Source organism: Saccostrea cucullata, unplaced genomic scaffold (assembly GCF_032062105.1).
Source record: "Saccostrea cucullata isolate Sc308-1 unplaced genomic scaffold, CSIRO_AGI_Scuc_v1 ctg484, whole genome shotgun sequence".
NCBI classification, from domain to species: Eukaryota; Metazoa; Mollusca; class Bivalvia; order Ostreida; family Ostreidae; genus Saccostrea; species Saccostrea cuccullata.
The window spans coordinates 246,741-390,919 of NW_026931863.1; the positions used below are offsets into that span (position 1 = coordinate 246,741).

Genomic DNA, 144,179 nt, shown 5'->3' on the forward strand with positions numbered 1-144,179 from the left:
CGTTCAAAAATTACGTGGACTGTGCTATTATTTACTCTTACAGACGTCGTATAGTTATGTAATTTCACAGAAATATGTATCTTAAAGATACCAATATACTGTAAACCAACTTTTATTCGCGACGACTTTATTTCGCGATTTACCGGGAGAAAACTAGTTCGCGACGATTAATTTTCGCGATCAAGCCGTTTTTGGAACTTTTTTAAATAGAAATAGAGACTTTAAGGACCCGTTCGCGACGAGAAATATTCGCGATGACGAGGCTCTCGCGAACCTCGCAAAAATTTCTCGCACGCGAATAAAAGTTGGTTTACAGTATTTTGGACAAAATTTCAGTATTTAAAAAAAAACTACTAAAATTATCGATATATTGATATCGCTGATAGAGAGGTACGGAGCTCGACAAAAAATTTGAAGCAAAAGCATGCGAAATCCAAAATTTAACTCATTAATTTTCTATAATTCGCGATATTTTTTGACAATTTTCTCAAATGTATCTATAAAATGTTTTATTATTATGCATTTAGATTTCTGACGTGACATTTGAAGTACTAATAGAAATATAGTGATTTTCCTCTGATGCGATTCCCGTGAAATCGACTGTGAAAATGACGTCTCCTGAATTGATGGCGCACCACACTTTTGTTAAATTATGTCTAATGCTCGAGATATTGCCAACATAGATCCAAAATATGCATAATAAAACATGTAATAAACTAGGGTATTCGTGACATTCATGCACAAATAGCAAATTGAAATTTTAGACCGTTAGACCTCAGTAAAAAGGCTATACAGGAGGACGGGAAGAAGATTATCGACGAAAACTTGATCCGGATTGTAAAGAACATGATTGAGAGTCACCAATATCACATTTTATCTCATAAATACCTGCAGTTTTTTATTTAAAAATAAAGAATATTCTTGACGTTGTAATAGATTTTCAGCTTGACATGAAATGGTGTTTGGATGTTGAGTAGATAAGGTAACTCAAACTGTACATGTACTCTTGGGAAAATGTTGAGAAAATGAAAGCTCAGTAACACATTTTTTTATAATGCCTGTGACGTCGAAGATTTTGCTGCTCCGTGGGTTGATAATATGTCCTGAAAAATCACTCAAAATTGATACCAATTTACAACATTTTGATATGAAATTTTGAAGACCATCAAAGTAAAGATTCTTTTATTTTATGTGTGACATTTTGCCCGATAATGTCGTCAAATATTTTTTCTGTGCAACAAGTCCGCGTTATTTTTGAACAGCCCTCGTAAAAACTGGTGAAAATGCATGATTCAGATGCTGAGTGTTCCTAAATACCTCCTACTTAAAAGATACTTTTGAATTGTGAATATCAGGGAAACTATTTTACAGTAAAGCAAATATCTGAATGAAGAGACCTTAGAAGGAGTTATTGCCCTTGTCAACATTTTTTAAAGATTGAATAATTGATTAAATATAGAAAATATGCATTTTTTAAAATTCTTTAACTAAACAATATTTATCATTATGCCTATTGTAAAGCATTCTTCCAAGAGATATTTTTCTATAAGGTATGAATTTAAACTAATTACAGTTTTTGCAAAAACCTATGACATCATAGGAGGGTGGAATTACCTTAAGCATGATAGAGTTATAATTGTCTACAGCATACAGTCACGAAAAAAGACTAGAATGAAATATTGTTTGTAGTTTCCTTCCTGACATTTTAACACTGAGATTTGGCAAATTGGCACTGGACAGCTAGCATCCGCTGTGATGGAGGTTTATTTTTTACTCATATCCAAATAGTAAAGGTACAACTTTTTAATTTTATTTGTGATTTTGTGCACTTGTAAGAACTTGAAGTATGATTTTTTTTAGCTCACCTCAACAAAGTTTGGGGGAGCTTATGTGATACCCCCGGTATCCGTGTCCCAGTTTAAGGTTTTTGGAGCTCTTTTCTTTGCAAGAAGTTCTATGCCCTATATTGATCATACATGAATGGAACATGCTTCTAGTGTATTTTATTGTATCAAATGAGGTTTCAGATATGCTGTAATTTCAGCAAAGGAATGACCAGGTTAATGTTTTTGGAGCAGGTTAACATTTTTGGTGCAGTTTTTGGTGAAAGTCTTATTTCCAAGTAACTATAACCCCCTGATGACCAAACTTGAATGGATGATACACCAAAGGATGCATACAACCAGACTTGCTTAGGGTGCGTGATCTGACCTATATTTTCCAGATGAGTGAAACAGATAATTATTTTTGGTACAGTTCTCATTTCCTAGTAACTATGAGCCCTATGATGACCAAACTTGCATGGATGATACATCTAAGAATGCATGCTTCCAGACTTGCTTTAGATGCTGGGTCTGACCTATATTTTCTGGATGAGTGAACAGCTTAATGTTTTTCGGTGCACTTCTCATTTCCAAGTACCTATGAGCCCTATGATGACCAAACTTGCATGAATGATACATGTAAGGATGCATACAACCAGACTATTACTTGCTTCGGATGCTGGATCTGACCTACATTTTCCAGATGAGTAAACAGGTTAATATTTTTAGTGCAGTTCTCATTTCCAAGTAACTATGAACCCTATGATGAGCATGCAGACTTGTCGAAATTTTTTAATCACTGTCAGACGTTTGATTCAATAAAGTTGATCGTTCTATTGGACCAGTCAATATTTTGTCAGACCAGATACATGTACCTTATTTTGATGCTGACAAAGATATGAATAACAACACCAAAATGCCCTTTATTAATTTCAATAGCCTTCAGTCTAACAAGTTTACTTTCTAGGGATAGAGTCTTTAATATTAGACATAATGACATGAACTCAGACTTTGCCAACAACGCTCGAATGGATTTCTTTGTTCTCTCTTTGCAGAGACTTCATCGTTGGAGATGGTGTTACAAGGACTTAGAGGTTGCTGGGCTTATTGGATTGGAACAGCATGCCAACAGCGCAGGACTGGAGGTATTGCTAAGTCGTTAAGGAAAAGCAGAGGTGAGTTGGTTTCATTATCATTTGTGCACTCTTACTAATTAGTACTAACATTTTCCTCCCATTCCTCACTCTCAACACATATTTTGTAGTAGTTTTTTCCTTTTGTTTTCTATTCTGTTGTTTTTTCTTTGTCTAATCTTCTCTGTTCTCTCTTTGCCGGGATGTCATCGTTGGAGATCGTGCACTTGGAGGCGGCTGGCTTTTCATCGTTGAAGGACTTGGAGGAGGCTGGGCATATTGGAACAGCATGCCAACAACGCTGGAGTAGAGGTATTGCTAAGTTGTTAAGGAAAAGCAGAGGTGAGTTGGTTTCATTATCATTTGTGCACTCTTACTAATTAGTACTAACATTTTCCTCCCATCCCCCACTTTCAACACATTTTTTGTAGTAGTTCTATCATTTTTTGTTCTGTTGTTTTTTCTTTGTCTAATCTTCTCTGTTCTCTCTTTGGCGGGGATGTCATCGTTGGAGTTGGTGCACTAGGAGGCGGCTGGCTCTTCATCATTGAAGGAGGAGGCTGGACATATTGGATCGGAACAGCATGCCAACAACGCTGGAACAGAGGTATTGCTTAGTTGTTAAGGAAAAGCAGAGGTGAGTTGGTTTCATTATCATTTGTGCACTCTTACTAATTAGTACTAACATTTCCCTCCCCTCCCCCACTCTCAACACATTTTTTGTAGTAGTTCTATCATTTTTTGTTCTGTTGTTTTTTCTTTGTCTAATCTTCTCTGTTCTCTCTTTGCGGGGATGTCATCGTTGGAGTTGGTGCACTAGGAGGCGGCTGGCTCTTCATCATTGAAGGAGGAGGCTGGGCATATTGGATCGGAACAGCATGCCAACAACGCTGGAACAGAGGTATTGCTTAGTCGTTAAGGAAAAGCAGAGGTGAGTTGGTTTCATTATCATTTGTGCACTCTTACTAATTAGTACTAACATTTCCCTCCCCTCCCCCACTCTCAACACATTTTTTGTAGTAGTTCTTTCCTTTTGTTTTTTGTTCTGTTGTTTTTTCTTTGTCTAATCTTCTCTGTTCTCTCTTTGCCGGGATGTCATCATTGGAGTTGGTGCACTAGGAGGCGGCTGGCTCTTCATCATTGAAGGAGGAGGCTGGACATATTGGATCGGAACAGCATGCCAACAACGCTGGAACAGAGGTATTGCTTAGTTGTTAAGGAAAAGCAGAGGTGAGTTGGTTTCATTATCATTTGTGCACTCTTACTAATTAGTACTAACATTTCCCTCCTCTCCCCCACTCTCAACACATTTTTTGTAGTAGTTCTTTCCTTTTGTTTTTTGTTCTGTTGTTTTTTCTTTGTCTAATCTTCTCTGTTCTCTCTTTGCCGGGATGTCATCGTTGGAGATCGTGCACTTGGAGGCGGCTGGCTTTTCATCGTTGAAGGACTTGGAGGAGGCTGGGCATATTGGAACAGCATGCCAACAACGCTGGAGTAGAGGTATTGCTAAGTCGTTAAGGAAAAGCAGAGGTGAGTTGGTTTCATTATCATTTGTGCACTCTTACTAATTAGTACTAACATTTTCCTCCCATCCCCCACTTTCAACACATTTTTTGTAGTAGTTCTATCATTTTTTGTTCTGTTGTTTTTTCTTTGTCTAATCTTCTCTGTTCTCTCTTTGGCGGGGATGTCATCGTTGGAGTTGGTGCACTAGGAGGCGGCTGGCTCTTCATCATTGAAGGAGGAGGCTGGACATATTGGATCGGAACAGCATGCCAACAACGCTGGAACAGAGGTATTGCTTAGTCGTTAAGGAAAAGCAGAGGTGAGTTGGTTTCATTATCATTTGTGCACTCTTACTAATTAGTACTAACATTTCCCTCCCCTCCCCCACTCTCAACACATTTTTTGTAGTAGTTCTTTCCTTTTGTTTTTTGTTCTGTTGTTTTTTCTTTGTCTAATCTTCTCTGTTCTCTCTTTGCCGGGATGTCATCGTTGGAGTTGGTGCACTAGGAGGCGGCTGGCTCTTCATCATTGAAGGAGGAGGCTGGACATATTGGATCGGAACAGCATGCCAACAACGCTGGAACAGAGGTATTGCTTAGTTGTTAAGGAAAAGCAGAGGTGAGTTGGTTTCATTATCATTTGTGCACTCTTACTAATTAGTACTAACATTTCCCTCTCCTCCCCCACTCTCAACACATTTTTTGTAGTAGTTCTTTCTTTTTGTTTTTTGTTCTGTTGTTTTTTCTTTGTCTAATCTTCTCTGTTCTCTCTTTGCCGGGATGTCATCGTTGGAGATCGTGCACTAGGAGGCGGCTGGCTCTTCATCATTGAAGGAGGAGGCTGGACATATTGGATCGGAACAGCATGCCAACAACGCTGGAACAGAGGTATTGCTTAGTCGTTAAGGAAAAGCAGAGGTGAGTTGGTTTCATTATCATTTGTGCACTCTTACTAATTAGTACTAACATTTCCCTCCCCTCCCCCACTCTCAACACATTTTTTGTAGTAGTTCTTTCCTTTTGTTTTTTGTTCTGTTGTTTTTTCTTTGTCTAATCTTCTCTGTTCTCTCTTTGCCGGGATGTCATCATTGGAGTTGGTGCACTAGGAGGCGGCAGGCTCTTCATCATTGAAGGAGGAGGCTGGACATATTGGATCGGAACAGCATGCCAACAACGCTGGAACAGAGGTATTGCTTAGTTGTTAAGGAAAAGCAGAGGTGAGTTGGTTTCATTATCATTTGTGCACTCTTACTAATTAGTACTAACATTTCCCTCTCCTCCCCCACTCTCAACACATTTTTTGTAGTAGTTCTTTCTTTTTGTTTTTTGTTCTGTTGTTTTTTCTTTGTCTAATCTTCTCTGTTCTCTCTTTGCCGGGATGTCATCATTGGAGATCGTGCACTAGGAGGCGGCTGGCTCTTCATCATTGAAGGAGGAGGCTGGACATATTGGATCGGAACAGCATGCCAACAACGCTGGAACAGAGGTATTGCTTAGTCGTTAAGGAAAAGCAGAGGTGAGTTGGTTTCATTATCATTTGTGCACTCTTACTAATTAGTACCAACATTTCCCTCCCCTCCCCCACTCTCAACACATTTTTTATAGTAGTTCTTTCGTTTTGTTTTTTGTTCTGTTGTTTTTTCTTTGTCTAATCTTCTCTGTTCTCTCTTTGCCGGGATGTCATCGTTGGAGATCGTGCACTAGGAGGCGGCTGGCTCTTCATCATTGAAGGAGGAGGCTGGACATATTGGATCGTAACAGCATGCCAACAACGCTGGAACAGAGGTATTGCTTTGTCATTAAGGAAAAGCAGTGGTGAGTTGGTTTCATTATCATTTGTGCACTCTTACTAATTAGTACTAACATTTCCCTCCCCTCCCCCACTCTCAACACATTTTTTATAGTAGTTCTTTCTTTTTGTTTTTTGTTCTGTTGTTTTTTCTTTGTCTAATCTTCTCTGTTTTCTCTTTGCCGGGATGTCATCGTTGGAGTTGGTGCACTAGGAGGCGGCTGGCTCTTCATCATTGAAGGAGGAGGCTGGACATATTGGATCGGAACAGCATGCCAACAACGCTGGAACAGAGGTATTGCTTAGTCGTTAAGGAAAAGCAGAGGTGAGTTGGTTTCATTATCATTTGTGCACTCTTACTAATTAGTACTAACATTTCCCTCCCCTCCCCCACTCTCAACACATTTTTTGTAGTAGTTCTTTCTTTTTGTTTTTTGTTCTGTTGTTTTTTCTTTGTCTAATCTTCTCTGTTCTCTCTTTGCCGGGATGTCATCGTTGGAGTTGGTGCACTAGGAGGCGGCTGGCTCTTCATCATTGAAGGAGGAGGCTGGACGTATTGGATCGGAACAGCATGCCAACAACGCTGGAACAGAGGTATTGCTTAGTTGTTAAGGAAAAGCAGAGGTGAGTTGGTTTCATTATCATTTGTGCACTCTTACTAATTAGTACTAACATTTCCCTCCCCTCCCCCACTCTCAACACATTTTTTGTAGTAGTTCTTTCTTTTTGTTTTTTGTTCTGTTGTTTTTTTTTTTGTCTAATCTTCTCTGTTCTCTCTTTGCCGGGATGTCATCGTTGGAGATCGTGCACTTGGAGGCTGCTGGCTTTTCATCGTTGAAGGACTTGGAGGAGGCTGGGCATATTGGATCGGAACAGCATGCCAACAACGCTGGAGTTGAGGTTTTTTTTGGTTTTCTTTGATGTTAGGTCTCTTTGTTATTTTAGCTCTTACTTTTTGGTTTATATTTTGTTTCCTTTGTTAGTATTTGTTTTTTGTACATTAGGTTTTTATTATAATTGCTATTTGTTTATTGAGTTGTTATTATAGTTTTTTGTTTGAGAGGGTTGTAAAAGTTGTTAATTTTAATGTTTTATTTGTTAATTGTTACATTATGTTTTTAATGTTTGTATTAGTTGACACTGTTATGAGTTCCATTTATTTGAAATGTGGCAGTTATGAGTTTTAGTTGTTAGGAGCTTAAGTTATTTGCTGTTGTTGTGATTTTTTATTATTTGTTATTGTTATAAGTGTTAGTTAGTTGTTATTGTTATGAGTTTTAATTCGTTGTTATGAGTTATTTGTTATAGTTATGTGTTTTAGTTATTTGCTTTAGTTGAGATTTTTAATTATTTGTTATAATAGTTATGAATTTTTGTTAATTATTATTGTTGTGATTTTTATTTGTTATTGCATTTATTATTCCTAAGAATATGTGTAATGTTCATTGTTGCGTTGTGCATAAGCATCATCATTAGACATGTTGGATAATGAGGAAACACTGTGTAAAACATCTGTCTTATTGAGGGCCTTATTACAGTAAAACTCGGTTATAACGAAGTCACTGGGACCTATGACATTACTTCGCTATATCCATAATTTGTTATATTGGTGTAATGATTTCATAAAATTCATATAGCTAAGGATTCAAGATAATTTCACTTAATATCTAAGAATTCACAATATTTTATCTGTGTTTGTACCAAATGAGTTTTACTGTATCTAATTATTTCAGCTCTATTTTAAAATTTTGTTAGTATTTTATAGTCGGACAATACACTAAAGAAGAAGAGAAATAAGCCAAATTCTAAACCATCATCGATAAGGTAAGATAGAAAATATTAAATTGATAATAATTGAAAAATACAGTAAAACTTGGTTTAAACAAAGTCACAGGGACCTATAAAACTACTTCACTATATCCACAATTCATATCAGTATATGGAATTTGTTAAATTTATTAAGCCCTGAGATCCAAGATAATTTCACTATAACCGTGAATTGGCAATGTCCGTGTTTGTACTAAACGAGTTTTGCTGTATATAGAAAACTGAAATGAAGTATTATTGTTAGATTATAGCTTTATAATATTCCATTTCAAATCAATAATGTACAGCCAAACTTCATAATAATCAATCAAAGACCAAAAATTTAGGATCAGAATAAAAATGTAAATCCAAGAAATTAAGGAAATGAAATCGAAGTTGAAAGGGACTGACTAGGGTATTTTAGTGTAAAATGCATGCAGTGAAAAAAAGCTGTTGATATTTTTAGCAGATGCACCCTATTGTCCTTGATGGAAACAGCAGATGCACTCCACTTGACTTGGTGGAAACAGCAGATGCACTCCACTTGACTTGGTGGAAACAGCAGATGTATCCAAAAGGACTTAGTGGATACAGAAGATGCACTCCACTGGACTTTGTGGAAACAGCAGATGCACTCCACTGGACTTGATGGAGACAGAAGATGGGCCCAACAGGACATGGTGGATACAACTGGAGGAGACTTGCCTGATGATGTTGACCTTCCAAACAAGACATATCAAAGGAGATAATGACACTGATCAGGTACATGTGTATGAGATAATCAAGAATATTATACTGTAGATCACTAAATTTTCGCGACACCTTATTTTCGCGAGATAGTCATTGACTGTTGATTAGCGAGACAAAATTTTCACGAATTGTGGTTATTGCTTTATATCATCTTAAGGAATACTATTATATGCAAAAATTCAATTTTCGCGAGCACACTGTCTCGCGTAATTACGCGAAAATAAAGTTCTCGCGAATAAAGAGTGATTTACAGTACTTTCATGTAAATTAGTTGAATCTGATTGGTGGAGAAACATTTGTTAAAAAACACTATTACCCGCTGAATAATGAAGTCATGCCCTCAAGCATAGCAACAGTCAACATTGCTTGACAACAAGTGCTATTCCCAAAAATAGCGACTGCACAGAATTTCCGGGTGCACGGTTCACTGTGAACTGTGGTATTTGTGAACATGGTTCACAAATACATATGTATTTGTATAAAACATTCAGTATAATATACACTCAACTACATGCAATATTTATATATTAAAGATCATTTAATTAACCATGTCAAATTTACTAGCTGACTTTTTATTTTTAGCCTGACTTATGTTTAGCTCTACTGGTCAGAGACAAGAAAGCTTGTGATTGTAAACAAGGACATTATATGGTGGAAACAGCTGGAGGAGGCAGGGCCAATTAATGCTAATCTTCCAAGATGTGGAAACAGCAGATGTTCTCAACAAGACATGTGTAACAGCAGATGTACCCAACTGGACATGGATAGAAACAGCTGGATGATGCATAGCCAGTACATGCTGATCTACCAAGATGTGGAAACAGCAAATGCACCCAACAGTACATGGTGAAAACAGTAGATGAACCCAAAAGGACCTGATAGAAACAACTGGAGGATGAATAGCCAAAGGATGCTGATATGACATTTATCAGGTATGTGACATTATCATAATCTAAGATCATTTTATTAATAAACTAGCTGGCCAAAATTTTAGCTGGTCTTATTTCTTAAAGTCAGCAATAGCTGACTTTTGTTATGGTGTTTTAAGCTAAGGTAAACCAACTCTTTACATCAATATTGAATTTTTGCTTAATAATATAAAACGTGTTAAACCACGTATAGTACTGTTGAGACAACATAACAATTATTTAAAAAGTTAAATGAGGATTTTCCTTAAAAACTTCAGTGATGTATTTTCTCCATTTATTTTCTGACTCTTACTGCAGCTGCAGCCAACAGAACTTTATGGAAACAACTGGAATAGACAAGCTTGAAGAACCTCTTTTAAGATGGGAAAACAGCAAATACTTCAAAAAGGACTTAGTGAAATAAATCTTGAGCAGGCAAGGCCATTATGAATCTTGAGGCAAACTTGATGAACAATGATTTTCCAATATGTGAAAACACCATCTACACCCAAAAGAAATTAGTGGAAAGATGAGAAAACAACAAATACTTCTAAAAGGACTTGGTGAAATAAATCTTGAGAAGGCAAGGCCATTATTAATATTGTGGAAAACTTGATGGACAATGAAAATCCAATATGTGAAAACACCAGCTACACCCAAAAGGAATTGGTGGAAAGATGGGAAAACAGCAAATACTTCTAAAAAGACTTAGTGAAATAAATCTTGAGGAGGCAAGACCATTATGAATCTTGAGGTAAACTTGATGGACAATGATTTTCCAATATGTGAAAACACCAGGTACAGCCAAAAGGAATTGGTGGAAACAATTAACACGGACAATCTTTATGGACAATGATCTTCAAAATGTGGAAACAGCAGATGTCCCCAACAAGACTTGGTGGAAACACCTGGAGGACAATCCCTGATGGATGTGGACTTTTCCACCAAGACATACCACAGTGGATAGCTGATACTGATCAGGTATATGACATTTTCATATTCCAATTCATCTTATTGTTTATATTAAGCAAGGTCTAGTTAAGTAGTAGACCAATTTTTTAGTCCAGGACTCTTTTTGTAGTCGGCAATATATGTAGCTTGATTTTGTAATAGTGTGCAACCATATATGCTGTCTCTTAATTCATACCAATAATACCCGAGAATGATACATCTGATATAATTTATGTGTGAAATTCTAATGAAATTTCACATTTTTGTTGTTGTTGCATGGTACAGTGGTATTTAAGAGCATCTGCTATAGAGTAGCATAGTAAGGAGTTGATCATGACTAATTGACCATTTAAAGAAAAATGCACCTGCTTAATTCTGTCCTTTTTGTGATAACCAAAAAATATTAGTGGAAACACTAAAATAGACACTGGATAGCTCATACTGATCAGGTATGACATTATCATATTCTAAAATTATCTTACTGTATAAATTTTATACAATGTATTAAACAGGTCAGTTAATTAGTAGACCAAATATTTAGTCCAGGGTACATTTTTTTGGTTGTCAGCAATATAGCTGGCTTTTGTAATGGTGTTTAACCAAATATGTCATCTCTTAATTCACACCAATATTAAAATTTTGCCTAGAAGTTTATATGTTTATAATGTATACTCCAAATCACTGCTGATACATTTTTCTAAAATGCTTGTTCAAAAGAAGTTAAATTGTAGAGTTTTATAAAACAAACATAATTGGTAAATATGTATTTTCTCCCGAATCTTGAAAACTTTAATCGTCGCGAACTACTTAACTCCCGGAAAATCGCGAAATAAAGTCGTCGCGAATAAAAGTTGATTTTTGACTCAATTTTTTTTAAATATGTTGTATTCATTGGGTCCTCCTTAAGCCTGTCTGCATTACATTCTATAAACAGAGTTTGTGTTATCGTGCTAATTATCCTGATGCAGTATGTGACCAGATACACACCTTGCTGCAAAAGTCACCACCAAGACCTCATTTGTGCACATTAATTAATATGTTTGACCTTCTACTGCTTGTTTACATCTGGAAGTGGTATACAAAACCTCAGAATGATACATCTGATATAATTTATTTATGTTGTGAAATTCTTATCAAATTTCATATTTTGTGTTGTTGCCTGCATGGCACAGTGGTATTTTAGAGCATCATATGAGTGAAAAATTCTCAATAGGGACTTTAAACAAGAAACAGACAAGCAAACAAAGATATTTCGTGTTAGTATTTTTATGCCCCGCCAGGAATATGGCCGGGGCATATAGTATTTGATGTCCACCATCCGTCCTTCTGTCTATCCTTCTGTCACACTGCGTTTAGCTTAGTTCAAAGCTCAGTTTCAAAGAAACTATCCAAGATATTTTCATCAAACTTCGTATGCTAATAGATATTGATGAGAGCTATGCAACTGCATCAACATTTTTTGACCTTGGCCTTTCCTTTGACTACCGTACATTTTTCTTATGTAAGTGTTTAGCTCATTTTTAAAGATAACATCCAAGATATTTTATCAAACTTCATACACTGATAAGAGCTATTCAACTGCATCAACATTTTTGACCTTGGCCTTTCCTTTGACCTTGACATCACTTTTCCTAAGTTAGTGTCAAAACATAGTCTTCCAGTTTCTCAGAATCTTTTTATAAAATCATGTTATTAAAATTACTGTATGTGTATATACTTCTGAGTATATTCCTTTTATTTTAAGGTTTAAGATTTGGAGAGCAGACTAAGGGGGGAATTGAACTGGATTCATGCCATTGTGGATTTTCTTGATCTTATGAATGATGAGAATCCTTCAGTTATGGAAAACTGACCTTGATTGCTATTTTGTATCTTTAAGCTAACCTGAGTAAATTAAAGGCTCAAGTGCATGAGGTTTCGGATCAAAATTTGTCCGATGTCTGTTGTTGTCGGTGTCATTGTTGTCATAAACTTTTCACATTTTCATCTTCTTTTCCGAGTGTGAAGATCAAACCAAATAAAAAAAGAAATAGTGAAAATTAGATGGTGTCATTTAAAAGTCATTTTCTCAGGAATAACTTGGTCTGATCTTAAATATGAATTCTGGGATTTATGTGAAAAGCACAGTTACATATTTAAGATCTCTTATTTTCATCTTCTTGGCAGAGATCATATAAGAAGTTTTCAGCACAGTGTGGCTAGTGACCATGCTTACTTTAAAAGTGAATTTCTTTGTGAGGACATTGCATGGGTTTTTCTGTGTTTAGGAGCTCTTTAAATGAACTTTTGACATGTAAAAAAAGAAATTTAACTTACTGAATGGACCTTGTACAATGAAGAAATCTTGAATAATTTTCTTCTCAAGAACAGCTAAGCAATGATTGGTCATATTTTTACTGAAGCATCCTCAGGTAGTGTTTGTTCAAACCATGATTGCTCCATCAAGAGTAAAGAGAGGCCACAACTTGGGATCAAAGTTATACAAATATTCTTCTCAATATCAGCAAAGGCTATGATTATTAGTCATATTAATTCAGAAGCGTCTTCAGATAGTGGAGATTCAAGTGTGTGTTCAAATCATAGGTAGTGTAGATTCAAGTTTAAGTTTTTCAACTCTGAACTGATTTCTGCTTTTTCCTAGCCTTAGTGCTCAGGTAAGCAATGTAGCATATAGGTCTCTTGTTAGTTTTTTTTTTAATTCAAACCTTACAATTACATCTTGCCTTGTTTATTTACAGAAAATAAAAGAAATTTTAGAAGTAACATATGTGGATGAAGAAGCAGGACTTAATTAATGCAGGATCAATCCAAATCTTCAAAGCACTGATGAAATTATGCATTCTAGTAACAGTTTTTTTTCAAAGACTATTTTGAAAATATTTTTGTAAAGGGTGTCCGAATTATGTTAGGGTATGGGGTCACCCATTCGGACACGTGGGTTCTCTACGGGTACTCCGTCTTCCTCCCACACTGACCCCCCACTTTTCTCCTTACTTGTTAATATGCCAATGAGATGATAGTACATTATTGTAATTGTTTAGATGAAGTTGAATATGTTCTAGATGTAATGATTGTAAAATGAGACATAAGTATTCCTAGAATGTGTAAAAAATTTTCAGCTATTGTAGCAATAATTGTGTAATCGCCTCTTGGTTATTAGCTTATTGTGAAATTGAATGCATTTAATTATATACTGATGTGACTAAATATGCAGTGAAAGAAATGGATGTAAAATTATTAATTGCATTTGAAAATGCAAGATATTGATTTGCCTATAAAAATGTTAATTGTAATTGATAAATGTTAAACAATGATTTTGTTAATGTTAATTAAATCATAATTTGAAACGTTAAATCATGATTTTTTAATTCAATTTTGAATTGTTGATGTGAAATTGTGAATTGTTAATGTGAATTGTGAATTGTTAATGTGAAATTGTGAATTGTTATGTGAAATTGTGAATTGTAAATGTGAAATTATTTAATCTCATTGGCAAGTTTTGTGCCAAAAAAAAAAAAAGAAGAAAAACCAAAAAATAATGAAAAAAAGAAAGAAATCAAAAAAGAAAAACAACCAAAAAAAAAAAAAAAAAGAAAAGAAAAGAAAGCAAAAAAAGAAAAGCCAAAAAAAAAAAAAATAGAAAAGCCAAAAAAAAAAGAAAGAAAAAAGAAAAAGAAAAAAACTGAAAAAAGGCACAAAACTTTTAATGCTGCCTGCTTGAAATAACATATTTACATGTTATTTCAAGCAGAAGGTTCCAAGCCCTTAAAAGCAGAGGAGAAGTTTTGGTGTTAACTGTCTAATCTGCCTGTCACTTGTGCAATCCTGTGAATTCCAAAGTTAAATTTCTTTCCCATTTTACTATTTTCCATTTTTTACACTTTGTAATTTGACACCCTGTCTATTCTGACACAAAATTGATCTCCCAGTTAATGTCAGATTAGACAGGTTTCACTGTATGTACATCACTGGATGTATGGAGTGCCAACAGACTCAGCTGATCAAACTTTTCTAAAATCATTGTAAAATATCAATTCATCTTGCAGTGTTTTATTTACTGTAATGAGTGCAAATATATTATTTCCATATGCAATTTTGTTGCTCTCTTCAAATGAATATTAACAATTTTGAGTTGATGCCTATAAGTAGAAAAACAAGAGGCCCATGGGCCACATCGCTCACTTGAGTAACTTTGGTGAAGCAGTTCTTTACCAGATTTTCCCTCTTCTTATATCTATATCTATATCTACCTCTAACCCCCCCCCCTCCAGGGTCATGATTTGAACAATTTAGAATCTACTCTACCCCAGGATGCTTCCACCAAAGTTTCAGCTTTCCTGGCCCACTGGTTCTTGAGAAGATTTTTCCTATATATTTAGATATAAAAATTGGATTCCTTATCGTGGCCCCGCCCTACCCCTGGGGGTCATGCTTTTAACAATTTAGAATCTACACTACCTCAGGATGCTTTCACATAAGTTTCAGCTTTCCTGGCCCACTGGTTCTTGAGAAGATTTTTCAATGACCCCACCCTATTTTTGTCTTTTCTTGATTATCTCCCCTTGGAAGGAGACTTGGTCCTTTATTTTAACAATTTAAGCTCTCTATCACCCAAGGATGCTTTGTACAAAGTTTAGTTAAAACTGGCCCAGCGGTTCTTGAGAAGAAGTTGAAAATGTGAAAAGTTTACAGACGAGCCTTCAGCTCAGGTGAGTTAAAAATAATACATGTATTCTCATATTTAAACTAGTTTAATTGTTCTTTTCCTTTGTAATTTTAAAAAGGGGACATAGATTTGACATATTTTCTGTACATATTTACATGTATCTTAACTTATATGTTACTTGAGAATTTCCCTAAAATACAAACTATCAATTTCGGGACTCATTTGATTGACACATCCTTGCACTTTCAGAAAGGACTGTAAATCCTTAATGCTGAACAAAATAGAAATTTTTTGAGTATTAAAAAAAATATTAAAACTCAAGAATCCCCAAAATTTTTGTTAGGGGCATCAGTGTTTGACAAACATTTCTTGTTTCATTTTGTTTAAAGTAAATGAACAATGGACATCGGGCATACATGTCCATTTTCCCGGTATAGACATCTGAATTTCATGTAAAGCATTCATCCCCCTGTTTTGGCTGTTTTAGTATACAGTACTTAAGAATAGACTGATCAAGTACAAAATGTTGCTGAACTGCAAGGATGTCTTTATTTATCAAGCTTCAAAACGATAATTTGATTTATTGTTTCTACTTTTGTAATGCATACACTATGGACTAAAAATAATGTATTCAAAATTATTCATTACCAAATAATAGTTATACCCCCCTTCGAAGAGGGGAGGGCGTATTGCTTTGCTGCTGACTGTCAGTCGGTCTGTCTGTCAATCAGTCTGTTGGTCCACCAAGTAGCATACCGGTTCACTTTCTGCACTTTCTGTATTGATCAGTCGAAAACGATATTTTTAAAAACAGCTTATAGAGACAAAAGAGTTACATTATTGATAATATATAGTGCATATTAGAATACAAAAACAGGAATAAGGTGACTCGACCCCAGATTTAAAAAGGAAAAAAAATGGAAAAGGGGGGGGGGGGTCCATGCCCCTAGTGCCTGTGATCAATAACAAAAGCTCGCCGTAATAATTATTAGAATTGATAAACGTACGTATATAGAATTAATGATGCAGTATACCTAACACCAAGAATTTTAAAGCGAATTTGTAAAACAATTACAGATAGATTTAATTATTTAATGTTTATTTTTCAATTCCCTTTCGCATATCTTTAGATGTTTACTTCAATTAAATTTGCCTTCAATTTTTTTTTTAGAAATAGGCATCTTCAATTTATTTAAAGATAGGCTCAAGCATTAAAAGACACGTCGAAAAAATACAAGGAGGGCAAATATTTGAATACATATTTATCTGGCAAATAATGAAGCCGAAAACTATAGCCCTAAGATCATAAACTAGGAACAGGTCCCCATGTTTGTATAATATTTAAATGCAAACATACGATGATTTTATTTTTTGTTTAACTATCAAATGTATATTAGAGGATTTATTCAATAGAAATTTTGACTTAGTCTGTTTTCATTTTATGAACTTTAGACTTGAAATATGCAGTGTTCGTAAAAGAAATGTGAAGAATACGTCAAAGAGGTCACAAACACATATGCATATATGTGTACATGGCTAAGGTTTCAAAGTTCTATAAACAAGCTTATTAATACATTTAAGGTGGAACTTTTTTTTATTTTTATGTCTCTAGAGTGCAATTTGCTTCAATTTAAGAAATCATATCTGTAATATTTTTGGCTTTTAAGTATTTGAAAAGATTTTCAATTATCGGGTATTATGTATGATTGAGATATCGCAATATGAAAAAAAATCTATCATTCTTTGTTCATGTCAATGATTCAGAAATGAGCACAGAATTACATAAACGATCAGTATTTACTGGTTCCAACTGTCAAGTCTTTCCCCTTTCCCTCTATCATGATAAGAAGCACAATTACGGCGGGTGCAATAGGTCAGCAGGGGATGTTCTCTCCCCCAATGGCACCAGATCCCACCTCTAATGTTCTTAGCTCTGCTCCTGATTTGTATTGATTGAATGGACTTTGAGCTTGATACTGTTTGAAATGGAATTTTGAGCTTGAATACTGTTCCATGTTTCATTGTATTAAAATGTCAAAAGTCAAGTAGGCCAAAGTTAAAATATTCCCATTATTGCTTCAAAAAATTATTGTTTTTTCTGCAAATTGAGAAATTCGTTTCACAATATATAAACATTTTACAGACAATTAAAGTTTAGACTTAGATATAAGTCTATTATTTCATGATCCTAGGGCCAGGTGTCGTGGACAAACATATAATATATATTACATGAAGAAAAACAACTCAATCAAAGGCAAAATATATATTTATTGAAAAATTCAATACCGGTAATAACCGGTAATACCGAGATGAAATTTTGAAAAGAGAGGATAACGGAGCTTTAAGACATCTCAAATTGGATGCTTCATTTACAATTTCAAAAGTTTTGACAGGGCACACCTTTAAAACAGAGACTTCCCTGAAAGGCCTAAAGGTTCAAAATAGTTGGAAGTTTAATTTTGCTTTGGTAACTTGGCAAAGTGAACTATCTCGCTTGCTTTGATACAAAAAAAGGAAAACCAAAAAACATGAATTTAGAATAGTCAGATTTTGCCAGCAGTGTTAGCTTTGTCTGTTTGTGGGGGCGTTTGTGAGGCGCGGTATATCAAAAGAGAATAAAGTTAATTAACAGCCAAAGAGAGCAGCGGGATAAAAGAGCTGTGGTGTCCTCTCTCTCGGACCAAAAGATTTATAATTCAGAAATACATGTACATGATTGCAATATTCTTTGGATGAATGCTATGCCAGGCTTTTTTTGCCAGGCCATCCACATCAAATGTTCTGCCAGGGTTAAATTTTATGGCATGCAGTTCATATTTTTAATTAATCACTGATGTTGGCATATTTTTCAAGTCGCTCCATTTCCTTGTGTGCGCATTCAATTTTCTTCTGCACAATGGCCTCTTCTCTTTTCTGCTGGGCCCTCTCTTGTTTTTCGGCCTGTGTTTTCTCTTGATTTTCTAAAATGAATGATAAAAATGATTTTTTAAAAAGTAAGTAGAAAAACTGGATTTAGAAATTATACAAAATTTGTACTTTAATTAGGTTGTTCAATAAATTTAACTTACCTCTCCATTTTTCAAAATCCTCTTTTTTGTCAGTGGTCAGTCGGCTAGGAGGCCTGGTTGGCAGCTTTAGTGCTGATTCCTCAGTGAGGAAAGTTAGATCGAATGCCACTCCGCCCTTCCTCTCATATATATCCTCCGTGATCATTGTCTGACGAACCTTTTTATACGCCTCCATTTCTTCCTTCCCCATCACTCCTACTCTGTTATGTTTGCCAAGGCAACTCTGAAAGATACCCATGGTGTTTTTTTTCAGTGTGCGTATGGTTGAATCCAACAGCGGAATTTCGGGATTAGATTATTGTGACGTCATTACTATTATGACGCCAATGTTATTGTGACGTGATAGTGACAGATCTACATTGTTACGTTCAAATAGCATCAAGGTCATAATACTGTCCCTAGCATAAAATCATATTAATCATAATTTACTTTAGTTACATGTAACAATACTAAATACTTTGATTGATACATCTCTTTCAGGGACGTAGCATCGTTTTTGAAAGTGGGAGCCAGCGTGAGAAAAAATGCTTACATTTTTTTTAAAATCACCTGTCAGTTTTAGATACATGTATGTTTAATATTCCCAACAATCAAAATAGATTTGAATTACAATACTTATACTCGATTCCTAAAATTAAAAAAAATCCTTACAAGCAACATAAGCGTCGGAAATGGGGGGGGGGCGCTAGGGGTGTGTGTGTGTTAGCCCCCTTTTTTTGCAAGGATAGACATAATATAGACATTGAAAATTCGGGCTTAGGTTTAGCCCCCACCCCCACTTTCAACAGGCACATTGCAATTTTGGTCGTTTCGTGTTTGGACAATGGATACGTTTTCCTTTTCTTCTTCTTCTTCTTCTTTTTTTTTTTTTTTTTAATTTTGCTTGTCAAGATTTTTTTAAAAAAATCTCTTCCACTTTCAATTTGCTTTCGACGATATGAACAAAGAATGAATCGATGTAGATAATGGGTTCCAGTGGGCTAAGAAGGTGAAACATCAGGAGTTCTGCGCATCAATATAATTATTTGAGAAGTGATGCAAATATGTAAATCTACTAAAAAGAGAATTGGATACTTAAAAATCCACAAAACTTTTATCAATATTAATAACATAGAAACTTAGGCTTTTGACACTTTATATAACTATTCCCTGCGATATAATTAAGTCCAGATTTTTTTTTTTACATAACTAACAGATGCTTTTGTCTGGAAAATAAAAATAAAATGGAGCTCAGATTAACTTACCTGGTCATTGGCCAAAATTTTCAAGATTTTTTTTTTTTTTTGGTAAACGTCAAAAAACATTCGTACATACCAGCACTTCAAAGTTGACATTTAACAGATGCTTGTGCTACTGATTGACAACATATGTACCTATGTTGTTTTAGAGACCATATATTCCAACAATGTGTCGAAATCCCCATGGGTACCAATTGTGTCTTTTTAGAAGACCTATTTTTTAATGTCGATGACGTTATCATAAATTTATGATTTCCTTTCCTTTTTCGACTCGATATATTCCAGTGACTTTGAAATAAACGATACCATTGAGCCTGACACATCTGTTTCATATTTGAATATTTTACTAGCAAAAAACAGTTCGTGGTAATCCAACAACAAAGGTTTTTGCTAAACGTGATGACTTCAACTTTTCAATCCTCAACTCCCCTTAATTATGTAGAAGTATATCCTTATCAACTGCATAATGGGTTTATGTCTCTCAGTGAATTCTGTACATACACAACACCATGATGTACGTAAGATTTTTAAAACGAGGCAAACTATTGACAAACATGTTGATGAAACTTGAATACATGTAACAACAGATCAATAGTTTCATTTAAAATCATCATTTAATTACATCATTAAGTTCTTTGACCGATACAGTGACCTTGTCGGCGAATACAATCTATGTCTAAGTGAAATGTTGACCGGCGTTTTTCATGCATACAAATTGTTGTTATACCTTAGACAATTTGTTTCTATGTAAATTCTATACAAAAAGTCTAACATCTGTGTAATGCTTTGCTTAGCGGGCATAAAAATCGATGATTGACATCTGAGTGAGATGTTGCACCGGTCGATGAGATGTTGGACCGTTTACGTCACACACAGAATGGGCGGAGATTACGTTGGTGTTAAACACTGATGGACCTGAAGGTACATCACGGAATACATAACAAAATACATGCATGTCAAAAAAAAATACGAAAGGTATAACAAAACATTTATTGACTGAGTTCAAGGACAAATGCGTTTTGTCGACCCTCGAACCAAACTGTCTGCCCGTGGCCTATATCAGTCCACAATTTACAAACTGAAATGTCTACAGATCTTTCCTTTTCACCCGATCAAGACAAGGAGCATAAGGCGGGTGCGATGGGTCAGCCAGCAAGGATGTTCAATCCTCCATGGCACTTGATCTACCTCTGATGTTTTAGAGGTCCTTATTAGTTCTGCGCCTGATTTGTTTGAATGGACTTTGGAGATTGAATGCTGTTCGATATTTCCATTTTTCATTGCACTTAAATGTTAAAAGTCAAACAATCGAAAATTAAAATATTCCCATTTTTTGCTTCGCCAAAATTTTTTTTATCTGCAAAATTAAAAGAAATATTTAACGATAAACATTTACAGGCGATTACAGTTTAAACTTTGATCTAAGTCTGTTTCCTTATTCTGGGGCCAAGAGTCTTCGGCAAACATAAAACCAAAAGAAACCTAACCAAACTAATGGGAACCAACAACAATCTAATTAAAATTAGACTTAATAGATCCGCGCGGATTAACATCTAAGATTTAGATTGGAACCGCCAACACCTTAATGATTGATTGATTGTATGTTGCTTTACGTTCCATTCGAGACTTTTTCACTCATATAGAGACGTCGCGATACACCGGTGAAGGTCTTCAAATTTTGACCTTTACTCGATCGGCACTCAGGGCAATTGAGCAGAGAGGGATCTTTACCGTACCAACGCCTGCCATGACACAAGACCTCGTTTTTTAAGGTCTCATCCGAAGGACCCGCAACTTTCCCTGCAAGTGCCGAGCGCATTGCGAAGGAACAGTTGCTTTACCCATTTTTTATCGACTTATAGGTCAGTCGTGGCCGAGATTCGACATCTTCCCTAGCCAAGGGTTTCTGATACGCTACTCTCCTCAAAAACCCTTGGCATACGGTGAAGTCAAAAGACGGGATTGTTTTCCGTCACATGAAACCTATCAGGTCACAGATTGCGTCATCGCCAGAAATAAAGACACGTGTTAAAAAAAATTAAATCAAAGTTTTTTTCAAGAATAATTAAGAAGTATTAATTGAGTTATGTTTATTCATTATTTATAGAACAAATCTGAAGCATTAAATACAGATTCTTAATCACATATTTAGAAGATATTGGATGACACCATGGCTATTCATAGATTTGAATGTTATCTTACGGATCGTTGTTTAATTGCGTTTTTCATTTCCGAGATTAAAGAGTGAAGATGTATCCCGAACGCAAATATTGTCATTTACAAAAAACAATTGGTGATTGGTCGACCTGGGTGTACTGAAATCCAATCAGAACTCTGGAAAAAAATCCCTATTTCTATGAACACCGTAGACCAAGGGTTTATGAGGAGGGTAGCGTATCAGAAACCCTTGGCTAGCGAAGATGGAGATTCGAACGCACGGCCTTCCTATCACGGAACGAGCGCTCTACCGACGGTAACAACTAAATGATTGATTAATTGTATATTGTTTAACGTTCTCTCGAGAAATATTCCCTCATATGGAGACGTCACCACTTGCCGGTGAAGAGCTGCATTTTTTTCCTGTACTCGGCACTCAGGTACATTGAGTAGGGAGGGATCTTTTTTTCGTGCCAGCACCTACTGTGGCACGGGACCTCGGTTTATATGGTCTCATTCGAAGGACCAGTATCCATGTCCCACGGTGGGATTCGAAATCGCGACGTAAGGATCAACTCCTTACCTGGCAACTCTAGAGCAGACGCTCTAACCACGTACACCGTAGCAACTAAATGAAGTTTATCTTTTAAAAATCGAGAAACATTTGGATCAACGTAACGCTACTGCTGGCAAAGCAAACCTGAACACTAGCAGGTATTAGCAAACTTAATATATATCGATGCAGCACCAAAAAGAATACAATTAATTTTATGCTTTATAGTATGAAATCCAGTGGTTCTTGCTGGCTTCAAAATGTAGGTTCATTCGAAACCTTTGATCAATACATATTACATGAAGAGAAATAACTCAATCAAAGACAAAATATGTTTATTTAAAAATTCAATAAACATCGCCTAAAAGAAATTTTGAAAAGAGAGGACAACGGAGCTTTAAGACGTCGTAAAATTGATGTTTCAATTTACAATTTCAAAAGTTTTAAATTGACAGGTTCCCTGAAAGGCCAAAAGGTTCGAAATAGTTGGAAGTAATTTTGCTCTGATAACTCGGCAAAGCGATCAAAATCGCTTGCTTTGTTACCAGATAATGAAAGCCAAAACATGAATGTAGAATAGTCAGATTTTGTCAGCAATGCTAGCTTCGACAGTTTGTGAGGCAACCCTTCTGGAAAATAGTATACTAAGTATACCCGTATATCTAAAAAAGAATAGAGTAAATTAACAGCCAAAAAGAGCAGAGGGAAAAGAGCTCTGGTGTCCTCTCTCCGGGGCCAAAAGGTTTATGGTTTAGAAATGCATGATTGTAATATGCTTTGGGTTTATGCTATGCCAGTCTATTTTTCGCCAGACCATCTACATCAAATGTTCTGCCAGGAGTAAATTTTATGCCACTTCATATTTACAAAATTAATCACTGATGTTGGCATATTTTTCAAGTCGCTCCATTTCCTTGTGGGCGCATTCAATTTTTTTCTGCACGATGGCCTCTTCTCTTTTCTGCTGGGCCCGCTCTTGTTTTTTGGCCTGTGTCTTCTCTTGGTTTTCTAAAATGAATGATAAAGATGATTTAAAAAAAAATAAGTAGAAAACCTGGATTTAGAAATTATGCAACTTTGTACTTTAGTTAGGTTGTTCAGTAATATAACTTACCTCTCCACTTTTCAAAATCCTCTTTTTTGTCACTGGTCAGTCGGCTAGGAGGCCTGGTTGGCAGCTTTAGTGCTGATTCCGCAGTGAGGAAAGTTAGATCGAAGGCCACTCCGCCCTTTCTCTCATATACATCCTCCGTGATCATTGTCTGACGTACCTTTTCATACGCCTCCATTTCTTCCTTCCCCATCACTCCTACTCTGTTATGTTTGCCAAGACAACTCTGAAAGATACCCATGGTGTTTTTCAGTGTGTGTGTATTCTTGTATCCAACAGCGGAATTTCGGGATTATATTATTGTGACGTCATTACCATTATGACGCCAAGGTTATTGTGACGTGATTGTGACAGATCTACATCGTTACGTTCTTATATATATGAAAAAAAAACAGCTTCAAGATTATAATACTGTCATTAACATTTTATCAAATTAATTATAATTTACTTTAGTTAACTATACTAAATACTTTGATTTAGGATCTCTTTGAGGGATTTAGCATAATTTTTGAAAGGTAGCGCCTGAAAAAAAATGTTCAACTTAGACTACCCGAAAAGAAAAATAATTGACAGGTATTTGACTATACTGCAACAAAAAGTGGGGTGGCAAACAACAAAATTTGTATACAGTATACTTTGAATCAAAAGATGTTTTATTTCTTAATTTAGAAGATTTTGAAATACAGTTTTATACATCGTGTACGTGTACACAAAGTCGGATAGAAATTGAATACACCAAATGGCATAAGAATAATGATAAAGATTATCATGATTGAAGATATGCATGTGTTCTTTCATATACATAGTTATGCTTTCAATGTTTTTTTTATTACACTTATACATTATACGGTGCTAATAGACAGCGATAAAACGCATTCGCCTGGGACGATAAAAATAATTGTCATACAGAGTTAATGTTTCGCTAAATTAATGTTGTCAAACTAAATTACAGCTGTCTTCTGTGTTTTAATCCATTTGCCTTGTTTACGATTATAATATATTTTCTTATGGTAAAAATGTTATTTTTAATGAACAATGTCTAATCCTTTGTCAATTAACGTTTTAAGTGACACAGAAATTTTAGCATGGTTTAATTAATTCAAGAACTCATTAATTATCTCAAGGAAATTGAAACACGAGACCCCCAAAAAATCCAATAATATATTCATGAAACCACGTAATATCAATAGCCGTATGTTAATAATTCCTATATTGAACGTTTTAGTCACCTCAATAGCTGTGTTTGGAATGTAATGCAATTTTTGTCTTGACAAATTTACATAAATAATCGTCTGGCATATGGTAGTTGAAAATTTCGCTTTTTGAGACCCGCCCCTCGTTACGGTCCTCGCCATTTTTTACAGGTATTAAGGTATTGTGACAGAGGAACCGTAACCGGTTATGTGGTAGCAGAGGTAGGGGCGCTGTCTTGACCACTACACAGAAAATCTTGCCCTGACCACTGACTATGGGGCGTGGACAGCTCTGTCTCTTATTTTTGGTTCTGTGTATGATTCTGATTTCTTTGGGACTTATTCTAACCAGTATAGTGACAGACTATTGGTACACGGTTAACAATGACAATTCTAATACAACCGTGGCTAATACTTTTTCGTACCATTTCGGAATGTGGAGAAAATGTTACTCAAAGGAGGTACCCAAGGGTATGTATTGACATCTGTGCTAAACTTTTTGATAATATCAATATGGAGAAACGTGTTAAATTTAATGGTTTGAAATCTCATAGCGTACGTAGATACGAATAAGAAACATTAGTACGGATCAATATGTTTAATCAAGGTGAAATAGGGAGATTTCTCTCCACGGGGGTTGATATGAATAATACAACAATGTGTATATGATTAAGATCAAATTAAAACATAAATAAATAAGACTAGCTTAAACTGGTGATGTACAAATGAGTCGAAGATACACGTGGGTTCAGAACGACAAAATGCCACACCTATACTTGGATTTCTGTAATAATAAATTGTATAGCAGAATTTTTTTCTCATTGTCCTCAAAATAAAGGCGTAGATTTCGATGGGACAAGTTACATATTCTATCTAAATTCCCAACGCAGCTATGAGTCAGTATAAAAACTGACAAAGACATTTTGTTCAATGACACACGAAAATTAATATGTTTCACTAAAAAATTAAGTAATCCATCGCAAGAAGAAGAAAATGATATACTTAGGGGAAACATGTTTTGGGAGTTATTAAATACTAGTATATAAGAACTGAAAATATACAGAGAACACGTCATGCCATGTTTCATTGTGATTAATTATTTATCACACTGATTTAAACAGACAAAATGTAACAACTCATGCAGGTAAAAATCCATATACATTCTAAATGAAAACATTTACAAACAACACGGTTTTGAGATAACAAAAGCATTTTTCCCTTGAACTGGCTACCACGTGTATTATATGACGGCCTATTCAATGTTATTCGCGGAAAGTTTAAGGTGTGTCGGATTTTTTTACGCTTTGACATGGGTATAGATTGTACACTAAGGTATTAAAAATCTTTTTTTGGTCGGTTGGACCTATACATTGAAAGAAAATGTAAGGTGTAAGGTATTAAAAAGCTGTGATTATAAGAGTGTGGTTGTGTGAGCTGGGTCATGAACTAAGGGAATATCAATTTATATTTAATAAACAAGAAAATTATAGAAAATGTAACACCACCCATCTGACGTGTGGTTGCCCCCCCCCCCATGTGTCTTATAATTATGTAAGTTGAGCTTTATATATCGTAAGATCCAAGTTCCAAAGCAAGTGATTGTATCTGCATGCGTTTACTTGAGCCACCCCATCCCCATCCCCGGCCTCTTAATGATATTCTGGACATAATTATATGATAAAATGATCGTGCCAAAATACCAGTAATAACTGTATACCTCGGAAGCAATATTTAAAAATTTTCTAATTGTCACTTTCCCGATTGCGTGTAGAAGGTATTTTTGTCAGTTGTTGGATTTTTTATGGAATATCGAACACACAGTTGAATTTGTGTGAAATAAAATTATCAAAATAAAGAAAATCTGAGATTTGTTTAAAAGTACATGTGCCCTGGAAAGCAAATTAGTACTATCATTATATGGATTTATTTTTCAATATCGTTGTTGTTACACTATGCGCCTCCTTCACGAAGTTTTGAAAAATATAATTATATCCTCCACTAATTTAACCACAGAGGAAATGTAGGGGATATTTTTCAAAGCATCATATATTTTTCATTCAGATGTACCTTATGAGAGACGTGTAAACAAATGCGCCTACACCTATCAGGATCTGATCCCAAGGGTATCGCCAAAGAAAGCAGAGGATGAGCGCTACCTACGTGAGTTTTATCCAAAATATTTTTCTTCTGTTTAGTTTGGTATTGTGTTAAAGAATGACCTTTGATCAGTGCAAATATAATAACATTTGGATCCCAACTTGCTGCAGAACTGTAGCTCTAGGGAAAAATGTGTTGACAGACTGATTGTCAACGTTTTGAGAGAGAGAGAGAGAGAGAGAGAGAGAAAGAGAATTTGATAGTTTGCTGCAACAGTTGCCAAAATTTAGCACCTTTTCTTAAATAATTTTGTTTAATTTCTTTTGTTTACAGCATTTCAGCAAGTGAAAGTTGATATATATATTCATATCTGTAAGGGTATATTGCAAATCACTACTTTCCTTCGGCAACTGTACAGAGAACTTTAATAATCAACAATTAAAAGCTGTAATAAATAGCTTTGAATTTATACTATTTTTTCATTTCAGACATGGAGCGAGCCTGGGTGGGCTGTGCCGTAGCCTCGGCGGGGGTCCAGATTTTTGCCATAATGACAATGATATGTGGTCTGTGGCCAGCTAAGTGTAACGATGCCAAACGATCGACACTCTATCTCGTATCATCAATCTTGTGTCTTATAGCAGGTTTGTAGCTCAACGTGTATTTTCATTTAGAAAATTGGTTAACTTTTCTCATTTTGACAAGTGGGAACTAAAGGGTCACTGTCAAATAGGGAAGGGGGACCCAGATTTTAAATGACATATCCGAGGATTCGAGATAATAAGGGGATTGGGATTGCTAACTTTGATATATATCCCTAGTATTTGGGAAATATGTGTTCGAGAAAACGAAGTTCAATTGAAATTATTAACTTAATATGTTTTTCTATCAGATTTATTAAACAGTATCGATATATTATGTTCTAACTTCTAAGTAAGCAGCTTTCATTTTAATATTTTGCCAGGTATGTGTGGTATTGCCAGCGGTATCTGCTTCATTGCCTTACGAGATATGGATTCTACCTCACGTGACATCTACCCCAATAACACCACCGTGCAGTACAATTTCTCCTTCATGTTGGAGTGGGCAGCCAATTCTCTATGCATTCTAGAAGGATTTGTGTTTCTATGTCTTCTTAAGATGGACTACAATGACATCACTGAAACTGGCAAATACAATTCTTTCATGTGATCTGACATCTACAAATACTGTCATTTTAAGCATTTTCCACCCCCCATCACAAACACTTGATAAGAGTCAAATGTCCATGCATGGTAATACATCATATTTCGTACCAATGCTTTGTAAGGGTAAAGGATGACATTTTTATACTACATTATTTAAGTGTGTGAAAAGAGTGGTTTATACATGTATATGATTTTAATACTCATTTACAAATTCTGACACAAAAGAATCTTTATGCAATACTTCGACATTTATTTTAGATATTTGATTTTTTGGAGAGATTAAATATTTTATAATGCAGAAAAAAATTAACACAGTTATGAAGTAATATTTTTTATATATATAAAGTTTCTTTTTCTTTATTTCTAATCTGTATAATTTTTTTCCATAAATATATATGAATTTTGAGCAATAAATTTGTACACGAACTTCCGGATTTTTTGTTCTTTATTGAACACCTTCATCGGCAAAGGTTTTTGAAAATTTAATTTCTACATTATATAATATATACACTGTATTGTTGAAATTGAATGATCTGAAAAATTGTCTAAAAATAAATTCATATTTATATTTCATATAATGCAAGAAAACTTTTCATCCTGACAATTAACTGCAACCTGTGGACAATGAAAGGGAAAAACATTTTCAGATATTTTCTCTTTTATTTTTAAGAGCACTGTACATATTCATTCACAATTCAATTTACTGTTTCAAATTGGCATACAATACATAAATATATGTATGTTCGCCATCATAAAAGATTTATATACACCAAGTTCAAGATATGAATTTCATCATATGATTAAATGAACACAGCACAAAACCAAGTTTCCTGACCTGATCAAAGTTTATCAACAAAAGTTAATTTCTCAAACATTTAATCATCTGCATTCAGATATGTTAAGACCAAAAACTTATGTTGGCAGAATTCAAGAGTTTTTTTATCATGAAGATATCTTTCTACATTCCTTTATAAAAGTTTAAAACCATTTTCAATTTCATTCAAATAAGAAAATTATGAGAATGAACCTGTTATTTCAATTTGATTATCTCTAAAAACCTCTCCATCATCATGAATTTCCATTAGACTCGGGCTCCTTTTTGATGTCTTCCACTGCGTCTTTCTCCCCCAGAGCGTTTGTGACGGTAGACAACATGGAGTTGAGATGCTCCCTGGATTCCAGCAGGGCTGAGAGGTACTTTTTACTGGTGGACTCGGAGTTGTTGGTGATCTTCTCCTGTACCAACAACTTCTGTTTCAGGTTCTTCAGCTCCATGGACAGCTTCTCACTTTTCTCATCCTTGACACCAATGCTCTTCTTCATTTGCTCTGCAAAATATTTTCAAATTCATTAAATTTTGATAAAAAATATCTCAAAATACAGTCAAATCTTATTATTTTGAAATACATGAAACTGAAAAAAATCCCAGGATATCAAAAGGTTTGCAATATTAAGGTTAAAATACATAAAGAGTGGCAGTGACTTCAAATTCACATTTACATTTTCAGAAAATTGAGATACTGACATTCAAGATATAAGTTCAACTGTATTCATTTATACAGAGCTATACCTTCAAGCATATACTGTATTTTATTTTTATAACATATTTATTTTTATGACACATTATCCTTGCAAGATTGTTGTTTGGCTTTTATAAGTGAAAGAAAATTTTCATGAATTTCTTTTAATAAAGCTCTCACAAAGAAAAAGTGATTTACAGCACATGCACAATTGGTCATGTATTTGAAGTACATTGTATATGCTTTTTTAACCATCTTTTGCTCAAATACATCATAACATAATTGAATCTGTCTTTTTTCCTCACCTTTCTCTTTGTTGATTTCCATCATCTGTTTTTCCATCTCTGCCCTGGTCTTCTCACTCCTCTCTAACTGAGACATTAAGCTCTCTATATCTATCATGGCTCCCTTGTAGGTGATCATGTGACTCGGGGACTCTTTTACTTCCTGTGCCTTTGGAGACTTCTTCTCCACTTTCATATCCACGGATTCTGATTTTACTGGGGACTGACAAGGAAGGTATTCACTGTTACCTATTATGAGACAAAACAAGATTTAATGACACAAGTTGTACAATGTCATGAGACAGAATGCCATTGGTGGAGACAGTCAGACACAGTCTTAATTCTTTCAGTTAGATAGGAAATTTTGATTCTGAAACTTAACTTAATCAAAAGCAGTCTCTATCTTGCCATGAAAAAAATTTCAGTTAAGATCAATAACAGATTGGATATAGAAACACAGACCTGAAACAGTCAGTTTGCTTTTAAATGTTTTTTAACAATAAAATGAAGTAGCTTATTTATCATATTATGTCTGTTTTATCAAAACACCCTAGACATACTAGAGAGGAATACAAAACACATTTTGGTGCAATCCACCTACCTTTTGACAGTTTAACGATGTCAGAAACTTTAAGCTCCTTTTCCTCTTGGGTGGCCTCCTCCTTTTCCCCAGGGGTGGGGACAGGCTTATCTGTCAGCTTACGATAATTCAGAGCATCCCTTGTCACCAATTTCTGAACAAGTTTTTTAACCTACCATAAATAATAAATCCACTTTAATTTTGTTAATCAGCCTCCATTAGCATTCAGTAAATCAAGGAATCCCTTTTCTCTATAATTCTGTGATATAACTTGAAACTTTTGTGTACCTGTGCCCTGGAAAGTTGTAGACCTATGGTGTGTATAATTTCCTCCACATCCTTATCCAATAAGTAGCCAGTGTGGTTCTGGTCAAAGTAAGTAAAAGCCAACAACAGAGCCGCATCCTTTGTCTGGTATTTCTTTTTCTCTCGCTTCTTCTTTTCCTCTTTGTCCTTTTTGCCTGCTTTTTGCCATGAAGGGATTGTGAATACAATAGCAAAGGTACAATGATACAATTATTATAAATATATAATAACACACAAATCAAAAGCTATTTAAACTATTCATAAACTGTAATTACGAAACAAGTTTAACCATATCAGATTACCTCTAAAGATAAATCAATCAGGCTTTGTAACAAAGGCACATGCAAAAATTGAAAATTAACAAATGTTTAATTCAGTATGTTAACCTTCTTCATCATCATCCACCTCCTCCTCTTCCTTCTTCTCTTGGTCTTTCTTGTCATCTTCCTTTTTCTTTTCTTTCTCTTTACTCTCTTTAGAATCCTGTATAAGAAAATTGTCAATGACAAGATGACACTAGTCCTTTTTTAACACAGTCATAAGCAAAGAAATATGTCCAAAACAAAAAAAATCATTTAAGAAGTCTTCTTACCTTTTTGTTGGATTCCTGTTTTTCTTTTTCATCTGTTTTCTTCTTTTTAGCAGAACTTGAATCCTGAAATCATGATGAACTTGTCAAGCACAAAGATCCGTATTTAAAATATTCAACATTTTTTATGCATAAAATCTTCAAGAAACTAACCTTGCTAGATTTGTCATCAGCTGATCTCTTCTCTTTCTTTTCTTCCTCTTTTTTCTCTGGAGCTTTGATCAAAGCCTTGTAAATCTCAAAACCATAGTCCCTCATCAGCATTTCATTGAAAAGTTCAGCAAACAGTGACACCTGTGGGGAAACAACTCTAATTTAACAAAACAACTAGAATATATACACATACAATCTAATGTTTCATTATTTATAACATTGTTGTTTTTTTTTCCAAAAAATAATTACATTTCATATTCTTTACTTGTAAAAAAAATTTATGCACATCATATATTTCCTCTACATATGCAATGTATATGAATTACTTTTCACTCTATTCACATGCGCCTTAAATGTCCCATGTATTTGAATTACGAGGGCCGTTCAAAAATTACGCGGACTTTGCTATTGTTTACTCTTACAGACGTCACAGAGTAATGAAATTTCACAGAAATATGTATCTCAAAGATTCCAATAAATTTTGGGCAAAATTTCTGTATTTAAAAAAAAATTATACTAAAATTATCGGTATATTGATATCGCTGATTTAGAGGTACGGAGCACGACAAAAAATTTGAAGCAAAAGCATGCGGAATCAAAATTTAACTCATTTATTTTCTATAATTCGCAATATTTTTCGACAATTTTCTCAAATGTACGGGTATCTTTAAATTGTTCTTTTATTATGTATTTGGACTTCTGGCGTGATATTTGAAGTACTAATAGAAATATAGTGATTTTCCTCTGATGCGATCCCCGTGAAAACGACTGTGAAAATGACGTTTCGTGAATTGACGGCGCACCACACTTTAGTTAAATTATGTGTAATAGGGCTGGGTATTGGCCCGAGATTTCGTATTGCGATATATTGCGATATTTGTCACTGTATTGCGATATGTATTGCAATATTTTCAATGTAATAAAATGGCATTTTCTTACTATATTTACTTTAATTTACATGCAGAATGTACATAACTATGATAAGTAACCAACACGAAAAAAAAATCGTGTTGCTTTCATTTAAGTTATGCTCTGAAATGTTCCCACAAAACATCTTCTGACTTACTGTTTGGCTTAAGAACAAACTTTCATAAGTCCATTTTTATATTTAAATGACAAAATTCCTTAATCTAAAAATATTGCCAATACACCGATATTACAAAATTGTATTGCGATACGATATTTTTTGTCTTTGTATTGCAATATATTGAAATATCGATATTATTGCCCAGCCCTAATGTGTAATGCTCGAGATATCACCAACATAGATCCAAAATATGCATAATAAAACATTTAGTAAACTAGGGTATTCGTGACATTCGTCCACAAATAGTGAATAGGAATTTTAAACCATTAGACCTCTGTAAAATGGCTATACGGGAGGACGGGAAGAGGATTATCGACGAAAACTTTATTTGGAATGTAAAGAACGTGATTGAGAGTCATCAATTTTACTATATCTCATAAATACCTGCAGTTTTTGGTTTTAAAACAAAAAAAGAGAATATTCTTTACTTGTTTAATAGATTTAAAGCTTGACAAGAAATGGTGTTTTGAAAGATAAGATGACTCAAACTATACAGGTACTCTTGGGAAAATGTTGAGAAAATAAAAGCTCAATCACATATTTTTTTATAATGTCTGTGACGTCGAAGATTTTGCTGCTCCGTGACTAAATGATATGTCCTGAAAAATCATTCATAATTGATACCGATTTACAACATTTTGATATGAAATTTTGTAGACCATATAGGAAAAGATTCTTTTATATAATGTGCAACATTTTGCCCGATTATGTCGTCAAATATTTTTTCTGTGCAGCAAGTCCGCGTAATTTTTGAACGGCCCTCGTACATATACTCTACATCTACATGTATGCATTTTTACACTGTATTTACCTCAAATGAATGCTCCTTGTTGTCCTCTGGTCTGTAGTCCAGTAGAACACTGAGAGACATGAGGGAGCAGTCGAACTTCCCTCCCTTGGCCACTGAGCTGGGGTGGACAATGATATTGGGGTTATCTGGCAAGGCATACTTCCTCTCCAATGATGCCTTGTCTCTTTCCTCTCTCTTCTTCTTTTCCTCCTCCTGCTTTGAAATTGTGTTAAAATTATCAGTGAAGGAGTTGCAATACAGGATCACACATATTGTACTAATTTATGAACTACTGTAAAACCTTTTATTCGAGACAGCTTTTATTTGTGATTCTCAAGTTTGGAATCCATCTACTAATGCCACTACTAATTTTGCAACTGAGGCAACATTCTACAGTACATAAGTACTTTCATATTCATTTGGTAAATAAATGGTTCATGGCAAGAGATATTAGCAAGTAAAAAAAATCACTTAATTTGGGTCATTTTGTGGATATTTCTCACTTGCAAATAAAAGTTGGTTTACAGTTCATGCATTTATACAGTAAAACAGTACCTCTTTTTTCTTTTCATCTGATTTTTCATCAGCTGCATCTAAGTTCTTTTTTACTTCCTCACTGACTTCTGTATTCTGTTGCTGGGAAAAAGAAACATAAAAACAAAATCATCAACAGTACAACTTTACTTCATACTTATAGATTCATACAATTAAACTTCATTTTCTGAAACACAGATATCTCAAATATCATGGGTATGCAAAGAAATTTGAAAGTCCAATCCACCTGTTCTTTATTTTACCCTTGACAGTTTAAATTCTATGCAATATAGAAATGTTTCCTCTATCTAGTTTTGAGATAGCAAGGTTTGACTGTATTTGTGTTTACTGACCCCTTCCATGGCCTCCTGTTCCTCCTCTTTCTCCTGTTCAGACTTCAAAGCTTTAGTGAGGCGGGCAATCAGCTGTGACTTCAGACCTTTTGAACTCACTGACCTACTTTCCAGTTCTCTTCTAAGATCTACTATCTATAAATTAAAGTGGATAAGACATAAAATTCTGTACAAATTCACATTATAGTCTTTTTTTTAAACATAATTCAATGTTCATAGCTAACAGTAACAGGTTTTTTCTCTACATGCATTAGCTATCAAAACCTTTTACAATTATCTATAAATCATTTGTCTTGTTCATTCAGACAGTTACATATTTTTATCTATAGTAAATTGAAAATTTTCTCCACTACTATTCCCCAATATATGGGCAGCGGGTACAATTTTTTTCCTTATAAAAGAAACCCATAAAGCAAACCTTCATAGTTTTGGGGTCAAGCTCAGAGTAATGAGTTGGCTCCTTATTCTCCTCGTTAATTTCTCCTTCAGTTTCCTCCTCCTCCTATAAATAAACAACAACAGTAAAACACACAGAAGTATTAATCTAAATCACTGCAGCCATGGTAAAATACCTTCTTCATAATGTTGTATAGAAAAGTGTTACTTGTAATGTTTTTTGTAAGTTACAGAGACCTGAACAAATACCTCTACATGTATTTATTCATCTAAAATAAAAAAAACAAAAAAAAAACACGTTTTTTTAAAATATTAATTAAATTTATGAAATTGATTTGCAAACTGATATTTGTTCAGGTATCGTAAATATTTCTTGTGTAAGTTAAATGTAGTATTAACAATGTGAGTATAAAACTTTAAACTTCTAACAAGTTCTAAAGGCTGCATGTGGTACATGGTACAAGAATAAATCTGAAAAATTCTGCATTCCTGATGAGGTCTTTGTTTTGGTGCAAAACCACTAAGTGGTGGACAGTGCTACGTGAACTAGGTTCATGTACACACTACATCTTTTTCTTGGTTCAATGCTTGGCCATAAAAACCCTCAAATCTTGGACACTGTGAATCAAAACTGGAACATGCACGTTCCATGACATGAAGTCATGGCTTGTGCAGCCTAAGAAAAAAACCTATATAAACTTAAAGAGAAAAAAGTGGAATTGGATTAAATATAGATTGCTCTGCCTGTGAATTTGCCTCTTTCCCTTCTCCCTTGGTCACAGATGCTACTTTTTTCTGGAGTTGCTTTTTATAAGCGGCCTGCAAAGTTGCCCACTCGAGGCGGGTTGGATTACAGCTCCACACATCAGGTAAAAATATGACGGTGGTTTCTACTCGAGCTGGAACCAATTTGCCCTTGTGCATCTCCTCTTGACGTAGGTACCGCACCTCAGCGAACTGGTACCTGTGTGAAAGGTGGGTTGTACATTCAATACTTAATGTTGAGCACATTCTCATTTCACTGAGAGGGAAAAAAAAATCACTTTTAAATGATACTGGCAAACACAGTATATATGGATGCCAACTGTCCCTAATTAATGAAACTCAACCCACCCAAAAACAGCAAATATGATAAGATCATAAAGTGAAATGTAATTTACTAATTAACAAAAGTGTCAAAATCTTTATAACATATGATGATGTACATGATGATGTACAAGATGCATGGAAATCAAATGTCAGTTTGTGATATCAAATCGAAGTTCATAATGTCTTTTTGTCCATAACATTTTAAAACCAATAATATTAAACTTTAATTGGTATATAAAAAAATTAATCTGTATTAATTCCCAAGATTAACACAAAATTTAGTTAATTTACAGCTATTGACCTTTTTATTAAAAATCTATGATAACTTGCTGTAGATTCCTTATTTTTTTGCAAGTACTTATTATCGTGAATGGGCTCTTCAGTGTCAAATTGCAAGAATAGTAATTAGAGAATGGATGGTTGATCAAGAGATTGTACATAGATTTCAGCACCATAATAATAAAGATGAGGAATTTTATTTCACGTGTGGTGTTTTTAACAAAATTAAGCTATAATTAACTCCACGCATATATTTAGGAATCTACAGTAGATTAATCAATATGACAAGAATCATTTGCTATCAAATTCTTTAGACCCATACTTTCAAACCTTGAAGGGATTATAAGTTTTCTCTGCATCTGTCTGTTTGTCTGTCCCCATCTGTCAATCAGTCTGTCCAACTTGGTTTTTCACTATTTTTTCCTACACTCTTCCAGATATTGAGATGGTTTTTGGTATGAGAGTCTACCTTAACGAGTTATTTGAGCACAATTGCTTTATTCTGCTTCAATTTTTTAAAGAATAAGGGCTTTTTTAGAGAATGTGGCTTACAAGCCAGTAGCAAAACAGGGTTCTAATATTTTTGGCTCAGTCACTTGTATTTGTAGATGAAAGACAAATGAGCAAGCAAGCCATAAATATTGAAGCATATAAAATATAAAAAATTAAGAACCTAAGTTTCCTTCTGGATATTGAAATCTAATTCACAGCAAATATTCAGATGAAATATTAATTACCCTGGTATGTTGTAAACTATCAATTACATGTCCATTGTTTCATTGAAAAAGGGAAAAATAGAGAAAGGGAATGAGATATATAAAAAAAAAATTTGAGAAGAGAAAACAACAAAGTTGTTATCTGACATTATTAGTCATAAAATCTGATACAAAATGTAATTCAGATGTATTTAAATATTAATGTTTATATCACTATTGTTTTGTTTACCAAGGTAAAAAAAATATACTTATTAAGGTTAAAAAAAATAGCAGTATGGAAAATTGAATTTGCTACAACACGGAACAGCATATGAAACATACATACAAAACGATCACCTACCACTGAGTGCAGCTGTTAAGATCAATGCCGGTCAGAGCCTTGGTAGTTCGGATGGCTGTCCGAATCAGAACTTGGGGGTCCTCTCTGGGGTTTGGGCCATCCATGGAAGGTGACCAAGGTCCCCCTATTGCCATGGTTTCATTCTTTCCTTTGAGCCCCACCAGGAAGTGAATGAGCCTGGTGGGGTGGACAAATCCCTCCTGTACTTCTGGGGGATCATCCGCCAAGGCGCAGGACTTGTGATACAAATCTTCTAGACTAGGGCAGGACATCAGCATCACCTACAAAATTTATACATACAAGTGTATCGTGTATGTTATAAATATGGTGATTTACTGTAGTACAAAATTATGATAGCACATTTTTTTCTCAGTGCATGCATTCTCGCGCATAAAAATTAAAAGTTAAAAAATGTTTGTTATACAAAATTACACAAACTTTCTCTAAGTACAGTGTACTCATGTAAATAATTCTTGCCCTATCTACCCATGATAAGCAACAAATCTACTTCGACTACTTGTGTGTGCTACCTTAGCACTGAAAAGGTGATCTGCATCAGGTGGGTCCAGCACTGAGTCATTAGTATTAAGTGGTTCCACATCCTTGTGCATGATATGGAAGCCACAGTGATTTCCTATCTGAAAGGGCCTGTAGCAAGGAAAAGCTTCTGTCCACTCAAAGCTGGCATTGAAGAAGTCACTAGGTATGTACAGGTTAGTGTATCTTGATTTCAAAGAAATAACATTGGCTTCTTTCCTGTAACAGAAAATAAATGTAAAATAAGATTATTACACAATGCTGATCATAAATATTCATATTTTTTTATGTCACTGCAATCTAAGGTTATTTTTTCACTTTCCACTTAACATCAATTTCCAAACTTTTTTCTGGATAAAATAAGGTGATCAAAATTAAAATTGTTTGATCAACAGACTATATCAGAGCTCAATAAAGTAACTATTAAAAAATTAACAAAACCACAAAATCTTGATTCCACAAATACAAATGAAACCACAATATGTAAATATGCTTACATATCAAATGAAAGTTTTGGCACTTGGACAACATATCTAGGTACAATTCTCGGTCGCCGTCTTGCTGGGCTCCTTTGATGACTGGTACTCTCAGATCTTTTTGACGATGGCGACTTAGATCTTGATCGCTTCCTTGGTGGAGGAGGTCTATCATTTCTTTCCCTTCTTTCTCTATCTCTTTTTCTTTCTCTCTCTCTTTCAAACCTTTCATTCCTCCTGACATTGCCTGTATTCCTTGGGATTAAGGCCTCGTTGAACCCTACATTAACAAAAACAAAAAATATTTCAATAACTCTAAATCAAACTTCTGCTCTGGGATCTTTTCTATCTCTAGTTATATTTTGGTAATTTGAGCCTGTTATATCTCACTGGAAAAGTTCAAGTAAAGGACATGTTAAGGTATTACTCTTAGAAAAAATCCAAAAAATTTACCATAAATAAATTGAAAATCAAATGAAAATATTGAATACATTTATATCACTGTTTAATAAATATTTAGGTATGTTGTTTGTTTTTATATGAATTTGAAGCATGAATCATTCAAGTGGGTTTTCTATAAAAACTTAGAAAGGGGCTAATTAAGACATAAAAAAAATACATCTGGATATTCTAAACAAAGAAAATCTTATTGTTTCCATTCAACTACCTTGTTGCATCAGTGGTTGAGGTGCTGGCTGTCCAGTGAAGCCGCCCATCTGATTTCCCTGCTGCACACCAAACACAGGTTTATTGAGATTTTGATGATTACCTTGGGGTCCCTTTATATACAAAATAAAAATATCAATATTTAGTATTCATTCAAGAATACAAGTACACACACATCTATTCACCAAGCATTTAAGTGTTAAATGTAGCACTTTTTTCTTTGCACAAAAAATCCCCAGTCACATAACACTTACTACTTGATTTGGTAGAACCTGAATTCTGGTTGCATTCCACTTGAACGGCATATTTGCATTAAAACTAGCTTCAACTAAGACTCTGTCATTCACCTTTGGTGCTGACCCTTTCACACAACTGCAAATACAAATTTTGAATACAATTTCTGAACATTTCAACATAATTCAATAAAACAGTACAATTTCTAAAATTGTCCACTAAATTAGTAACCTTGTCTGAAAGAAAACATCCTCATCCACAAATCCAAAATTATCATGTAGTTTGGTGATGGTGCCTGTAAATACTCGTTGTTTTGGCTGATTGGCTGGGACGGCAGCGGCTCTGGGGGCGGGGTAACTGACGGTGGCTACCTGGGTGGTGGCTAGAGTGGTTGGAATGGCAATACCTGGCTGTGGAATGACTTGTGCTTGCTGCTGGAGTGCAGCTGCTGCTTGTTGCTTAAAAAAAATTTTAAAAAAAATTACAGGGAATTTTGTTTGACTATGAATGTTCATTTTTCAAAATGCAAAAATATTGCTTGCAAAGTAAACTCATTATTTTTGCCCCTTTTTGTTTTTCACCCTTTCACACTTGGCAGTTTTTCCTCTTCATAAGTTTGCCCAGTCAGTGTTCTGCTGACAGAAATATACTGTGTTCTTTGAATATGCTCCCATTCTAAATCTGCCCATCTGTGAGTAGGGCAAAAGGGACAAAAAATAAAACAGGGTGAAAATTTCCCTGTAAAGTATATATAAATTTATACATTAATACTAAGCCATACTTTAAAAATCTAACCTGTGCTTGTAAACCTAAGAGCTGCTGTGCTGTGTACTGTTGGGGATTAACCACATTCTGGCCTGGAGCACTGGACATACCATAAAGGGGCTGGACCTGCTGCTGCTGCATCAGTGGGGCAGCAACTTGAGACTGAGGCATGTTGTTTATGGATGGTGATGGAGTTACAGTTGTGAAGTCTGTAACTATCAAAAAGAAGACATTTATGAAAATCAATAAATGTAAGTATGACTTAGTTTTGGCTACAGTCAATGTCATTCATACAAGTCTGGAGATGGGAAAATCAATGAATTCAAACATGTGCATAATATTTCAGTAGGGCTTATGCTTCAGTAAATGATGTTTGCTTATTTGCCACCTTGTTCTTAGTTGTAATGCTGCTCTGTTTGTACATACATGTAATACAAGTAGATCAGCTGATACAAAAGGGAGGAGAAGAAAAAATCTACCTGCTTGTGGCCTCGCCCATGGTGGATTTTTCGTCCCACTGAACTGCGACATTGCTTCCTAACGAAAGAAAAGTATAAAATCATAAATCATATTTGATACGTATGTAATATCAGAGCTCTCTGATAGTCCCAATTTTTTTTTCGGTTTTTTAAATGTGCACAAATAGAAACGTGGTCGTCACGGTACAGTGTTAATTAAGCTATCCACGAGGTAAATAAAGGACATTTAGCAAACAATTTACATGCTTTATATTATTTCATAATGGATCATTGCAACAATGTAAATAAGAGAAGCATAAAAACACAAAATAAGTATAGAGTTTTTTTTTACTTACAAAGCAGATGCCTGTTACTATATTTTACGGATTTATTTCCTCGAAACGAAAGCAAAAAAAGTTAATTAACCCGTACGACGATTTACTTTGATAATCGCTTAAAACAATGTGTATACATTGTTATCATAATTTTAATTCTTGATGTATCAAAAAATTATATTTTTGAATTTTAAAAAATATATATATATTTTTTTATATCCAGAACTGAAAATTTTGATGTAGAAAATAATTTTCATAACTGAAGCCCTAACAAAGAATTTTTATTTATTTAAAAAAAAAGATATTCTTTATATTGAAAAGACTCACCCCAACACGTATTAAGATTTTTCAAGTATTTGGACAGTTGAAGTTTTCCCTTTAATTTTCTTTGTCTGCTTTTCATCTTTTTACACCCCCCCCCCCCAATTTCTTCGGACCACGGGTCTGATTAAAAGATATACGTAAATAAATCTAAGCATAGCCAGCTTTTTATTTGCATATCTTCAATGCAGGTATGATATCATTAATTCCTTATCATTTATAGTTGTGACAACTAAATAAAAATATATAGATTCTTGAGAATTAGTTTCCACATTCCTCCAAGTGAAAATGAGTAATTTATATACTTTATTAGAAATGATTATTTTAATATCAAGATTAAGTCTGGAAATAGATATATCGGTCTTGTCTTAACTACAGAATTCAATCTATTATTTGTTAGAAGTATCATGGCTTTAAATTGTATAGCCGATTGTGACCATGTGATACATGTATTATCGTTTTACTAACAGCGTGACAGTTTGCTTGATAGGGCGTGTTAAAATTTTGCATGCAGATTATCATTTTTTCTCATCGATTGGATGTTTGATTTCAATAGAATCAATAATACTTTGCATATGAAACACAGAACACAGCAATACCACTGACAATACTGACCAATCGCGTTGAATAAACAACAATTACATGTGAACGGACAAAGCAAGTTTTACTTCCTATAATGATGATATTGATAGAGCTACGTACATAGTACAACAGAAGCAGAGTAGCCTTACTAATTCCATTCTTTAAATTTTCTTATATGTATCCAAAAACCCATCCGGTCAAATCACAACAAATATAATACATGCTAAACGAAACGGGCTTTGACTGACCACGTGTTGCTGGTGATTACAAATGCTGTACTGGTAAACAATCCTTCACTGAGATTGGCCAGTATTATCAGGGAATTGTTTTATTCCGAGTTTCATATTCAAATTAGTATTGATTCCATTGATCCAATCGATGAGTAAAATGATAATCAGCACACAAAGTTTTAGCACGCCCCATCAAGCAAACTGTCACGCTGTTTGTAAAATGATAATATACATCTGTATATTTTCAAAGCCCTGCGTCTCATAATTCAGAAGACACAAGTCTAAAGAGAAATTCAGACACGAAGCATACGAGGGGGGTGGGGGGGGGGTGCTGGCCCTCACCCGTACTTTTTTAAAAAAAGGGGTCGCCCCCTGTTTTGTTGTAGTATAGTAAAATAAGGGTAATGACTAAGATAGATTCAGACACCAAGGGGGACAGCCCCCCGGCCTCCACCTTTTCCAAATAGGCTGGTTGCCCTTCCCCACCCCACTTTTTGTTACATTATAGTAAATTAAGGGTAATGCTTTCCTTTTTTTTTTGGCTTGTCCAGTTTTTTTTTTACCAGTTAGATTGAATTTTTTTTCCTCTCTCTCTCTGATTGCCCCCCCCCCCTTTTTTTTCAAAAACGATATGCTACATATCTGAGATTTGCCTTTCAGGTTATTTATGAAAATTAGTTCAAATGTCAAGTAGACCTTCTACTGGTATTTTTCATCATATGTCTTATGACAAACGGTGCATCCCAGGTGAAATGATTGCTCAGCATCACCCTTCTCTGCAGGTGACACGAAAATAAGGCAAAGTGCAAAAGATTTGCATCACATGGAATTAGAACAAAAATCATAAAGCATGTAGCATTTATTTCTCACAACATTTACATATTTGATGTGAAAAATAAAACACCAAATTTATATTGAATCATACCACATTCTTATCCGATACAACATGGATTATACTGAAGATGATGATTGACAAAGATTTGATTTTCATAAAATAAATATATATTCATTATCAATAGACTTTGTATACTCATGTGATGCTACTTTATGTATATATACATGTAGATGAAACTTGCTCAAGAATCACACTTTTGTAATGACTGTGCCATCTGCAAGTTACAGTATCTGAATGACTTGGCCTTGGAAGATAATTGCTATTTGCCAGACTGATTTTTAATTTACTTTATTTCATTTTTTTCTCAACATAACAATCTAAGATTTATTTAACATTCAAAAATCAAAATCACCATAAATTAAGATAAAGGGGAAAATAAAACTGTCTAGTTTGCCATGTATTTTTCTCCTTTTTTGCATGATACTATATACCATATCTTAATTATAAATGTAAAATGAACTGGTGAAGAAAACATCTGTGACACAGAATAAAACTGACTCCTTCAATTCAGTGTACAGAAATAATCCAATATGGCAATAAAAAGAGCACAAATATTAACAAATGAAACCAAATCCTGTTTTTATTAGAGTATCACCATTGTTGATCATTATTATTAATCATCAAATAGTTATATCTTTAAATTAAAGATGCACCGACAAATAAATTACCAGGTATTTTACAAAAATTCAGGCAAGAGACATCCAAGTCTTTATAATTGAAAAACTTTGTTAAATCAGATTAACTGTCCTCTGGACATTCTGCTCTTTGGTCTGGTTTTGACCTTAGGTACCATTCTACCCACGCTCCATCATACACAGGAACGGTCTTACCCAGAGTGGATGCTGCAAATGACAGAACACACGCAGACACACCTAAAAAATAAAATAACAAATGTTTAAAGTTTGTACTTTGCATGTTGCCCTTCAGATTTATTTTTTTAAATTAAGCATGAAGTATCCAAATAATGGAAAGGCAATTTTCTAGATATGTTTTTATAGCATCTTTAATGAAAATACATGCATAAATAACCTTCATTTATTAAAAAAAAACTTCAACACAAATATGAAACTATGAACAAAATTATGGGCATTTATAAAGAAATCAAGAATGCCTGTCGATTTCATCCATATGGTAAAGAATGGGAGAGACTTGTTGAAGGTTTGAATCTTTACCAGAGCCACACGAAGCCACTATTGGTTGCTTCAGGTCTATTCCAGTTTTCAAAAACATTTCTTCCAGCTCTTCAGGAGATTTCAAGGTCCCAGTATTCTTATCCACCACTTCTCCATAAGGAATATTTTTGGCAAGAGGAATGTGCCCTGGTTTAATTCCTAAACAATATATATTCCATCAATTTTCACAAGATATTTGCCTATTAGTTTGATCAATACATTCTTTAAATCAGCTTATCAATACAACTCAAAGAGGCATAAAGTCAACTCAGAGAGGCATATTCAAGCATAAATGAACAGTGACTTAATCAAATCTATGTTTCAGCAGCTTTGAAAGCAAATTGAAATTTTTTTATTAATTTTCTACAGCTTCTACATAATAGTGATTGTATAACTATATTGGTCATAAAAGTATATCTCTATAAATAAATATAATCTAATTTACCAGGTCTTGGTTCTGGGCCTGTTCCATGAAATCTATCCGCACCTCTAGCATCAACAACTTGGAAAATCTTTGAGTTTAGATTATTTTCAACATCTTCAAAACTTTTAACCAAATCTGGGTTAAACTTTGGATTAAAAGTTTCTGTCTTCACATTTTCTATTGTGTTTGATGTTGGTAATCCATCCTCACACCATTTCTTAAAGCCTCCATTTAAAACTGAAACTTTTGTATGTCCAAATACATGAAACATCCACCAGGCTCTTGGAGCTGAGAAGAAGCCATAACCATCTGAAGCATCATAGACAATGACATGTGTGTCATTGCTTATTCCTAGTTTACCCACATATGCTGCAAAATCCTGTGGGTTCGGCAGCATATGTTCGTATTTTGAGGTATTATCACAGCAGTCTGCAATACTGAAAAACTGAGCACCAGGAATATGTTTCTGTTTAAATTCTTCATAAGGATCTCTCTTGGCTTTTGGTAGATAGTAAGAGGAATCTAGTATTCTGAGTTTGGAGGGAGCATTTGAGATGGTATCAAAAAGCCATTTTGTAGAAACTAGAGACTTGAAACTCATTCTGCAAAGAGTCGTCTGGTTGCTGGATCAAATGATTCACCTATATGTCCTGACTTTTGGAAAATTCTCTTTCTCACAAATGTATAAGTTTTATGATGAGCTTCTGAGGTTCCTGTCTAGACAGCCTGTTAAATGCAAGACCTGAAGAAAAGGAAGATCATTTTAATCTTCATTAAACTAAAGATAAAAGAAAATCAAATGATAAAGGCCATAAAGCCCATAGTTCATGAGTAATTTAAATGTACCCATATGTGTCGCAAAAATTGGATTCTTCTATTTTGAGGTTTAAGACTTAACAAAATATCCAACACTGAGACTGACTTCATAAGAAAAATAAATATTGAGCATCCAACATAAGCAACAAATGTTTAAAAAGATTATTTGCTGTATTAATTTAATTGAATATTAATTCACAATACACAGTATACTTAAAATATAAATTCAAATCAACAGCAATTTAAATATCTAAGTATTGGCCGGTTATAAAGTAGAGATGTTATATCATTTTCAAACACTATGATGATTATGTTAATGAGTTCTTTTATCTGATTTGGGGATAGACCTAGGCTAAAGCAAACAATTTGGCAAATGATTTGATTTGCTTTCACTTGTTTTGGGCACACAGTGGCTTGCAGTTGATTAACATTACTGATAAAAACATTGAGGTTTGATAATAAAGGTAATTGATGTTTCATTGCTGGGTATACAGAATACCTGGGTATACACATACAGACACATAAAACGAAAACCTCTAGAACTTGTCATGTGTCCTTTTCCTCTGAGTTCCTGTATTTTGTAAACATCCCTTACATCATTAAGAAAATTACAAATTTCTCAAGATATTAAATCGTTACTGAAAAACTAAAATGTTATCTTTTAATTATTTTTATAATTTGAATTTAATTTGCTATCGTTAAATATATGATTTTTCCTATATTCAAAGATTTTATTTTTTTTATCGTGGATATAAGGGGTTGTTGTCATGATAAAGATGGCCGACGAGGAGGAACAGGAACCAAATAATACGTCAGAGAATGTTAAATTTCCATCAGAACGCTCGGCCAGACAAGCTAAAAAGAACGCCAGATTAACACAAATTATCCTCAAGAATGAAAGAAATGCAGCTACGAGACTTGTATGCATATATTTTAGAAATTCTTTTTGTGTATTTTCTCTCAAAATGACATTGAGATTGGTGGGTTGACAGAATTTTGTTCAATATGCTGCATTCTTCATACATTCAAAACTTTTTAATCATATGCTTTGTATGAAATTGACAAGAAAGTGTAACGTAATCAAGCTATACAGCTTAAATAAGAATTGATTGTGCTGGACATGCTATTTGCATGTTTGTTTATATTCATATTGGATAATTTAATCTAAACAATACAGTGTATTTTATTCACAAATCTAGACGTGAATATGACTGCATGGGCAGCAGGCTCAGTCTATTTTAGCCCTTTCCCTTAACATAAAAACTATTTGCTTTCTTGTGCGTAAATTATTTGGACTTCATTTGCATATTCAGATATTTTACTGCGATGCTGATAACTCTTTTCCAACATTATATTCTTAATCTTGGATAGATTTGTATGTAGATATCAAGTATACTCATTATCAATTATATCATTTGTGAGTGTAGGATTTGTAAGTATATACAAATTAACAAATTGATGAACAAATTAATTGAAGAAGTTAATAATTGAAAAAAATGAATTCTTAGTGATCATCTATATATTGGGTGATCATAGGTCACTACTCACTTGTTGCCTGCTGAATTTCGATCCTTTCATTGCATTAGATAAAGTTCCAAACATAACAATCTAATTAATTTACAGGGATTTATCTAGCTATTTTGTTTTACTACCGTTTTATATGTAAAGGGGAAAAATGAGAGCCGCAGAAATAGCAATATGAGCGCCGGAGGCGCAAAAGAAATATTTAATTTGAGGGGTTACAGTTGTGCCCCCCCATAAAATTTTTAAAGAAATGGAGCAAAATCCTGCATTCTTAGAGCTTCTGAGGGTCATTTGTGGACCTTTACAAAGGCCACAAAAACTTCACTTTTTGGGCAAAATACTAAATAACACACACAAAAAAAAATTTAACCAGGTCAGGATTTTATTTAATTTTTTCTCTAAATATATATCACAAATCAATTCTGTTTTTCATGTTTCACTACTAACATTGTTTTTGTTGTTACTCCATTCTTCCGATTCATAGTGATATAAGCTCCATCTAACTCATCTACACTTTTCTTTTTAACTCTGCAATCGCACGCGTATCTTTCGACATCATGGACTTGGCACATGTTTACCGATCAATATCAAATAAAAGCTTGAATAATATATTCTTTCTTTTAAAAGCGTTTGAATGACTAGGATGGTAAATTAGCTGTAAAACTTCAATCGGACAAAAACGGAAAATTTCAGAACAATGTTTTAAGTATATTCTCCGTTTAATCGGAGAATTTTAATTGAAAAAGGGGAATTTTTGCACCTTTTTCAAGAGGGGAAAGGTACCGTTTACCGGTAGTAAAAACAGCCTTGATAAATCCCTGATTTAATAGGTTTTATTTCATTATCTTTGAGAATAAAAATAATTATATTTGACTTAGATAGTGTGAGAATATCAAAAAGATGATGTACATGCACTAAATCAGTAAATGATAGGGTCTGCAAAATTTCAAGAAGTTATGAATTTCTGTTTTATAGCTGTTCCAAACAAATGATCATGTAATTAAATAAAAATATTCAATTGTCTGCCTTTTTGATTTTAGGTTTCAGCAATTCTGAAGAAAGCTGCAAGTGACAGGACAACTGAGGAATTGGAAGTTTTGTCAAAGTCGCCTGAATTAACAAGTCGACTCCAGAAGCTAGCCAAAAAAAGAGATGCAGCAAAATCAAGACATCTTGAGGTATTGCAAAATTTTATGAAAAGCAATAAATTAGTTACCTGAGTAAATTCTTCATCTCAAACTTCCTCAAAACCTTTACCAAAGAGCAGGACAATACCATGTATTATTGTATATAAAATTTTATACTGTATTTTCACAACACCTTTTCCCCCATGAAATATATATATATATTCTATACATGGAACAAAATCTTTATGTATTTGATTTTCAACTCTCAATGGTTAAGAGCATTAATGTAACATACTGTAAAAGCAGAAATATTCGTGGGGGATTAAATTTCGTTTATTTCGTTGTTAACAATTTTCAACGAAATTAAATCCCACACGAAATTTTGTATGACTATATATTGAATAAGGTTACTTTCAAAACAACGAAATTAAATGCCCACGAAACTATTTTATATGACAAATCAACGAAATTTTACCCCCACGAAAATTTGTGCTTCTACAGTATCCAGTACAATAATGGAAAAAAATTGGCATATTGAACAAGTCCACTGTAGCACTGGTTTCAGCATTCATGGCAGTGCAGGTGGCCAACAAGTGAATTTTACTCAAAGATTTTGAAAAGTGTAATTTGACAAAATTCTTGAGATATCAAAAAGAAATTTTGGGCATGAAAAGTTCATCTTAAAAATTACAAAAGATGCAAAAATTGCACAAGTTGACATTAATTCTTCAATACCTTAAGGTGGAGGATCCAGAGGATGTGTTGCAGTGTAAGTGCCAACAACTTGCCCAAGCCATTCAAGCCTCAAATAAAGTGGTGGTGTACACAGGTGCTGGCATTAGTACTGTAAGTATACAGAGTGCAATATTTCATGGCTTGTACAGGTGCTGGATAAAGCACTGCAAATAACAAAATACAATATTAATTATTTGATAGATTGTAGAAGTGCTGCCGGTTCAGGATTAAGCACTGCAATTTCAAGAGTTCAATGTATTTGTATAGTGTACATTACATTTTCACTGTCACTAGTAATATATAAATGTTCATATTAAGTCATAATTTTACTGAGGCATGCAGCTGGCCAAAATATACAAAATGATAATTTTGAAATGTAGAATTGCCTTAAAAAAAAGTATGAATGGTTATTTTCTTTAAAAAAAAATCTTATTATAGGCTGCTTCCATTCCTGACTACAGAGGACCCAATGGAGTGTGGACTTTATTGCAGAAAGGCCAACAACCTGAGTTTGTTTTCATTTTTGAATTTCATTTAGGAATTTTTTTTTTTACAATTCATTGACAAAATGTTTAACACTATGGCATAAGTTAAGCATAGTTTTTTTTTCAGTTTTTATGATAACTCCGTAAAGGTTTTATCAAATTTACAATATCAGAAAATCATATTTATCTGGCAATAACTTTCATAAATTCTTTGATAAACTTAAGATTTCAGTTTTTATACCCCCGCAAATGAAGTTTAGGGGGCTATATTGGAATCACCATGTCCGTCTGTCCGTCCGTCTGTAGACAAGATTTTGTCCGGACCGTTTCCCAGAAACTGTTGGATGGATTTGTCTGAAAATTTATACACTTATTATTCACCATATTAACCCTTATCCTGCCGAGATAGTTTTGGCTTATCAGCACAGCTGCTGCCGCGAAAGTTCAGTGTAAACAAACCAGTCAAAGGGAATGCAGAAAACTTTGTTATCTGCCTGTATTATCTTTATTTTTCTAATTACACTAATGCAATCTGCAGAAAACTTGCACAGCATAAATATCCCTATCTTTCGATATAATATTTATAAATATATTTTTTATATTTATAAGAAATACATGCATACTATAAAGACAACTAAAAAAGATGTGTTTATTAATAAATTAAGCTATAATTAATATTTACTCAGTGTGTATGTTAAACCTCAGCATCAATATTCTCCTCATTAATAGATTCTTCATCTGAAACCGTCATATCTAATACTTCATCTGAATTAAAGCCACGCAGATTTCTGTTAGCCATTTTAGAAACTCTCTTTGTTTTGATACTTTCCTCATTTTGCCCCAGATTTCACACCTACCATCACTGATTGGTTCAGTATTTTTATAAAACTATTTTCATTGGTCTGTATTTTTGTTACTTTGATTCATACATCTTACTACAGTGCTGAAAATAGCTTGGAATGTAGCATCATATGAGGAAACCCCCCAAAACGACCTGAGGTCGCGATTGGCAGCAGCGGTACTGATAAGCCATCACGACTCTAGGTCGCGATTGGCAGGATAAGGGTTAAGGTGTGCACCTGGTATTTTCATCATGATTGGATGATTTTTCTGCATTTTACAGGCGTTTTTTCTTTTTTATTTTGTGATTTTGTTTTGCTCATAACTAGAAAACTATTAGACTTACAATCATCAAACTTGGACAATTTATGCATCTTGGGTAGAAGGTGTGTCACGACCTATTTCAAGGTCACGTTGACCTTTAATTTAAGTGATTTTTAAAAAAAAAACTAAGTCTTTAAAATTTTAAATTTCATAATCCTAAAAAATGTAAAAATATAGTTGTATCCTTATTAAAAAATGCTAAATTAAGTAAAAACTTATTTTTTCATCATATTCTTTACAGCAAATTCTGTAACAAATGTTAATGTTTTGAGAGGAATTCAGTTTGTCCCATGGGCATAATTATCAAGCACTGGTCAAGGAGAATTTTGATAGCAGAAATGTGCATGTCAAATTAGAGAGAAATTAATGAGTTCATTATCGGGAGTTAACTGGCAAGAGCATCTCTAGATCCGATCATGCAGTGTTATCTTAATTTATCTCTTGGGAGTTGGGCAAAAAGAAATGACCTTATATTTGGTGTAATGTAATTAAGAGTTCTTGATGGCTGTAGTCCAGATAAAGATCTTTCAATTGGTGTAATGTAATTAAAATAAATTGATGTTTTAGTGTATGATTAAAACTGAATTAGTATTGTATAATATAATTAAAATTAAACTATACATGTGTTCATTGAAAAAAAAAAATGCATTTCAATTTTTATATATTTGCAACAAATTGCAGTCATGTCTCAGAATTTTAAATAGTTTAAAGAATAATTAATTTTTGATTTTTTTTTATTAGACTGTAGCATTTCCATTATTTCATAAAATATGCAATAAACAATTTGAAGTTGCAGATGGATATTTATTAAGCTCTAACACAGCCAGTTTAGAATTATATGATGTATTATTTGTTTTAACATGATAAGAAATGGAAATTAGATCATTGAAATCTGTGTCAATCTGTTAATCAAGGTTACTTGATTTTCTTGCACCCTAACCAATTTATGATTATTGAACAATATTTGACGGGCGTATCATGCTGTGGCGGGGCACTTTATTAGACAATAGTGAACACCTCTTACTAGATCCATAAGATATTTCTGAATTGGCACCTACTCTGAAAACCCAGCGGGGGTATTTGTCCCTATTGGACAGTTCTAGTTTATATCTGTTTATACAGGGCCCAAGATTTGAGTGATGCAGAGCCTACACTAACACACATGAGCATCACCCAGCTTTACAGAAAGGGACATGTAAGTAAATTACCATTTAAAGAATCTTATATTTATGACATTTTATTTTACATTTAGTTCCAATAGTTGAGTTGTTAGAAGTACATGTGCTTGGTGTTTATTTTTTGTAGATAAAACATGTGGTCTCTCAGAACTGTGATGGTCTCCATTTAAGAAGTGGATTTCCTCGACAGATCTTATCTGAAGTACATGGCAACATGTATATCGAGGTTAGGACTACATATACCATGAACAAGTTTATAAATTAATATTTGGACAACCATTTCTTCAAAGTAACTTGTATTATTGGTTCCAAGAAAACTGGCTGGATTAGACAACATTCCAGATTAGACAACATTTTGAACAATAAAAAGGATTTTAATTTAACATTGTATTAGGCAACATTTTGGACTATTCAACAACCAGATTAGACAAGTTTCACTGTAAATTGTTTTTTTTTTCATGTAATTTTTGTTTCACAATATATATATATTTTTTTAACATTTTTCTCAGGTGTGCACCCATTGTAAGCCTCAGGTAGAGCATATCCGATTATTCGATGTGACAGAGAAGACGGGGGTTCGACGCCACAGCACTGACAGATCTTGTCACATCTGTGGGAAACCACTGAAGGACACCATTGTTCACTTCGGCGAAAAGGGTGGACTCAAGTCTCCTTACAGATGGAAGGAGGCCGCAAAAGCTGCTAACAACTGTGATATTATTCTATGTCTTGGAACCAGTTTAAAGGTAAGTACAAGCACAAATATCAAAAGTTAGGGACTTTAATATTGATGCAGTATCTGATTATGAAATTTGACAAACCATACCTTAAATACATGTAGGTTTGGGTTTATATACATGTTTGAAATGAAATTGTATAACATTAATGTTATTTTTGAAGAAGGAAGGGGGAGAATAAATTTGTTTTATTAACATGAAATAAAAAGATTACAATGCTAAATTGTCTGATTAATATTTGAATAGATATTAAAGAAGTATCCTTGCCTATGGTGTATGGACAGAAGACTCCACAAACGACCTAAACTGTTCATTGTCAATCTTCAGTGGACTCCCAAAGACGACACAGCTACACTGAAGATAAATGGTAGGATAACAGTAAATTTAATCATTCATCATCCCATTGCATTGTTCTTTCCTTGAACAGTTAAAAATTCAGCTGGATCATGTTTATTTTTTACAGGTCGCTGTGATGAAGTCATGAAGAGAGTTTTAGAGATGATGAGGATACCCCTTCTTACTTACAACAGGTGATTTTACATTTTATTCCTATATGGTTTTCTGATTTTTCTGATATACATGTAAATGATAGTGATTTCATAGCCATTGCAACCTTTTTTATTGTAAAAGTGAATTTATTTCAACACATGTACATCATGTGAATCGGCAGGAAAGCCATATGGTTGGCTCATTTTTTTTTTCCAATACCAGCTTTTATGTAAATTTAATGCTAATTTTATAACAAAGGATAGTTATAAAATTTGAGGAAAACTAACACATTCTTCATCTTAAAAACTTATTGCATCAATAACTGCATAAATGTACACTTTTTATAGCCTTATATTTACCAATGTTCAATGTTTTATAGTATACCATAGAACTTTGTTTAACATAAAGATGTCTTTACATTTTCAGAGAGGATGACCCAATTTTCAGCATGTTTTCAGATCTAAAGAGATCTGAAAGACTTTCAACATCAAAGAAAATACTCATGATACCTAATACTCTTCACAAAAGGAAAAATAGGAAACCGACCAAAGAACTCGACAAAGTGAATATGCAAAAAGAGGAACCACCAAAAGAAGAGAAACCAAAGGAGCCTTTGTCTGTGAACTGTACAATGGGGAGTAGTGTCCCTGTCCAACCCTTTGTTTCCCCAACAGACACAAGACCAGGACCACCTCCTTTACTTAATCCAAATAATGGTAATCTGTTTCCCCCCCTTCCAACATTCATGAACGGAACAAATCAACTACCCCCACTCGTGCAACAATACCTTAATCTGAATGCACTTATTCTTGCCTCAAACATTCAACAGATGTCAAGTCAGTTACTGAACAATGCTTGTGAGAAGTGTAAGGTTAGACGAGATTTGAACTGTCGCTGTATGACTTCTTTGCCTCAGGGACTGGGAGTGCCCCTCCTTCCGAGATTGCCTCCCTTTCTTCCATTCCTGCCTCCCCAACCCTCTTTGCTGGATTACCCTCGGATGGGCATGCCAGCAGTCCCCCCTCACTGGCTTCCTTCTGCTCAGGGAATGTTTCAGCCCCCTTTAAGTGCACCTTCCAATAGCGTGCGTGCTATGCTGAATGACCACTGCTACCTCAACAAAGCTCAGATGCAAAAACTGTCTCCCCAAAGTCAGGTCTCGTCTCCTCCAGTCTCGCAAATACAACCTCCCCGGCAGAACAAAACCAAGTCTTCCGAGAATGAGATATCAAATCCTAGGATCAAAGTGGAATCATCCAAGTCTTCCCTAAAAAGAGAAAGAACTAATCATCCGTCTGTCACTTTTTCACTTGAGAGTCATTCAGATGAAGAAAGTCCTCGTCTGGCTACATCTAATCCAGACATCCAATTTCAGGACAATCGTGTGAAAGAGGAAAATCAAGAAAAACCTTTGAACAGCATTAACAAAAACAAATCATGGCCCTCTGTGATAACCAATGACAATTTGACCTTGGAACGATCTGTGTCGGAACAGCTGATTTTTGATAAGACAAAGGAGGAAGAGGATGAGGCATCTCCAAACAAAAAACGAAAAATCGTACGAAGCACCTCCGTTCCCGGCTGGTTTGGGAAGGGACTGAATCTGAAAAAGAAAAGGAGAGTCTGAGAAACAGATGTTTTCAGTTGAGCATTTGAAGTGAACAGTTTGAATGTTTTGTGCATTTTTTTTTTTTTTTTTTTTTTTGGCGTAAAAGGTTTCATATATGTTGTGTTTCTATACAATTCATGCTGGTGCAATATATTTTTTCCCTTCTCTTGTTTTACTAATCATATACTGGGTAATAATTGATATTTTCACATGATCTCATAATGATTCTAGTACAAAGATTTGATTTAATTGATGGTTTTAATCATGTGAGAAGATATTTATTGCATTGTGTATATGTGCATTTATTTTGGTATGTTGTACTAAACACTAGTGCTTTTCTACTTAAAATTTTTGGAGGCTCTGGGTAACATTGATGTTATATGTGCATAGGCACTATTTATTCTTATGTCAGAAATTAGAGAGAAAAAATTATTAACAGTTTTGTTCCCAAATATTAAATTAACGAAATTACTATTTTCACATTCACTTACCGGGTAGCTGTAATTAATAGGCATTTATTTGAAAGTATATTTTGAGGGTACTGGATTATTAACCCAGCAATGGTAGTTAATTAATTTTTTTTAGAAGACAAGTAACTTTATAGAATCTTGCTAGGAGTTATTCTACCAAGGATGGATGTAACAAATTCATTCCATTGTGGTTTAAATTGCAAAAGTTTCATCGTTTTACATTGCCTTAATCAAAGAATTAAGGGGCTATTTTTGTACAGAGTTTGTAACAATGGTCCGACAGAATTTTTTCAGTTTTGGTGAGCTTATGCTATTCCACTTATATTGCATCACTGTCAAGGTCAGTGAACTTGTGTGGATGATGTATATACTGTATAGGCATGGACACTACCAGACTTACCTTAGATCAATCATATGTAGATGATGTTTCTTGAGATGTCCACTAACAGTAACGCTTCAGTTGCACTGACTTAAATTTTGGGACAGTAATCTGGTTAATTTTTTTTTCAGATCAGTTCTATTCATAAATAATTGGTGACCAAATTTGCATGGATGACATCATCAAAGGATGGATAGTACTAGGCTGTGTCTGAAATATATTCCCAATGAATGACCAAATGTATTACAAAACAGATTCATTCTTAAGACAAAACTTTTGCATGGATGACGCATCAAGGGATGCACATTTACCAGGCAATTGTTTACCTACCTGGACGATCTGACCTAGATTTTCAAGGCCATCAGAACAAAGATAGGTGTAAGGTCTATTTCCAAGAAAATATAAATTGTACCAAGACCAGCCCTGCATTGGTGTGCCTCAGGAGATGAACATTTAATTGATATAAGACTTTGCCTTGAACTATAGACAATATTTGTAAAGATGGGATTTTTTTAAAATCTTTGATTACTTATGTTTTTGTCAACTGTTCTTAGACAATTGTCAGCTAAGTAACATCTAGAACCATATATGTATGACATCTTGAATTTGAATATGTAGAGTCATCAGGTTAAGGGCACATTGATTCATCCTTAAAGAGGGTAGTGCACTGTAAAGAATTCAGATTTAATTCTCTGAAAATGAAACAAAGCATGTACATGTATGCATTGAATCAAAATTGCAAGGGATGCATAGCAGGTTAACTTGATACTACTTAGTTTTATAAAAGGAGTTGAATTTCTTGGTTTCTTATTGTAAATTTTTCTATAGAGAAGGTATTTTTCGTACCCTGCAGTTGGCCAGTAGAACAATTTTGTATGTATATTTTTGTGGTTTTTAATTTCACTTTGGAATGACGAGTTTCATTCTCTCTTTTTATTTATGTTTTGTAACGGGTGACAGAGAACACGATTCTTTTGTAATGTATCAAGTTTTTGTTGACTACTAATTTCGGAATAGAAATAAAGCCAGATTTGGTATAACTGTTGTGTATCTTTTATCTTTGAAATTAATATGTATATTGAAAATTTTGAGAAAATGAAGTTTGGAAACAGGAAAAATTTAAGAACACTTGAAGCGGTACAGTATCTTGTTGCTACTATGTTAGTAAAAATTTATTAGGGAACTTTTCAATTGATCAACTCCAAACCCCATTGAGCACTAACTTTTTTTTTTGGTCTGTCCTTACGGAAAGCTAAATAAATGAAAAGACTATTTGGTACATCGGTAATTCCGAAAACATTGCGGGTGATTGTACTTTGAATAAGGAAATCCATGGAAATTCTATGAGATGTAGGAGGGTGTTATTAAATCACCAAAGAGTTACACATAAATGTTTTTAATTTCACTTGTAATTAATTTTAAAACTTGATGGAGAAATCCCCTTGCATGATCAACCGAGGGTAAATGTGAGTCAAAACACGGATCGAAGGATCGGCTGATGCTTTTTGTAAGGGTTAAATGAAATTTTTACACTTCATCTTCGTGGAAATGGTTCATTTCTTGTACATTTAAAACATTTCAAGACGCGAACCCATTATATATGTACCATTGGTTATGAAAATGATTATTTGAACAAAGAGTTTTTGTTGAATGCGGGCAACTTTCCATGCCCCATTTCTTTTGTTACAAGGACAATGAGTGCAAACTTGTCTACATTTGAATTTGCTAGCGCATCTTTTTCATAATTAATTTAAAATAACTTATCTGTATTTATTACAATTTCCAAAACAGAATAATTAATCAAATGTTGATAGATTACATTTTCCCCGTGCTTTCAAATAACAAATCTTAAAAAAAAAAAAAAACGGCAATTCACAATGATATATATTTCTTATCAGACAATTGCCAAACAATGACAATCTTGGCTATATGGGGGAGATGGGGGATTTAAATGTTCACCAAGGTATATAGCGAGATTCAATCAGTTCTGCGCCATTTGGAATCACCGGGATGTTTAATTCTGAATGTACACGTAATCTTTAAACCCGAGTATGTTTTCATGGATAGATATGGCAGCAGTTCGTACTGTTGTCTTGATATTGGTGTTTACAGGAATTACAGCTGAAAGTGAGTACAGCATAATGTAATTCAATGTGTATATCACTACAAAATATATCGAAGCTACTGTTTACAGCAGTTTCATTTCTCTACTGACAAACTGACTTTAAGGTGACTAAAATACTACATTTCCATTCTACATGTATTTTAAGGAATTTTCATGTACGTTGATTATGTTACTTTGATATCGTTATTGATATAGATAGTTTTTGGTGACAAATCACTATACTTTATTTTAATATATTTTACCGTCTCGTAACCCGAGGTGGAGGAATTTCTATAAGAAGGATGTTGGTGCACATCGTGTTTTCCTCATATTTTGGGCTTTAAAAAGGTGCACATTATATATAATTGTATGTTGATCATAAGATTTTTATGCAGGTTAATATTACAACATTACACTGGGGGCAACAATACAGGTCGATGTACTGTATTTAATTGTATCTTCAACGAATATCGTCGTCAAACCAAAATTCACAAATAAAATGCAGTAAGGTTGATTACATTGCAAAACTGACATAGCAACAATGTCACTGGCAAAAGTCTTTTATTTTTCACATCACACGAATACTTTTAGAAAATTGATACTAAATTATATGTTCACAGAAAAAAGTTCCGGAAAATATGAGCCTTCTGAAACTAGTTTTATCTGCTGCAGAAAACTATAAACTTGCTTATCTTTTATCTAGAAATAAAAAAAAATTATCGAGATTTCAAATATAGAGTTTTAGTTGCTTAGTTTCTCATGATAGCCATATTGATACTTGCTTTCTCAAAATACCCAAGTTCAGAGATTCACTGGTTTTTCAATCTAACACAGAAACCGTGAGTTATTAATTTGAGAGAATGGAGGAATATGTAGAAATAAGACTCTACTTAACATTTTATCTATATTTACTTTGGGGTGAATGATAGAAGGTAGATATGAGAAACTAGTAAACGAGTAAACGTTAAATATTCAGATATCAGTTTGTCTTTATATTTGACAATCACAAATTCATTCAGCTGATTTGCTATGGAAGCAGAATGGCTAAAACATGTTGATGCTGAACATTTTATATGAAGCCCGCTAAAGCGATGAGCCGATGACACGGAGACAGAATTCAATAGTTTAATTTTTTAAAGTTACATTTCCAAACCGTTGGATCAATTACACACCATATCTGTTGTCCTTTAAAACAGTTATTTACCTTTTAGTACTGTCCAGAATCAAAGGCCAGATTGAACTCGCATTGTTAAAGAACTAAAAATGGTTTCCCTTTTTATCTAAATTTTGTTATTGATAAGATTTGACAGCTGATTGCCTAGCCAAAACAAGAAAAGCAAACAATGTAGAAACGCTGTGCACGTATTTAGTTTAAACCCAATCATTTTTGTGTCTTGTAATTTCAATTTCATGCTATGTAAACCAAGGAAGAAAAACTTATTAAAAAGTTGAACTAACGTACGTGGTCTTGTTTTGAAAAAAAAGTTAACAAATGTAGTAATTGTAAGTCCATTTTAGAAGGAATGTTTTTGGGTTATGCTTGTCCCTTTAAGCAAACAACTTTCTCCTTGAATTAATGTAATTGACATTCTATATATATATCATAATGGTTAAGAGTAAATAAACATAAGTCTTATAATGGTAAGCAGCGTTTATTGACATTGAATTCTGTTGGTATATTATTCTTTCCATTAATCTTTCAAAAGTAACTGTATACCGGTTATTTTCAGTTCACAACCATAAAACCCAACCGCCTAATAGACTAGTGAAAATACATATATTTCTATATATATGTAAGAAAATTTTTAAAATGATTTTGCTAATTGCCAAAATCTTAATTACTCTTTAAAAATATATACATGTATATTCAAATACGCAGTCTTTTGAAAATCTTACGATGCCTATACAAGGGTGATTTCTTTATTGTTCGCCCTTTCCCCCGTTGAGCCAATAAACCATTCAGTTGTCTTTTTGATGTTTATACGTGCTTTTAGAAACGACAAAAAGTGTTTCAATTAATGTTAATAGAGTTTTATGATAATAATATAGAATGGACCAATAAATTACCGGGTATCTTATTCCTAAAAAAATTACCGGGTATCTTATTCCTAAAAAAATATATATAGTATGTAAAATTTTATAGATCCCAGTATGATCTTAAGATATATTTGTATGTGCAAAATTTAGAATATATAAATTGAAAGAAATTATCTTAATAATAATAATAATAATAAAAGCTCGTTTTCACTCAAATTCTATCGAATGAAAAATGTTTATTAAGGCAATTAGTCAGATTGTCAAGACTACAACGAAGCAAAAAGATAACAAACCAATCACTGTTTGACTTTCTTAATGGAGAATTTTATTTGTCAATTTTAATATTTTTTCCTGCAAGTCCTATCCAACATAAATAAATTATTGGTTATTGGGTGTATTATCTTCTCTATTGTAGAGGTGGTGTTCGACTCGGATTCCTTCACTGTTGTCGATCCATCAACGCTCAGCAATGCCGCAGAATATGCAGATCCAACCGACTGTGGTACGGTAACTCAAATACACGCGTACAGTGAAACTCATTTATAAGGAGCTCACTTTTATGGAATTCTTTGTTACAAGAAACTTGTAACAAAGTCTATAAATGGATTTTTCACTTTGTTTCTTGCATGGATATAAAGATCCTCGATTTTAAGAAAGCAAAAATTGATGGTCAATTGAATTCTTAATTACCGAATTTAACTTGTAGTTTTGTTTAAACCTTCTAAAAATTGGCTATCAAAAGTTCTCTAATTTGAGACATTTTCTAATTTTAGTTTAAATTAAATTTTATTGTCAGGAAGCAAACTATACAGTATGGCTGCCGAGAAGGATAAGAACATGGCGGTGAGCATTAGAGTAGCAGACTTCAACAAAGGCTCGTCTGACTACTTCCGTGCACATCCGTCTGTTACTCTGTGTCTACAGAAAGTTTTCTCTAAGGTCTACGAAGTTACAAAGAATAAGGTAAGAATTACTTGATAATATTCTAAGTAATAAACATCAACTTGAAGAATTTCGATGACGTCACTACCAGAATGCATGTGTAAATTATCAGTAATGACTTTCTGTGAATATTCTTCATTGTTTATAGTTGAAAATTGACAAAGGATATGAACCAATATCAGTGACAAGCGGCTACACACCGACTGACAGGAAGAACTACCTTAGCAGCGGATGTGGGGCCGTAATCTCCTACAGAACATCAGGGGACGTCAATGAAATCGCAAAAGCTGCTCTTACCCTCTGTCCCGTCATTTTTGAAGTAAGCTGCTAGATACGTTTGTTTGTTCATTTTTTGGAAACAAACAAAGCTTTAAATGTTTTTTTTTAAATCAATAAAAATTATTTTTAGTAATTTATATTGCCACATAAATAGTATCTTTAACTTTTGTGTGCATTGCAGCGTTTTGTATGATTTTAAAACTATCATGTCGATATTACAGAGAAGTTATGAACGTACATGTATACTTTCAGCAAAACCAAAGAGATATTGGTATATACGTAGACTCAACCCAGGTTTTAATCTTCATGACTGGTGCCATTACCTCTCTACCTGTATACCAAGGTGGAGGCCTCACCCAATTAAGCGCTGAAACAATGGTCAACCAAGGATTAGGTACTAGTTATTTGACTGACAATTGCCACTTTCTTTGAAAATTGAATTCATTGTAAATTTGCAATGATTCTGTCAAGCACTGAGGCGAATTACTTTACTTTATATCTATCTTTTTTTTTAATTTAGCACCAAAGAATATTCCAGACTGCAGCAATTTCCCACAGGTGTCTAATGGGGATCATTACCCCTCTGGTAAAACTGACCCCGCAACTGTAGTAGGAGTAGTTGATGAAGCCGTTACCACAAGTATGGACACTGACGTCAGAAGGTATGTGACAAAATCTCAAAGTCAGGGAAATGTTTTGTTGGTCTTGCAACCCTTCTTCCCCTGCAAAACTAGAAATTACTGCGACGAGACTGCAAACCTTTGTTTCAAAAATACCCGAGTTTATCGCTCATTTTCAAATCTGCTTGAATCATTTTTCTTTTCCGAGAAACATTGCATTGTCATTCTGTTTTATTTTTTTTTAAAATCTATATACCCCTTTAAAACGTTTTGCAGAATGGCCCAATATATTGGGACTGATGTAGATTTCACCGGATGTATGACATATCCAGGGAACATTATAACCAACAGGTAAGTCCCAATCAATCAGTATGAGTTGCATTTTTACCGAATATCGCTGAATTTCAGAGATATGTATGACTGTGAGGAAAAGTTTTCACGAATCTCTAATATTCGCGGCAGTGAAATTTTTACGTGCAGATAGTATCCATTATTTCCAAACAAAAAAAAAATTAACGCAAATAGGAAGAGCTCATGGAAGTGGCTCGTACCTTTTGACCGTGGTTTGCGACGATGAGAAGTGATCTGTATTTAAGAAACTATTTTGTATAAAATGATTCTAATCTTTGCTTTAGATGCCCTGTTCGTGTGATGAGCCCAAGACTGTACAATGTCCTCGTTAATCTAAAAGCTTATGCAAAGAATGCTAACTTAGGCGGATCAGGTACTTACATGTATTTACTCAAAATTGTTTGCAAGTGTAACATGTATTTGGCGAAACATGTAAAAATAAATCTGTAAACAGAAACCTTGATGCTTATATTATATAATTTTTTCCTTATTAGGTGGAAAAATTACAGTCGAGGAAGCTTGGAATGAAGGCGCGGATCCAGCCAGCTTGAGAGCAGAGGGGCGCATGATGAAGGTCAAGTTGTCCTCTGGTAACACCGCTGGCAATCTTGCAAGCCTGGCACAGTTTGCGATATGTGCCAAAGCTGATCACGTGTCAAACATGGGTTAGTTCGAATTCTAAGTGTACAAAAAAGTTATATTTTGAAAATTGTTAGTGTGTCATGGCTGTACGTTCGTTTTATAAAACTAACCCTATACATGTACATGGTATGTAGGGAAATACGAGTTTAATGAGTAAAAATCTTTAATACAGGAACCCACCTTCTGGTATCATCGAAGAAACAGAAAGGAAGAGTAGAGGCCACGGTCAATTTTCCCAAAGCCACCCTGGTGTCTGTTGAACCACCTGCATCTAAAGCTTCAATTTACGCCTTGCCAACAGAAATGATGGATGAAGAAGACCAATATCCACTTTTCGACTCTAGTGGAAGGGTAAAAAAAAGACTGTTTTTCATACTTCTTGATCCTAGTACGGTAAAGTGATTTTTTTTTTAAAGATTATTGACGGATTTTGGATTTGTTTTTTTTCACAGTTGAATCTTCCAATAAGTCAAGGAACAACCCTTTCGAAATTCATTGCAAAAGATACCCAATTTAGGTACTTGCGTCTGGCACCCGCTATTGCACAGTGTTACTCAAAACTGATTTACAATGAAAACAAGTGGCTCAATGCTTCTGGTAAGTAGATTTTGAAATAATTGAACATTGCTTCGAGGTCTTTAAGCGTTTAGATAATATTAACGATGTGTTTTTAATTGTCAGATCCACCAGTGGATATTGAGATTGTACGAGCCTTTATGACAAACGAGGAACAGAAGTCGTTGATACAAAGTTCTGACGAACGCTACAACACCCATACTTTGGGACAGGCTTTGGAACTGAGATACGCCACAACTGTGGTCAACAGCACAACAGTTTACAACAACGTGAGATTAATTAAAAAGGTTGTAGATGTCTGTGGGCCAGTTTTCAATACATACGGTTTTAACATGAACCTTGGGTTGTATCCCAAATCTGTTTTCGTCAGCATGGACGAGGATCAATTTCTCTTTTGGTCCAGTACTGAATCGTTAATCCCACAAGGCTTCACCGAGCAAGAATTCGATCTTTACTTGGAGGCCAGAAGAGAGGCTGCATTGCGTTAGTATTTTGACCTAAATATACAAACTTACATGGTATGTTCTTTTCTGTACATATGTTCCCAAGAATAAAATTGATTTCTTATGCTTTAACATGCAGAGTCGAGAATTGTGGATCCAGACGATATCAGAGAAGCATGCCTTGACCCGGATGTTCCCCAGAAACAACACATCCGGTATAAATACAAGGAACCAAAGGTTATTCAAAGGAAGAGGAGAAGGAGGAGACAAACTGCCGACTCGTGTGTTCCCACTGAGACAACAGATTTCTGCACGTCCACACTCAAACACAGACAACAGGTAGTGGATGACCTCTGGAAGACGATGTCGAAAGATAAACACATGTACCATGAACCTGCGTCAGAGGCGGAGGACGCCCTGAAAGGCTGTCTCCTGACTTGTGGCACATGTTTGGAAGGTATTCATTTCTTTTTCCGTTTGCAGGGAATGAGTATATTGTACATTTTGAATTCATTCAATTGACGGTAGAAGCAATTTTCAATTACAGATTTGTGAAAAAATCTTTGAAAAAGAAAAAAAGACACAAAGATTAAGATATTTTAAAATTTTTCCTTTTGTTGCAGTTTTGTTCACTCTTGATAGCTGGTATATTTTTTTGTTCACACTTACAGTTATACCAAAACCGATTTTGATTTTAAAATATCTTTGTTAATCTGTTTTGATAATTTTCAAGGAGCTATCTATGAGAAAAAGTTGGAACACTGTAGTAACTTGATTCACTGGATGCCATTTGATCTGATGAACGATCAAAAAGATATGACCAACTTCTTTGCACGAGACAATATGGAGACCTTCGCTCTTGCCTGTGAAGGCGGTGGCCATTGTCTTTTGAGGGCACCCATTTTCTCTATTCTTGGTAAGAGCCTTCATTCTTGAATATTGACAATGTCATTAATGAATCAAATAGATAAGCTGATACCTATAGAATTAGATCTCTTTTGGGAGCATTGTTTCTCCGTAGAGCTATCTTTAGCTATCAAATATGTCATTCGTAATTTCCAATCCAACATTTTCTGAAAACTTTCATTATGTTAAACCCATCAATATCACTGTTTCCCTCCTGAAGCTCCCAGTGTAAAGCTCCGTTATCGGCCTGACCCTGACAGGAGTGTTATTGAGGACCTGTATTCCTCTGAGGAGAACCCCAGTCCTGTCCTTTCACTCTTGGAGGAGCTGTATGCCATTCACGCTATAGGAGTAACCAAATTCTGGGTCAAGGACGAGAAAGAAATCAGTTCCATGAAGCTTGCCCTACGTGTATGTTGTTTTATAAACGTTTTACGTTAATAGATTGTAATGATAGAGAGAAAATAAGAATTTGTAAAGTGAAATATATTTGTATCATTTTGTGATTTTTTCACAGTATATTTTTTAAAAAAAAATAAAACTCCATAAATTACTTCACTTTTTAATACAGTATTACAAAACACCATTCACTTTGGTATCAGTAGATGAAATTAACATTTATGCATTTTGGTGCACCTACTTCTAGTTGTTGCTTGATTTTTGCAAGTTTGAAACCTCAAATTTTCTTCCATATTTTTTCTTCCTAGGCGGCACTGATGTACAACCCTAATGTCACAGAAGTCCATATTCACGTCACGCAGTCCAACAGTAAATCACCCGTACAGAGCGAGGTGGAGAAATTCGTCAAAGAATTTGCCCAAGGTGGCTGTCCCACTTATACCCGGGAGATCCTGGCTCCCTTTAGGATATTAGATCCGCCTCACAGTAAGTATATGGATTACTAGAAGAGTATAGAAGTCTCAAATTCGAAATAAGTATTTGAAACTTCAGACAATAATCTTCGACTTAAACATATAATAAAAAATATTTTAACAAGTATTTGAAACTTCAGACAATAATCTTCGACTTAAACATATAATAAAAAATATTTTAACGAGTATTTGAAACTTGCTGAGTGGTGGTAATCTGCATATCAAACCTATGCAAAAACAATTCCTTGTTTCTTTAAAAAGCAAATGCAAATATATCAGACTACTTTTTAGTTTTTACCAAATAAATTATTTTGTAGGTGTGAGGAAAAGAAGCGCTGCTGCTCTGAGACAAGAGAGTGAAAGCATGATGCGGGCAAGTTTCAATAGGGAACAGGCCGATTTTGCAAGAGAGTTTCCATAAAGTGTCCAAAACTTTGAATCATTTCACTTCCTAAAGTTCTCGAAGATACACCGTATGCATTCCAGCGTTTAAAATACTATAATATATCATGATTCATTTCTGTACTAAATTACACTTTTGAAATTCGTTCTATAACCAGAATCTGTAGACAATATCATTTTACATTGATAATGTTGTATTTTATCTCATCGATTTCTTCGAAAAACCTTGTGTGTTTCCCATTGTATTTATTTTCAAATCCGTCCAAATTAAATTTCACTTTACACCTGTATAATTGTTTTATCCCAGTTATTTTTTTTTCAAATGTTATATGTATTCTTTTTATTTGAAAAGCAGAACTACACAATTTGTTAATTTTAATGATACTGGAGGCACAGCTCTTCTTCAACTTTAATACACGTTCACTTCTTTGTAATCAAAAAGACAAATAAGCCTTTTATCACAAGTCATAAAATTTCACAATTGAAAAACAATAAATAAATTATTCTTATATATACAATGCCGTATTTTTTCTATAAATATCCCCTTTGCATCCAATCAAGTTAACACATTTTGACACATCAATACAGAGTAAAAGATACTCTTTAGGAAACATCCCGAATACAATAATGATTAAAGGGAACATCCGTCTACACACAAATAAGGCCAATAAAAATGCGTGTTTGCAAATAATTCCTACTATGTACAGAGGGTTTGCAAGTAACATTGAAACGACACCACAGAACATAGAAACAAGCATAACCACAGCGAACACAAATAACATCACAGTTTCTTTTAGTTATTGCACAGTTATGTCTCAATAGCACCAAAAAAGAAAAGTGTTTGTCACTGCTGCTGCATATATATCATCGAAGTTAGGACAAAATGCGCACGCATTTATTTACAAGCCGACTTCCGGTTGTCACTCTGGCGGCAAATGATATTTAAAACTCGGATACCCCGTATCCATCTTCCATCGTTGGGGTGTAGTCGTAAGAATACGTCTTCTGTGTCGTCTGCACTGTTTGCGTGGTTACGGGCTGGTTCGGATGGCCTGGCGGATACACTTGTCTCTTGTCTGTGCGCGTTTCGTTGATCATACGGTATACGTGTGATTGGTTCCAGTCTCTTTCACCTACAAATCCGGAAAAAGAATAGATTTTAAATTCCAGTAATAATAGCTACAGAACACGAGAATTTTCGAATTCCAAAAAAAAAAAATCACTGTTAGAATTAGTATTTAAGTTAAATAAGTAGAAAAAATTACTACTAATTACCAAAAATTGCAACACTCCAAATACATCCTTGATTGCCAGATATTTAAAAAACCATCCGCTCAGTTCGTGAATTAAAACAAATATACTACACATTTAAATTCATACCGCGAGTAAAAACATTGCTGAACGAATGGTTGGCAAAGATTTGGAAGCATTACTTGGATGTTACATACCAATTTAATATGAAAATCACATAAATATTCCAAATGCATCCTTGATTGCCAGATATTAAACTATTTATTTGCTCTGCTCAGTTCACGAATCAAATAAAATACTACACATTAAAATTTCACGTTTTTAAAATGTGCACCTTTGCTGAACGAATGGTTGGCAATGGATAGCAATATCTTAGATGTTAAAAATCATTTTGAAAAGAAAATGAATATATTAAAAAAAATTCTGTCTTTTGTGTGTCAAATTCATCTTTTAACACGATTTTGTAATTCACAAACTTCATTCAGCGCAGTTATCAGCAAATTGTACACATGTATGCCTTTGTGCAACGTGCAATAAAAAAGTGATACATACATATGCATTACAGACATGCTAAATTCTGGAAAAAAAATTGTGATACGTTTTAAAATCATTATTGATGAACACATTTTATTTCTGAACTCATATATGTGATCCTTGCCTTAAATGTAAATACAAAACAAAAATGAAACATAATATTTCGCAAAATTGTGGATAAAATAGAAATAATATAATAAAACCATTGCATGAAAAACGAAAATACTGAAAAGATTGTCAAATCCGCAAAAATAATCGTCACAGAATAAAAATTGGCAAAAGACAACTGCAAACAAGAGAGGAATCAATGGCTGAGAATGCTATAATAGTCTGTTAGCACAAGTTGTCTAGAGGGATAGGAACTGGCCTCACTTCAAGCAACCCAGGAACCATGCTTGGAAGGAGTAAGAAATTACCGATGACATACATCCTCCGCCACACTACTAGGTCCACTTGTCCATGTTCAACTTTCCTGGTGGCTTCTTTTCTTGCTTAAACTGCGATAAATCCATCCTCTCCTTCTTTTTTGGCGCCTTTGGTTCTGACTCTTCTGTTTCTTCACTCTTTTCAGCATCTTCCTGGACCGTGTCCTTTTCGGCCTCCACATTCTCTGATTTCTCTTGTTGATCTGCTGTTGTTTCTTGAGGTTGTTTATCTTCTGATCCTTCTGCTGGTGCTGTTGGTTGTTGTTGGTCGTTGACTTCTTCTGCTGGTGTTTTGTCAGGTTGTTGGTCTTGTGTTTCTTCTGCTTTTTCTGATGGTACATCTGCTGATTCTGTTTGTTCCTCTTTTCTACTTTCGTCTTCATTCACCAGCTCCTCAGTTGCTGGTTGTTGGTTTTCATCACTCTTTAGTTCGATGACGACTTCCTCAGAATCAACCCCCACTTCTTCTCCATCGGTTTTACTTTCCTTCACAGTCACCTCCACCTCTGGTGCGGGCTCAAGGCTTTCTTCTTTCAATTCAATGACTGCTTCCACATGTTCCTCAGGTCCACCTTCTACGTTATCCTTTTGTGTATTTTCCTCTTGTACAGATTGCTCTTCAACCTTAACATCCACAGTAGCATCCTGAGTTGGATTCTTTGATTCTACATTACCATCTATCTCAACTTTACCTTCTACAGTGTCTTTAATTTCATCTGATAATTGCTTTTCATCTTGTACGATTTTTTCTTCTTCCACTTTCTCAACCGATTCTTTATCTTCACTACCAATGTTCTCAATCTTTACCTCTTTTCCAGAATCTTCGTTTGCAATTTCTTTTTGCTCTTCTGATAATACTTCATTTTTAGCATTATTTTCAATGGTTTCTGTCGTACTCGATTCATTCAAACTAGGGGTATCGGCTTTATCAGAGTCTTCACTTACTGTTTCATTTAATTTTGATTCCTCGGGTGGTTTTGAATTATTTTTTAAAGATTCATCTAAAATCGCTGGCGCACTTTCAGCTTTGCTATTTTGATTATCAGAAGTACTTGTATCGTCTTGTTTTATTTCAACTGATTCTGAAATGTTTATATCTTTCATATTTTTAGATTTTTCATCATTTAAAGAAAGAGTAACCGACCCCTCTATATTTTGATCAGGTTTAGCTATATCGGTTTCTTGGTCTACATTTTTCTCAATAACGCCATCGATATTAGATGAAACACTAGATATATCTTTAACTTTTTCTACTCTTTGATCGTTCTTGGTTGTTGAGTCATTATTTGGTGGTCCTTCATTTGGACCCGGAGGCGTTTCGTTGACTTGTAGTTTTGCCTGATCTTCTCTTCTTTGTTGTTCAGAACGTGATCGAGCTGTATTTTCTGACTGGCTGCTCTTTTGCACCACAGATGCATTGCTTTCTGGTGGCTTTGGGGAAGCCACAGGCTTAGTGACAGGCTTGGCCGGTACAGAGGGTGGGGGAGCTTTCTCCACAGGAGTAACTCTCACTGGAGGTTCAACTCTTGAATACCTTGGTTTATCTTGATGTGTGCTTTCAACTTGTTGGTGTTGGTGTTGCACTGGTACCTGAGCAATTGGAACATATTGTGTGACGGGGCCTTCTTTGGGTGCCATGTTCTTTTCAATCGTTTTGCCGATTAAATGCTTGTGTTCGCTGAGCAATTTGTACAGGTATTCATCAGAATCATCTACTACAAACATCGTATGGTACTCTCCTACTAAGATGCAACATGAATATGAAAAAAAATGAGTAATATCTGAAAATGTATATCATTAATTAAGAAAATATCTGGACGTATCAGATAGGCATGCATATTATATCAAAAGATATATAATAATAGATTACAACAGCAATTCCTGATCATGCGGACATCTAATCACCCCAAAATGCTTTATAAAATATCTCAATTCGTCATTCATGCTATAATATTGTCAATAAGGTAAAGTAGCTATATACATTCTATCTTGAACAGCCTGACTTTAACTTTAGGAGTCTGATATGAACAGGTTAACCACATCGGAAATAAGCTACGGTTTAGGAACATTTATATGCTACAAACACAGAAGGGCTTCTGATACTAACTGGGAGGAGGGACATTGTCTTACCCTGTTTTGCCTGAGGGGTCACAGTGGACGACGTCCTGCAAAACAATGCATATCAACTTTAATATGATAACTACTACAACAATGTGAAGGATGAAAGTTTGACCATAATGAATCACTCAGAAAGATCAAAGGATGAAAGAGTAATAAATCTCTGAGAAAGATCAAACGAACGAAGCTTTAAACCTTCATAATTATTGTCAACATGAAGAAATTAACTTTACTTCTATATTATAAATACAACAGATCAAATTTATCATTTTATGATATATGATCAAATCTACGCTTGCGCTGCGTTGAACTAACAGCAACAGCTTTCTACAGATTCTTCTATTTATTTATCTAACCAAACTAATTAAAAAGGCACGTATATATTTTTCAATATATACATCTATTAAATATAAATATTAGTAAGCAATCTACTTTTATTAAAATTTGCATTTAATTTTTTTCTTTTTCATGAAGTGTAACATAAAAATCAGGTAAATTGAATGTTTTCACTCGAGGGCACTTTTTTAGGATAGTAGGTGCTGACGTTTTTTAATATTCAGACATGTAAGTTACATCAATACTTATTTCAAATTAATGCATTTTTTCGTTATTGGAGAATAATTAACATGCTTAAGAGTTTAGAATTCAGATCTTGGCATGTAAGAGGAATCCAGTTTCGGAATTGCTTGTCGGGAAATACAGTTGACGCAAAATTCATTAATCTTGGAAGGAGTGAATTTTGGACTGTGCATTCATCACAAAAAGGTGAAATACTAGTAATCAGGTGTTTACTGATATTGTTACTGAAATTAACCTGAATCGAAATTCAATTGTTATTGAGAGAGTAAGCTGAATAAACTTCTGGTCATGCAGATGCTTATCAGGCGGCTATTCTACTCCCATGCTAATCTGGAGGGGGATAGGAGAAACCAGACCCATACGGACTTACGTATTTTGGCCAGGATAACCAATTTGGGCATTGTAAGTGTCCTGGATATTTTGATTGGAGTACAATCCCATAGGAGAATTGTACTGCAAGTGTACCGCATTAGCGCCTTCTTGCGGCTGTTGCTGTGCCCCGTCATTGGGAACAGACCTGACAACAATCTGTTGTTGCTGTGGTGAAGGTGCCGGCTTTCTAGGTTGTGGGCTGCGTGAAGGTTTTGGCGAAACTGCTGGCGCTGGTCGCCTTGAGGGCTGATCTGGTTCACGCATGGATGGCATGACGTATTCTTTCTGCTCTTGTTCCCAAGGTCTCGGTCCCCCCGAGCTCTTCAGCGTTCCGGACCAGTTTCTCGAGAAACTGCTGGTGTCGGGCTCATCACGAGTAGTAGACTGTACAGACACTTGTACAGGAGCTGCGTTCACAGGTACATGTGTGACAGGGGGTGGGCGTGGCCTTTGCTGAACAGTGACTGCTGCGGGGGTCGGGCCCTTGGAATAGTCTGTTCCAAACTGAGTTGCTCCCCCTGCTGGCGATCCATATGACCTCCTTTTGCCAGTTCTACTGACTGTGAGAAAACACGTTTTATTAGTTGTACTGAATGCAATAACGCAATGAATAAAAATAAATCGAGACTTATTATGAAAAAGATGTTAGAATTATTGAAATTATAAGTATACTTAGTATTTTTAAATGTGATTTATTTGAAGTTTTTTTTAAATTAGTTAAAATGTTAATAATTTTCATTTAAAATAATTAACAAAGCATTATTAAATTCCAAACTAAAAAAGAAATTGAAAATGCGCTTAAATGAATTCGGGAAAAAACTGCAACGAAATAAATGAAAGTATGTAATCAAACAAAAACTCCTATGAAAACATTGGTAGTCAGCACTGTTATTGTCAAACCTTTAAAATTGCTAGCTACATTGTAACTGAATTTTAATAAGCTGAAATAAAGATAGTAATTCTGTGCAATTGTATTAGAATGTGCCACATTATATAAAATCAGGAGACTAATTTCTACACTGCTTCTATCATTTTTCTACATTAATTGTGTCACCTCTTGGTTGATCTTTCATAAACATTCTTCGTCGCTCCCAAACAGGACAGTTTGGGTAATAATAATCATCTTCTGTCCCGTTAGCATTTACTGAACATGCAAAAAAGACATTTCAGGGAAGAAAAACAGAAAATACGGGTCATCATAGAAACGATAAAAACTAAAGGTAAAAAGTGAGGAATGTTCGAAAAGTTTTTGAAACAAAATGATTGTCCAATATTTGTTGACGATTTATTTGATACCACTAAAAGGTCAATCACCTCAGCGGTAGAAACTGGGGAGGAAAAACAAATAAAAGAAATTTTTTCGGTATTTGGAATTTTGGACTGCTGGATGGAATTTAAAAAGAAATCCAATTAACAAATTTAAGTAAACGGAAAAAACTACTCACTTTGGGGTGGCTTCTCATCCTTCTCCTTGAACACGTTTCTCCTACGACTGACGGGAACGTATTCATAGTCCACCTCGTCAGTAACGGGGTCATCAGCACGCACATAGTCGGGCTGGCTCAAACCAGGCGAAATGTACTGTGACGTAGGAGTCGCCGGAGAAATGGTGGCCGAAGATGTCTTCTGGGGCTGGTTAAGAGAATAAGGCTGATACTGCGCCTGCTCGGGAGTACGTGGCGACTGTTGTTGCGGTTGGTATTGTGGCTGATATTGCTGCGGTGGTGGCTGATATTGTTGCGGCGGTGGCTGATATTGTTGCGGCGGTGGCTGATATTGTTGCTGAGGCGGTGACTGATATTGTTGCTGAGGCGGACGGTATTGCTGTTGTTGCGGTGGTGGCTTATATTGTTGATACTGTTGTTGCATAGGTGATTGCTGCGAGAAAAATGCATTGCAGAAATTACGTAAAACAAACTATCATATGTCAAAAAGCATCGGCACTAGTATTCAAGAGATTTTGATGAGAATTTTATAAATATAACTCAGATTTTATTTCCAAATAAACAAAAATCTTTAATGAGAAAAAGAACCGGATAAATGAAAGAGATCATTATTTTGCTCATGTAGCCAATTATCGCTCTTTAAATCGCGAAAGACAAACTTGTGCAATAGAAGAGCAAGCAATTTGGGTAATTATACATTCCATCATGGCATGCATTTGTATAATGTCTGTTCAGGAACAGCTATGCACCTGATTTGCAAGATAAGTGTAGTTTCCTCTGAAACTGTACAGAACACAAATCTAATTTACAATAATTTATCGGAATGAAGAATGCGATTTCCCGTTGTCATGTAGTGAGCAGATAAAAATCGACTTGCACATTCATCAATGTATCCATACGAACACACTCGTAAATATATTTGTAATCACCTGTTGAGGAGAAAAGCCTTGCTGTTCCTGCATTGACAACTGTGGCGTGAACTGCTGGGAATAGATCGAAGGTTGCGGGGACCAGCCCGGTTGTTTTGCTTGACCCGCGAAACTTTGCCCAAAGCTCGTAGTTCCTCCACCAAATTTGTTCATTGTGATTTTCTTGGGCTGATGACCGGCGACGGCTGGAGGAGGCATGATTTTAGGACCGTGATCTGAGGAACGTCTGATCGGAATCTGAATCTGGGTAATGGTATTAATAAAGGAACAAGGTTAGAAGTGAAAGTAGCAGAAGCGTAACGAATAGAACGACAGTGCTTAGCCTGGTCCCCTGTCTCATCCTTGCCAAGGCAGGAGAGACGCGGAGTACACAAAGCAAAATAGGGACAGGGAACAAGGCTAGACAGTGCTAGGTTCAATCGCATCTTCTCGGACCTTTTCGTGAAGCTCGGAAAACACTTGTAGGGAAGATCGGTGAAGTTGCGATTGTGCTAGGTTAATTAAGATTTCTGGGATTTAAGTAACAGTAAGAGCGAAATGCTTTTCAAAATGTAATTTTGAATGGTAACACATTTTACCAAAAATATTGTGCTGGATTGACTTTTAAGGTATTTGACAATATGTGTATACTTACAGAGGCAGTCTTATGAGGCAGAGGTGGGGCCTTAGTTGGACTCTGTGGTGTAAGAGGTTTCACAGAGGCTCCAGAGGGTGGCCTGAAAGTACAAACAAAAATTAATGAGAACAAATAATTAAAATGCATGTAAAATTTATCTCATCCGGACACCACTTGTTCCAAATAAATTGGGCGGATTAGAAAACCTTCCGGTTTAGACGAATTCTTAAAAATTGAACTTTCTGAAACGAATAAAATTAAGATCGGATTATAGGCAAGATTTCGGATTACACAACATCCAAATTAGACAAGTTTCACTGTATATAAACGAAAGAAAAAAAAGGAACAAAATGTTATCATAAAAATTACTGACCAAACAGATTTCCAAGACTTCTAAAAAATGAACAATTGGCAGTTGAAGATAAAACAGAAAAATGAGAAGGTCTAGAAATAAACTTGCCGTTAACACGAGTGAATCATATCTTGGAGGTAGAAAAAAAGTGAAAAATGTGTGTAGGTAGTAGGTAAGAGGAATCAAGCCTTGTAATAAAACACATATGAAGCTACACAGAGCTCCCGAAATAGAAGATTATTTGAGCTGTTTTGTTTCCGACTTCCCACTTGTGTCTTTGAGAGTGTGCACATAGAGCGGTTATATAGTCTCTGGTAATTATTGCGGAGATAAAAGTGCATCTGAATTATTTGACGTTATCAATTATTTTTACAATCATTTGTACATGGAGGGTAACGAACTTAATCTATAGTATATTCTATACAGTATACTATAGGTATATCAACTGAAGTGTATCATGATGTAATCTTGACATCACAAATTAATGCTGATTATACACAGAAAAAGAAGCAATTCGATCAAAGAAAACACACACCAATGACATCATATCATCTCCTGTATCGCCATCTAGTATTAATTAAAATAGTGAAAGGTTTATTTTTCTTTGACGTTTCACATGTGTTTCAAATTTATGGGTAAAAAGAACACAAACAATATATTCTTATACCTGCTGACGAGAAGTTCGACCTGTCCTCCGCCAAATTTGATGCTGTCCTGTGCCTGCTTATGCGTCAGCGTCGATGCGTCACGGCCGTTGATGGCTAATATGACGTCACCCCTCTGGAGTTCCCCTTCCGCAGGACTGTTCGAAAATACCTGCCATAAACATAAATCTGTTTTATTAAAGAATCTTCTCCTCTGTGAAAATCGGGAAAATGTAGAACTGTTTTATCTCTAAATAACTTTCAGGAGATGGGTCTGCTGAAAATAAACTGGCATAATTATATATATATATATCAAGGTTCTTTCTTGGCGAATTTTCAGGAGTTTCAACTCGCTCAATAAATGTCTTTCTTATTCCCAGATACAAGTGACGGGGAGTTTTTTGTAATGATATCGGTACACGAAAAAGATAGCATTTACTAGAATTATGTAAGAAATTATATCATGTACAGTGTTTTCTCTTCAAACAGAGAAACAGTGTTTTGATCAATTATTTTGTTTTTATTGATATTAGGCCATGAAAATGTAAATTTTAGCAATTTCTTGAAACAAAATCAAATTCTTTTTTTTAAGACATTGTACAAACTTCTATCTTACTAACATGAAAAGTCATTGCTAATTTCTACATGAATATACTTTTACGTATATAGAAAAGTACACATGTAATAACATGATTCAATTTAGTGGGAGGTTATAAAGATCGTTGGCTGGTTCTTCAACTGCTGGTTTACTTCCAACAACAACATGACCTTCATCCTTTGAAGGCCGGTGAATGACCTATGACCTTGATGCCATTAAATTTTGACAAATTTAACTTTTTTGTGGTCCAATGATCTACATTGTATATTCTTCAGCATCCCTTTTGCCTGGTGTAAAGATTTTAACAATAAAAGATGTGCAAAATAATTATTTTGAAAATAAATGGAGAAAATTGACTCCGTAAAAGCAATGAAAAAAAATTCAATAAAGCCAACGTAACACTACCCCCTACCGTAATGTCCAACGGCTCAGACCCCGCCCTTCGAGGTAAAATCCGAATTGTGGTGGAGGTCATATCTATAAATCTTGGAGACAAAAATAAAATATTCTGGAAGGACAGTAATAAGAAAAGAAAATGGGTTCCCCAGAACACTGACAATAAGCAAAATAAAAGCTTGATAAAGACAGAGAAATGGGCAAAATGTAAATTGCAGCTGACAGGTACACTACCAACGGTGGTGCCAGAATCGTCTCAGCTCATGTGAATGTATCCAATATGCGTCTTGTAAACAGTGGAACCTGCGATCAAGGCCGGTAATATGTTGGTTGAAAGACAAAGGTCCGGGGTATAGGAATTTAGTAATTTCCTGCAGGGTGCTTGGGCATAAGAACCATCTGTTGATCTACTTAGTGGAATGTTGGTTTTGCAGGTTGTATTATTGGAGTGCATAATGTCATACTGCAAGGTCAATACTGTACACTCCAATGTGCGAAATTTACATTCCGAGCCACAGGGCAATAGTTTAACTCACAAAGGGTTGGGGGCATTTATGCTAGTTGTTCAATTTTGGTTTTACTATTTCATACGTCACGCTATAGTTCTTCTGAAGTTTAGATATTGCTATAATGATCGTTTTGTTATAAAATGCATATGTAATGAGATCGGGATACAGGTTGAATATTAATGATACATACTGGAAAACATGACCAGTGCAAAATTAGTCGTCAGAGAGATTCGAACCATGGTTTTTGGACTGTGTGGTTAACATTTAAGAGTCACTTTGTGTAACATCTTCATGTTAAACTTTTGATTAGCTTGAAACAATTTATTAGATCAAAAATTAAACACATTTTGAACTTGATAAAGTTTCTGCTGAAAGACATCATTAAACTGACAAAAATATCAATCAATTCCTCCCTTCTCTCTCTCTGTACAAAGAAAGAAGAAAAAAATGTTTTAATTTTCATTTCAGGCTGATTGATGCAAGAAGATAAAATACCTTTCGCCTGAGTCATAGTGACTTTTTTAGTTAGTAAAAAAAAAAGAATGTTGAAAAAGAAACAATAATTAAGATAAGGTTCTTGTTTGAAGATGCGTATTTAAAGCATCCAGACGTGATGTGTGTTACATGAAATATCCTTAATCCTGCAGGAACATTTACTATCAAATTTAAATCGCTGCAGTCAGTCAGCATCTTTTCATTATCTTTTTTTTCGTTAGGAGAGGAACATTTTTTGATAATGGTACTAGGTCGTAATCCTTTTCTATCAAAAGATGAAACAGTCTGATAGATCTATACTGGAATGTGCAGGAGTAACTGCAGCATTAATAATACAGACAGCGGGAGGCGAAGAACGGTTCTAAGGAATTTTTTTTTTTCTCGAGAGAGGGAAAAGAATCCAAAGTTAAAGCATTTTTAAAGAAGCTTTGAATTTATAGTCTTTGAAAAGACGTATGTAAGAATTTTGTGAGAATAAAGTTGAATTTCAGATAAATTTTCAATTTCGGTAATCGTTTATGAGATTATTATTTTAGTTTGGAATAAAGTCAAAAGACCATCGAACTTCTTAATATGACGCAAAGGTTCTAGGTAAATCATAAAAATTTTCAATTAAACAATTGAAGAAAAAATAATTTAATGCCATTAATCATGCAACGATAAGGTGTTTGCTGCAAAAATACAATTCTAATTGAGAGTTCTTTTTAAACAATATTTTTGCTAAGCCGTGTTATTGAGAAATTCTGCAAAATTTCAAAGGAATGTTAGCTAGACGATATCGAAGAGCATCACCAATTGAAGTTAATCTTTCTGATTTTTTTTAAGAAGAGCCAGAACGCAGGTTCAAGACATAATGATTTGCCTTCAGGTAAAATATTTACAAAAACACTTCTCTTGCTTCTGAAATCAGCACATCAAAGAAAAACAAAGTGATCTGGCATCGAACACCAAAAAAAATCTCCCATGTAATACAAGAGAACATCAACTTCTAATTAACCCAAATGATAATGACACGTGTAACTAATAATTAGTTGTCCACTATATCAACCATTGTGTATTAGCGTATCAAGTTTCGCCTACTGCATATCAATTAAGTTTTAAGGTGCGCTGAAGTCTTGCGCCGAACGTTGCCCCCTCTCAACGCAATATGAAAGTAAAAATTAACTTACCTCTATAAACTAGGAAGACGAATAGGAACGGGAGGTCTTGCTAGAGAAACTGTAATAGCCGAGATATATTTCCCTATCAGAAAACTGTTAATTGACAATTACACCAGACGGATTCTGTCAGTCACTCTTCATCACTGGAAATCAGTGCGCTATTGCTGCACGTGCATACCTATATAAGGATAAGTCGTCTGCTATACTCACCCTCTGTACCACGAGCTCTTGATTTAAATCTCGGCCTCCTTGAAGTCGAAAACCCCAAGGGGTTTCGAACGAGTCCCTAAAAAGCCGGACCAGCATCGCTTTAACCTAGTCGATTTCAAGTTGCCATCCTGTAAAAATATAAGTTTTTATTTATCATCAGATCGGTTTTCACCTTCAAACCGAAACCGAGGCGGCAAGATGGATCTTGGAATGTGACTTATGCCAATCGAATGCAAGGAAAAGTTGTAAATACACCTATCCGCAAAATCAACAGTACCTACGTATATGTTTGCCAAGAAGATGGGAGAAATTGTGTGTATGTGTTGGATTACATGCAACACTGATGTTTATTACGCAGAACATAATGCTCTCTTCTGTAACAATATAACGGATACTGAGATGTTGTACCTGATATAGCACGTGTCAAAAAGTGATAATTCACATCAAACGGCACACACGAGGGCCTTACCCTTTACTCTCTGTTATGCAAAAGATAAGCGATCTTTAAGAGAACAGGTTTCACGGAAAAATGAATGGTTGCTTAACCATTAAAATAGATGCACAATTTGCAATTTTACATTGTACAATTACAATTTTTAAACTAAAGTAGAATGCATGGTTTGGTGTTAAATTGTACTGAACATTATTTAATAAACTAGAAGCAAGTTTTTCATAATACAACATTCAATATTTAACGAGCTTTACAATGTCAGTGATATTTTTACTGATTATTCGTTAATTAACTTGCTGGAAATATAACTTGCTGAAAAGTATTTATCAAATGGAATCCATTCATAGAAAACATATTTGCACAAAACAAATTGCAAAAATGGTATCAAAATGGTGTCTTCTAAGGTCCTAAACATTTATTTATCTTAATTTTCTGGACATTTTTTCTTGCAAAACTTAAAGGGATAAAAAAGCAACTAAAAAAGGGATGTCGTTATAAGTATCAAACACTTACAGACCTGACTTTGTCCGCGCGCCACTGTCCCGGCTTCTGCTAGTCCCTTCACAACTGAAGCCAATTACTTTAGGCACACGCCATTCCTAATTATCAGTTACCTAGATTTCCGTGGTAAGATTGAGGAGGGTTACACAATGTCTAATGGGGGGAATGCTTTGCCAGGTTCGGGACCTGCTATTTGCCATTCAGCAAGTAGTTGGGAAGGGGTGTGTATGTATATATTGGTTTAGGGTTATAAGTAAAACATATGCTGTCCAAACACTCGCCGAGATTTTTGAGCAACAAGGTGATCAAAGTATTCTGTGGCTTATTACTTGATTGATCTTATCGCTCAGTGGCAGATGGCAAGCTGGGGAAAATGTGCTCACAAGTTTGTCATAATCCAATATAGTATAGCTGAAAAATTGTGGCTCTCCGAAAATACTGAAAGACTGTAGTCGTCCATCCTATTTTACCCCCAGACCAGTGAGCTACAGATCTGCAGCTAATCCAATTCATGGAAAGAAGACTGATAAAATAAAAAAGTATTTGCGATGATCACCTACAAAAGTCAAATTGAGCTATACTTATACTTTAGGATGCAATGTACCTCAGCTTTAAAATAAAAGTTTGTATTTTTTTTAGAGTTGGTTAATTGGTTCAAAATAAATGTGCACTTGTATAATTTATAAACATATCACACCGTAACTATGTACATGCCGTTATTCATTCATAGATGCAGCACTTACATTTGTAACACAATCAAAATAAACTCAACATAATTTTTTTTTTTGCCATATGTTCTAGTGACGTGATAGAAACCAAATTGCTTAAATCTATAGGAACACATATGTACCATATACTATTGAATCAGGACAAGATTTACATTGGATTAATTAGTAGTTGATGCTGAATTCTTTGAATAATTAATTGATATAGGGTGTCGCATGCGAATTTGACACATTCATCTGTTCATTTGCACGTTTATAACAATAATATTGGTTTTTAAGGCCAAACCTCACTAAGGTAAGTGAAACTTTTATTTAAGACCGCGGAACATTAACTGGCAAAATTGGAAATATACAGCTCACGTCATTTCTATCTGTTACAATCAAAACATTCAGTGATAGACAATGAAATGGGCGGGTACAATTCGACGCGGACGTTTGGAAAACATCGGATTGAAATTGCAGATCGAAATTCCTTTTCAATCCACCTCAGCTACGCTAGAAAGCACATTATTACTGATTGATCCAGAATACAAATGATTTCAGTTTTGGTACAGTTTGAATTTCTTTTGTCCAGTGTTTTAAATGAATTAATATTTAAGGGACAAATATTTCATTTCTGTTTGGTAAATATATGTATATCTTTGTGTTGTTGGAGGGGGGGGGGGGGGGCTGAACGATTTTTAAATAAAGTTGTCCAACAATTTTCAGTGAGAATAAGTATAAAACTCACGCACTCTTATAATCCTAGAAATAAAATATATTGTCACGTTAAGCCATGACCTGACTCGACAATTTTTTTACCCCCCCCTCCCTCTGGAATCAAATATCTCCTGAAAAATAATCTTTGTCTTCTGTGATCTTTCGCGTTCTTAAAACTATAAGCTAAAACTCATGTTAATGTGAATTTCAAACAATATGTATTTGGGATTTGAAATTAGTTGATTTTTGAATCATACATTCACTCTTTGCTTTGAAAACAGCTCAGGTGGATTGAAAATGAATTTCAATCTGCAGTTTCAATCCGATGTTTTCCCCACGTCCGCGTCGAATTGTACCCGCCCATTTCATTGTCTATCACTGAATGTTTTGATTGTAACAGATAGAAATGACGTAAGCTGTATCTTTTTAATTTTGCCAGTTAATGTTCCGCGGTCTTAAGATAAACATGTAAAAGAGCATACAAGCAATTAAATTCAAAGAATTGTGGCTACCCGCTTCCGATGTCTTTGTGGCTGTGATGTCAGTATTTATGGCATACATGTATTGTGTAAAATATGAACGCCCTATCATATGTCATTCAAGAGTTATCACCAAAGCTAATATTTTTTAAATTATAGTTCAAGCATGAAGATCAAGTGGACAGAAAACCATAACATGCTCGGAAATAACTTGTCACTGGTAATGTAGATGCAAATATGAAAGTCCTTTTTCTTATCAATCTATAGTTATAATTATGAAAATAACATTTCCGAAAATTTCTAGTTCAAGCTTCATCGTTCAAGGTCACGGGGTAAAATCATAGTGTATACTAGTAAGGTCTTGTCACAGGTACATGCATAATGTAACATACATGTGAAATGTAAAAGTCCTATTTCTTCTCATTCAAAAGTTATGAACAAGGTTTTTGAAAAGTAGGTCAAACTTTAAGGTCAAGGTCACGTGGTCAAAAATCATAACTTCATAACTTTTTAAGAGAGAGGGCTTTCACATTTCCCATTATTCCTGTGACAAGACCTTTCTAAATACACTACAACTTTTTACCCCATGGCCTTGAACCTTGATGTTTGACCTACTTTTCAAAAATGTTATTTTTTCCTTATAAATTCTGATTGAGAAGAGGTAGGGTTTTTAGATTTAACATGTGCATTACCTGTGACAAGCTTAAGATATTTTCGAGCATTCTCTGATTTCTGACCATTTGACCTTGACCTTCAAAATATCAACTTCAATGAAGCCTTACTTTTGAATGACATGCCATAAATAATGACATCTCACCCACAACGACACTAAAAGCAGGGACCACAATTAATTCTTTGAATTTGCATATTCAAAGAATAAGTTCTTTCAACTGAAGCGCATATTTAAGCATTGAATTCATATTTTTGGATGTCTTCGGTCCTATAACACACCTGGCCGTGCCGACAAATTGAATAGCGCGCGTTAGCGCGGTATGATAATTTGTCGGCACGGCCAGGTGTGTTATAGGACCGAAGACATCCAAAAATATGAATTCAATGCTTATATTTACATTCTCTAATTTTCCTTTTTCATAATTGCTTATTTCGTTAATCTTATGTGTGAATTTAGCGCCTTTCAAAACTGCCGTGGTTAATAGATGTAAGAGCCGTTTGTGACGTCAAATGACGTTAAATGAAGTTGCAAAGTTAAATAACGCAAACAAACATTGCGAGGAAAAACATTGACAAATTAATTCTTAATGCACATTACGTTAATTTTTCAGGGTTATAGTTTTTCATTAAATTGAAATAAAACATTTTAAATTTTGGTGTTCCTAGAGTATTGAAAATGCATGTAGTTCCTACTGTGTATTCTAACGCGCGGTGACAAGGTTTCGCGTGTGTTATAGAAATTTGAACGTCGTGGATTTCTAATGGATTTCATAAGGAAAATTACACTGAATGTAAATATTATATATTGCGAGAAATATTAAATTGGAATTAATGATATGTTCATATAACTTACGACATCACCCATTATTTGTGTTAATTGGACGCTCCTTGCATATCTTGGTCCCATGAAAAAAACTTTGTTGCATTAATTTCAAAGTTTTGTTATATCTCTTTTATAGTGTCGATATAGAAACTCAAAGGATGCTAGAGTTCCTAAATGACGACAGTCTTCGGAGACCAAGTCTTTCAACAAAATGTAACGTTGGAATCTCGATGGACCTAATTATGCCCCTTTATAAGCTCACCTGTTTTTATTCATATGAAGCAGAAATTATTCAAAAATCTTTACATAAGAAGAAAATATTTGCCTTGGTCTTCAGGTCGACAATTAGATATATCGAAGATGTAATTATTTATTAACAAAATAGTTAAATGTAATTTCATTCATATTATGTCGATTCAATATATACCTTTCAACTTGAAATAAAAGACACTACAAAGTCTGCCAAATCTGTAAAATGAATATTTAATCGATGTTTTACTGGCTATAGACGATAAGGACTAACAAACAACTAACTTGGATGACAAACAAGATGATTTCAACTTTTCAATCATCATTTTTCCTTATGTACACTGTACATGTACATGCATTTATGTGGTGATATCCTGCTATCAGCTTTACACCAATCTGCACATTTATAAATTTTTTTTTTTACATCTTCAGACTTATTCGATACTCAAAAACCGAGCTCCGGGCACGATAATAAGAGGGGCTACTGACAGATAAGTTGGTGTTACAAGAATTTTAACAACTTCGGTTAAAGTCAACATATTTTGACTATAAAATGGTCCTTATAATGACCTTGTAAGCAAATATCATTGGGTTGTTATTCCATTTAATACTCTCTTTCACTAGGGAATGTCGAGTTTTTCCTGACCAAAACATGAACATAGGGCTCACGCTGAATATAACTGGCACACAGTTGAACTTACTTCTCATAGGGCACCTGATCTCACCTCTGATATTACTAGGGGTTCGCGTTTTATGTCCTCTTTACAAAATTGTTTTGTTTATATATTTTGTTTCGATGGATCACTGCTCAATCATTATTTTAACTTTTTCATTTGAAATGCAATTTTATGCTAGATTTTTAAAACAGAATATTGTTATTTATTTTTCAAGAATTTACACCGAGGTCAAGTTCTAATAATTAAGGGATTTAATTTGCTGCCATAATTTTTCTATTTTAGATTTTTGTCTTCTATTTATTGGATCCGCCTTTACTTAAATGTGCAGCGCTTTCGTCACAACAAACCACACTGGATCCGCCTTTGCTTACATGTGCAGCGCTTTCGTCACAGCATCATAATACAGCGTGACGTCATATTCCATGCATAAATCAAACCACAGTATGGATCATACAGGACAAACAAAGAATTTTCCAACTTTTCTGCGAAAGGGAGAGGGTATGTCTGTATAAGATAATATTTTACCATAGTTGGAAAATTTTTAAGTGCAATCACGACCCAGCATCAAACATGTTAACAAGCACTGTAAGCCTAATATCTTAAAATTAGATCTTCATCACGTTCATTTGTGTAAAGATCTTGAGAAAGGTTTCTTCTTTAATTTTACTGCAACAGAAGTTATAGAAGTAGAACAGAATGATCTGCGTTTCCGAAGGACCAGTCAAGCAGCCATTTTGGCCCAGCTTCCCAGCAGAAAAGCGCTGCATTCTGAAGCTGGCCTCACCCTAGAACGACGTTTGTCATGCACGGCGAGAAGAAAGTCGGAACTGTTATACCGGAGGCACTCGGCATCACCATCGGTAGGAAAGTATTTAGTAAAAAATCGTATAGGTAATACAATATTTTGAATGAAACATTTTGGTTTGCATATTTCAATGCAGAACATGGCTCATCAGCCTCATGGCGGTAGGAGTGGAGGAAGGATTGGGCTATTTAAGATCAGGGATAAAATAGGCCTAATTTCATACAATACTCACAGTAGGCAAACATGCTTAACAGGTGAAAAAAACTGATGGATATGTTGAATTGATTTGGAAGACCTATAGATCTGCTTATTGGATAATAAGGTCTGACTGTATAGATCAAATATATCATTTTATTATGCTTCCTGTCAGTTTGTCTCTATATAACCCATACCCTACTATTCTCGCATAGTGGTCTAAGGATTTATATAGCGTAAGCATACTATGCCGAAATAGTGTACGGCTTTATCTTTTGAATAAAATTCATCTATGCTCACACCGGGAATCGAACTCACGACCATGGGGTTGCCAGTCCGATGCCTTATCGATTACGCCAAAGAGACGATCACTGATTGGGAGAATTTTATTAAATATATAAACTTAATTTATACAATTGACACAAGAAGGAGAAAATAGACAAATATTATTTGAAAACGGTTATATTTATTCTAAGGAATCTTAGATAAATGTATACAACAAAGTTTCAAACTAATTACATACAGATCGTTAGATGAATTGATATCATGGGGTCATTAAAACGCTTCTTTATATAGCGCTTGATTGAAGGATGTAAAAGAAAATTATCAATGAGAATCCACGTCTGTAAACAAATCAGTCTTACTAACAAAACAGAAAATAAAGATGAGTATCTTTGGGACAGAAAATTCTGACTTATTTAGAGAAAATACTAGTAACCAAAATAAATAAGCATGCAACTAATTTTAGCATGAAGATTTTGAAGTTTTTGCAAGTGCGCTGTGTTACCATCATTATTTTCAGGAAAAAATCAAATGGATTGCCGCATAAATAATAACAACAGTCAGCATAATAATAACAATAGTGTTGCATTATGCATGAACTATGCCTAAATAGTAGGCAGGGTTTGACACATAGTGCACTCGCCTCCGGCTCGTGCACCATGTGTCAAACCCTGCCTACTATTTAGGCATAGTACATGCATAATGCAACACTATTATATAAATAAAGATGTGAATTAAAAGAAAATATCTAGGTACTGTGTGATGAAGAGGATGAGGAAGAAGATGATGAGAGAATCATGGCAACCAGACGAATGTCCAGGTTGATGAGCATGACAGGGGGTACTTCTGAAGGGAAATTGGACCAATGGGAGAGAAGACAGAGCATCAAGAGTATGGTGGCCAATATCCAGACCAAACGCAAATACAGGTGATAGTTTTTGAGAAGTGTCATATAAATGCTATTATGCCCACTGCTATTGTGTCACAAGTCATTTAGAAAACTCAATCACCCTCAAATCTGTCTACGATACAGAACCCATTTCGTTCTCTAAATAATATTAAAATATGGATGAAGTGGATTCATTTTGCACTGTACACGTCATGCTATGAAAATCCACTTTTGATGGCCTCACATGCACAAAATATCACACTTAAAAGCTTGAAAAATGCAGGATATAAAGATTAAAAAAGAGATCTATAGCTTAAATGCCCAAGTTTCAAAGAGTGCAGATATATTATCCAAAACCTCACAGAAGTTTGGTCTTGATGATTAAATGGCAGAATTTATAGATTCTTAATGAAAGAATCATCAAATCTTGTCAGTTGATGTATCCTTAGCCCTATATACCCATTGGTATGAAAACATAACGTAGGTCAATGAACTCCATTTTTCTGATTCAATAGCTATACTTGCAGTCAATTTCTGTTGGTAATTATTTCTTGCATTCTACACTTAAGAAGCCTAGAATTATCAATTTTATACTAATTAAATATGAGTTTTGGACAAGATGAAAAATAAAAAAAAAATTAGGGGCATCCTTTGAAAGATCTTTAGATTCAGGATTTTTGAGTTTATTGCAATTTTCCATTAGGAGAGGAATATTGTAAAGTTATATAGTTTGAAAAAGAAAGACAACTCTTTTTTTTGCACTCTTTGATTTAAGGTTCTATAGATAGATAGTTAATGTTTATATTTTGACAGGTTAAATATGTAAATGTACCTGAGATTAGATTACAAGTACAAGTACATTTTTCTGTATGCTAAGGGGCAGATCACTTTAACAGCATCTATGTACGTGTACATGTAGTCTGATAAAAAAGGCAGCCCTTACTATTTTACTTCATTTGTACAACAAAGTGAAATAGTAGGGGCTTGCTTTAGTCAGACTGGTGTACATGTAACATGCATTGGAGCTCTTCAGTGTGCAATGTGTGAAATGTCCTTAAATAATGACCAGTACAAATAATGCACAAGGAGAAAGGAAGAATCATAAGCACTTTAAAAATTAATGTAGAAAACCTATAATAACACTACAAAACATATTAAATTTTATTTGAATTTTACTGGTTTAACAAACTGAAATTCAGTTTATTCATAGTCAGGGTAAATGTCATGCTGATCGAGCTTCTAAATATTGATAGCATTGATCTAGGGGAAACCCTTGGCTTTTGGACTGATAATGAACAGGAAGTAAAATTCTTATTTTAGGCATTGAATGTCAATGTCAAGTATTAAAATAAATCATTATTGACACCTTGTTAGTGCTGTTATTTACACAAGCCTCAAATTGATTAAAGTTATATAGAAGACTTGTGTTAGATGCAAACCTCTTTTTTTTTTTTTTTGCTTTTTATTCTTTTTTTTTAAAAGACATATAACTTAATTTTCCTCTCATGGAAAAAAGGGAAGGGGTTCAAAATTGTGTGTAATCTTATTTCATATGATGTGAAAATAATCTTTTTTATTCTATAAAGTTTATAAATTTTATAATTTAAAATGAATTTCAGATTTGAGGACCCCCCCCCCCCCCCCCCCCCCCGGGGAAAAAAATATTTTGATTTTTTTAATGATTGATTAAGAGAGAGAACATGAATAAATTTTAAGCAGGTATATTTATTATATATTATATATATTTATTATATATATTCATATGTCATTATGTATGTAGTATATGTAGTTTCGATATTGTAACTTTTTGTGTATCTATATTTATCTTATCAGTTTTCTTTGCATAATGATAAATAATACAGAGCACTCTGTCCAACTGTGTACTGTAACCTAGTGCTTCTGCTTCTGTTTTTACCTTGTAACACTTCAAACTTTGTACTTCTTAAGAGTTTTTTTTTGTCCATTCCTGTACACATGCTTTTTGTGACACAAGAAGAATGTAAGAGTTCGATCATTTGTCTTATCAGTATTGAATGTCTTATCAATAGCATTGTGCAGGGGGACTAGGCCCTGTCACAAACTGTGTACCCAGTCAGCCTAGAGCTTTTTAAGTGCAGTCCCCAATCACTTTATTTTCTAAAATAAAAAATGGCACATCAATGGGAGAAGAGAGAGTTTGACCAGTACCATGGTCAGCCAAATAATGCGTATTACAATCCAGGTTTTGAAGAGGACTTTGATGGAAGGGGTACGGATTATCAGTTCCAGAGGAATTCTTACCTGGATGCTAGAGATGATTTTGATTCACCAGACTATCAAGATCCAGATTTATTTAGAGGTATTGAGTCACAGAGGAATAGAGATTTTGACTTGAGAAATAGGGACTTTAATTCCTCGAAGAATGGAGACTTTAATTTGCCAAGAAATAGAGACTCTAACTCTACAAAATATAGAGATTCTGACTCAATAGGATATAGAGACTTCCAGTCTTCTAGGAATAGAGATTTTGATGCATCTAGGAATGGAGACTTTGAATTACCTAGAGACTTTGATTCTGCAAGGAATAGAGACTTTGATTCACCAAGGAGTAGAGACTTTGATTCACCAAGAAAAAGAGACTTTGAATCACCAAGGAATAGAGACTTTAATTCTCCAAGGAGCAGAGACTATGATTCACAGAGGAATAGAGATTTTGACTCCTCAATGTCTCAAGATTATTCACCAAGGTCACAGCAGTTTAACACACCAAGACATTATGAAGAAAGGTTATACAGAGGAACTGAAAATGATGCATACAGTGATGACAATGAAGAGATTTTCCAAACAAAGGCAACTCCAATGGAAGTTAGTAGAGAACCAGGGGGATTTGGAAGAGAGAGGGAAGAATATGAACATGTTAATCCAAGATACTACGATCACACGGATGCTGGTCTCAGGAGAAGACATCATGAAATACCACAGAGCAGTGACAGTGATGGAGAAACTTTTAACACCAGGATTGATCTTGATCACACACAGAAGGACTGGGACGGAAAACAAACTTTAGTGGTCAGAAAGAGGAAAACTGAGGGTGTGGACAATGCTGACCGACAGAGTGAGACAGCCTCGGAGTCCAGCAGCCTGAAAGCTGTTGTCAGAAAGAGAGCCTCTCGGAAGTCGGCTTATGCCCGTACATTGCCAAGCAATGACAGAAGGATCAAACCTTTGAAAAATAGAAAATCGGAGCTTCTAGGGCAAGCCAGTAATATAGGAGAATACACTGAGATTTACAGGTATAGGGTTTAGAACAAGAAAATGATTTTAGAGATGATGTTTCGGGTTAAATTTTGATTGCCATTAATTCACTGATTATATTTTAAAAATACATGTATATATTACTTTTTAATTATTTTACTGGGTATATTTGAATTTGTCTGTTTGTGTCTTGCTGAAATGAAAAAAAAATCTTCAGAAGGTTTATGTATAAGATTTTAAGGTTATTTTTTTGCATTGTTGAGTGACCAAAATATGTGATATATGCAAAGCTGCAGTGATATATAATTATAAAAAAAATGTTTAGATAGGCAAATGCATGTATTGCTTGGTGAAGATTTTTTTTTCAGTGTAGATAAATTGAAATTGATCAATATTGGTATCAGAATTTTACTTCCTTGTCCAAGGATTTTAAGTCAATATATAAAGTTTAAAGTGCCAAATATCCAGTCTACAGAGTGTATTTTTGTTATCTGCATGGTTTTGAGCAGCGCTTTTGATATTCCAAAAAAAAAGGTGACGGAAAAATTCTGCAGGCATATGTTTACCAATCTACAGACTTCAAACAGTAAATTCTGAGCAGATTTTTCTTTCTAGATCCTCTGCTAAAAATAGAGAGATGCACAGGAAAAGTGTGTTTTTTTTCCTATAAATTTCACCCTCCCCCCCCAAAAAAAATTCTAATCATTTTGTTTACTGATTCATTTAGAGAGGTACAAAATTAAAAGAATATACATAGGGCATTTGATTTTATGCAATGAGTTTTTTTTTGATAAGATAGTTTCTATTTTTAGTTTAAAAAAAAAAAACAAAATCAGAGTCAAAGTATTTAGCTCACCTGAGCCAACAAACTTGATACAACAATTTTACTTATGATTTTTATTTTATCAGCCTTCTGACTTGAAAAAAAAAGACTTTAATTTTTTGTACATCTGAAAGTTGTATTTGAATTTTATACTGAATTCAAGTGTGTCTGTGTGATTTACAAGCTAACTTTACTTGGTTATTTTTTGTTTTAGAGACCTGATTTTGCAAGAACCTGTACAAAGCACTCATGGCTTGTTAAAGTACCGTAGAATAAAGGTAAGTTAAGAGGCTATTATATTTCTTCAGATAGGTATAAGACTTGTAATAGATTTAAATGAATTTACATATAAATGGACAAAAGTGCTTATTCTTAATGTAATAATTGATCAAAAACTACATACATGTATATATATCTTTCACACTATTTCATTACAAGTTTTTATATTTATTGCATACGAAGGCATGGGAGAATTTTAAACAACAAACCAAAAATGTACTCTACCAATTAGAATTGTGGTCTGGGGCATTTAAAGAAATAGAAGGTAAGTAAAAGCTCTTTACAAGAATTTAAAATGAATGGGGAAAGAGGGATAACTCTAGAAAATTTCAATTGTAAAGGATGATAACTCTGATGAGTTGGCTCTGCTGAAGAAGAAAATCAACACAAAGATTTGTAAATCCTTGATTTAGAGTGTGACAAAATAAAAAAGTGAAAATTAGCAATAATTGAAAATCAGAACAATATCCAGAAGAAAGACCATTTGAAAATTACATATCATAACCAAGACTGATTACTTAATTATGTGACAATATTCATATCAGATTTTGTATATGTTGTTCTTGTGTGGATAAGATGTTTGCTTCAATCTCTGTAGGTCATTTTGGGACATCAGTAATGACTTACTTCAAATTCATGAGATGGCTGTTGTTTCTGAATTTTTACATGATGGTCATCATTTTGTGTCTGACCACATTGCCTCATCTACTGCGACTGAATCACCCCTCCCATTTCCATGAGACTGTCCCCGTAAACATCACCAACTCATCAGGGTTCCATGAGGAGGCTGTTAACTGTACAGAAAAGTACAAGGAGTACCTCGGTAATATTGTCTCCTCAGAGGGAGGCGTTAACAAGTTCCTGGACGTACTGCAAGGAACAGTAAGTCAAATATTTTGTTAATCTAAAATGATAAAGCTTCAGTATTGACTAGACTTTTGCAGACACAATTCTGTGCATTTCTTTTGAACCATTAGATATTGAATTGTGTCTCAAAGTTAAAGAGCTATGTAGGGGAGAAATATGATTACCTTCTGAAAAAAGCTACAAATTATAATGCATTTCAAGTTTGATATGATTGTTACATGACTGTACATATAGAGGAGCAGTTTTAAGCCTCTCTTGTGTTAAATTTTCCTTTTTTGAACTAACATGCACACTGTGAACCAAAATTTTCCCTACCCTCCATTTCAGGGCTGGATGGAAGATACAGTGATGTTCTATGGAAAGTACTTCAACAAGACTTACCATTATGCCTTTTCAGATGGAGAGAAGACATACAACATGAGTCTGTCTTATCTGTTGGCCACTGGTGTAGCATTTCTGGTCAGCTTCTTCCTTATTGTCAAAAAGTAAGTCATTATCTCTCAGTCTTTGCTGATTTTATACATTTTGCTTAGCTGCAGCACTCACACCTTTGTTTGTATGCTTTTAACACTTTTTTAAGCTCAACTGAGCTGAAAGCTCATATGAGCTTTTCTGATCACCCATTTTCTGTTGTCCATCCATCCATCTGTCAACTTTTAACGTTTTCAACTTCTTTTCAAGAACCACTAGTTCAATTTAACCAAAATTGGTACAAAGAATCCGTAGGTAAAGGGAATTTTAAATTATTAAATTGAGAGGCCTAATCCCCTTTACAAGGGGAGATAATCGAGGAAAGACAAAAACAGGGTGGAGTCATAAATAAAAAAATTCTCAAGAACCACTGGGCCAGAAAAGCTGAAACTTTTGTGGGAAACATTCTAGGGTGCTAATGTAGATTCTAAAATTTTCAAATCATGACCCCCGGAATTAGGGTGGGGCCACAACAGGGAATTCAATTTTTACATTGAAATATATAGGAAATTTTTTTAAAAAATCTTCTCAAGAACCACTGGGCTCATCTTCACAACATCAGAGGTCCTAGTCAACACCATTGGACCTGTTGACTCAGGGCCACTGACATTGTGAGGTTGCACTGGGCTGGAAATGCTGAAATTTATGTGGAAGTTAGTATCCTACAAGAATAGGGTAAATATTGGAAGAAAAATCAACTATAATAGACAGGATGACTTTGGACTTGATAGTAGTGGGTATCTATTTTGAAATTGGAAGAAGCACTGCATTTACTATACATCAACTTGTACTTGTTTCTCTCTTTTTTTTAGTTCAGCCAAAGGAGTGAAGTCTACTGTAATGGATGAGGGAGGTGGTCAGGTCATACAGTTCTGTAACAAGGTGTTTGGAGGATGGGACTTCTGTATATCAGATAATAAGGCAGCCAACCAAAAACATAAGAATCTGTTACTGGAACTTAGGGTACAAAAATTATAATGTTCTATGTAAAAAGAATTATAACACACATCTGTAAAAATTGAGACAAATACTGATACTTTTTGCAGACATTTAGTGTCATTGTTAACTGTTAAAATACATGTACTTAGATTAACTTTTTGCAGTACACCCCTTTTTTCAAGATAGTAATACAGTATACAAGATTATTTTCACCCTTTCACACTTGCAAACAATTTTGCTCCATTTTAAATTCGCCCAACCATAGTTTTGTTTAAGAAATTATAATGTATTCTTTGAATTTGCCCCGTTTAAATTCACCCAAATGAGGGTAGGGCGAAAGGGGTGAAAATAAAATTGGGTGAAACTTTCTCTGTATACAGAAATGGGATGAAATTTCCATGAATTTTTTATATTATCTTTTATAATACAAGTACATGTATACCTGAGATTAAAATTTTCATAAGACATTCTTGTGTAATTACACAAATTAAGTTCTTGCAATTGTTAAAATTTTGTATAGTATTTGATACATTTAACAGATTGGACTTTTTTGTCTATACATGTATATTTAGGGGGACCTAGAAAATCAAAAATTGCTGTGGAAGAAGGAGAGCCGAACTAAGCGTGAGCGGGCTAAGCTGTACACTGTAAGGGTCGTAGTGAACATATTGGTGCTAGGCTTTCTGATTGGTTCTTTGTATCTTATTTGGTATTGCAATGGCCAACTCACAGAGGTATTAACACATTTTAATAGAAAATATTTAACAGTGATATTTGAACTTGATTTAAACTGTGTTCAATGAAAACGTTAATGAAAATGAAATTTTTTTCAGCATTTTATTTTATTTTATCATTTCATTTTATAAATTCAGAGGAATAACACAACAAGTATCCTTCATATTATACACTTACACATGTGTACTTATTTATATACATTGTACAAAATTTCCAAATCAGAACCTAAATAGATGACCAAAGAAAGCTTACCAAATGTTTTTTTTATTACTCCTCCTAATAACAGCAGAGGGAGGGGTGTTATAATTTGGTATATTTTCTTGTTTAAGCTGAAGAAACGGGTTGAGCGTGAATCTCCCATTTTACAAACCATGATCGAGTTCCTGCCTTCAGTGACTATCACACTTCTCAATGTCATTGTACCTATCATCTTCAATAAGTTAGTGCCATTTGAAGACTACCTGCCATACTTTGAGATGCAAATCACCCTTCTCAGGTAAATATTTCCAGACAGAAAACTCGATTGTACATAATTCAACTGATCTATATTGTACCGGTACTTTATAATACCGTATAAGTGGAAATTTTAGCAAGACGCAAATTTAGCGATTTTTCCTTAAAAATTGGTGTTTATTTTTAGCAAGATGCAAATTTAGCAATTTTAAAATGTTCACTAAAGAAGTTATTACAAATAGAACGCAATTTGATTTTAGTGATATGAAATTTTAGCGATCTCAGAACCCTCACTAATAATGCCAAAATTAAATCCTCGCTAAAAATTCTACTTATACGGTATAAAAGTATTTGCCAGTGATGACAAGACATAAAGTATATAAACCATACTTTTTGTTTTTGACCTTTTAGAACTGTGATTCTGAGACTAGCCTCTCTGTTAGTATTGTTGGGCTCTTTGTATCAAATTGTGGTGGAAAATAATGAGGAGTATAAGAGTGAATGTGGAAATCGGCATTGGGAATTTATAATTCATAAAAAGAATTCTTCGAATGAATCTGAAAGTGGAGAAAAAGTACCAATTAAGGTAAATTACATATACATTACTTACCCTGGTCATAAGCATGTCTTTTTTTAGTCCCTTGCAGTGAAACCACCCTGTGGAATCATAGGTTTTCTTATTTCCGACTGTCTGTCTGTTTTTATGATCCGCTTCATTTTCTATGAATACAAGACTCTCATTATTGTTGTAGTGCTGGGAGACCTATGTGGGACAGCAGATATACAAACTTATTCTCTTGGATTTCCTTGTTCCTTTCATACTGACTTTTATTGTGGAGTATCCCAGAAGGTACTGTAAATGTACTTTAATTGACATGTTGGTATTATTTAATATTTGACGGAAATTGAATTAAGAACAAGTAGCAGATTTTTTGTAATACAGTGTAGCGCTTTTTGAATGTTCTTTACATGAACATATATATTAACGTTTAGCGATGTATTTGAATCAACATATAAAGTGCTTTCCGTGAAAGATGCTAAATAGAATACACTGCAAAATATAAGAATTTCATTTGTATTAGATGTAACTTCAAATATGTTTTGTCAAAGTAACAGCAACTTATATTGTTTTTCTTTTATATATTTCATTAAGGCTGGTGTACCAAAGGTTTCAGGAAAATAAGGTGGTAAATATGATTGGACAGCAAGAATTTGATCTTCCTAAGGCTGTACTGGACCTTGTATACACACAGACACTGTGCTGGTATGTTTAATATGTAACTTTGATTAAAAAAAAAACAAATTAAGACCAGTGTTAAAGGATGAAGTGTATCAGATGTATTACATTGATAGTACAGTTATAACAAAGTCACTGGGACCTGTGAAATTACTTCACTGTATCCGTAATTCGTTATAACCATGTAAGGAATTTGTTAAAATTAATATAGCTGGGGATCCAAGATAACTTTGCTATAATTCGTTAATTCGCAATATCCATGTTCGTACTAAACAAGTTTTACTGTATATGATGTCCTATCTTCTGCAGGATGGGACTGTTTTTCTGCCCTTTAATTCCAATGATGGTATTTGTCAAGTGCTTCATCTTCTTTTATGTTAAAAAGGTTTGTGCTATTTCACTGTATTTCATTTAAAAAAAAGTATTTCATAGATATAGTACCTCAGGGTTTTAAATAATCCTCCCCCATCTCACAGCAGCAATTGAAATGTTTAATTATGTTTTAATTTCTGTGTAAAGTGTTGTAACTTCCATTCTTCTGTACTCGTAGGGAACCGTCCTGAACAACTGTATCCAGCCGGTACGCCCCTTCAGAACCTCCAAGTCCACCTCCTTATTCATCGCGATTCTCTTCATCTCCTTCATCATTTCTACTGGACCTATGTCATACCTGATAGGAATGTAAGAGGACTTTTGTTTTACATCGATGAAAGTCTAAGTGATAGATCAATTTACATGTATATAAATTAAATGTTGTTCATACCTGTTAATTATATGGAGAACCACTCATTAGTACATTAATCCCTATGCAAATTATGTCTCACCCACAAACAAACACACGTGATTGCGTTATTATGTACCCGCAAACTCTGTTGCAAGGGGATAATATTGCCAGTTATGCTCTGCAGTTAAGGATATTCATTTTTAGTTTCTTACATCTTTTGTTACAGGATTTCTCCATCCCAGAGTTGTGGGCCTTTCCGAGTGTATAGTGTATCTAACTTTGTGTTTTTTGATACAATCCGTAATCTGATTTCTACATTCCCCTATGAGGCCAGGGTATCCTTTCACTATGTAGGCACTATGGCCTTCTTCATTCCAGCTATAGTTATTGTATGGTAAGTCTACCATAACAATTTAACAGTTTTTCTTCTTAGTATATATACAATTTAATGATTTTTTTTAACAATAACACTCTCCAGTAAAATGTTTTCATATTCCTTCAGGATCACAGTTCCTTTTGATCTTGATTAATTTTCATATTGTTTATTTTCTGGTATCTTTTAAGATAACTCTTTAAAAAAAAAACTTTCAATTAATGTAATTTCAGGTGAAAAAGACATGATACATCATTGTATTATTTCTATTGAACATTTTTCATCTGCAGTTTAATGCCATCAGTTTATTACAAATCTTTACTATGGTTATTTTATTATTTTCAGTTTTGTAATGTATTTTTACTGTATGCAATCCATTGGTTACAAAAGAAAGGCCAAGTTATTAAGAGAGCAGCTTATAATGGTGAGTATCAATATTTAAGACAATACGTCCTATTTCCTTTAAGGAAGAGTTAAAGTTCTTAGTGCATTCTTTTGTAAAAAGTCACAAAATGCACATATATCGTGAGATATCTGGGACAAACATAACATAAACATGTAAACAATATGTTAGATGTCGGTGAACAAAACCTAACAAAAATCAAATGAATTATTTTCTTGTTGTGGACTTTATATGCATCAATAGTAGAAACGACAACGATATCAAGTTTTATCTATTGTTTACCATATATATCTATTTATTATCTAAATACAATGCACATGCCTCGAAAATGTCATATTTTTATTAATGTATGATGAATTTAGGGTTTTCGCTCTCTTACATATGTCTATCAGTTTATCTATTCTTTAATCGGAATGACAAATACATTTAACTTTTAAAATTGGATTTAGATTTGTATGTTTTGTATTATTTGCAACGTCATGCTGTCCCAGTCAGATGACTAAATGCGCCTTTATTTCTGAAGATTTCTGTAATGGAAATAAAACATATTGTGCCGATGATGTATGATATTTATAAAACATATAATCAAACATTTATAAATCTTTAGAGAATATAATGTATATACCATGCAAATTTTATTTTAGGAGGGCAAAGACAAACAATATCTCCTTGCCAGAGTCAATAGTATGAGCACGGATGTTTTTGGAGTGGTGACTTAGTGATAGAAAAGTAAACTAGCTGTATAAAAAAACTTTGCTATAATCATAAGTTAAAAAAAACCCAAATGAACTTAAAAATGAAGATAGCTTGCATGCATGTATTTAAAATATAATTATCAATTCATGCAAAGTAAGACTTACTTATTATATATTAAAAGTAGCTTTATGATATATGTTTAAAATTATAAAAGTAGCAATAGTTAGAGTGATTCCCCTTTATGCAGAATGCATTGTATATGGTAGTTTAATAATTCATTTGATACAAAGTTTGTAAATCTTTAAAAAAAAAATGAATGAAATGACAGAATGAGGATTTAACTTATTCACTGTTGTGACATGTTGCAAGATAAACTGCAATAAATTTTAAAAACAATTGTCAAAGGTGTGTATACTTTACTGCATGATAATTAATCATTCTCATTCATCATTCAAATAGCTCACGTATGTATGATGTAAATATCTGAAAGCTATATGCCTTTAGTGTATTCTTTTTTTATTAAACAGTGCAACTAAAAAATTTAAAAAATACTGTATATATAATTCAAAGCAATTGTCATACATCACGTATCTGTGTTTTTCAATGCACACACCAGCTGTCACAGTAAGGTATAACGAACTTGAAAGACAATTAATGTAAATTAGAAAAACTACTTTACTAAGTTATTAATAGAGAAAAAACATGAATTACTCAGCATTTCTACTGAATAATAGTATACGCTGTTAATCCTTTTTGTAAATATAAGATGTAAACAGAGTTAAAAAAATAACTCCTTCAGGCACCCCTTTTCTGGGACAATAAACGCGGTCTAGGCTATCAAATTTAAATATGAACGGAAAATCAATGAAGGCTGCAGTGGTCCACGATTTACCTCCGATTTAAAGGAAACACCCCTTTACGGCAGGTGAATTTCGAAAAGCTATAAATCTTTGATAGTTTACAGCAGTCCATGTGGAGTTTTAAGTATTAGTGATTATATTATAATTGTGCAATGTAATGTACCCCTAGATGTTTGGTGGTGTTGAAATGAAACTACAGGTAAGTTTTACCTCTGAAAGAGATATATGTATTGATGCATGAAGATATTTGGCTAAAGTGGTTAAAGGTTGTTAATATTTCTTACATTCAATAAAATCACTGATATGAGAAGAATGTTTGACTATTTACATGTTTATATGCCCAATATTGACAAACTTTATTGCCCCTTTGATATACCTGAGGTCATACGTTTCTTTTTATGAGAAATTGAGGAAAACCTGGCTGTAATTGCTCATTTATCAGAATTATGGTAATCTATGGAGTATTTTTCATAAGTTATTGAATAATTTGTTGGGTGCCTTTCTGAATATTAACTACATTTGAACTCCATTATGAAAATTTATTTTTGTATGACATGATATTCTATAAATTACACTTTGCGTCATCTGTTAGGAAGTCCATTGATTTCTCATAGCTTATTTCTCTCTCTCTCTGGACTGAATTTTCATTCTGATTCCTTTTAAAGCATTCAGATAAAGAATTATCACATGACATATTATCATTCATAAAAGTATCAACATTCTGTAATATGAGATTCAGGTTTGAATAGATTTTGTAATCCTTCAAAAGTAAAGGAATATGTATTATAGCTGAAGCTATAAGCACTGCCAAGTTCTTTGGTTTCAATATTATAAAACATTACCTGTTTTTGTACTATAGTTTTTGTCATTTTTATCATTTAAAGGAAGTTTTTTCTTTCATTCCTATTGATTTACTGTAAAAACAAGTTCATTGTCCTGATAATTATACCCAAGGGATATATAGGGCCGAGCACTGTGTTATTGACTGGGGTAAATCCATTGTAATTTGGACCAACAATGGAGCTAGGTGTTACAATTGGAATTGTTGTGAACATGAAGTCGATTTTTTAAGGTAAAAAGCTAAAATGGTTTTCCCAATCTTATTTTATTATTTTCTTTGAAGTTCTTATAGCTGAGTAACTAGCTAGTAGCAGGAAGTTTTGCATGACAGTTTATTTTTTGTGTTTAATGTCATTTCTGTCGTGGCTGCTGAAATCAAATTTCGAAATTGAATTCTGGAAATTTGACTTTATATATCTTCCTCATGGAACCTTACTGACAGTCTTACACATCAGTACATGTACATCACAGAAATTTAGATACAGGGTTTTGGGTCTGCATATATGCGGGTAAGTTGTCAGCACATTGAAAAACACTTGAAACTTAAGTGATAAAAAACATATTTAGTAAATATAATGCTTAAAGAGATTAAACATAAATTTTTATCTCATAGAAAACAGGCACATATTTCAAAAAGTTAAATATTTAATAAGGCAGTACTTGTATATGGACAATATGATTCAATATGACTTTAGGAAAGTATCTACAAACATATGTTGTATACTGATAAATGCATGCAATACTTTTACAGTCTGCATCAGGTTAAAATCATGAAAACTTTCTTCTTGCTTCTCAAGTATTTTAATTTAATGGTCATTTTGAAGGTTTGATTTTAATCAGACTGATAAATTTTCATCTACAAAGCAAAATTTCTTGAGCTTTTAGTTTGATAAGCTTTACATGTTGCCTAACAATATTCTTATACACTGATGGAACTCAAAATAACAACTCAAAAACATCATTTTGTCCATCTGTCTGTCTTGTAGAAATCACACTTTTACATAAATAACATATCCATTTCATAAGTCAGGACTACAAGGATATTCTTTAATTGTTAATCTTAATTTTTGCAGTCTGTGTAATAAAATATATACATGCTACAAAATCCATAAAGCCATATTCATGATATATTGTTAGTATTATGCAGTTTGTGCAAAGGTATGACAATCTGTGCCAATTTAATTGGAGAAAAAACCTTATCATAGAACAATTTTAGAAAACATTTTCAATGTACAGTCTGTAGTGATATATTGTATTTTTAAGTTGGCTGAATAATGAAACTCTATAATTAAAAAAAAAATGTAGCATGAATAATAGCTTCCTGGTTCAGAATTAAGTGTTTCTAGTCATGCATCATTAAATGAGCAAGATTTGAGTTTAAAAAAATTCATAATGGTAAATGTTTGAATGTTCTAATAATACATGTATTTTTTCCCAAAATTAATGTAATGTTAATGCTCAAAGGATGATATGTACTTGGTAATTAACACAACTATATTGTTCATCAATGAAATAAAAAAAAAACTCATTTAATACAATTTATGCTTTAAAATTACACATGGTTTTAGGAAGATATTGTCTATTTTGACAAATAAAAAGGGGGAATTAGAATAGAAGAATCCTGCTCAGCCACTGCTGAGTGAAGGCAAAGTAATTTGTGAAAGTGTGTACAGATACCCCCCCCCCCCCCTTTAGCAGAGAATAAAATGTTGCATTAATTTTCAAATAAATAATAATTTCTGTCAAAATACAAATAAATAAAAATAGAGATATTTTAATTTAATGATATACGTGAAAAAATATTTAAAAAAAAAAAAAAAAAAAAAACCAAAACACTGTCCAAAAGTAAAGCTAGAGTTATCTCTCTTGCCCTTGAAAAAAATGTAAACAAAAGATGGCTACTAATAACATAAGTGGAAGTGGTGAGAAGGGATGTGAGGATTTGTGCACTGTGTATCCTGAAGAAAGAATACCGCTGATGTCAGCGGAAGGTAGGAATGTCACGGCAAGCTGACAGTTGTAGATTTTCTCTGTGTTTCCTGTATATTTCCCCCAGTATATGGCCGCGAAAGGTATATATATCAGCTGGTCACCTATAACAGCTGAGATTAGTCAGACGCTATTTGAAGAATTAAAACAGTAATATGTATCGTAAGTAATATACAGTTAATGAAGCAATCATCCAAACTTTCGTGAAAAATTATATATAGATATTATGAATTTGTAGATACAATACTTTTATATAGTAAAATTTACATGTGAATACCCAAGTTGTCACATTTCATGCTAAAAGTATACAGACGTGACAGTAATTCACGTGTATGATCACTCTTCAAATGAATTTTGCCTATCCCAGTAAGGTCATCATAGGGAAAGACATTGTGCAATTTGTAGTGAACTATAAAAATTCTGAAGAATTGTGACATATTATTTCAAAATTCATGCATTTATAACTTAAACAGATTTTTTTAAATGTTTAATTTAAGAATTTGAAATCCTTAAATCCTTTTCAGGAAAAAAATCTTTTCATAACTACCAATATTGGGATATTTATAATTTAATTTATAAATACTTGTATGTTTCTTGTGTCAATATCTGTGATCACAATGCATGTACATGTTTACCATATATATACATGTGAATTGTTTTGTTTAATATTAAATGTCTCATTTTAATTTTCAGAACGCAAGCTTGCAAAGAGAAGGAGACATATTGGAGATGATGTCTCAGTTGCCTCAGATTCTGAAATTATAAGCCATCGTCCTAAGTCTGATGTTCCCCCTGTAGACATCCATAAACTTCGGAAGGAAAGGGATAAAAAGTATCAGTCACAACCTTTAGATTTAATCAGTGATTATCCTTCAGTGGATGTGGAAAGTTTAAAGAAGGACAGTGTCAAAAAATCTTCATCTGCCAGTCCACAGAATGATGCCAGTGAATTAACAGAAGATAAACTCAGGGAAGAGAGACAAATAAAATTCAAATCTCAGCTGGTGGAAATGTCTGATGCCTGGTATCCAGGAATGGAGGATGGAAGGGGGTACCAGCCTAGGGCAGGTCCAAGGGGGGACAGGATGCAATATCAGTCCATGCCTCCACTGGACATAGATGAGGGTTACCAGCCCTCAAGGAGGGAGAATTCCCCCAGAAGGGATAGATACAGACAGTACCAGTCAGGTCCTCCACTTGATATGAGGGACGAACCCCCCATGGATTATGATGGGAGGGATTTCCCTGAAGGAGGCAGGAGGGGGAATGTTCCTGGTCCTTCTAGAGATCAAAGTGATGGGTATTACAGAGGGAGAGATGGACCTAGAAGTGACCAGTTTGGGCCACAAGGAGATAGACTTAGAGATGGTGGAAGAATGTACCAGACTGATAATGTAGATTATAACAGGTAAGGGTGTATTTTGCCATCTTTAATGTTTTTTGAAAAATTATAATGTCACAGTCATACTTATCAAAACAGAGCCACAAAAAAGGGATAGACTGCATGCCCATGCAAGTTTTATTTTCCTACAGTCCTACAGTCTAAAATTTTAGACTCAGGTGATCAATTGTTGTCTCTCATTAAAGTGTTTAATCATCTTTGGTTGTTATGCTAAAACTTTAGTTGTTAGTTTAGTTGTTCATACATAAGATCAAACATTTACTTATCAAAATGTATAGAAACATTACATACAATATCTATGCTTAAGATCCTTTGTTGATTATATAAAGAATAAAAAAATGATTTCCATTTGTAGAAATGACATGGAGAATAACAACATTAGTGGTAGACCAGCAGTAGAATTGTCGGAAGTATTCCCACACATCAACAGTACGGATGGGAAGGGAACGTTAATACGTCATCGTAGAAAGTCCAGCAGGAAATCGGGAATTGGGGAACCAGATTATGATGATGACGACGATGACGGCAAAACATTGCCCAGTCAGAAAGCCATCCAGAGAAATCGCACAAAGTCAATCAAAGTAAGTCATTCAGCATATTGTTATTTAAAGCATACATGAACATCATTCTGTGTTTATCTTAGAGGGAAAAAAATGCACTGTTAGGATATGTAATTTGAATTTTCCTGTTGTGAAAATTTGTTAGATATCATTTGCTGTTTAGAAAAAGAATATATAATTGATTTCATTTTGATTGTAGCTATTTAGTAATATTTTTGGATTGCTGCTCTAATTATCTGGTCAATTTGACTTCACTGATTTAATAAGCTGGTCCTATTGAGAATCACTGATTCAGCCATGAAATTGATTCCTAGCTGGCACTGGACATGAAAATGAACTGCAATAATAATTTATATATGTGAATGAGCATTAAGAATTTTATATGACTTAAGGAAAGAAGAATGGAGCTAGAAGAAGAAAAGAAGTCCCATCCCAGACCAAAGACACTGGCAGAAAAATACAATGAACTTAAGAACAAAGGAACCTTAACTGCGGGGGACGTGGCAACCATAGTCAGGTACAGTGTAGCCAATACCACCAGGGTCCTCTGTATTTCCTTCACCTCCTTTATTTTATATTTTGTGAACAAGGCTAGATCTCTCATTCATTTTTTCCTAACCAAGCTGTTGCTGTCACTGAAAATAATTTAAAGTCTTAAACCTCTTTCATATTTAAAATGTTTTTTTAAACAGGACACTTTATTTTTGTTGAACAGTTTTTCAACTGTAACTTGAATCTGGCTCCTTATCATTATCAGTCTGTTTGTCTGTGTCTTGACAGGATTATGTTCTCAACTAGACTCCATCAGAAAAAGTTATTTTAAGGAATATATTTATAAAGCAAAACTGAATTGGAAGTTTTTTTTTATTTTTTTGTATATGAATGGGAGAACATTATTGATATTACTGTCATTAAATAAAAATGACTGGATCTTTAAGCTTGTGATGTGTAAATTTTCATTTTAAAGGGAGTCAACTCTTACTCGAATGAATAATATAGCATCAGGAGCTGAATCCAAGGTAATACATTAATTATCAAGTTAACAAGGAAATCAGGATTTATGATATAAATGATTAGCATTCAAGATTGATCTGCATATTTTTTTTATATTTTCTTCCTTGATTATGGAATTTGTATTGATTGATTGATATTATATCATTTAAGAAAAAATGTAGATGTTAATCATCATAAAATCTTCCTCCTAAGCTTATTACCTGGTAATCCAAATATTTGCACATTTTATCATTAAAGTGTATCCAGAAAATTGTTTGAAAATTGGAAAAAGACAGTTTTTTCTACAAAAGTATTTTTATGTTCATTTGTCACTTTTTCAGGAATGGCATAAATTCAAACTGAAAAAGAAAGCATTTTTAGATAGATTTACAATTTGGGCTGGAACTTTGAAGGAGGTGGAAGGTTAGTAGGTCAATGTTCTCAACAGAGGGGCACTTAATTAATTACTTTATGTATTACCCTATACAACTGATTGGCTAATAAAGAATGTTTCCACTTAAGCATAGTGCCGTGGCCCCTTTTTCGGACCCATCCAACTTTTTCTAATTAACTCAAATGTTAATTATTTTACACCTAACTCATACTTTGTTGCATTTTGTGGTATATTACTTGCAAAAATTCACATGAAAACGGCGTCTTAGTTTTATAAATGGTAATTTAAAAAGCCATATACTTCGTGTTAATTCCGGAATGTTGCGCTTGTCCGAGTTGGGTTTTAATTGTGTCACATTAATATTCAGTGTAGGCGGGGCATTTCATCGATCGATTGAAACAAAGCATGTAATATTTAGCATGTTATAATGGCTTTTAGAATTTAATGCAAAATACAAACTGTATACAGAAAAAAAAAACACAAAGAATTTTTCAAGGATTACGACATTTTATTTTTTTTTACGAAAGATGGTTCTGGGGGAGGTTCTTTGAGATGTACATATGATCCCTATAAATCCAGATCCCCCATGTTGTAAACTTTTCACACTAAATTAAATAAATTGTATATGAAAACGGTGAAAATCATATTTCAGAAAAACTTCTACATTTTTTAAAAGGTTAGTGCCGTATTGCAATCTTAAACATCTCTCTCTCTCTCTATCTCTCTCTCTCTCTCTCTTTATTCGTACTTCAAACTTGCCACAAATAAGCATTTTTTTCCTTGTGATGCTGCATGTGGTGATATTTTATCACTAAAACAATTTTATTAATTGTATGTGCGATTCTTTTTTTTTTGGGGGGGGGGGGGGGGTAAATGAAGGTGCATATTTTACACCGTGTCCTTATATTTTTACAATCAAAAACACTTTGAGGAATGATGCTACTTCGAAGATGGGAGCTAAATCTTTAACTCGTTGAAAATTAAATCCGAGGACTAAAAATAAAATATAGTTACATTTTTTTTTCCAATTTAATATTCCAGCACCCTATTAAAACACTTGACAAAAAAGAAATAATTCTATGTTGATTGATTAAAAATGTACATGTAACGGTCTAAGTTGTACGCCTTTCGACGGAATTTACAACCACGTGGTTTATCGATTTGTTTTGTATTCACAATGTTACCTGAGTCTACAAATCACGTGAAAAATTGGAATATTAAACAGGTCACAATGAGGTCAATGACATGTAAATACCCGTAAACAGTGAAGAAAACTGTCGGCGTTTTTACCTTTTTTCAAAAATATATAGGAAAATTCTCCCTTAAAAAAATTTCAAAAGTTCTACACCTTTTGAGAAATTTGACAAAGCCATAATTCATCTAGAAATTTATAATGAATAACAATGCTCAGGTATTGCATTGACCCCTCTTACAAAACACTGTCTCGTTCTTCAATATTACTCACTTTTAATCTCTGTAATTTTGCAAAGTTGCGATCTAGACCTTGAAGAATTGTTTCATTATTTTCATTAGGGGCGCAATTTACCGGGGGCCACGTTTACTACACTAAGTGCAATCATTCTTACCATATTACAGAAAATTTAGCTACCTTTGCATTATGCTGGTAATAAATGAATCTTAAAATTGAATAAGTGTTGTGTAGATGTTCTTTAAGAGAATGACAAGGCCATAATTCATCATATTTATATGGGAGCATGCTGTCTGTCTGTAAACTTTTCACATTTTCAACTTTTTCAAGAATCATGACCAAACCCCAAAGCATCCTTGGGTGATGGGGATTCAAGGGGCAAATGAAGGGCCACGCCCTCAAAGTTTTACATAGAAAATATATAGAAAATTCTTTAAAAATCTTCTTCTCAAGAATGACAAAGCCATAATTCATCATATTTATATGGAAGCATGCTCAGGTAGTGTAGATTCAAGTTTGTGCAAATCATGACCCCTCGGGGTAGGGCGGGGCCAAAATGGCCGACCAAAGTTTTACATAGAAATATATAGGAAAATTCTTTAAAAATCTTCTTCCCAAGAATGACAAAGCCATAAATCATCATATTTATATGGAAGCATGCTCAGGTATTGTAGATTCAAGTTTGTTCAAATCATGACCCCCGGGGGTAGGGCAGGGCCAAAATGGCCGACCAAACTTTTACATAGAAATATATAGGAAAATTCTTTAAAAATCTTCTTCTCAAGAATGACAAAGCCATAATTTATCATATTTATATGGAAGCATGCTCAGGTAGTGTAGTTTCAAGTTTGTTCAAATCATGACCCCCGGGGGTAGGGCGGGGCCAAAATGGCCGACCAAAGTTTTACATAGAAATATATAGGAAAATTCTTTAAACATCTTCTTCTCAAGAATGACAAAGCCATAATTCATCATATTCATATGGAAGCATGCTCAAGTAGTGTAGATTCAAATTTGTTCAAATTATGACCCCCCGGGGTAGGGCGGGGCCAAAATGGCCGACCAAAGTTTTTAAAGATACATATAGGAAAATTCTTTAAAAATCATTTTCTAAAAAATAGCAAATCCATGATTGGTCATGGGACTACTTTTGGATTTAAACTTTACAATAAAAAGCCATTTTCTACTTTTTCCTTCCCTTAGTGCTCAGGTGAGCGATGTGGCCCATGGGCCTCTTGTTTTCCAGATTCAATGGTTAAAATAGCTGTATTAAAAACAGATTTCGTTTTTGTAGGTCAGTATGGAACAGCTGTGATGACCTATTTCCGATTCATAAAATGGCTGATGTTTTTGAATATCTACATCATGATTATAATGTTTTGTGTTATAACTGTGCCCTATCTGGCTCTGGGTCCATATAATTTTAATTCATCCCTTTCTGATGCTAATGTATCTGGATATATGGAGGCCATTAATTGTACAACTGAATATGAAGTCTACCACAAAATTCTGATGGACAACGAATCTTTGGGACAACAAGTGCTGGATTTTCTACAAGGCACTGTAAGTTCATTTTGATGTCTGTTTTTCTGCCATGCATATATGATTATATATTAAACTTCAATTTTTCTTTTAAATACAAGTATCATTATTAAAGTAAATGAAAACAAAATACTCTAAAATATGTATGCAGGACTTAAGAATAAGTTTTGAAACACAGAATTTATTCTTGTCAAACTTCAAAAGGTATACTAGGTTATAAAATTACAAACACACACACAAAATAAATTCATTCTGTGCAGTGTGGCAAAAAATAAGAAGAAAATTTTATATGTGGTTCAAAATTAAATATGACGAATTCAAGAGTTGGGCAATAAATTCTTAGCCACTAACTATTTTCACATCTTGTTGATGAGATATTTTTTCCCCACTAGGGCTGGATGGAGAGAAGAGTCTTATTTTATGGAGTTTATTACAATAAAACTTACACGACCAGTGACAATGAGGTCTACACCTACCACATGGGACTGGCCTATATGTTGGCATTTGGAGGATGTTTTTTGATTTCCTTTTTCTTAATTGTTAAAAAGTAAGTACTGATTTATACTATACCTGGAAATACCATGTATAAAGTTAAGATCAACAGTACCACCTAAGTGCTAAAGTTAAAAGACTCAAAAGGTAAAAAATGCTGTGCAAATAACTTAAGTTGGAAATAAGAAAGTTGAAATAAAAGTGAAATTCTAGATAGTTTCTCTTGATCAGAGAGCTACTGTAGAATTTCTCTTTTCTTTGCCTCATGAGATGTTTAAAAGTTGGATTAAATAAAATTGACCTAGATAAAACTCCAATAATGTATTTTAACAATAGAATGAAAAATAGTCATCTGTCTCTTGGCATTAATTAGTTTCTTCTCTTGAATTACTTGTACTGGTTATTGAATGGTTGAGGTCTCTAATGACACATTGTACTTCTATACAGTGCTGCTAAGAATGTAAAAGTGTCTGTGGGTACACAAGAGACAGTAGCTCTTTACTGCAACAAAACTTTTTCCGGATGGGATTTCTGCATCAACAATAAAAAGGCAGCCAAAGTGAAAAGGAAAAACATCTTTACAGATTTAAAGGTATTTTGCATTTTTAGATGACAAAAATCATGAAAAATGACATTTGTTCAACAACAACAACAACAACAATAAAATTGCTTGAAAATTTAAACTCGGCTATTTCTTTTAATGGGTACCTACGGTATGTTGTTTTACATCAGAACAGTGTTATTTGACATCACAGTACATATTGTAGCAACATTTCTTTTAAAATTTTACACAAAGACTTTTTGGACATATGTCGGTCCCTTTAAGCAAGTTAAGATATAATTTCAGAGATTTTATTTCATCTAAATTTTAGATATATTTGTGTATTTTAAGTAACAAATAGAAGTTTTCTGAACTAAATGAGGAAAAAAATTTAAAGTAACCCCCCACCCCACAGGTCCCCACCCCGCCAAAAACGTATTTTTGTCCCCCGCTTTCGCGAAAGCGAGGGGACATTAAATCTCATTCGTCTTCCGTTCTGTCACTCTGTCTGTCATAAAAACTATAACCTTGCCCATAACTTTTGATTTAGTGGAGCTATGACTTTCATATTTCACATGTGTATTCCTTGTGACAAGACCTTTCTTTGGGTACCACCAAATTTGACCTTTTGACCTTGACCTTGGAGTTTGACCCACTTTTACACAAAAATTCCAAACTTTTACTTTGGCCATAACTTTTGAATGGTATCCACTAGGACTTTCATATTGTTTGTGGCAAAACCTTTCATTGGATAACAACAACCTTGAACTTTTGACCTTGACCTTAGAGATTTACGTACTTATAAAAAAAACTTAAACCTTGACCATAATTTTTGAACGGTGAGGACTAAGGCTTTCGTACTTCACTTATGTAATCCTTGTGAGAAGACCTTTCATTGGATACCAATAACTTTTACCCTTTGACCTTGACCCTAGAGTTTTAACTACTTTTAAAAAACTTTAACCTTGGTCACAACTTTTTAACTGTGGATACTAGGACTTTTATATTTCACATATGTATTTCTTGTGGCAAGACATTTCATTGGATACCAACAACCTTGACCTTTTGGCCTTGACCTTGGAGATTTACGTACTTATGAAAAAACTTTAACCTTGGCCATAACTTTTGAACAGTAAAGCCTAGGGCTTTCATACTTCACATATGTAATCCTTGTGAGAAAATCTTTCATTGGATATCAAAAAATTTGACCCTTTGATCTTGACCTTGGACCTACTTTTAAAAAACTTTTTACTTTGGCCATAACTTTTTAACGGTCAGGATTAGGGTTTTCATCCTTCAAAAAAAAATCAACTTCAGTGTTACTTTCTAAATAAATGACATATGACAGGATGTTCATATTACACACAATATGTCATAAAAAATAACATCTCACCCACAAAGACACCGAAAGTGGGGGACCACAATTCTTTGAATTTTTTCATTTTTTTTTTTTTTGTAAATAGGCTGAATTGAGTGATCAGAGAAAGGAATGGGAGAGAGAGCATAGAACTACAGGAGAACTAGTTAAGTTGTACCTACTGCGATTCCTGATCAACATTCTGGTTCTAGCTCTGTTAGGGGGAGCCTTGTATCTCATTGCATTTACCACTGAACAGATGATAGAGGTGAGGGTTATTAACCTTTTAGGACAATTTCAATATAAGTTTAGAAGTAGGGGACATAAGCTGAATTTATTTATCATGGGGACGTATCGCTGTGGCTTACTATGTGCTCACATATGCTTTGGTTCAAGCATTCAGTGTGTCACTGGTTGGCAATTTAGCATGACACAATTAAGGTACGGTATATGTTATTTAAAACATGTCACTACTTATCGAAAGCCCGAAACTTTTAATTAACTGATATAAGCGTTGTTCATAATCACTTTTAATTTTTAAAAGTATTTTATTAGAAAAAGTATGTCAATGCATTGGAAAATATTTAAAGATTTGATTATCTGTGAGAATGATGTGTACAATGAAAACATTTTTTTCCAGCTACAAAATCAGAAAGATCTATCAGAGATTTTGGAATTAGTGGTTCAGTATGTCCCCTTTGTGACTATAACTGTGCTCAATGCTGTACTACCAATCATCTTCCAAAAGCTGGTTCAGTTTGAGGACTACAGATATGAATTTGGATTTAAATTGACTCTAGCTAGGTGAATATATAATTTAATTATTATTGACATGATTCTTGGTGTAATTTTTTTGGCTTGCATTACTCAGACAAAAATGTTTAAGCTAGGTCATAAGTTTTATTCTCTCATATACCTAAGAAATATATCCTCAGTTAGCTGCAGAACTGTAGCTTTCCAAAAAATAATATTGACACACCGGAGAGCTACAGTGCCACCCTTTGAAAAAACTATATATTTATTGCGCACAAAAAAACTGTGCCATTTCTCGATTTAATGATACCCCACGCAACTAGTTGCGGGAGGTATAATGTTTTTGACTGGTCCGTCAGTCAGTCAGTCCGTCAGTCAGTCAGTCAGTCCTCTTTTTTTGTCAGCGCAACTCCTCATAAACCGCTGCACAGAATCGTCAAACTTTGCAGGTATTTAGGACACAATGTGTAGATGTGCATATTACCAGGAAATTCTGATTCCATTGTTTTTTCCGGGAATTTCCACACTTTTAACTTAGGCATTTGGCCATACCTTGAATATAGAGATGAACAGTTTGTCAGCGCAACTCCTCATAAACCGCTGCACAGAATTTCGTCAAACTTTGCAGGTATTTAGAACACAATGTGTAGATGTGCATATTACCAGGAAATTTTTATTCCATTATTTTTTCCGGGAATTTCCGCAGTTTTTAACCTAGGCATTTGGCCATACCTTGAATATAGAGATGAACAGTTTGTCAGCGCAACTCCTCATAAACCGCTGCACAGAATTTCGTCAAACTTTGCAGGTATTTAGGACACAGTGTGATAATGTGCTTATTACCAGGAAATTCTGATTCCATTATTTTTTTCGGGAATTTCCACTCTTTTAAATAAGGCATTTGGCCATACCTTGAATATAGAGATGAACAGTTTGTCAGCGCAACTCCTCATAAACCGCTGCACAGAATTTCGTCAAACTTTGCAGGTATTTAGGACACAGTGTGTAGATGTGCATATTACCAGGAAATTCTGATTCCGTTATTTTTTCCGGGAATTTCTGCACTTTTAACTTAGGCATTTGGCCATACCTTGAATATAGAGCTGAACAGTTTGTCAGCGCAACTCCTCATAAACCGCTGCACAGAATTTCGTTAAACTTTGCAGATATTTAGGACACAATATGTAGATGTGCATATTACCAGGAAATTCTGATTCCTTTATTTTTCCAGGAATTTCCACACTTTCCAACTTAGACTTTTTGGCCATATTTTGAATATAGAGATGAACAGTTTGTTAGCACCACTCCTCTTAAACTGTTGTACATTGTTTCGTCAACTTATGCTTGCCTATTATTCAAGAAAATTTCTCCCCCCCCCCCCCCCCCCCACTTCAAATTAATGTGTGGATTTGTATATTGTCAAGAAATTCTGATTCCATAATTAATCTAGAAACTTCATTCCACATTTAAATGTCCTCATATGCAAGACATTTTGATTTGAAGATTTTTTGCAATTATTGCTCTTTTTGATCTATACTATGTATTTAAAGTGCACTGTGCCTTTCATTATGTGTTTCACCGTCAAGTTATGGGGGAGCGTGGGGTATGTGAGCTAGCTCACTTTTTCTTTCATTCTCTATGTTTTTAAAACTGTCATCTCAAAATATTATGTACTGTGTTCCTTACATATTCTTTCACTGTTTCCACAACAAAAAATACCTTATAATTGTTTTAATAGCCCTCCTGGCCCTGAAATTGATATCATCGAAAATTTCACACATTTTTACTGCACTTTTCGTTTGCAAAATAATTCGATCAAATGCCCTTCGCACAGATGTAAACTACGAGAATACTTGATAGAGGAGTAAGGAATATTTTTAAATCTAGCTTTTTTGCAATTGAGGTCAGAATTGGAAAGAATTTATCCAGAACCAAGCGCTCTTTTTTGTGCACAATAAATATGCAGTTTTTTCAATGGGCGGCACTGTAGCTCTCTGGTCTATCTATTTTTTCAGACAGCTACAGTTCTGCAGCTAGTCTTCAGTGAAAAGGAGTACATTTAATTTGAAAAAATTAAACCTGTGTTATTTTATGTAATTTTAATGAATGAAAATTCCAAGAGATCGAGATAAATCAGTTATCATTTTAGCATTTCACTACTACATGTATGAATGTTTTGAAAAATGTTATATCATGAAATTAAATTTTTTAGAGCCATTTTACTGAGATTAGCCTCCCCCATAGCCTTGATAGCAATTTTATACAAGGAGTTGATAGAGAAGCCAGAGGATAACTCTGTTACAGGAAAATGTGGGAACAAACAATGGGAATCAGATTCAAGTCGTGGGAGGATCATGGTAAGGTTCTACAACACAGCATTGAATAAAATGCCTTTAATCAGAAAGATATAAAAGAAAAATATATTTGGAAGTAATTTTTTTTAACATCATAACATACCAGGCATTTCAATTGCATAGTATTAAAAAAATCACAATATTTGCAGTCAATGAATCAAGGAAAACCTTTAGGTCCTAGTTTTTTGAAATTCAAGTACAATAAAAAATTATTCACTACATGAAATTTTTTTTTGGTCAATTTTTATACAATACGAAATACAGTTACTTAAAGTATAAAACATCTTATAGTTATCTTGTATGTCCATTTTTTTCTTGTGCAGTGTTGGGAGACCTATTTTGGACAACAGTTGTATAAGTTGGTCTTACTGGACTTGATTGTAGAAACTGGAATCATTTTCTTCATGCAGGTCCCCAGGTGGTAAGTTACAAAGGGGATAGTAGTTGAAATAAATCAGCATGTTAATAGATAGACCAACAAATATTTTAAATTTATTTAGTTAGGGATAAAATTAATTTAGCTACCAATACAATGCATATTTTACATATCTCTGATAGGTACAGTTTCCTTTTCCATGTAGCTATTCTACAGGAAAAAAAAAACTTCATTCCAAAAGTTTTGTTAACTTGCCCCTTGATCATATCCATGCCCTCCCTGAACACAACACTTTTTTTTATAACCAAGAAGTGGAAAAAAATCCTAAACACTTAAGATCACCAACATAATTAAAAGAGTCAGATGTTCAAAGTTGAAGATACTTGCATTCTTTAAAATTGCTTTATATATATTATATATATAATTTTCCCTTTATTTCAATAGGTTTTTGTTCAAGAACTATGGCAATTCCAATAAATTGGTGAAATTGGTTGGACCGCAAGAGTTTGATTTACCACAGAGTGTGGTAGATATCATTTACACCCAGAGTATATGTTGGTAAGTACTGTGACAAGCTCAAACAATTTAAGATAGGACATGTACTTAGAAATTTCAAACTGACAGATTCAATTAACATGTAAAAACTTAAGATTAGAAATTTTATTTGTTTGATACTCATTTATATAAAAAAGTTTGAGGAAAGAGTATGTTGTTTACATTGCAGGCTAGGGATGTTTTTTAGCCCTCTCATTCCATTTATGACATTCCTCAAGTGTGCTCTCTTCTTTTGGGTCAAAAAGGTAGGTTTTTTTTTTAATGTGTGTGAACTAAATTGTATAATCTTTCAATCCTGCAACAAAATTTCATTTTTACCAGTATCTTGTATTGAATTCAGTTTGCCGTTCTCAAGATAAATGTTCCCCAGGAACGTCCATTTAAAACATCTGGTTCTAACTCTCTGTTTATGCTGGTGCTGCTCCTGTCTTTTATAATATCTGCTGGCCTGCTGGGATATATGATTGGAAGGTACTCTTGATTTAAAAAAAAGCATTTAAAATGTAAATTGTTCAATGTTATTGTTATCATTCATAGCTGATTATCTTTAATTTTGACCAATGTTTCCATTATCTATATACTTGCAGCATTTCCCCTAGCCAGAGTTGTGGCCCTTTCAGAGTGTACAGTACAAACCAGACTGAGGCTGTAATGTTTGATGTCATCTCTAAGACGGTCGCTAGCTGGCCTGCAGAGGCCAAAGATGTGTTCGAATTTCTAGGAACTGTGGGATTCTTTGTACCTGTGGTTGTTTTGCTTGTGTAAGTACATGTGAATTCTTATTTAATTCTAGAAGGTACCGAAATGTATTCACTTAGATTAATTTTGTTTTAATTTGTTTTACATTCTGTTACATTTAGTTCTTTGTGTAAAATTTCGTGTAAGATTGAAGGGTGGAGTATGGGGACTGTAGGTTTTTTTCTTTATTTAATTTCAATATTGATCTGTTTGTCTGACAACAAGCCCAAGAACTTTTTAACTCCAGGAGAAATGTTTATTGAATTCATATTTGTCAAGCATACTTCACAAATGAACTACCATTTAACCCCAAGGTCAATGGCCCTGAACATAACATTCATCCTTAAAAAATAAATGCAATTTTGGATAATTTGTTTTGAGAAAAACAGGGTGAAGTGTCTTTGCAAAATCACTTTTTAGGAGATTGAACTAATTAGGATTGATAGATTAGATAGAATGTTCTGAGGATAAAATAATATTGTCCCTTTGACTTTGGTGAGGGCCTGTCCACAGACACAGACTTAGTCTAACTAGTACAATACATATACTTTGAAATTTATCATAGTCTTGTTTTTTTTATTAGAAATTTTGCAGTCATGAAAAGTTACAAGTATAGTTGAAAAGAGTCAAACTTGAATACTGAAAAATGGTCATTTATAAAGAGTAAAAATGTGCATTGTATTTGATTCATATTTTTTCTTTCATTTTAGACTGTTGATGTATTATTACTGGTTACGAGGTCAAGGATATAAAAAGACTGAGGAACTTCTACAAAATCAACTGAAAATGGTGAGTAGTATTTGTATGATCAGTGTTAATAGGTGTATATTAATTGGTGCAAGTAAACTTTAGCATTAGGAATTCTATTGATATTGGAAGGAAAATTAGGACACAAAGTAATGTCTTGTTTTATTTCATAGAACTTTTAAGCAAGTTTAAAATTTACTTGTAAAAATGGTTGACAGAATGAAAAATTAATTTGTTCATTTTCAGGAGGGAAGAGATAAAAAATACCTGCTGGACAGGGTAAATGAAGTTGTCAGTCGGAATTCTGATCTGATTACATGATCTGGCATTGTGCTCAACGGCAAACCTCATGTTTTCATACTAGATTCATATGATCAATTGAAGAACTACATACGATAAAGGCATCCCCAGCTTCATAAATGTCAAATTTTGACAATCTCTTGAAATGTACACAATTGTATATGTTGTATAAAGTAAATCTGAATTATGAAAACGCATTACTGATGGAGAAAAAAAAATTGCAATGAATTTATGTATTTGACACATCAAAAACTGAAACAATTTCTGGCTTTTTTTTTTTTTTTTTTAATACTGACTGTGTAATTTTTTTTATGTCACCTCTAACATTAGATATGATGGTGAATGAGCTTTGAAATCTGCATAATTATTTCTTTCTGGCTTATAACATATTTGTCATGACTCAGACTTTATACTAGACAGATTTTTTTTAACACTATATGTATAAGGAGAAATATTTTTTCTGTGTAAATTGCAATACTATATTGACCATTTTGTGTTCTTAATCATTAGAGTTTTAGCTTTTGTTAAAAAGAATAATCGCCATTGTATACCTGAGTACTCAAATTAATCTCCGTCCCTAACAATGAAATCCACAACATACGTTTATTTGTGATGTACAGTTCAATATTGAATATATAAATGTGTAATGTTTACACAGTATTAAATATAAACAATTCTGCAAGACAATCTCATTTTTAAAAATTGAATGTTTACTGTAGCTTATTACTTTTTAAAACTTTACCAAGAACATAAATTGGTGTAGGATAATCCGATAATGAACGGGTTGTCATTTCTGAGCCTTTTGTGTCTATGATTTGGCTTAAGATGATACACTTATGTCTGGTTTTTGCATACCATACATATTGCATTGACTCTTGGGAGTAGGAACCCCCCACCCCTTTTCCTTGTTTTTGTGGTTAACACTCCTTTTCCCCAATTTTTTTTTTTGTGGGAAAAAAGGTACCCCTGATTTAAAAAGAAGAAAATGTAAGGGGCAGCCCCCAAGTGCCTATGATATGTTGTAGTAGGATTTGTTGAGGTGGAATGGTTTAAATATCGAGAAAGGGGGGGGGGGGCTGACTCTAAACATGCAGTCTTACATCACAGAACTAAAACATTGAAATTATTAACCTATACATGTCTTGAGAAGCTAGAACTATTATAAAAAAAAAAAATATATTTGAAAGCATAGCTACTTAGGACCTATAAACAAATACTTTGTAATGCTATGTATATAAATTGCACCAGCATTACTGTATTGTGATATTCAATACAGAGTTTAGTTGATGATTCAACATACAAATCTTTATCTAAGATGGTACTGGTATAAAAACATATACTGAGAGATTACTACTTACCAATTTTTATCAATTTTATTTTCAGCATTGTATTAACGATTGTTGTACTGTCTTTGAAATGTGCCTTTCACATGGCTACATGTGTCTCTCATTGTCTTGAAATTGTCAATGTCTTCCAATGTTATATTGTTACATTACTCATAGAAACCATAAACAGTGTTATATATTGAAGAGTGAAAACGAATGGTTAATATAAAGAAAAAAATGAGTATTCTTTTGTTTTTTATCTTAATTTTATTATTGTGGGTTGTAGTTTATAGCAAAATTGTGTGGTTTTAGAATGCTAGCTGTCAGCTAGTGACACTTGATCTGCATGTGGACATGATAAATTTCATATGTTGAAGGTCAAATTTGGGATTTTGAAGGTCAAGGTCATAATTGAAATTTCATTGTCATATAAACCACCTTTAAATTTCTGTGCGGAAAAAATGGAACCAAATTAATTTCCAACTCCATTGGGCATTATACTTCACAAGTGCAGAATGTTTCAATAATTTTAGAAATCGTTCAAGAATACTCTGACTCGAGACTTTCGAGTATGAATTCAAGAAGGACTTGTATGCTCATTTATTTGCCGCATCGTTTCGCTTTTTGCAAAGGTTCAGAAAAGACTGAATATACAGTAAAGCACAAATATCGAAAGACTTAATCATAGAAATAAGCTCTTCTAATTATCTAATAGTTACATACTTCTTCCTCAGTTAACAATAGGACCAATTTACAATGTATAAGAGAAGTTAATCTGAAGATTTCCTCTCGGCGTATTCTTATCACGTTTTTGAATGAATAGGCAAACGATATTGAAGATGAATCTTCAGTCCTCTATTATCATCCGAGTCTGTAATATGCGTCTAATTTGTTAGTTGTTTTTTCGACATGTTCAGCGTCCGTATTGTCACGGCAGAAATCAACCATGATTATTTTCCCACCTCGAAATCTCGCGAGAATAAAGCGCACATAGAGATCTTTCATTCAAAAACTGGAGTGTTTCTGGCAGACTGTCGTAAAAACTAATTATTTCTTGGCGAAAGACATTGAATAGTCAAGTCCTACAGAACTTCAAAGCAGGATAATCTCCTCGCTGCAAATCGGGCTTAATTGACTTTTATGGGGCCGCTTCGGAGGATAAAAATTTGATATGCAGAACCATTTGATTCGATAGGGGCACACTATCATTCTCACCTATTATAGAGAGTATTACGGAACAACAGAATGCACATTGCATGCTTAAATTGTTTGAGGAATACTATATTAATTTCTGTGCCCCTTTTTTGAAAACAGTTTTTTTTTGATGCTAGAAAACGAATGGATATGCATGTAAGGCTCCATTTTACTTTATAAAATAAACCCTTTCCCTTCAGGTCCCCCAAACAGTGCTAATTTTAATTTTGTATTAATTAACCAAACTCCATTTGTACATTATTGTGTAACGACTTAAAGATAAGTTCTTGCTCTTCCTTCGTCTTATCAGCCACATGTCTTTATATGTATTTTTATATATTAAGAGAAATATCAAGAAATGGTTCTTCTTTTCCCCCCGTTTTGAAGACTGCATAATTAGTAGAACCACGTTTAAAATCTAGAAAAAAGTATGTGTATATAGAATTTCTAAAAACAGGCAAGCTGTTGACAAACAAGTTGATGAAACAAAGATATCGACAGTCTCGTGCAAAGTCGTCATTTCTTAAGTTCTAAGGTCGATACAAGGACAATCTATAATTAGATGCTAGACAACTGCTTTTTTCCCCAGTAAAAATGGAACTCGTAATTATACTTACCTTGTCATTGGTCACTTGCACAGTTTATTTGTTCAGAAATATTCTGATTATACACACAACTCTGAAATTGATATAAAAATTGTCGATTTTCCGATTTACAATGTCTTTGAAGTTTTTGGAGATTAGGTATTCCAACAATCTGTTGGAATTCCAATGGGTACCAATTGCGCCCTGTTTTTAGTAGACCTATGTATGTTTTATATGAAGCAGAATTTATTTCAAAACTTCTACACGAGAAGAAAAAACACTTGCTATGGCATTCAACTAGACATGTCGATACATCGACGACGTTTTATTAATGGACAATATTTGCTTTTATTCATATGTCGATCGATATATACAAGTGAGCTTGGGATAAAATATACCATGGAGTCTAAAACAAGTGTTTCATATTTGGCTATTGTACTACAAAAGACATTAATGGTATCTTACAACAAAGCTTTACAATAAACGTGATGATTTCCACTTTTCAATCGTCAACTTTCGTTCTTTATGTAGCAACATGCATTATCACCTGATGCGATACGCAAGAGCATTTTCTATGTATAAACACTATCTAAACGAGTAATTTGACAAACATGATGCTGAAACATGAATATCAACAGAGTCGTTTGAAGATATCATTTTGCAAGTTTTTTGTCGATACAAGGATCAAGTCAGCAAACACAAACTATCATTAAGTCAAATGCTGACCGACGTTTTTCTTTTTTTTTAATTTTAAACTCACTAAAACACACCATAATTTTTCTGCTTTTCCTGATCATTACAAGGAGCACATAGGGTGTGCGAAAGTCAGCAGGAGATGCTCACTCCTTCATGTCAATTGATCCCAACTCCGATGTTTTTGGAGATACGTGTTTGCTTTGCTTCCATTTATTATTGGTTATGAGGACCTTATAGCTTAGTGCTTGAATACTGTTCGTTATCTCCATATATCTCATATGTATAAACTCATTTTGTTTAGTGAAACCAAGGACATGATGTGTAGAATTGAGGAGAAATACTGTTCGTTATCTCCATATATTTCATTTGTGTAAACTAATTTTTTTTAGTGAAACCAAGGACACAAGGTTTAGAATTGAGAAAGAACGGTCAACCCCATTCTTTGTACAGGGGCACTCTTTCTATCGAATATCATGTAATTTTTGCCTTCCTAGGTTGTGGCCACTTTGAAGTTACGTGAGTATATCAGGAATGATCGACGGAAATCAAAGTTAATGAAGTTCTTTTGGTTGCAATTTCGAAAACTCAGTTCATTGCACACAAAGTATATAATGTTATTTACCGAGCTTTCTTCCTTGGAATAACAATAATACTATTGAAAATTCACTTTGATTTCAATTTGATTCGTTGAGTGAATAATTCTATTCGACCATAATGAATTCCATGTTTCCCTTTTATGTTGACTTTGTTTTCTCCAATGTGCAGTTTATACCAAGCTCTATGGAAGTTCTCGTACATTTGATTGCAATTCATATTCTCCACAAGCTCCAGGCTATCGCAGATTTTCTTAAAAATGTTTCCGCAATATTTTACCTCTTTTCATAGAATACTTATCAGCTCCAAAAAATGAAAACAAAAAACCTTAATAAATTTTCCATACAAAAAAAAAAATGACAGATCTAAACAATATACCATTGGCGGTCACTTGTTACTATGTTTAGTTGCTTACTTTAAAAGATTAAATGCATTTTTTTTGCAGCAAAAAATGATGGAAATACATTTTCTTAAAGTTAACAATTCTACAAAAGAATGATAGTCTCATATGTCGGGAACTTATGAGGACAAATTCTCGTAAGGGAGTAAATCGACAATCTGACCATACGGAACGTTACTCGGTTCTTTCCTCATCAGATTCAATCTTACTCAATAAATATACTTCAAAAAATAAATGGCATAGCAAGTGTGCATATATATTCTCTCAAATACAAATTTTATTAGTTTCTTTTGAGTTTCAACATTAAATAATGTCCGCATGAATAAGGAAAACTGTCCTTTGCCTAGGTGGAAAAGCAGGAAGACAAAACAATATGTCTCGAACATGATGTTTGTCAACTGAATCCTTGCAAGCTTGACTCTTTGGGAAGCTCAAATTCTTGCAGTTTATTGTCACGAGCAATTTGATATCTTTTAATTCATTTTTTAATCTATTTTCTCATGATCAGTTACAGGACATTTTGGTGCCAACTCACTGTAAATTATTTGAGTCGTAAGAAATTAATTTGAAGAAGCGGAAAAAGTATCAAATTACTTTGTAAAAATAATAAAAATTGAAATAATTACCACCCAAAGCCATAAAACATCAATGATATTTTTAAATATCTTGTGATAATGAAATGCAGATTCCTCCTCACACCAGAGGTTGTACATAGACAGTGAATCTATTAAGATCTTTCAATTCTTTTTCATTGAATTTGTCTTATCAATTAATTTTGTGAAACTTTGTTTTGAACCAAAGTCTTAGTTTTAATAAATATATATTATATGTATACATTGGTTTTTTTGTCTTTGTAAGATAGCGTGTTTATTTTGCATGTGTTGCCTAAGTCATCAAATTTCAATAATATCCGGGAAAAAAATCGCTCACAATCCTTGAACCCAAGTTTAATTTGAAACTGGATCCAAACAAATCATAAACATTCACAGATCGAAAAGCAAGTACTGATTCGTGATGGGCAGATGTAATGGAACTTATGCCTTTTTCTATCTCTTTCATCAATACCGAAATTCGTGGAGAATATATTTATCAAGAATAAAATTCCGTTCGAATACAGAGACTGGAAATTGAGGGACACAGTTCGGCCAACTTTATGACATCTTATTATTGAGGATTTTGATTAATGGTAGGGAAGAAAAAAATAATGGCCACTCGTTGGTACACAGCCGCGCGCAAAGGTTTCTAGAGAATATGTACTGGTTTACGTTGCACTCGAACACCATTCATTATACATTTAGTGATCTTGAAAGAATTAACATTTAGTTAATTAGATATTGAAAGCAGCCTCTCCTTTTAAATGATACTTTATAACGGTTAACTCGGAAGGACCGACTTTTCTATAATTACTAGCATAATATCTGTTTTACCGAATGTAGTTTAAGTTATTACAGACGGGCGCAAAAATAGTGAGACAAAGGTTTCTTACTACTTAAAAATGTATGTTATTCTGCAAAGTGTTTAAGATAATTTCCTCCAAAGATGAGGATAACGAATAGATAAGCTCAGAAGTCTGTTTAAACAATGCAAAACTGGAACAGAGCAAAAACAGACCTTCAAAAACATTAGTGGTAGGATCAGGTGCAATTAGAGAGTAAGCATCCCGTGTCGACCCATTACATCCGTCCTGTACTCCATATGCCATAATCGGGCGAACGGAAAGATCTGTAGACATTTCCTCTGTGTGTGTAAATAATGGCCTTACAATTAGAAAGAAAAAAAAAGTCAGAAAATACTGTAAAATCACATATTTTCGTAGGGTCAAATTTTCGATGTTAAAGACCAAATATTGGTTTGTGGGGATTTGATTTCGAGAAGTGTTGAGTAATAATGCATATGAAATTTTACATTTCGAGGTTCGAGGTGGTCATGAATTCGAGAGTATCTCCGTACCTTGAAAACAACTAAAAATAAACCCCCACGAAAATTAGTGATTTCACAGTATATTGAAAATATACTCTTAACAAAAGTCAGAAAAAAACATTTGATTTCCCTTTCATACATGTTATACTTATTACAAAGTAATTTTACAGCTTTATAAATGCCAATCAACGACCGCGTACAGAGACCCATCATCATTTGGTTTTCCTAAGCCATTTACTCATGGACATTTAACTCATCTGAAATGGTGAGTGCATTTTGCATTTCTAGATAAACACATCGAGATTGGATCATATAGTATGTAACAAGGCAAGAAGTACATAAATAATACAGTCGCCAGGCTTTTAGCCAAAGTAAAAATTACTCCGACGCAAGAATCACAAAGAGAGAATTTCTCTCTCTTTTCTACTTTATCATTGCAAAAAATCGATGTTTAAAGAAAAATGCGTTTTTATATGAAATTAAATATAATCATTTGCACTTGGTCCTCGCATCGAACTCTGAGAGAGAAAGGAAAAATGACATACAGAGGTCGCAGAAACATATTTCACTTTTTGTAAAGGATCTTTTTTGTCATTAGTCACACGAAGTGTAGAAGAAAAATTTCTGCGAAGGTCAAAGGAAGGGCATTGGGAAGACATGCCAAACAGGATGCCTGTGCATGTTTTTCATAAGCTTATTTGGCGTATTTTTCGTCGGCATTTATGATCATAGCATGGTCTGTATTTGGTAAATTAGTAGTTATTTATCAGCTCTGTTGATCATTGGTTGACATTCAGTGATATTAATGAAACGAATTTTTATACAATCCATAAATTAATATTGAAGGACAACTAATAACAATTCTAGCTGCATGGCACGGTATTTTGGATGCTTTAGATCTTTGATCTAAATCAGAAAACGGTACATTTTGTGAAATTCACTTAATTAAGTTCCAGAGTAGTGTTGTATACTGTAGTTTGAAGTTCAATGCATTCAGTTTCAAAAAACAAAAACAAGTAAATAAAAGTCATCAGTGGCAATTTATAAAGAAAATATTTGGTCCACTATCAAACATTTAAATATTTCAATATAAACAAGAGGCCCAGGGGCCACATTGATCACCTGAGCAAATCGGAATCAGATCAAAACTGAAAAGTTTACTGAAGGGGGGGGGGGGGGGTTGAATTTCAATACTACTTGAGAATGCCATCATATTAATACAGAATATGACTTTGAATATTTTTTTTAAACATATTACTTCGTAATAATTTAAATTTGTTTCCCAGTTGTTTCCCTCCCTACCCCAATGGCCCATGATTTGGAACAAATTTAAATCCTCAATACATGAAGATGCTTACATGTCAATATGACAACACACAGCTTTTCTGTTCTTGGGATTTTCCCCTATATTTTACTCTGTAAATCTTTGATCCATCCTTGTGGCCCCACCCTACTCTTGGGGGTTATGATCAGAACAAATTTAATTCTACACTACCTGAAAATGCTTCCATATAAATACTAGTATCACTACTCATGGCTTTGCTGTTCTTGAGAAGAAGATTTTTTAAAATATATTTTAATGTAAAACTTGAATCCCCCATTGTGTGGCCCCACCCTATCCCTGGGGGTTATGATTTGAACAAACTAGAATCTACACTACCTGAGGATGATTCCATATAAATATCACTAATCATGGCTTTGAAATACTTGAGAAGAAGATTTTAAAAGATGTTTCCTATATATTCCCATGTAAAACTTTGATCGGCCATTATGGCCCCACCCTAGCCCCGAGGTCATGATTTGAACAAACTTGAATCTACACTACCTGAGGATGCTTCCACATGAGTTTCATTTTTCCTGGCCCAGTGGTTCTAGAAAAGAAGATTTTTTCAAAATGCCATTAATTTTTCACTATTTCGTAATTATCTCCCATTGGAAGAGGGCATGGTTCTTCGTTTGAACAAACTTGAATCCCCTTTACCTAAGAATACTTTGTGGCAAGTTTGGTTGAAATTGGCCCAGTGGTTCTTGAGAAGAAAATGAAAATGTGAAAAGTTTACGCCGACGACGCCGACGCCGACGACAGACAACGGACAAATTTTGATCAGAAAAGCTCACTTGAGCCTTCGGCTCAGGTGAGCTAAAAATTGTAACGACAATTGAATGATTAAAATTGAAAAAAAAATGAATATTTTAAGAGGACTATTATCACTAACATGTCTATTTAAAGCATTTTTATCCTGGTCAGGTCATAAACCTTGATGAGTAATTTTGTCCCTTGTCCTTTGCTTTTTTCTGATCAGTTCTGAGTGGAAAAAAAATTGACGAAAATTGTATTAGGAGATCCAACCGCAGCTTACCACCTTAACAGGAGAGATTAAGAGATGGTGACATTTTCTTAAAACAAGTTAATATCGAGCCATATTTAATAAAGCTCTCCATAATTAACGAATGCTTTCTCTTCTGACTATTTTTGCTTTTAACTTGATCGTATTATCCTCGAGGAAGATATCTATATATAGACAGTCTTCTTGACTTTTAGAGTTTATATTTAAAAGAAAATGTGATTTGTCAGTCTGGTAAACAATTTGTATCAAATGAAAATTTAAATTAGAAAGGTAGTCATCAAGTGTATGACAAGAACTATCCAAAAATAGGTTTCTGAAACACACTTGTGAGACATTGAAAACAAAACATACTAGAGGCAACGAATGTACTTAACTCACAAAATGATAACCCTTTCTCTCTTATGAGTATATAAGGCAAAGTACGAAGTGTATGTGATACTTCAATTGAATTTCCTTGAGGGGCAAAGAAGATGTGTTATCAAAATTGGTCAGCCCTTTAAAAAGTAAAATGGCAAAGTCAAAGATTTGCTGAATACATACTCCAAAGAAGTATGTGTACCTTGAACAACTTTATGATTCTTTTCTATTTTTAACCAAGGGGTCATTATTTACAATCTCAGGGGTTATTTCTATAAAGACCATGTCCCTGTCCAAGGAAAAACTTTTGTATAGTGATATGATTTGGTCCACTTTTTAGAAACTGAAGTCAAAAATACGAAAGGTCAACGGATGGGCGATTGCTAGACAGAAAAACATAGCTGGAGCCATTGGCTAATATAAACTAAGACGTACAAGAAGAGCATAAAATTTTATTAAGTGATATTCCAAAAACAGAAAATGCAAATAGGCTGACTTTCATAATTTGAAGTGGCTATTGACAGGAAATTATGGTCATCAAGGCATATGTGGATTCAGATCTGTCTATTAGCGTAGCATATTTAAAATCGATACATATCGCCAACTCCAGACACTTATGAAAAATGTTTTGAACATAGAGAAAATAAAATCGTATGTAAGGCCAATGAATGAAACTCTACAAAATCTTGCATAAAGTGCATTCTGAACCTTCTGTTTTAGGATGTTATCGGACAGATATTTTTTTCCATAGCAAAACACCCCGAGTATGTATGACTTATTGACTTATTCCTGCTCGCTCCTTGGGGAGCATAGGGCCGCAACCACAACCACCCGCGCCATTGGACTCTGTTTTTGGCTGTGCTTTTTAATTGAGTCCAGGTAAAACCTGCCTCTTTTGCCTCCATTTTTACGGAGCTTCTTGTTTTGCCTGGGTCTCCCAACCCTCCTCCTCTTTCCTTGTGGATTCCAATGCAGAGCCTGTTTTGTGATGTTGTTTAAGGGTCTGTGTAAAGTGTGGCCTTTCCCGCCCTATTTTCTTTTGTTTATGTCAATGCCTATGGGAGTTTGGTTAGTTCTCTCCTATACGCTCTTGTTTGATATGGTGTCAGGCCATCTGATGTTAAGGATATGGTGGAGACATTTGTTGATAAAAGACTGCAGTTTGTTGTTTAACGTTTTTATTACCTCCCAGGTCTCGGATCCATAAAATAGAACTACTCTAACATTTGTTTTGAAAATCCTGATTTTGCTATTGAAGGAGAGTGCTTTAGAAGTCTTGATTTGTCTGAGGGTGATGAAAGCATGTCTTGCCTTATTAATTCGGCTTTTGACGTCGTCATTTACGCCACTATCCTTGCTAACAATACTCTCAAGAGAGAAGAATCTATCAGTTTCTTTGATGTTCTCCCTGTTTAAATGAATTGATATATCTTGTTTGTTGTTGATTCTCGTCACCTTTTCTTCTTATTTATTTTAAGGCCAGTCTTTTGGCCGTCTGATGCCAATCGTGATAGTTTCTCTTGAGCATCTTGTAGCTTGTGCAAGAGCAGGTCAATTTCATCTGCAAAATCCAGTTCCTCAAGCTCTTTCGTGTTCTTACTTCCCTTTGTTGTTTCCTGCATGATCCAGTCAATGACTATCAAAAATATGGTAGATGAGAGGATGCAGCCCTGCCTTACTCCTGTTTCCCCATTGAAAGGTTCTGTAAGCTTCAAATTGTGGAAGATATGACATGTGGCATGATCATACAGATTCCTGATGAAACTTGTGAACTTTGATGGAATTCCATAATGGCCCATTAATGTCCATATGGTTGACCTATCCACACTGTCAAAGGCCTTCTCAAAGTCAACGGAAATTGAGTACAGAGGAGACTGCCATTCAATGGACTGTTCAATGATAATACGTAGTGTGGCAATGTGATATGTGCATGATCTGTCTTGACGGAACCCTGCTTGCTCTAATCTTAGTTTATTGTCCAATGTTTTTTTCATTCTTTCCAACATTACTCTTTGTTAGGAACTTACTGGCAATGGAGAAAACCATGTTACCTTGCCCATCTACACACTGCGACAGATCCCCTTTCTTAGGTAGTTTCACGCCTCTGGCACTTTTTTCTTTTCCCGTATCTTTTGCAGAAGTGGTTGTAACATCTCTGCTGTCTTTGTTGGAGTAGCTTTGAATGCCCTAGGAGGGATACCATGTGGACAAGCTGCCTTTCCATTTTCAGTGTCTTTATAGCCTTGGTGATTTCTATTTCTAGATGCCGTTCTTGCATTGATGTGAAATTCTTCTTTCATTGGTGGTATACTTGCAAGACTGGGTGGTGGTGGTGGATTTAGAACTTCCTTAAAGTGTTCTACTCATCTAGCTCTTCGTCCTACATTGCTAGTGATAATTTTGCCTTGTTTGTCCCTCACTGGGGTGTAAGTGTTTACATTTTTCCCGACAGTGTTCTAGTTATTTCATAGAGCTTTTACATGTTGTTCTGCCTGGCTGCTCTGTCTGCTTTTTTCAGTCATGTCATAGACGAACTGTCTCTTGTCCTTCCTAGCACTCTTGTTGACTTGTTTGTTGGTTTCCCTATATTCTGTTCTCAGTTTATCCATTTGTTGAGTATTCTTACATGGTTGATTTTTTGCTTCAACTCTTCCCTTTCTTTCACTTCTCCCCATGATCTTGCTGTCATCCACTCTTTGTGCTACCTCGTCTTCTTGCCTAGGATTTCACAGCATGTACTTTTCCAAGTATCTTGAAGCTTTACCCAATGATCTTCTACGGTCTTTTATTAATTTTGAATTTGTTTGTAACATATATTGAATATTTTTTATGAATAAACAATAACAAATTATTTTCTTTTTCATTGCTTCATGACTAAAATCACGCTGTTTAAATGTTGTAGGGAGGTCCGTGGAACAGCCCCGCTTAGCTATAAAAACCAACATTCATCAGATACTTCATGCAATCTACACAGTGTTTAAACTGCGAAAGACGGCACATCAATGTGGTCTAAATAAGTATTTCATTCCAGAGTCAAATATGCATTTCAACTGCACAGGTTTGATATGTGTTTCTGATCTGATAATTTTTTGATGACGTTCATCATTTATTGGAGAATAAATTCTTTGATCTCGGCAATAATCGTGATAGAATCTATTCTAAACATACAAATATGAATTAAAATGTACATATAATTTGAAAATGATTCGGTTATTGACTTGCATTTTACAACGCGGTATTTTGAGGACTTATCATGTACATCTTCAACAAGTTAGAGGCGATACAACGATAAATTGTTCCATAGGTTATGTTTCATATGGGTGTATGCGAAATCTAATACTAGCAATACATATTGTACATGGAAAATGCTTTATGAGGCAATGGATAACCACGCTATTAAAAGAGGATTTCCATATTATATTTACACATCAAGCCTTTGGTCTGAACGACAAATTCTGACACCCTGTTAATTGAGTTTTCACTTCGATAGGGGCAATACTCCGTAGTTTTATTGTACCGTGGAGACGGGAGCTGTTTTAAGTGTGATTGGTCGTTTTCATTTGTGTGATGATTAAGACTAACTTTTGGACACAGGATACTTAATTCCATGGCTAGGAAAGGCTATAAAAAGCGTCATTTTACTGTAACGTTATGGGATGTTGGATGAGGCGTCAGCATGTAAAAGCTATTTTAGGTATTGCCATCCATTTGTTTTTATGGAAAAGTGGCGAAAAGTGAACTTTATTTTAATTTTGTGGCAGAAAATTAATTTAAATGTTTAAACAGTTCAGCTATTTTTGAACAATTTGCAGTTACACAATAATAAATACGAAACTATACACACTCACAAAATATCGAACGTGCTAATGTTATGGTTTAAACATCATAAAAATTGATCTTTTCAAGATACAATATATTGCAAATTCAGAATATCATCAGGAATCAAAATTTAACAATTCAATGATAAAAAAATCAATGAATTACAAATACGGTATATATAATGAGACACTGGAGATAACGAACAGAATTCAAGTTCAAAAGCCCATAAAACAGTACAAAATAGGAGCAGAAAAACACGGACCTCCAAAACATTAGAGGCTGGATCAGGTGCCATGGAGGAGTATCCCCTGCCAACCGGTCACACCCGCCGTGTGCTCCTTGTCATGATCAGGCAATAACAAAAAAAAATTCATCCTCAATTCAGTGGATAGATAAATGGACTAACAATAAGCATGAAAAAGGTCAGTCAGCATTTATGACTCAAAGGTAAATTGTATTTGCTGACAAAGCCATTGTATCGACCGTAGAACTTCCGAAATGAGGACTTTAAACGAGACTGATGATATTCTTGTTTAATCAACTTGTTTGTCAATAATTTACCTCGTTTTAGAAATTGTTCATACGTAGAGCATGCTCTTGCTATCGAATCAATTGAGATATATAAACTCCGTATGCAGGTGATGAAGGTATATTGCTTAATAAGTCAGGGAAGGTGACGATAGAAAAGTTAAAGTCATCACGTTTATCATAGAGCTTGGTTGTTAGACTACCATTAAAGTCTTTTTCAAGTAAAATATCTATATATGAAGCAGATGTATCAGACTCAATGGTATTTTTATCTCAAGCTCAGCATGATAATCGAATCGACATAAGAATGGAAATTACCATGGTAAATTGACGTCGTCGATATATCTAAATGTCGAGTTGAAAGCCACAGCAATTTTATTCTTCTTTTCACGCATAAAATTTTGCAATAATTCTGCTTCATAAGAATACAAAAATAGGTCTGCTAATAACGGGGCGCAATTGGTACCCATTGGAATTTCAATAGATTGTTGGAAGACCTGGTCTCCAAACACAACATAGATATTGTCAATCAGAAACTCAAGCATCTTTTTGATGTCAACTTCAGAGTACTTGTGTGTATAATCAAAATGTTTAATATAAGAGCAAATTAATTTTAATTTCAAATACAAAAACATATTTCCTCATTTTCAGATTTTAAATTTTCATTGGAATACAAGTATCTATGAATTTTTGAGTTGATTAGATACACAAGAGCATGCTGTACATACGAACAATTTCTCAAAATAGGTAAGCGATTGACAAAAGAGTTGATGAAACAAAAGTATCAATAGTCTTTTAAAGACATCGTTTTGCAAAATTCTATGGTCGAAACAATTACCTTGCCAGCAAATACAATCCATCACAAATAATAGTTTTTCTTACTTATTTACGCTATGAATTACAAATTACCTACAGCTTCTCCGTTTTCCCCGATCAAGATACGGTAGAAGTGACCTCTCGGCGGGATTTTCACTCCTCCATGGTACCTGATTCTACTTATAATATTATTTATAAAGGTTCGTGTTTGATCTGCTCCTTACTTGTATTGTTTGAATAAACTTATGAGCTTGAATACTGTTGTTTACCTCCAAATTTCATTATACAAATATAACTATGGAATCATTTCCAGGAACCAATGTTTGTGGGTGAGCAAATTTTTTTTTTGTTCATGGGGACGTTATTTCATGGGTACTAAGTAACTCATATATACCAAGGATCCAGTGGATAAATATATGTTGACAAAAGAATTGTTGGTGAGGATGTAAATTAGTGGATAAGTGTTACCCACAAAATCCACGAACATTGGTCGTCCACGAACATTAATGATTCCACGGTATACAAATACAAAAATGTATACGGGTATTATTTATAACTTTTGGAAACGTTAAAGCTTTAACGATAAAACGAATCGATTTTGAAGTTGCGATTGTGCGAAAATCTGAATACTAGTATGAAGGATATATTTGATTTACTATAGTAAACATTATTTAAAGTCTTACGCATAATAATTTTGGAAAAATAAACAAAACCACTAGCTGAACAATAAAGGGTTATAAACTTTAGTGTGATCTTGTTTGGTATAATTACCAAAAAGTACACAAATTCAGAATCGAAAATTCGCACACAAGAAATATTAGACGGGGATGCACCGAATTAATTATCTTGGGACAGATCGACCGCAAAACAAGAATAACAGAACATGCATGTGCTTCCAGCGGATTTAACAATTCTTTTTAATTAATGCATCGTGTGAGTTGTTACTGCGTAGGCGCGATTTGGGTGTAAGCTCAACCCCAAACGGTACTTATTAACGCAATGTCTCATTTCTCATTAATGAACACTTTCGCGTCAAAAACATTATTATACAAACATAATAAACTTGGAATATCACATGTATTTGATTTATTTTGATTCTACATGTATATGTTAAAATTAAAGCATACATAAAACGTACAGTTATTTTCAAAGAAATTTTATTATACAATGCTTTTGCATGAACTTTTCATAAATAATAAATATGTACCACAACCAATTGAAAGTTCCTCTTCTTGTTCATTCTCCTCTGGTGATGGAGCATAAACCACATGCAATGACTCATCACAACAGGCCTTTTTCTAATGTAATAAAGAAATATAGACATTTTCAACTGAATTATTAATTTTAAAAGGAGAAAAGAAATAATATTTTCTGAAACTGAAAAGACTACAAGGACTTTCATTGATGGTAATAACAAATTCAGTTTGAACAGCAACCTTTAAATTTTCTTGTGTACTTTTTCTCCCAAGTTTTTAGGGATCTGATAAACACAGGTAATCCGAAAAAACAACAAAAATTAAAATTGCATGCCTGAGGCTTTGGTGGTCCACCTTGTATACTATATTTTAATCACGTGATGTCACGAGGAAGTGGTCAGAAAAGAGTACCATATCAAACACATCATCAACCGAATCCGTGAATTATTGACTTGTTTACCTCCCTTTGTTGGGGATCATTTTTTCCTGGAGATCTTAACGAACCTGACAGAGTCTGGATACATGTACTTCAAAGATGGCCAAATCCCATTGGAACCTATACCAATATCCAGATAGTTATTAATTAATGACCAACTGATCATTTTGTGTTATGCGATCGATTGCAACACGGAACTGAAAGCGAGCAATACCAGAACTCAAAAGCGGGGACTTGTCAGACTGCAACCCATAGCTGACACTGCCGCCAAAGATACGCATCAGTTGATAATATAAGATTGTGGCCCAAGTGCATCTATTACAGATTGGTGTCAGAAACACGCCACTCGTCTATTTGTTTCATTCATCAGTGGTATATGGGCTGTGAATGTAGAAAGAGAAATTCCATTACTGAATTTGGTCCGTTAAGAGCAAACAATTCTTTATCCAGGAAACATGTATATTGAGTGCTGTGGGTTTGATTACGTCTTTATAAGGTCTCTGTGGTGTTTGGTTACTGTAGAACGGTTAGAAACGTCAAGATGAAAATTTGATTAAAACTTCCCGGAGCTCAATGCTTTCATTGAATTAATCTTTCTTTGTTTTACTTTTAAAGCAAATTTGTATTTTGCATGATTCCATTGCTTTTCTGTCTTGAAAGAGAGAACTGCAAATTGTCGAACGGAATGGAAAACAACAAACAATCAATCAATACTACAAATACTGACACAGCAAAATAAACACAACATTTGTTTCATATTTGGATATTTTACGAGAAAATATGTTATTTGTAGCTTACCAACAAAACTTTATGATAAGCGTGATGACATAAACTTTTCTATCGTCATCTTCCCTTACTAATGTATGTATACCTTTTTCACTTGCATATATGGAGTTTATCTCCCAGTTTTTTCGTTACGTAAGAGAATGATCTATGTTCTATTTCTAAAATAAGGGAAGCTGTTTGCAAACAATTCGATGAAACAAGAATATCAGCAGTCTCGTTTAATGTCCTCATTTCGCAAGATCTGTGGTCGACTAGTTGACTTCATCATCAAAAATGCAATTTTTTCATGTAGGAAAATTAAGACTCAATTTACTTGTACTTATAGTGTAGCTCTAGAACCAACACTTAAACAGTTGGAAGCTAAACACTTAATGTATATGTACAAATATACTCCTTATTTACTATCATTAAACTTTATAATCGATATTGATAAAATACATGTATTTATATTTAACTTTAACTTTTAACACACAACAAACTACTTATATTTCATTTAGTACTGAAGTGTAAAGTTGGTGTCATATTCATTCCATTCTGTTGAACCGTTTTAATATTCCTTTTGCAAATGAGTGGTGAATTGTGAATATAAAAGGCAAATGATCATTTTCAACGCTTAAACATAATTGATACTTGAAAGTAACATACAATTTTCATAACATGGTAATTTGTTTCATATCTGTGGGAATCACTGCAATGTAAAATACCGGTAATCAAAATCAAATTACTAAAAATAAATATCATAACACCGCAAGACTTAAGACGAATATTGTTTATTTTTGTAATCAGCAGGCGTCTTTTTATGAACTCAAACACATGTTTTTGTATACTTGGGCGGCTTCCTTTCCACCAAGCAAACCTTATTTATCACATATGAAATTATGAAATTTGCCGCCCTCAGTAAACCCCTTATTGAAATATTCTGGTAATGTCATTTCTATTTCGAGAGAATCATATTACAAAACATACTGTATTTGTCGCCAAAGTATAGGGGATGCAATCAGATATAAAGATTATGCTATAAATACTCAAAGAAATGAGTATTTTATCTGAACAATGAACTATTTTTCGCTACAATTATATCAGTCTTACATAACCCTTTAATATTCTTTTATTTCTATAATGTATATTGGCAACATTATTTAAGTAAAGAATATTTCAATGATAATTTTTGTTATGAAAGCAAATTTAATTTCATGTAATGAATAAATACCAGAACTCATGAGATAGTATCTTACCAATCCGTCTGTCTGTTCAGCTGGAAACATTTTTTTCTTCAAAATGGCATTTCTTTTATAATAAGTATAATTTTAGGAATATAATTGGTACAGAAGTGGACTGAACTAAACTACATATATTTATCTTCGATGACGAATACGTAATGTTCCTGTGGTTATATTGAAAATGAAAATTTCTCTGAATGATTTCTTCAAAAACAATTTTAAGGTCACCTACAGTTTAGGCCCGATTCAATGTTGCTTAATTTTTTGTACATATCAAATTGAAAAAATAACTCCTTAGGCTTCTCCTCTTACATTTTTTTAACTAAATGAAGTTTGATTTTTCTTTATCCTCCATAGGATCTACAATGTAATATATACGATATGAATATGCAAGACTCTTGTAACTTTGAATGAACAGCAAATGGGGTGGTGCTCTTGTACCCCTTACATACTTTAAAAGAAACGGATGGAAGGGTACAGGGATCAGCCATCACTTTTTTACTCTCAATAATAAAAGAATCTCCCATTAGAACTGTATAGCGACAGGTGATTTATCTGCTGCACATACAATGTAACTTTCTAAGGAGATCAAGTATAACATAAATGTTTTCTGTAAATAATTAATGTAATACACGGAAACTTGCCTGTTCTTGATATATTAGTAATCTGTTTTCTAAGCAAAGGTCTTAACACGTAAAAACTGTTAAAACATCAAGATACAACCATTGTCTCTCAGCAATATCAATTATTTATGATTTTACTTCAATAATGAGGATATCATTGCAATAGCACTGTCAACTGGCAAGTTTTGTAAAATATTGTGGTTGAAATTCGCAATTTCTTATTTAGGGGATGTTTTATTAATATGTAAAATTCCATTTCAAAAGCAGGATTTAAATTACCTGTCAACAAAACAAATGAAGAGTTTCAGCAGCAACTAAGACAAAACATTAAAAATGCACTTTCATGTAAATGAATGTTTGTTTGTTGACAATGAAATAAAATATATTCTATAGCTTTTGTATAAAAATCAGACGTTTATTTGAAAAGAGTGAAAAAAGCAAATGCAGAATATAATTGTTCTCCATTTTCGAGGTCTTATAGAGCTATTGCATACCGTGACTCTATTGGTCATTCTATCTTCCATGACCGTCCTTAAGATATATTTTGAAGGACCATGGCACCTGATCCAACCTCTGGTGTTTCGGAGGTCCGTGTTTACTCAGCTTCTATTTTGTATGGTTAAATGGACTTTTGAGCTTAAAAACTGTTCGTTATCTCCAAATATTTCATACATATATTATACATTTTTATGTGTTTTGAACACATATAAAAACTTACAATGAACATGTATACCTAGCTGCAGGTAGGTAATATCCTTTATCTTTTGATGCAAAAAAACGAAAAAGATTAAAATGTCTGAAAAAAGAGGTCAATACATAAATTACAGTTCATCCAGAAAGGTTATGTCATTGGAAATGCATTAGTTAATATTAAAACCCTACCCTGTCTCTTTCATGTCCAAAACCCAGGATTAAGATAAAAGTTTGAAAAGTATTTAAATTTCAAAGTCGAGATGACTTTGTCAAATATATAAAAACACTTAGAAAGGGTTTTCTATGGCAAGCCCTTTTACTATTTATTCGTGAAATAAAAAATTTCTCTCAATAAGAGAGATATCTCTCTAGCATAGAGAGATATCTCTTTAGCTTATAGAGATATCTCTTTGACTAAAAGAGATATCTTTATACCTTAGAGAGATATCTCTTGAAACAAAAGAGATATCTCTTTTTATAAGAGAGATATCTCTTTTACTTAGAGAGATATCTTTATAAGCTAGAGAGATATCTCTTTAAGCGAGAGAGATATCTTTAAAGTTAGAGAGATATCTCTTTAACAAGGTTAAAAGAGATATCTTTCTTAGAAGGATATCTCTTTATATTTTCAAAAAGAGATATCTTTATAAGCTAAAGTGATATATTCAATTCTCCATTTTAAAACGAAAGCGAAACAGGAAGTAAAGTCTCTGGAATAGTGTTATAAGAAAAAAAGACTGAGCAAGCAATTACCCAGAATAATACATGTACTGTGTAGACAAAAATGCTATAAATCCCTTATTTGAAACAACAAATAATAATGGTAACTTCGTTGATAAAAATGCTACAAGTTTAATATTCAGGAAAACGAAAGTACACAAATATATAATCTCAAATGCAATGGACCGAATTTTCTCAGCTTATGAAATAATCAACTATTTCTAATTTGAGTACTTCCGTCAATAAAAAAGCTTACTTCCGGTAAAGGGAGAAGTCATTTAAAATGGAATTTAAATAAAAAAAATATGAAGAGAGATATCTCTTTGCAACAAAGAGATATCTCTTTTTGCTTGAGAGATATCTCTTTTAGACACTTTTGAATGATATCTCTTTCACTACAAGAGATATCTCTTAAGATAAACTAAGAGAGATATCTCTTTTACTTTAAGAGATATCTCTTTAACTTGAAAAGATATCTCCAAAAGTAAAAGAGATATCTCTCTAGGTGAAAGAGATATCTCTTTAACGTTTAGAGATATCTCTTTTCACGAAAGAGATATCTCTCAAGGAGAAAGAGATATCTTTTCAAGTGGAAGAGATATCTCTCTAATAAAAAGAGATATCTCTCTAAGTGTAAGAGATATCTCTCTAAGTTTAAGAGATATCTCTTTCTCATACACATATCTCTTAAAAATGAGGGATATCTCTTTAAGTTGAGAAATATCTCTATTTTTAAAGAGATATCTCTCTAAAATGAGAGATATCTATGTAATTTTAAGATAAATTTTATTTTCCGAATAAATAGCAAAAGGGCTTGCCATAGTTTTCAATAGACAATGCACATGTTAAATATGAAAATCCTGTCTTCTCTCAATAAAAGATGTTCGATGAAGGTTTAAGATTTGTGAGAGACAGATACATGTATTTTCTAACTGAAAGGCAGATAAATAGATGATTGAGTCCCCTTTTCGCACATGCGAGGAACAAAAATAATAAAATTGGCATTATATAATATCTTAAGAGAGAGAGAGAGAGTTATACTAGTTTGTCATTCGTTAAAAGTCAGTAATGTTTCATTCTGGAGAAATCCCTTTAATTTTTCTCTCAAGAACAAATGATTGCCTACACATTTTTGCTCAAAGAAGGATACTTGATGGACTTGAAATTGGTAATTTTGCTTTTTCGATTTCAAGAAGTTATATATGTCTGCACACCACTTCCGATACCAATCTAGATGATGTTGCAAATTTAAGGACTTCTGTAGTGTCATATTTTTAAATTCTAAAGATATAAACTATTTAAAAGTAAAATGTCTGTTAATGTTTTGCTAAAAATCAATTAAATAAGCCATTTCAGGTCATTCAATCACTGAGTTTAATAGTATGTAGTTTTTCTTTCCATCCTTTGGATTTCAAATTTTTGTAAATTATTCCAGAATCATTTTTTGATTTTTTTGAGGAGTGATACTAAAGATAAAATGCATGGTCTATAAAAGTTTTCTTGCCAAAACATTAAGATTTGTTATGGAGTGTGACATTGACGAAATTATGCAATACATGCACATGAAAATAACTTTTTTGTATTAAAATTATATATTTTATGCAAAATACGCCTTTTTATCAAGTTACCTCCATCTTTTATTGTATAAATATACATATGATTTTATGTATATATATTTTTTTTATTTAAGTGTTCAGTTTTCAACAAAAAAGGAACTAGGTCTCCTAAGCAAGGAAATATAAACTATGAACAATGTCTATGTATAATGAAACATATGTAATGAACAAGATAACGAACCGTATTCAAACATCTCAAAAGTCCATTAGAAATACAAATTTTGGAGCAGAGTGAACATGGTTCTCCAGAACATCAGACCTTAGATCAGGTGCCATGGTGGAGTGAGCCTCCCCTGCAGACCGGTTGTCACACCCTCCGCGTGCTCATTTGTTATACATTTTTAGCTTCTCTATTGCCTTCTTCATGATTTTTTTGTTAAACATCAACAACAAATAATGAATATACTAACCTTATGTAAAAATTAATTCAATAAATTTGCCCTGTTTGTAATTTATAAGCGCCTTTTTTCTGTTTTACTTTCAGATCCCAGCGCACAAAGGTCCTAACAAAATTTGTGTTACGGTATATATTTAATTACTTAAATTGGGGGAAACAAAGATAATTTTTTTGAATGAGGGTATATTTTCTCAAATAACGATGTAATGTCTGACTTTATGTCAACTAAGGAAGCCTTAATTGTTTGAATGGCGGGGTCAATGTCCCAGTTCATGAATACTCGCTTAGCAGTGAGAAACTAGAAGACTGGATTCATAAAATGATAAAAGCTTCCTGACAAGCTAATTGTCAATGTAGTTTGTTTATTGAATTGACATGTAACAATTTCTTTCAGTGTGCGAATTGACGAATAAGCCCCATTTTAGTAGTATGTATGGTATTTTAATAATGCTTGTGTGATTTTAAAAAGAATTAAGTAATTATGTTCCCCAAACGAAGTTGGGGAACATATTGTTTTTACTCTGTTTCTTATTATTATTATTATTATTTTTCTTCTTCCTGGGAAAATCTTTTCCGCGAATGATCTTGTAAACTACACATTTGATTAAGGTGAAACCTTTTTAGGGTCACTAGGCATGTTATGTAGATTTGCGGAACGAAGGTCATTTTGCGCGCACGTGCTTGCAAGAGCGCGCACGTGCAACACGTGAAATGACCAATTTAATGAATATAGCTGTAACTTTTTCAATTTTTGATGAAGTGCTTTGAAACTCAAAATATAAGGATATATAAGTATAATAGACAAGATGACATAGTCAAAATAGCAAGATCTCACGCGCATGCACGTGCACTACGCTCTGATTGGCTGAAACTAAAGTCTCAATATCTTTCTTGTTTTTTGACAAAATCCTTTGAAATTTTGAACATAGTCATAAATTAGGGAGATCTACAGCATGATATATAAGAATTATCCTGAAAGCATGTGCATTCACGTGTGCTTGCAAGAGCGCGCACGTGCAACACAAGAAATGTCCAATATAATTGATATAGACGTAACTATTTATATTTTTGATGAAATGTTTTGAAACTCATAATATAAGAATATATTAGAAGCATAGACAAGAGAACATGGTCAAATTAGCAAGATCTCACGTGCTTGCACGTGAGCTTCGCTCTGATTGGCTGAAACTAAAGTCTCAATATCTTTCTTGTTTTTCGACAAAATCCTTTGAAATTTTGAACATGGTTATACATTATAAAGATCTACAGCATGGTATATAAGAATGATCACGAAAAGCATGCGCATGCACGTGTGCTGCAGTCTGATTGGCTGAAACTTTAAATGTCCATAACTTTCTTAGTTTTCAACGAAACGGGATACAATTTAGACTATAAATAGGTATAAAAGATTCCTACATAATTGTACTATCAAAATGAATGCACGAACAGGCATTCATGCAAGTGCACGTGCGAAATACGCAAAATGGCCAATTTTTAAAAAAAACAAACAAACAGTGAAATGGATATTGTAAAGAATTTTTTTTTATTTATTCTCACGATATATAGATATATTATTGTTTAGACATTATCATCATGCCATATTCATCTTGCATGTGTATGCGCGTGCGTGCGCGTACAATGCGTTAAATGACATATAGTTGATGTCATTGTAGCTTTTATAATTCTTTGATGAAACCCTTCGATACTGATCATATTTTTAAAAATGTTTTACAGGAATTAGGCACAAGAAGGAATTTGGGGAGCGTTTGGGGAACATCTGTAACGGTCCCCGTTACAATTAGCACTAGTTAGATTTGGTACTAAAGTGCTTGAAAGGCATATACTGATAAAATTTTATTTAAAATATTTTGAGAGACTTTAACAAAGTATCCCTGATCATCAATCATTTCACAGAGATGAAACTCAAAATATTTATTCAATATTTGCGAGCATATCCCAAAAGAGATTATTTTTTAATTCTGAAAATTTAAGTTAACTTTTGTCTTGAATGATATTATGTGGAAGGTGTCAAAGATGAGAAAAAACTTTAAGGAACATCTACCCGTGGGATATTTTACCATTCGTAGGGGTGTAAGGGTAACCAACGAAAACCACGAACACTCCAACAAAACAAATGATTTCACACTATACATGCCTATACACTTGCCGTTTATTGTATAGCTTCAATGTTTCAGCTGTTGCTCCATTATTAGATAAAGAAAGAAAGCATATCTTGTTAAACTATTTTTTTGAATCAAGGCAAAGTCCCTAAATTTAGCTACGAATATGTATACCTCTAAAGAGCTCGAAGCTGCATGTAACACAGTTGGAGTAAATACACATACATAAATGAGTACTTGCGTAGGTGTTTCCATAGAATGCAATAAATTTAGGGGAACCCTGATGATCTAGAATAAAAGGAAATCCATATCAAACATATTGGTAAAACACCCAAGTTCAATGAAAGAAGATTTTGTACATTCAAGTAAACATTTTAGTGTCTTAATAAATATATTCAAAATTCATGATACATGAAAGACTACAATAAATGACATAATTTTGAATGGAATTAATTAAGGAGGGCAGGCAGAGAAGAAAATCAAAAGAAAAAGTCAACTGACGTAATAATTGAGGAAGCACATCCAAAGAGTACCCTTTTGTCTATGGTTTACTCTTATTAGGTGCATGTCCTGTATCCACATTATCTACAAAAATGTGGTAAACATGTAGACAGCTGTTTTTTTTTCAAAAGACTTAACATCTTGCAGACCAGTTCTTTTAATTTTTAGGTGTACCTGTTAATAATTTTTTTTATCGGATATTGAAATTTCTTCTTTCCGAAATTTAAAATCTTTTGTATCTGATAAGGGCCAGGCGCTTACTCTTCCACCTGATCCCAAATCTGATAGAAGAACGTGTTTGTTCTGCTCTCATTTTGGATTGCGTGTTTGTTCTGCTCCCATTTTGGATTTTCAATAAAAAAAGTAGAAGGTATAACTAGCAGTGATCGATCTAAAAAAAATAAATCTTTGAACAGGGCATAAACACAGACCGCCGACACTCTAGAAGTGGGATCAGGTGCTTAAGAAAATTTAGCATCCCATGTTGACCATTCATACCCCTTGTGCGTCCTTTGTCTTGATGAAGTAGATGAAACAATACATAGTTAAGTTTAGTATATAAAACGAAGGCTTAAACAAAATTGGTATGAAACAATTCATACAAAAAGGAGACCAATTTATCGGTTATATTTGCTTACAAAGTTACTTTAAATTCATTATTTTTTACTTGTATGATATTTAGCAGGAATTGATTTTTGATCAAGTAAGCGTAAATTTGATTTAGTGTATTTCTTTATGTACTTATCTATGTATATAAATGCAATGCATTTTGCATTACACTTGAATTAGCGGAGGTTTCTTTCCATCAAAGTAATACGTTTACAGTGCTACAACGACCATGGATTACGAAACGATTACTTCATATTAGGTTGTTGTACTCCTTGTAACATTAACTTTTCTTTGAGTAGCCTGCCTCGATTTTAAAATTGATTGTACTCGGAGCATGTTCTTTAGCAGTAAATAAATTGGGAGACATTAATTGCCATTCTCTGTAACCACTTAAACTTCATTGCCACGCATGGTCACCGATTTTAATGAAACTTCACCTATGCTTAGTACTTGACACCGGAAACAAATATCAAACAAAATTTCGTTGCTAGGTGTCTCGGTTGCTATGGCAACAGCCAGAAAAGTTTGAAAAATCGAGATTTTCAGCCACTTTAAATCCTGACTGTGGCTTAATAAAAACTAGAAAAAGCAAACAAACCATTCTAACAAAAATATGACACCTTGATGTCACTTATACTGTAAAGAAACTGTGTAGAATATATCTCCAAGTAAGTGGTAACCAAGGGTACATTTGGAATACATTGAAAATGCTGAAATATGCTGAAAAACACTCCATATTCACTAATGGTAGGTGTTACATGCTAAAACTCAATCATCGACTTAAGAAAAACAATGAAAATGTTTGACCTTAAGTATATATGTATAAGCAATATTATTCTATAAATAAATTTGATGGTTGCCATGGTAACACAGTGTAACTATGCAAAACCAGTAACTAAGATTGGGTTTATGCTACTGTCTTGAGGAAAAACATGAAAATTCAAGACTGGCAAATATGCATCCTTAGGACCTTGCAACACCAAAACCATAAGAAAAATTGGGTAAAATTGCTTCTTTGCAGTGTTACCAAGGAAACAAAGTACCCATGCTTAAAAGTTAATTATTTTTCACTGCATTAAGAATTAAATTGCCATATAATCAAGAAACAAAGAAAAGGACTCAGCTTGAATAGTACTTATCTGTTAGAACTGAAGTTGAATATTATATATTGATAAAAAGTGATGAAGAAAACAACACTGTTGCTATGGTAACCAAGAAGGGAAAATGTTCGATTTTGTGAACTTTATATCAGTATTTAACCCTGTGTGCCAACTTCTTGCATCCACTTAGAGATTGGATGATAGTCAAAATTAAAAGTCAGGTTAGCTGTTAATAAATATCAATCATAAAAGTTTTGGGAATCTACATTTAAGGGTACGTATCCAAGGAAAGAACATATTTTTCAGGTTTTTAAGCATATATTTTCTGCTTATCTCCATAGCAACGCTCTATTTAAAGAATCTAATCTGAATTTTTTCAAATGGGAAAACTTGGAGCACACCAACATCTTTAAAAATTTATCATTAGTTATGAGGAAACGTGCTTTTTTAAAAGATAGGATCAGATTTAAACAAACAGAGTGCTACTTTGAAGGCTCTCTGTGGTGTAAAAACCTTGGCAACCATTGCCAACCAAAATGAAATATCATATTTTGTTCTTGGTATATGTTTCAAGACTCTTTTTTCTATTATTTAGTCACATTTCATCCTATAATTGCTTTTTATTTTTACGTGTATGACTTTATATAATTCAATGAATACTTTTTTTACTTTTGAATACTTTGTGACCATAGTAACGTATGTAATAGTTGATTTACCAAACATGTTTATCATGCATTTGAGACATCTGACCTTCAACTTTTGGAAACAGTCATTGCTAATTGTTTGCTTTGCCGCAAATGTTAACTATGGGGCTCTAAACATGTTAAAAAATGCCATTTTTCGAACTTTAAGACATGTTGCCATGGTAACTATAAAACATAGCAACCAATTTTTGCCTTATTTCAGTTTAGGGTATCAATGACTTTTATCATAGAGAGTTTGGAGAAATTCTGAGACTATGCGTGCCACAGCTCCTATATAGAATTTCAAATCATTACAGAGAATGGCTCTTAACATCATGTGTAGGTGAGAGTGGAATATTACTTCATAAAATTCTATTTCTACTTAAGGAATGTGGACGATGGAAAAGCTGACGATATCTCGTTTTTCATACAATTTGGCACTTATTGTCAGTAAAATATCCAAATATGTAAAGGATGTTTCAGACTCTCAGACTTTTATTTTAAGTTCACAAGGATATATCAAGTCGTTAAGAAAAATTTACAATTGTTGATGAAACGTCATCGATATACTTGAATGTCGATTTGGAGTTCACAACAAGTATTGTTTTTCTTTTCATATAGAAGTTTTATGGCAAGCCCTTTTGCTATTCATTCGGAAAATAAAATCTATCTTAAAATTACAGAGATATCTCTCATTTTAGAGAGATATCTCTTGAAAGATAGAGATATCTCCCAACTTAAAGCGAAATCTCTCATTTTTAAGAGATATCTCTTTAAGAATGAGATATCTCTTGAACACAGAGAGATATCTCTTCGGAGTCTTCCACTTGAAAAGTGATCTCTTATTCCTTGAGAGATTTCTCTTTCGTGAAAAGAGATATTTCTAAACGTTAAAGAGATATCTCTTTCACCTAGAGAGATATCTCTATTAATTTTGGAGATATCTGTCAAAGTTTAAAAGATAACTCTTAAAGTGAAAGAGATATCTTTCAAAAGTGTCTAAAAGAGATATCTCACAAGCAAAAACAGATATCTCTCTATTGCAAAGAGATATATCTCTTCATTATTTTTATTTAAATTGCATTTAAAATGACTTCTCACTTTACCGAAAGTTAGCCTTTTATTGACGGAAGTACAGTTAAGTATTTTTAAATTCGACATATTCATGATATTCTACATTATACATTTACTATACATCACAAGTAATTAAGTTTTGTCTAGCTTTCAAATTAGAAATAGTTGATATTTTATAAGCTGAGAAAATTCGATCCATTACATTTGAGTTATATATATGCTTACTTTCGTTTTCCTGAATATTAAACTTGTAGCATATTTATCAACGAAGTTGCCATTATTATTTCTTGTTTCAAGTAAGGGATTTGTCTACACATTTTCTTATAACATCGAAACTATTCCAGCGACTTTACTTCCTGTTTCGCATTCGTTTTCAAGTGGAGAATTAATTATTCTATTTTAAGGATCACTGGAAAAGGGATATCTCTTTCATTAAAAGAGATATCTCTTTAGCTTCTAAAGATGTCTCTTTTTTGAAAATTTAAAGAGATATCTCTCTAAGAAAGATATCTCTTTTGACCTTGTTAAAGAGATATCTCTCTAACTTTAAGAGATATCCCTCTCGTTTAAAGAGATATCTCTCTAGCTTATAAAGATATCTCTCTAAATAAAAGAGATATCTCTCTTACAAAGAGTGCTATCTCTTGTTTAAAGAGATATCTCTATAAGGTATAAAGATATCTCTTTTAGTCAATGAGATATCTCTATAAACTAAATAGATTCTAGAGGGATATCTCTCTTATTGAAAGATAAAATTTATTTCATGAATAAATAGTAAAAAGGCTTGCCATAAAGTTTTGTTAAATTTTGCATCATATAAAATTAATCAGTACATAAAAAGCAGAAGTAGTGTCCATCCGAATTTCAACAGTCCTGTATAAATTTTGACAAAGAGGAACTCCAAAGTTCTTTAAAATCAACTTCAGAGTACTTTATATATAATCAGAGTGATTTTTAAAATAGATTTTGCTGATGACATAAAATTTTCGAGTTCCGTGTATATTGAAGAAGCATTTGTCTCAAAACTATCTACTATGCAATTATAATTATTTTTCGTGATGAATGCTTCGATAAAGTGTAGAAAAGTCGTATATTTTGATGTTGTGGACTTTTGAAGAAAATAAACGGTGATACTAAGAATACTATAAAGGGTTTTCAGATTTTACAATCAATATCTAATTTAATTTAACCACTTTTAGAAAATTGTCGTAGCATAGTAGGTCTCGAGTTTTTCCTTTACATGTTTCATATTTTGTGCAAGGAGTAAAGATGAGGGGTTGATGGAGCATTTGCTGGACCAATCCTTGTAAGTGTGAAAATTTTAATGAACTTGAGGAACCCAGCACAAAAAAGGT

The 144,179-nt window shown here is 33.9% G+C and overlaps 9 protein-coding genes and 1 long non-coding RNA gene across 15 annotated transcripts; 5 read left to right on the forward strand and 5 right to left on the reverse strand.

Annotated features, from left to right (window-relative positions):
• Positions 1-7,570: 7,570 nt before the first annotated feature.
• Positions 7,571-12,497, forward strand: LOC134233769 (uncharacterized). 2 transcript variants are annotated; one of them, XR_009985057.1, is made up of 5 exons: positions 7,571-8,074; positions 8,523-8,818; positions 9,389-9,738; positions 10,033-10,695; positions 12,410-12,497. It is a non-coding gene; the product is annotated as an uncharacterized LOC134233769 (long non-coding RNA). The 2 variants fall into 2 exon arrangements; XR_009985058.1 differs by having other exon boundaries at positions 8,526-8,818.
• Positions 12,498-17,641: 5,144 nt separating this feature from the next.
• Positions 17,642-18,742, reverse strand: LOC134233770 (uncharacterized). Its single transcript, XM_062715773.1, has 2 exons — positions 18,400-18,742; positions 17,642-18,291 (listed from the first exon to the last, which is right to left on the reverse strand). The coding sequence occupies exons 1-2, from the start codon at positions 18,635-18,637 to the stop codon at positions 18,155-18,157; spliced, it is 375 nt and encodes a 124-aa protein (XP_062571757.1). The 5' UTR covers positions 18,638-18,742; the 3' UTR covers positions 17,642-18,154.
• Positions 18,743-23,010: 4,268 nt separating this feature from the next.
• LOC134233757 (uncharacterized) lies at positions 23,011-26,945 on the reverse strand. Of its 2 annotated transcripts, XM_062715756.1 has the most exons (3): positions 26,812-26,945; positions 23,462-23,684; positions 23,011-23,355 (listed from the first exon to the last, which is right to left on the reverse strand). In XM_062715756.1, the coding sequence occupies exons 2-3, from the start codon at positions 23,649-23,651 to the stop codon at positions 23,219-23,221; spliced, it is 327 nt and encodes a 108-aa protein (XP_062571740.1). In that variant the 5' UTR covers positions 23,652-23,684; positions 26,812-26,945; the 3' UTR covers positions 23,011-23,218. The 2 variants fall into 2 exon arrangements, with proteins under 2 accessions (XP_062571740.1, XP_062571739.1); XM_062715755.1 differs by lacking the exon at positions 26,812-26,945 and having other exon boundaries at positions 23,462-23,765.
• On the forward strand, positions 24,778-28,361 carry LOC134233756 (uncharacterized). The gene is made up of 4 exons (XM_062715754.1): positions 24,778-25,122; positions 26,713-26,811; positions 27,237-27,392; positions 27,713-28,361. Exons 1-4 carry the CDS (start codon positions 24,927-24,929, stop codon positions 27,937-27,939), a joined length of 678 nt encoding a protein of 225 aa, XP_062571738.1. The 5' UTR covers positions 24,778-24,926; the 3' UTR covers positions 27,940-28,361.
• Positions 28,362-28,964: 603 nt separating this feature from the next.
• Positions 28,965-40,501, reverse strand: LOC134233758 (cell division cycle and apoptosis regulator protein 1-like). 4 transcript variants are annotated; one of them, XM_062715760.1, is made up of 21 exons: positions 40,444-40,501; positions 40,109-40,166; positions 39,660-39,844; positions 39,096-39,322; positions 38,885-39,002; positions 38,632-38,743; positions 37,986-38,244; positions 37,482-37,707; positions 36,952-37,232; positions 35,284-35,491; positions 34,550-34,633; positions 34,132-34,266; positions 33,800-33,880; positions 33,266-33,457; positions 31,368-31,508; positions 31,218-31,280; positions 31,012-31,108; positions 30,608-30,780; positions 30,341-30,491; positions 29,761-29,988; positions 28,965-29,263 (listed from the first exon to the last, which is right to left on the reverse strand). In XM_062715760.1, the coding sequence occupies exons 2-21, from the start codon at positions 40,158-40,160 to the stop codon at positions 29,004-29,006; spliced, it is 3,273 nt and encodes a 1,090-aa protein (XP_062571744.1). In that variant the 5' UTR covers positions 40,161-40,166; positions 40,444-40,501; the 3' UTR covers positions 28,965-29,003. The 4 variants fall into 4 exon arrangements, with proteins under 4 accessions (XP_062571744.1, XP_062571743.1, XP_062571742.1 ...); XM_062715759.1 differs by having other exon boundaries at positions 33,266-33,460; XM_062715758.1 differs by having other exon boundaries at positions 35,272-35,491.
• A 2,503-nt stretch (positions 40,502-43,004) lies between these two features.
• On the reverse strand, positions 43,005-45,453 carry LOC134233759 (3-mercaptopyruvate sulfurtransferase-like). Its single transcript, XM_062715761.1, has 4 exons — positions 45,397-45,453; positions 44,068-44,788; positions 43,623-43,781; positions 43,005-43,322 (listed from the first exon to the last, which is right to left on the reverse strand). The coding sequence occupies exons 2-4, from the start codon at positions 44,645-44,647 to the stop codon at positions 43,189-43,191; spliced, it is 873 nt and encodes a 290-aa protein (XP_062571745.1). The 5' UTR covers positions 44,648-44,788; positions 45,397-45,453; the 3' UTR covers positions 43,005-43,188.
• Positions 45,454-45,632: 179 nt separating this feature from the next.
• Positions 45,633-55,799, forward strand: LOC134233761 (uncharacterized). The gene is made up of 10 exons (XM_062715762.1): positions 45,633-45,782; positions 47,427-47,564; positions 48,255-48,359; positions 48,687-48,757; positions 51,020-51,092; positions 51,203-51,301; positions 51,585-51,821; positions 52,059-52,179; positions 52,276-52,342; positions 52,728-55,799. The coding sequence occupies exons 1-10, from the start codon at positions 45,639-45,641 to the stop codon at positions 53,926-53,928; spliced, it is 2,256 nt and encodes a 751-aa protein (XP_062571746.1). The 5' UTR covers positions 45,633-45,638; the 3' UTR covers positions 53,929-55,799.
• A 937-nt stretch (positions 55,800-56,736) lies between these two features.
• Positions 56,737-65,829, forward strand: LOC134233763 (uncharacterized). Its single transcript, XM_062715764.1, has 17 exons — positions 56,737-56,886; positions 59,316-59,402; positions 59,697-59,863; positions 59,991-60,161; positions 60,374-60,515; positions 60,642-60,783; positions 61,018-61,092; positions 61,377-61,465; positions 61,587-61,757; positions 61,907-62,085; positions 62,187-62,331; positions 62,416-62,793; positions 62,893-63,210; positions 63,487-63,669; positions 63,880-64,070; positions 64,367-64,544; positions 64,849-65,829. Exons 1-17 carry the CDS (start codon positions 56,811-56,813, stop codon positions 64,950-64,952), a joined length of 2,796 nt encoding a protein of 931 aa, XP_062571748.1. The 5' UTR covers positions 56,737-56,810; the 3' UTR covers positions 64,953-65,829.
• Positions 65,828-70,351, reverse strand: LOC134233764 (microtubule-associated protein 1B-like). Its single transcript, XM_062715766.1, has 4 exons — positions 70,211-70,351; positions 69,274-69,308; positions 67,135-68,885; positions 65,828-66,066 (listed from the first exon to the last, which is right to left on the reverse strand). The coding sequence occupies exons 1-3, from the start codon at positions 70,279-70,281 to the stop codon at positions 67,162-67,164; spliced, it is 1,830 nt and encodes a 609-aa protein (XP_062571750.1). The 5' UTR covers positions 70,282-70,351; the 3' UTR covers positions 65,828-66,066; positions 67,135-67,161.
• Positions 70,352-70,483: 132 nt separating this feature from the next.
• Positions 70,484-116,029, forward strand: LOC134233765 (uncharacterized). Its single transcript, XM_062715767.1, is given in 38 exon segments — positions 70,484-70,664; positions 74,908-74,919; positions 83,527-83,702; positions 84,877-85,052; positions 89,285-89,348; positions 89,533-89,614; positions 89,948-90,231; positions 90,544-90,701; positions 91,500-91,650; positions 92,199-92,360; positions 92,691-92,857; positions 93,226-93,400; positions 93,567-93,664; positions 93,968-94,078; positions 94,361-94,436; positions 94,602-94,732; positions 95,002-95,169; positions 95,494-95,576; positions 95,635-95,662; positions 99,799-99,938; positions 100,630-101,344; positions 101,694-101,919; positions 102,291-102,415; positions 102,866-102,917; positions 103,233-103,314; positions 106,009-106,277; positions 106,649-106,803; positions 107,196-107,340; positions 108,753-108,914; positions 109,287-109,450; positions 111,612-111,756; positions 112,077-112,174; positions 112,574-112,687; positions 112,854-112,929; positions 113,025-113,155; positions 113,272-113,445; positions 114,133-114,211; positions 114,416-116,029. Coding segments are annotated over 38 exon segments (5,610 nt in total). The 3' UTR covers positions 114,491-116,029.
• The last annotated feature ends 28,150 nt before the right edge of the window (positions 116,030-144,179 follow it).

Excerpts from the sequence above, each read along its gene's own strand:
- LOC134233770 (XM_062715773.1), bottom strand. The coding sequence starts at position 18,637 with ATGGGTATCTTTCAGAGTTGCCTTGGCAAACATAACAGAGTAGGAGTG. Across the intron at positions 18,292-18,399 it reads GGATTTTGAAAAATGGAGAG|AAAATCAAGAGAAAACACAG; the intron begins GTAAGTTAAATT and ends CATTCATTTTAG.
- LOC134233757 (XM_062715755.1), bottom strand. The coding sequence starts at position 23,699 with ATGGGTATCTTTCAGAGTTGTCTTGGCAAACATAACAGAGTAGGAGTG. Across the intron at positions 23,356-23,461 it reads GGATTTTGAAAAGTGGAGAG|AAAACCAAGAGAAGACACAG; the intron begins GTAAGTTATATT and ends CATTCATTTTAG.
- LOC134233756 (XM_062715754.1), top strand. The coding sequence starts at position 24,927 with ATGGGGCGTGGACAGCTCTGTCTCTTATTTTTGGTTCTGTGTATGATT. Across the intron at positions 25,123-26,712 it reads CTCAAAGGAGGTACCCAAGG|ATGTACCTTATGAGAGACGT; the intron begins GTATGTATTGAC and ends TTTTTCATTCAG. Across the intron at positions 26,812-27,236 it reads AGAGGATGAGCGCTACCTAC|ACATGGAGCGAGCCTGGGTG; the intron begins GTGAGTTTTATC and ends TTTTCATTTCAG.
- LOC134233758 (XM_062715757.1), bottom strand. The coding sequence starts at position 40,160 with ATGTCGCAGTTCAGTGGGACGAAAAATCCACCATGGGCGAGGCCACAA. Across the intron at positions 34,634-35,271 it reads GGAAAGAGGCAAATTCACAG|GAGGAGGAGGAAACTGAAGG; the intron begins GCAGAGCAATCT and ends GTTTATTTATAG. Across the intron at positions 30,781-31,011 it reads GGTGGATGATGATGAAGAAG|GCAAAAAGGACAAAGAGGAA; the intron begins GTTAACATACTG and ends GGCAAAAAGCAG.
- LOC134233759 (XM_062715761.1), bottom strand. The coding sequence starts at position 44,647 with ATGAGTTTCAAGTCTCTAGTTTCTACAAAATGGCTTTTTGATACCATC. Across the intron at positions 43,782-44,067 it reads AGGCCCAGAACCAAGACCTG|GAATTAAACCAGGGCACATT; the intron begins GTAAATTAGATT and ends TATATTGTTTAG. Across the intron at positions 43,323-43,622 it reads AGTGGCTTCGTGTGGCTCTG|GTGTGTCTGCGTGTGTTCTG; the intron begins GTAAAGATTCAA and ends TTTATTTTTTAG.
- LOC134233761 (XM_062715762.1), top strand. The coding sequence starts at position 45,639 with ATGGCCGACGAGGAGGAACAGGAACCAAATAATACGTCAGAGAATGTT. Across the intron at positions 45,783-47,426 it reads GAAATGCAGCTACGAGACTT|GTTTCAGCAATTCTGAAGAA; the intron begins GTATGCATATAT and ends TTTTGATTTTAG. Across the intron at positions 48,758-51,019 it reads CAGAAAGGCCAACAACCTGA|GGCCCAAGATTTGAGTGATG; the intron begins GTTTGTTTTCAT and ends CTGTTTATACAG.
- LOC134233763 (XM_062715764.1), top strand. The coding sequence starts at position 56,811 with ATGTTTTCATGGATAGATATGGCAGCAGTTCGTACTGTTGTCTTGATA. Across the intron at positions 60,784-61,017 it reads ATGGACACTGACGTCAGAAG|AATGGCCCAATATATTGGGA; the intron begins GTATGTGACAAA and ends AACGTTTTGCAG. Across the intron at positions 64,545-64,848 it reads GATATTAGATCCGCCTCACA|GTGTGAGGAAAAGAAGCGCT; the intron begins GTAAGTATATGG and ends ATTATTTTGTAG.
- LOC134233764 (XM_062715766.1), bottom strand. The coding sequence starts at position 70,281 with ATGGGATTGTACTCCAATCAAAATATCCAGGACACTTACAATGCCCAA. Across the intron at positions 69,309-70,210 it reads GGTTATCCTGGCCAAAATAC|GACGTCGTCCACTGTGACCC; the intron begins GTAAGTCCGTAT and ends ATTGTTTTGCAG. Across the intron at positions 68,886-69,273 it reads GACCCCTCAGGCAAAACAGG|TAGGAGAGTACCATACGATG; the intron begins GTAAGACAATGT and ends GTTGCATCTTAG.